General features: G+C 41.7%; 3 protein-coding genes across 3 annotated transcripts; 2 read left to right on the plus strand and 1 right to left on the minus strand.

Annotated features, from left to right (window-relative positions):
- Positions 1–12,095: 12,095 nt before the first annotated feature.
- On the plus strand, positions 12,096–17,903 carry LOC149277538 (solute carrier family 25 member 47-like). The gene is made up of 6 exons (XM_089502742.1): positions 12,096–12,114; positions 13,424–13,467; positions 15,068–15,139; positions 15,220–15,402; positions 16,812–17,082; positions 17,623–17,903. The coding sequence occupies exons 2-6, from the start codon at positions 13,438–13,440 to the stop codon at positions 17,901–17,903; spliced, it is 837 nt and encodes a 278-aa protein (XP_089358868.1). The 5' UTR covers positions 12,096–12,114; positions 13,424–13,437.
- A 4,075-nt stretch (positions 17,904–21,978) lies between these two features.
- LOC149277539 (tryptophan--tRNA ligase, cytoplasmic-like) lies at positions 21,979–31,290 on the minus strand. Its single transcript, XM_089502743.1, has 10 exons — positions 31,186–31,290; positions 30,190–30,400; positions 29,619–29,727; positions 29,394–29,513; positions 29,048–29,230; positions 28,210–28,310; positions 27,558–27,670; positions 27,081–27,254; positions 22,823–22,963; positions 21,979–22,137 (listed from the first exon to the last, which is right to left on the minus strand). Exons 1-10 carry the CDS (start codon positions 31,288–31,290, stop codon positions 21,979–21,981), a joined length of 1,416 nt encoding a protein of 471 aa, XP_089358869.1.
- A 2,932-nt stretch (positions 31,291–34,222) lies between these two features.
- Positions 34,223–107,208, plus strand: LOC149277540 (WD repeat-containing protein 25-like). Its single transcript, XM_089502744.1, has 6 exons — positions 34,223–34,900; positions 80,675–80,822; positions 87,069–87,199; positions 102,489–102,659; positions 104,700–104,840; positions 106,987–107,208. Exons 1-6 carry the CDS (start codon positions 34,223–34,225, stop codon positions 107,206–107,208), a joined length of 1,491 nt encoding a protein of 496 aa, XP_089358870.1.
- The last annotated feature ends 10,995 nt before the right edge of the window (positions 107,209–118,203 follow it).

A 118,203-nucleotide genomic window follows, 5' to 3' on the forward strand; every position in this document is an offset into this window, starting at 1 on the left:
GCACCCCTCACTTAAATGGGTAATGGGCAGGGAGTGGGTCTTGTCAAGACCCCGCTCCCGGAGAATTTGGGTGTTGACCCGGAGAAGTGTTGCTTCTCCCGGAGTTCCAGTCTTCTACAGGTTGTAAGCCATTAAACCTTCCTTAGTCCCTTTCTCATGGTCAGGGTAGCCTTTTCTCTTTTTCTGAAGCCCGATGCATCATGCTTTGTCCCCAACCTTCTGGAGCTGCACTCCCACATCAGGGTATGGAGCCCCTTCATTGCTCCCCTAGGCCAAGCCCAGAGGAGAGCCGGAACTTCTAGGACTCCCTCGGAAGAGAGGAACCCCTGAAGCCTTTAAGGGAAATGGTGGCCAAAGGTACATCCCACGACCCCCCAAAACCAAGCGTTTGGGGACCCAGCTCTATGCAGCATCCCCACCGAAAATCTAAGCCGCAGCTTTAGACTACGACCTCTTCACCTATACCTCCTGTACATTGTTTAACCCCTTTATGTATTTCTATCATGACCTCCAACGTGTTGCGTGTAAATCCAGACATGGATTCCTGCCTTTGATTAGGTCTGTGACGGCGTGAAGAAGATCTTCATTAAAAGCTTGGCTTGGCGTGGACGTGGAAATTAGCTGTATGCGCGCCTTTTCGTTTGGTCTCTTTATTGGTAGAAGCTGGATTAAATATCCACTTCATGGATTCCCAGCATCCACCAGTCCCCCCCCCGCTCCTGCTTTAATTTATGTATACGTCCTTGAATGGTGGAGGCTGATCACAGAGAGAGAGGCGGCAGCAGGAACACCAAGCAGACCCCCTCATGTTTCGAGCTCCTTCTGTAAGTAAATCCCTTCCCTACATCGCCTGCTACTGAGAAAGACGCAGCGAGCCCCATTTATATTGCACTCCATATCCCTGAATGATAACACAATGGGGCCGACTTAATGAGGGCTTCCAGCAGGCAGGCAGCTTAATTCTCCCTTCAGTGCCGCCTGTTTAGGAAGAACAATAAAACCAGGCAATTGCTTTGAGTCCTACATTAGGAGGGGGTCACAGATGCTTGGTGCTGTACGCATGATACTACAGCCGTAGCACCACAACGTCCATCGATGCAGCTGCCTGCTGAGCCCACACAATAGCCATTGCCGGAGACAGCGAATGCGTTCTGCTTTCTCTCGTCTCTCATTGGCTATCGGCACAGAGGAACTGAGAGTGATGGGCATTGCATCATCAGCACCGATATGCCAATATGAAAGGCAGGGGTAGGCGTGGGGGCCACACTTTATAAATTATAACAGAAGGAACGCAGGCCAAGAATAGAATTAAAATTCTTAGAATAGAATGAATTGATAATATAAAATATATCTTTTAAATGTTGCTTTATTAATATAACCCGGATAGCACCACTGTAGATGAGCAGTTTAATAAATACATTGTAAATAGCTTAACAGTAAAGAGACTGGGGAGTAATATATATATATATATATTATTTTTATTATTATTAATTTCGGCACATTTACCCTACAAGTTTATTTCATTAAGCTGGCCCTACATTTTTATATACCACTTATATTAAATGGAAATGAATTACCCATATAGTGTATGTTATGCTACTTATTAGTGTATGGAAGAAGACATAGTAACATAGTGATTTAGGTTGAAAGAAGACCTAAGTCCATCAAGTTCAACACTTCTACCTATCCTTACTGCTTTTGATCCAGAAAAAGCCCTAAAAACCCCAATTTAGCTATTTTGGGGAGTTTTGCCATTGATGGGTGTAATGGGTTGCTTAGTTAGGGTTATAGATACCCTATGAACCCTTCGTCTGTCCCTCCAGGATAGTCTCCAGCCTTAAAAGGCTAATAGATGGATCTTTGTTTTAGATCACAAAAGTAGTCACGACCACCATGATTGTGAAGAACAAATTGAACATTTTATTGTTGTAAAACATAGCCTTATATATCCACATAATTGAATTAACATTAATAAACAGGTACATGTAGACGACCCAACCTTTAATCCCCTTTGGCTACTGAATATCCTCCTGGCAGTTATCCTGTTAATGGGATTTGTTAACACAATGGAGTTCCTGCTTGAGCCATGTGTGTTATGCAGCCAGGCTGGAGCCATCTCTGTCTACCTTGGGGCCCTGTATGACAGGTCATTCTGTCACATCACTTCCCCCTTTTGGGATAGCCAGACCCGGGGTTACTCACACGAGTAAGTTCGGGGGTGGTTTACAACTTCAACAATAACAAAACATTCAGGGTAAAAGTTATACATCCAGTTGTCGGGATAGTCCGTCAGCATTCTGGTTTTGCCTCCCGGGGCGGTATTGTACAGTAAAGTTGAAGGGTTGGAGTGAGAGACTCCACCGTAACAAACGTCCATTGTCTCCGCTCACCCGGTTGAGCCAGACCAGGGGGTTGTGGTCTGTAAGAACGGTGAATTCCCTTCCGTAGAGGTAGGGTTGAAATCGTTTCAGGGCCCACACGAGTGCAAAGCACTCTTTTTCAATGGCTGCATACCCTACCTCCCGGTCCAATAGCTTGCGACTTTGGTATGCTACCGGGTGCTCTTCCCCTTGGTCGTTAACCTGGCTCAATACAGCTCCGAGCCCGAACATGGAGGCATCTGTGTGAACCAGAAAGCGACGGTTAAAGTCAGGAGCTGCTAAGACTGGGGCTTTTCCCAGTGCAGACTTAAGTTGGTTGAAAGCTTGGCTGCACTCTGGCCACCACAGTATTGTCTTGGGCCCGGCTTTCTTGGTGAGGTCTGTCAGGGGCTTAGCTATGGAGCTGTAGTGGGGTACGAACTTTCTGTAATACCCCGCTGTTCCTAAGAACGCCAAGACTTGCTTTTTGGTCTGTGGCACCGGCCAGTGGACTATACTGTCTATCTTGGCAGGGTCGGGTCGCTGTTCCCCCCCCCCCACTCGGTATCCTAGGTACTGTACCTCCCCCATACCTAGATGACATTTGTCCTGCCTGCTGGATACGGTCTAATACTTGCTCCAAGTGCTGGAGATGTTCCTTCCAGGAGCTGCTGAAGACCGCTATGTCGTCCAGGTACGCACATGCAAACTCCTGCAGCCCCTCGAGGAGTTGATCTACCAGCCTCTGAAAAGTAGCAGGGGCGTTCTTCATCCCAAAGGGCATGACCTTAAACTGGTACAGTCCGAACGGGGTGATAAACGCTGACTTTGGGGCAGCGTCTTCGGTCAGAGGAATTTGCCAGACCTAAGTCGAGGGTGGATACCCATTTGGCCCCGGACAGTTTGTCAAGGAGGTCATCTACTCGGGGCATCGTGTAAGCGTCCGTGACAGTCTTTTCATTAAGTCGTCTGTAGTCTACACAGAACCGGGTGGAACCATCCTTTTTGGGGACGAGGACTACAGGGGAAGCCCATGGGCTGCAGGAGGGTTCTATGACTCCCAGTACCTTCATTTCCTCTAGCTCTTTGTGATATGTCCCTTAACTGCTTCAGGTACCCGGTAAGCGGGTTGACGTAGTGGTGTCTGGCCGGGGGTCTCTACGGGATGGGTGGCTAACTGTGTTATGCCAGGAAGGGCTGAGAACAGGGCCGGCCTTAGGGGTGTGCGACCTGTGCGACCGCACAGGGCGCCATGGTTGCAGGGGCGCCTGACCGGGACTTTTTTTTTGTGTGTTTTTTTTAAAACTTTATTTAACATCATTCATGTTAAATAAAGTTTAAAAAAAAAACCGATGCTTAAATCTAAGTCCCGGTCAGGGGCGCCGAGCGGTTGCTCGTGAAGTTCTCGGCAACCGCTCGGCGCCCCTTACTCTCCGTGACTCCGTCGCTGTGCCGGCATCTCATGTTGAGCGCCGGACTATTCCGGCTCTCAACATGAAATGCCGGCACCGCGGCAGAGAGAGAAGACGGATGCCTCCCGCTCTCACCGCAGGACTCCGGCAACAAGGTAAGTGGGGGGGGGTGTAGTTTGAAGGGTGTAGTTTGAAGTGGCAGAGGGGGGGGTGTAGTTTGAAGGGGCAGAGGGGGGGTGTAGTTTGAAGGGGCAGAGGGGGGGTGTAGTTTGAAGGGGCAGAGGGGGGGTGTAGTTTGAAGGGGCAGAGGGGGGGGTGTAGTTTGAAGGGACAGGGGGGGTGTAGTTTGAATGGGTAGGGGGGGTAGTTTGAAGGGGCAGAGGGGAGGGGTAGTTTGAGGGGCGGTAGTTTGAAGGGGCATGGGGGGGTAGTTTGAAGGGGCAGAGAGGGGGGGTAGTGAGGGGGGGGCGCCAGAGGAGTAGTCCGCACAGGGCGCCACAACGCCTAAGGCCGGCTCTGGCTGAGAATAGGGGGCTACGGGCTTGGAGCATCTTTTGTAATAGAGTGACCTCCTGGGGTTGTAAGGTCGGTCCGATTTGGACCTGATCAAGGGAGCTAGGGGCTTTGGTTTCGGCCAGTAGGTCCGGCAGCGCCTTATCCCCTTCCTCTGTAAAGGATGGGGTGCATATGGCCGCTATATCTGCAGGTCTTTCGTGGTACAGCTTGAGGGCATTTATATGGGACACGCGTTTGACCTCAAGGTGTGCCCCTTTTGCTACCACGTACGTGGTGGTCCCTTTCTTGGCAACTACCTCGAATGGTCCTTCCCAAGCTGTCTGCAGCTTATTCTGTCGGGTGGGACGATGTAGGAGTACCTTCTGCCCTAGCTGTAGTTCCCGGGGGGTAGAGTGGGCATCGTAGTACTCTTTCTGTCTTTTCTGTGCTATTCTGAGATGCCCCTGTGCTAGATCCATGAGCTTGGCCAGCTTGTCCCTAAGTTCTACCACATAGGTGACCACCGGGGTCTCCTCGGGATCGCCCTTTCCTTCCCAAAATTCTCGCAGAATGTCCAGGGGCCCGCGTATGGGTCTACCATACAGTAACTCAAATGGTGAGAACCCTGTTGATTCCTGTGGAACTTCGCGGTAGGCAAAGAGGAGATGGGGAAGAAACCTTTCCCAATCGGTGTGCTGGGCTATGAAGACTCGGATCATCTGTTTGAGTGTTCCATTAAAGCGCTCACAGAGTCCATTACCCTGGGGATGATATGGGGTGGTGTGGAGGGCTTTAACGCCGCAGAGGGTCCACACCTGCTGTAGCAGATCTGAGAGGAACTGGGTGCCTTAGTCGGATAAAACCTCTCGGGGAAAGCCTACCCGGGTGAAGATTCCTATTAAGGCATCAGCCACCGTTTCAGTGGTTATGTTGGGGAGGGCTACTGCCTCAGGGTATCGGGTAGCATAGTCGACCACTGTGAGGATATACCTCTTACCAGACCTGCTTGGTTTAGCCAGTGGTCCTATGAGGTCAATCGCCACCCTCTGAAAGGGTTCGCTGATCAAGGGTAGGGGATTTAGGGGCACACGGGAAGAGTCTCCTCGCTTTCCTACCCGTTGGCATAGATCACAGGTGTGGCAATATTGTGCAACATCCTGAGACAATTTTGGCCCGAAAAATGTTTTTGCTAGCCGTCGACGGGTCTTGGTACTACCTAAGTGACCGGCTAAGGGGGCAGCATGAGCTAGGGCGAGGAGGGGAACTCTGTAGGGAGCGGGGACGACTAACTGTAGGGGTGTAACAGTTTGGGGATCAGAGGTGTCTTCTAAGGGTGACCGGTACAGGAGCCCATCTTTCCATAGAATGCGGTCCTTGTGCTTGCCTATTTCCCCCGTGGCAGCCCTAGTACGGTAACGTTGTAGCGTGGAGTCAGACAGGAGAGCCTGCTTGAACACGTCTGGATTGGGCCAGGGAAGGGAGTCAGTCAGGGGTGGGGGGTCAGGGTCAGAACTTACTGTGGTCCCCTCAGTGCGTGCTTGGGCTCGGGTTATAACAGAGCAGGCGGCTGTGATAGTGAGATCTGGATTGCGAGGTACAAAGCGGCTTTCTAGCAGTCCCAAGTCATTGCCCAGGAGCACATCGGTGGGGAGTCCGTGCATAGTGCCCACATCCCGGTATCCATTTTCTGCACCCCAGTCCAAGTGGACCCGTGCCATGGGAGTTTCATCATGGACTTGTCCCCCTGCTACTCGAACGTTGATTTTGTAATCCAGGGGCTCTATGTTTTCCAGTACTCCAGGTTGTACGAGGGTGAGGGTAGCCCCAGTGTCCCTCAGACCCTCGACCTGTCTCCCGTTTACAACGACCGGCTGATAGTGGTGCTCTCTATTATCCATGTTAGGCTGTTGTATGAGGGATACATCCTGGGTATAGCCCCAAACAGGGGTACAATCGTCAGTTGGGACAGGGTTATCAACAGGGTCAAAAGACATCAGGTCCCCAGTAACCACAGGGGGATGGCTCACGCAATGAGCCTGCCGGGGTAGAAAGGGAGTTGTGGTGCCAGCATAGCGAGGCCCGGAGGGAGCTGGCCGGGGACATAGGTTTGGGCAATTCCGCTTGATGTGCCCCGACTGCCCGCACTGAAAACATCCAGTGGCAGGCTTAAGGATCCGGGGGGGCACACATAAGAATGTGGGACGGGGGTGGAAAACAGTCTCTGGGGTCCCGGGGCAGGGGAATGCGGTTGTGCCATGGTAGGGTTTGGCTGGGTAGCAGGGCAAGGGTAGTGAGTACGGGTCAGAGGGCGGCGGATGTCCACATATTTGTCTGCTAAAGAGCCGCCTCTTCCACAGTGGTAGGGTCATGGTCTCTTACCCAGTCCTTGATGTCTCCGGCTGCCAGTTGAAAAAATTGCTCCATTAAAAATTGCTGGATCACTTCTTCGGCTGTGACTGCCTTGCATCCCTGCAGCCAGCTGTGGACTGCCCGGCTCATCCGGTGTGCCCATTCCACATGCGTATCTTTAGGACCCATGCGTTGTTCACGGAACCTCCCGCGGTAAGTCTCGGGGGTGATTGCATACCGTGGCAAAAGTCATTGTTTGACTTCAAAGTAGTCCTTACTGCATTCGTCGGGTATGGCACGATACGCCTCAGCGGCTCTCCCCGTGAGCTTCCCCGCTAGGACAGGTACCCAATCTCGGTCCTCAATGTCATGGAGCTTGCACTGACGTTCGAAGTCCTGCAGAAAGCCATCGATGTCGCCCTTCAGGTCATCAAATGTCTGAAAGGACTGATGGGTCACCTTTAGTCTGTTCTTGGTGCTTGTGCTCCGAACTGATGGAGAGTCACCACAGCTGCTCCCGCTGGGTTGGACCCGCAATTCCTCTGCTCTTTCCCTTTCTGCTGCTTGTGTGATGCGATCCACCACCTCGAAGGGAGGGTTAGCCCCATAGTTGGCTAGCCTCCTTTTCACCCTCTGGTCGACCACATCATGTTCCTCGGGAAGGGGAGGCGTATGACCTGTCGAGAAGCTGGGTATCATACCCTGGTCCAAGGGGCTGATCGGTCTTTAGTCCTCCTGATCTAGGTTTAACAGGGCTGCGATCAATTCACTCTTTTTCATTCCGGCAGTTTCTGTGCCTCGGCCGGCCAGTAGGTCCTGCAGGACTGGTACGTTGAGGACCCGATAGTTATCTGCCATCCTTCTGGAACAGTAAGAAGAAGGATCCCACCGCTGCCACCAGTGTAATGGGTTGCTTAGTTAGGGTTATAGATACCCTATGAACCCTTCGTCTGTCCCTCCAGGATAGTCTCCAGCCTCAAAAGGCTAATAGATGGATCTTTGTCTTAGATCACAAAAGTAGTCACGACCACCATGATTGTGAAGAACAAATTGAACATTTTATTGTTGTAAAACATAGCCTTATATATCCACATAATTGAATTAACATTAATAAACAGGTACATGTAGACGACCCAACCTTTAATCCCCTTTGGCTACTGAATATCCTCCTGGCAGTAATTCTGTTAATGGGATTTGTTAACACAATGGAGTTCCTGCTTGAGCCATGTCTGTTATACAGCCAGGCTGGAGCCATCTCTGTCTACCTTGGGGCCCTGTATGACAGGTCATTCTGTCACAATGGGGAACTTAGACATCATTTTTTAGGATAGGGACAAGGCAAGTTATAGAGCGTCTCTTATCTAAGTGTTATACGTCATCTAGGAACTCATAGAAGACCCTATTTTTAATTATTTTTCCATGATATGACTTTGTTCTTTGTGGTGGGGTCGTTGTTTCTTCGTCGTTACTCATCTATATATGCGGCTCGGTTACACGGTCTGGAACTTTATCATGCTGTGTTTGACACAGTTGCAACATTGCCTGGAAATTGTGTAAGGTTTGGCAAGCGTGACTTCCCTTCATAGCTCCCCTTATCTTTGATGGTGTAGGAGGCAGACTATGTGGCTTCTCAAAAAACATTTCATTTATTTATTTGGTGAAATTTAATTCCACCTCCTCTGGGTGACCATTTCATGAATCCTTCACGCCTGACGCAAAGTAGGTCGGCACAGTTTCCAAAACATGATCACCTTGACGGCCACTGAATGGAACGTATAGTCTATGACACTATATTTAATGGATGGTGTTTAAGGGGGACGTCCTACAGAAAAATATTTCTTCAGTACAACGTTGTATATGGTATTTGGATCGATACACGGAAACATAGAATGTGACTGTAGATAAGAACTATTATTCCCATCTAGTCTACCCGTTTTTCCTGATGTAGAGGCTCAGACCATTGGCAGATCCAGGGGGCAATTGCCCCTCCTCAAGATAGACAGGGGCATGCTCTGGGAGTAGGGATAAAGTCCTGACGTCCAGACTTACCTCTTTATCCCCCTAATTTCCAGGATGATGCAGGGTTAAACGGAGTCACACAGCGTTGCAGTACGTGACGCTGCGGTAGTAGCGGGGCAGCTTCCCTTATGAGCAGCATCAAAGACAGTATGAGGCTTCGGAGGGCTAGTGAGTTTCTTGTGTGTACTTCTGGGTATGTTACTTTGTGAACATATGCCTTTGGGTTCGTTAGTGTATGTGTGTGTATGGTTCTCTTAATTTAAGAGTCTGGGTATATTTTTCTGTGGGTGGCTGTGTGCTGGTGTTGAGTCTTGGTGTGTTAGTGTCGAATATCTAGTTGTGTTAGTGTGAGTGTTTGGATGTGTGTGTTAGTGTCGAATATCTAGTTGTGTTAGTGTGAGTGTTTGGATGTGTGTGTTAGTGTGCCTGCAGAGTTCTGGTCCTGTATCCGCCACTGGCTCAGATGTTAATCATTCTTTGGTCCAAATAGCTCATATCTGTCATCAAAATCTGTGTTTCTATGTTCAAACAAACTGTGCTGATGCTTTTAGGCAATGCTAATGAAGTCCTTTCTTCCATTGATCTCCATGAGTCGGGTGGTCATACAGAGACAGTCTATTGTCTAGAAGTCAGTGTGTTTGTCTGGAAGATTGGACTAAGATAACAGAACTAGAATTGGTTGGCGTTTCCCTTTGAACTTTTTCTCACAACTGTTCTATAGATCTATATTTTTCCTATTTCACCAGATCGCTAATCAATCAGCTTGTGAGGCCAATAAGCCTGTGTGTTATCAGAATCATTCTGATGATATTCTGTTCTAAGGAAGGGCCTTAGGTTGGCACACAATGTAAATGTTTCTGATGTTCCACACCTTTACGCTAAACAAAGGCTGAGCCGCTGCAGGCAAAAATAAACACGGGCAAAACTGTCAGCGATATTCCTAGCATGAGATGAGCCTCATGACTCGTATTTATGTGTTTAAGCAGACACTCAGCTGCCGTTTGGAAACATTCTAAAAGGAAATAAACAAATGTCCCCTCGTTACATAATCACTTTATTACACAAGATCCTGTTCTGTGTGGATCTGAACCCTAGCGGAGTGCGGGCTCAGGGCAACTTGACTTTTGCTGGGCACACGGTTGGCAACAACACCGTGAATCAAAGCACCTTTTCCACGATTTCTATCCCCTTTAACACCTATACATCCTATATATCCTATACATACACACAACCTCTCTCCTTCTCTCTCTCTCTCTCTCTCTCTCTCTTTTCTCTCTCTCTCTCTCTCTCTCTCTCTTTTCTCTCTCTCTCTCTCTCTCTCTCTTTTCTCTCTCTCTCTCTCTCTCTCTCCATTCTCTTTGCCAGGTTCTCAGGCTCCACTAACACACATACTGCTTAACATAACACAAACATGCTAGCAGCATACACTCTCACACACGCTAATACCATACACTAATATACATATACTTTTACACACACCCTCACACCATACACCAACACCCCATACTCACTCTAACACCATAAACTAACACTCAGATACATACTCTAGCACCTACACTTACACATATACACACAATCTCTCCCTCTCATCCTCTTTCTTTCCTTTTCTTCCCCTTTCTCAGGTTCCACTAACTCTAGACTCACCCCTGACACTCTAACACCATGCACTGGCCCACACACTCATGCTGATACCATACAATAACATACATACACTCTAATACCACAATCCGAAACGCACACTCTACAGTACAATCAATAGCACTAAGTTTGCTTTGCGAAGCAATCAAGGCTTCTGCCTGAGGTCAGAATACTAAATACATAAATAAATGAATAAATAAATAAATCCAGGAAATTACCTACATATTTTACGTAATTTATCAAAAACATTTTTCTAAAAAGTTTTCATATAGTGACTACATAGCACTGTTCCCAACCCAGGACAGTATAAAGTCCACTTGGATCCAAATGGGGTCCTCGTGTTCTCTCCAACAGGAACTCGTTAACCTTCCAGTTGTGTCCACTAAAGTCCAACTAGGACAAAGATAAATCTATGGGTTCAACCAGTTTATGCTTTAAAAATAAATAATTACGTGGCAATTTTTAATGCAAGCTTGGGAACAATTTTCTGCATTAATAAATATAACTTTTGATATATAATGTCCCACAAAATGACCTGGCATCGGAAGTCTTTTTGCTAAATACTGAGATTGCTTCCAAGTTAAGTAGCTAAATCTCGGTAAGGTTCATCCAAGAGCAATGCAGATTTATCCGTATGTCATCTACCAGAGTGCTCTAGAACCGGCTTTCTACTCGCATCATCTAATTTAACAGCCAGTAGTCGATCCATTCTGTATTGACCGTAGCAGGATCCAACCTGCAGAGGGATCCAAAGTGATTCTAGGTTCTCTTTAGGGGCCGTGAGCAAAATGAACCGAAATAAAGTTATGGTAATGTATTGTATGCGACCAAAGAACAATGTATGTAAATGCAGATATTTTTTGGTCTTCTACTGGGGACCACGTAGATTGATGAGGCTAAAATATGAAAGAACTTGTTCACCCTCGTCTACCTATTATTATTTATTGATTTATATAGCACCATCAAATTCCATAACACTTTACTATGAAACAAATATATACCAGGGAAGGGATGGCCAGCCTGAACTGGGCCGGCACATTGGCGGAGGTGCGTATCATGTAACATTATGTGTGTGAGTAAAGGTCTTTGTGTTAGACATGTGTGAAAGAGTTTGGTGTTAGAATGAGTATGTGTGTTATAGTGTGGTGTGTATTTGTTAATTGCCTCCCAGACTAGAAGGTGCCAGGCTCTTCCCTAACGTATATCCCCAAAACGTGTTTGAAATAAGCATTGTTCAACAATAGCATTTTCATACCGGAATTCTTCAGTAAAATTCTCTTCTCCGTTAAAACATGCCCTCATTAATAATGTAAAGGAAATGCAAAGCATATTAAAATAAATAAAACCTATAAAATGAAAGGTGATATAAAGCAGCAGAAAAAACATTGGACATAAACATTGAAAAGTTTACGTTTAAAAGATTCTCACTACCAGTGGCTGGACTGGTTGTTCAACATAATTGAAGTTGTATTGTAGCACACGGTGTGTGGGACGCCGTTACCTTTGTAACAGTGACACCGTTTGTCACCTGACGTGTCAGAGGGGTACTCGGCACTGCTAGTTTTGACCTCTTAAGCCCAAGTATTGTTTATTTGCTTTTGATTCTCTCATTTGTTTAATTCCAGGAGGAACTTTGTGGATATATATATAAAGCCAGGAAAGATAATGATTGCCAGCGGATTGGCTGACCTTAAAGCTATTATTACAATCTCTGCTGCGAGGACGGTTTGTGAAGCACTGGGAGCTTTAGAAGGAAAGTGTGACAGATCCAGCAGGACGGGGTGACGGACGACACCGAATCCACAAGCAGATGGCGGATTTCATAGCCGGGGCTCTAGGAGGTACAGTTACATATCTGCGATTATATATACTGTATTATTATAATTTTTTTTTTCTACCGGAGATATGATTTTCTACAGAATACTGAGAAACTGAATTAATACAATTGCTGAGGCTATCTCAAATTAACCATCCTGGTGGTCTCCTGTTTGAGCTGAACTTCTAGAGTCCTCAGCCAGACTTCTCATGTATTATATTTTACAACAATCTTGGGTATAGAGAAAGGCGTGAAACACTTATAATGTGACGCAGGGTTTTAACTTTTCTGGGCTATCTTTGTTTTCCGTGAAATATGAAGCGGTGGAGAGGTAGAAAATACAAGGGCAAGAAGAAGACCTATGATTTTCCACGAAATCTTTGTGTAAGAAGTCTTGATTATCCCAGTTCATAGAAAGTATTGGATATTCTAGGATGTTCTGTTTCTCTGGTCGTTGTCCTTTGGTGTCGCTGTTTCAAAGCCAGCAGACCTATCCAAAATGTCAACACAAATCTCTAGCACATTGTGTCAGTAATGATGGGTGAAAATCCACACCAGAAAAGCAGCTTTTACTAAACTGACTGCGCATGCTTAACATCATTCAAACAGGATGACTGGTTTAGAAAGTAAGAGTCTTGCTCCAAGGTTATTATGCATATTACAGTGCACAATAAAGAATAATGCAAAGACATGATCTATGTATATGTCTAAGGCTTGAGAAAGACCTGTGCGTCGAAACGTTGCCTGTGTGAAATAAACTCACCTTATCATTTGAGTGCTGAGCCTTTGCTTCTTTATTTTGGATTTATTGAGGGACTTGGTGGTACCCTGGCTCGTGCACCATTTTACTGCTGAGTGCTGCATTCCAACCTTTCTTTTTGTGTACATATATTAAAGAGACACTATGGATATCAGCGATTATTGTGTTATTTCCTTCAGCGAATATACTCAACTGTGAGAGTCAGGAGTGACAGAGTAATATTTACAGAGTTCCAACAAACAGACCATTTAGCATGGATTCCAAATCATTTTACTGAATGCAAATCGGTGCGTGCAATGTTTAGTTATTGGAGTTAGAAAATTAGATGTCTTTCTCCTTTAACCCCTCCCCCCTACTGCCTCTACTGGAACCAGGAAGTATACGTGAGTATGCTTTCTGCACATGCTCAGTAGCACTCCCATTGAAGTGAATGAGAGCTCTTATTTTCAAAATGTTATGCAATTTAAAGGCATTGTATACTTATCTCACTAATCTCGACCTCTGATTAACAATGATTATTCTGCAACAGTAATGCCGGCTCTGTTTATATTATTCTCCTATGTACACATTACAGGTGCCTGTGGGGTCATGGTCGGATATCCCCTGGACACGGTAAAGGTAAATACATACTATTGTTTCATTGATTTCTCCTGGCTGTTCATATGCGCAATTTATTTGGTCCTTTTAGTAATTAAAGTTGTAGGAAGGGCCTCAGACGCATCAGTGAGCCGAACCTAAAGCAGCCGGGAGCTGCACTATATCCACGATATGTCAATATGCAGGAGACAGATCTCTGCTTAGTCTAAACTGCATGCTTAGACAATCATAGAGGAGCGTTGGGATAAGAAGCCATATACATATGCCATATGGTTGTTTTTATTTTTTTGTTTTTATTTTACTATTTTTATATATATAAAAATAGGGTCAATAAATAAATGTTACTTGCATCTGTTATGGTCCATAGCCTTTGGACCACACTTCTCATGATGCTCAGCCACATACTTTTGTCTCACAGAGCATCATGGGATCTGTAGTGCACAGGTAAAATATTGATCTCTCCATTATTTATTCACTGCATTTCCCATTATTTAGAAAAAATATATATCAGTTTCTTGCTTTTTCTAATTTAAAGGCTTCTATGTTTTAACTGTATTATTGTTATTATTAAAGTTTTACCCCATATTTGCCTGTTTTTTGTTAGCAGCTCTTGCTCCTTATTTTGTCACTGTCCTTGCTTAAGCAATGTTCCCCTTTTTACATTTATATTGGGTAACGGGCTCATGGCAATAGTAGTTTGCACCAGACGGAGGCAGATGCTACCTGTGAACTACATGATGCCTAGCCAGCCAAAAGTATTTTGTGATACTTTCTGAGAATCATAGGTAGGGAGTTATGCTCTACCACCGTCAGTGTCTGGATCACTATATAATGTTAGGAGTCATGCTGTACCACTGCCTGTGTCTGGATCACTATATAATGTTAGGAGTCATGCTGTACCACTGCCTGTGTCTGGATCACTACATAATGGTAGGAGTCATGATGTACCAGTGTCTGTGTCTGGATCTTTATATAATGTTAGAAGTCCTGCTCCACCACAATTTTTTGACTCTTGACATCATCTAAAGATTTGTTTTGTGCATATGTGTGTGCATACCCGATATAATATATTACTTGAATAACTTTGTTGTTGTATTGGTTCATATATTCTCACAGACATTAAGGGCAGTTGTGGAACACAGTGGTATAAATCTAAAAGAGAAAACTCTCTATGAACACTCATCGCTCACATTATTGCACTATACTTTTTTTTCTTCTCTGGGCGATGAATTACCACGTAAATTACTTTAATATTTCAATTTAAAGTTTGTGTACAATCCCAATAAATATAGAATAATACTGAGAGCACTTGTTTGTGTAAATTTGTATTTTGGTTCTTCGATACCTTTAGTTTATTTTGTATGCAAGTTGTGGTGATTGTGATTTCTATTTGTCACATGTAAGTTACTCATGCTAGATTACATATCTTTATGAATCTTATGTAACTTAAGTAAACAGTTCTAATATCATTAATTTCACGTTATTCATTTACCTAAAGTGAGCAGACCACTATTTGGTGCACGTTCTCCCTCTCCATCAGCGATGATGAAAGGTGTGGGAAGTGATGGGGGCACCTGAAGAAATTCTGTATGGTTACCCTAGTTTTCTTATTTCTCCATAGGTACGAATTCAGACGCAAAGGAACTACAGTGGGGTCTGGCACTGTATCTGCTCGACCTACAAAATGGAAAAAGTAAGTTCTGGCAAGCTCTCTATGCTCACAGGTATTATTTGACTTGGTTTTCACTAACCCTCAGTGCTTTGTTCTATAAGACATCTGGATTCTTCAAGGGGATGACGATGCCAATGTCAACAGTATCCATCAGCTCATCCATAGTGTTCGGTGTTTATAGAAACTGCCTCTACAATTTATGCAAGCTGAAATATGGAACATCAAACGTGAAGCCATCGAAGCTGGACATTTTCCTTTCTGGTTATGTGGCAGGAGGAGTTCAGGTATTTAAAGATGTAATCGCAAACATTCTATAAGGGAATTCCTGGTCTGTGTCATTGTGCCAGTGCTGAAAGAAAAACATAGGGGCACTTGCCTCGTACCATCTTCAACACATACTAAAAATGTTTCTTGGATTTGCATATAGATCTTCTATTCTAAATCCGATTTCACAGATATAGTGCTAGAAAATAAAAATATTTATATGTTGTTTAGGGGTGTAACTAGAAACCCTGGTGCGAAAATTGCCTCAGGGCCCCCCAACTTCAACAGCTCTCTGTGCCGTCATTGCCCCCAAAGAACTTGTCTGTGCCTTCTTTGGCCCTTGCACCATATACTCTGGCACACATATGTCAACATACTTCCACAAATTACACACATACTCATACTCACTAACACAATCTCCATTTGGCCCCACTTACACATACATTCACACACACACAATTACACATTCATGCTTAAACACACTCAATTACACACCCATGCTCACATACATACATATATACAAAACATATACATACCCCCTGCCCCCGCTTACCTCTCACCTCTCCAGCAGCTTCTTGCCGGGTGCGAGCATCCTCGGTTTCACCGTGCGATCATGTGATGTATTGTGACCCACGATACGCTCCATTCTCCCTGTGTAGAAAAGGCCCTTCTGACCTCGGCCAGTGCACTCCCAAACAATTTTGAACCAACATGAGGAGACAGGAACAAGGGGTCTCAGAGGTCCCACCAGCCCCCCTAGAGGCACGGACCCTGTCGCAGCTGCGACCACTGCGACCCCTGTAGCTACAGACCACTCATTTTGTGATCCATGTCCGGGTCTTCTGTTTGGTAACCTTGATCTCCATCCATCTAAAGGGCACAATTACATTTTAGTGGCCTGAGGGATGCCGCACGCACAGGTCACATCAATCACGTGATTTCATTCTATGTCCACATGGTATAGAAATATTTTTTCTCCGCTTAAAGACATAGAATCATTAGTGATATAAGGAGAATCCCTACGGCCATGGATGTGAAGACAGAAAATCACATGTGTGTAGATTCCAGGATATATGCAGTTTGGGAATGTGACATGACCATGCCTGGGAACTTCTCAATGAGTGGACCCCGAGACTCTCTAAATATTAACTCTTTGATAGCCCGTCATGAGGATTCTATGTAGTTATTCACCAAATGTGTTAACCAAATGGCTCTAATACCGGCCCCAAGAAACCTTGACTTGTCAAATCACCTGCATTTAAGCAGGTATATGGAACATAACATACTGGTAGAAAAAGGACAAATGGTGAGCCTTATGTAGCATAGAGTCAGCTCTAGACTGTGTGACCCTGAAATCTGCCCCTTCACCCTGAAACTTGGGGTCAAACGCTGAGCGTTCCCGGGTATGAAAAATGACCTCTCGTTTCAGGTTTTAGTGTCGTCCCCTGCTGACATGGCCAAAGTACGACTGCAAACCCAAGCTTTTCCACGCCATTCCAACACATGTGCTTTGGTGGCGGGACCTAAATATACAGGACCCATCCATTGCCTCATCACCATCATACGGGAGGAAGGATTTCTCGGACTGTACAAAGGCAGCTCGGCTTTAATGTTCAGAGACTGCCATTCGTTCTCTACGTACTTCCTGACGTACGCTGTTTTTCGAGAATGGTTTGTTTCTGTTGAACAAAGTTACTCAGGTATGTGATTAATTAGCGTGCTAATGTTCGTCCCGGAGAAACTTTTGCTTGCATTACTAAGCGGTAGGCAATGGAAAAATACAACCTTTACCTTCCGTGGCTCTTGTTTAACTCTTTATGTGCCACAAGAGGTTAATCATTTAAACCTTATCACAATTACCTCCTGTGGCCATGAGGTGGTTTTGCTCTTAATCTATAAGTCACATTGCATAAGAAAAAAGAGAACTTGGAAAATATATTAACCGGATGAGTGAATGTAACACACTGAATTTTTATTCATTTTTAAATATCGAGAAACATAGTTTGACAACAGATAAGACCCATTGGGCCCATCTAGTCGGCCATTTTTTGTACTGTACAGACTCAAACTTTAATCGGTCCTTGGTCTTGACCTCATTTAGCCTCTACCACTGTTCTATTTATCTTCCACCCTCCCAGTGACGTAAAACTCAATATATGACGTAAAAAACAATATATAATACAGGTATCCATATTGGTGAATAACGTTGCACTTTATACGTCTTCTGTCTTCCCTTGCAGAATTATGGGGTGTTCTGCTTTCGGGGGGATGTGCCGGAGTGGTGGCGTGGAGCATTGCCACGCCAATGGACGTCATCAAATCGAGGCTGCAGGTGGATGGAGTAACGCAGCAAAAGTACAGAGGGGTCATCCATTGTATCACGGAAAGTGTCAGACAGGAGGGACTCGCGGTCCTCTTTAAAGGCCTGTCGCTGAACTGCCTGAGAGCCTTTCCGGTGAACATGGTGGTTTTCTTGACTTATGAAGCCATCCTGAGACAAATCAAACCATTTACCTCATGAAACTGAAGAAAAAATAACAAAACTGTTTAACCCTTTGGTGGCGGGTGCTAGCCCTTTTGGGCGATCGAGCATCATGGGAGCTGTAGTTCCATATCAGCTGTTTTTTTGCCCTCCGTTTTAAAGGAAAAGACACAGATATGCTATTTTACATAAAAAGGATTGTTATCTGCTGACTACCCCAAGCAGCTGTCATGGCGTTGGTGAAACAGGGCGCAGACCCCCAGTGTTACTTTGGCTATTCACTTTTGTGGGTGATGGTTGAAATGTAGACCAATTTCTGCCTTTAACCATACACACATATGGGCTAGAGCACTGTGGGGGTGCAAGTAACGATTATTTTCATAATCAATTAGTTGGCCGTTAATTTTTTGAATTAATCAGATAAAAAAGGCAATTTGTTCGTTTTATTTAAAATAATGTAATGAGGGGACTGGGGAAGTTAATGATGGGGACTGGGGACTGGATCAGACCGAAGGGTGGGATGGAGTTTATTTAATTTGCAGACTGAGCTATTGGGAGGGGGTTAATGATGGGATGACAGACAGTTCGTATCAGACCCGATCAGACCGGGGGTGGGAGTTTATTTAATTTGTAGGCTGAGCGATTGGGAGGGGGTTAATGATGGGATGAGAGAGTGGGTATTGGATCGCGGATGGGAGAGAGGGAGTTTATTTAATTTGCACACTGAAGGGTGAGAGGGAGTTAATGAGGGGAATAGGGGAGTTAATGAGAGGAAGAGAGAGACTGGGAACTGGTCAGACCGCCAGGTGAGAGGCAGGGAATAAGTACATACCTTACAGCGGCCTATGGTCTGGGACGTCTTCTCCACTCGGTTCCGAAGTAGCACATGCCTGAAGTAAGTTAAAATTTAGACCAACTAATTGAATGACCAACTCATCAATAATAGAAATCATTGACAACTATTTTCATTATGGATTTAGTCAACAGGTGGTTTCAGCCCTAGAGCACTGTATTAAATCATAAGGTGAGATTTAGAAGCATGATTCTGATCGCAACATAGAATTTGATAGCAGATCACTCGGCCCGTCTAGTCTGCCCGTTTTCCTGCTGTAAGGACTCAAACCATAATAAGTCTTTTGTCCTGTCTTTTACTCAGTATCACCTTATGCCTATCCCAATTTAAATAGCCTCACTGTATTTACCTCTTCCACTTCTACTGGGATTCTGTTGCACCTATTTACCACCTTCTCAATAAAGTAAAACTTCTTTCTGTTACACCTAAACCTCTGACCCTCTAGTTTAAGATCATGTATTTAAACCTCCCCTCCCTCTCTTCTCTCTCATCGAAGCCGTACATATTGGGACCATTTAGTCCTTCCCGATAACATTGAGTTATGTATAAATAAGCGATTGTCGATGATTGGTCACCAGAGTAATCCACAGAAGGGTCCGTATTGTATTATATGTAATAACTACAGTTATCAAGCCCGGCCCTCGTGAAGGACATCGATATCATTGCAAAAGATTGATTTCACTCTGAGCAGCGTTCCAATCCTTCGGCTTATGAGCGGCTGGGATAAGAAGCTGCGATTTATTGATTTTATTAGTGTGGATATCCACATCGCGGGCCGGGAGCTTATTTTGTAGGAGGATTTAGTGTCTGAGAAAAGCAGCACAATTCTATTTATAAGACATTAGCAGCGCGGAAGGTGTTCGAGAACATTTTGTTCCCAGTCAAGGACAATTATGCTGAATAACAAAACACAATAATCATTGCCATATACTGGATTACAAATAAACTGTTTGGCCCAGGGCCGGACTGGGGATGTCTTAACGGCCCTAGGACTTTAAGGCCAGCAGCCACCAAATGTTGCAAGCACTGCCCCCCCCTTTATGTTATATTTCTATATTCATGCAGTGTGCGGCTGGGCATAGACGGCAGGTCGGGTGAGTAAGGGGTGCTGTTGGTCAGTGGCCCGCCTGGCCTGGCCACCCATGCATTGTCTTTATAGGCTCCATCCCCCTTATAGCATCACTACCCATCTCTTTATGTAAATAGACCACTGAAATGGGATTCAGCCCGTTTACATACGGAGAAGATTTAGAAGGCCAGGAAGGTGGTTTGGTACATAGTTTCACACTTAAGATCGACTGTAAACAGTCAGTGGACTCCATTCTTCACACTTAAGATCGACGTAAAGTCCTTAAGTGCAAAATCCAGTGTGTCGCTTCCTACTCTCTGGTTATTCAGCAGTGTCCATAATCTGTAACCTTTTAGTCGGCAACCGACAGTGGGTATGGACACTGCCGGTGCCCCTGCTGTCGGGGGAAGCAGGGATTGATAGGCAGTATGGTAGGTAAAGCATCTTTTTTAAAACTCAAATGTTTGTTAATTGTGCAAACTTTACTTCATATACAGGTGTGGCCAATTGCTTAACGTTTTCAGTAACTTTAAGCACATTGGCATTTTGTGGTATTAATATGTTTGTTGTTACCTGTATCCAGTGAATGCATAAGCCAATAATGTGAAATAAGAGAAAATTGAATGTTTAGAGGTTTTCCGTCATACAGATTTACTTTGTGTAGCTGCATTTAAGAATATAATGATGATAATAATAAATACATATTTAATTACTTTTAAATTATTCTGGTGCAATGTTTTTCATATATGGTTTGTGAGTAAATAATCTGTAACATTATATTGTTTGTAACATAAACAATGGTACCAAGGGCCAAATAATAGAATGTTTAGAATAATTGCAGAATAAAATTCCAAAGTGTATTTTCTATAATATTGAAGGTGCTTATTAACCAGGAAACACGTCCTTGTAAATATTAAATGCAATGAGAATATTGTCGTGTGTATCATATTCTGCAAATCTGAATTTATAACAGCCACTGTGATATTTCTGGGATATTCTAATATATTCGTCTGGGTATATTTAAATCAACTTAATCCCCACACTGGATCCTGGCTCGGGTATGGTGTTTGGGTGCTGGTGTCTGGGCAGGTGTCTTGTTGGCTTTGGTTATCATTATGTTATAGGAGAAAATTCTCAGTGTTCTGCTTAGAAACGTGGTTAGGGTTTCTAAAACTAGCATTTAGTCCTTGAAAATCTTAGACCAAACTGGAAGGGGTGATACATGAGCTGTATGGATGGTTCTATGCTATTGTAAATGTCAATAACATGCCTGTTTGGTTGATATGGTATGATTTCCTATTATAACATACTTGCCATAGGCTCCATTCTACCTCCTAGGTATCTGCAATAGCCCGTTTTGCATTGTTAACACAGAAACAGAATTTGAAGCATATAAGACCTATTCTTGTTTTTTTTCTTCCTGTTCTAAAACCAAACTTGTAAACCAGTCCTTGTTCTTGTCTTATATTCAGGCTAGACACTAGTCTCCCCCATGCATACTTCAATTCCCTAATATTAACACCTCTGGCTAAGGGCTGTTCCATTTATCTACCACCCTATCAGAGAAATAAATCTTCCTTACAGCTAAGCCTCTGACCTTCTGGTTTTAGGCTATGGCATATTGTCCTAACATATCTCCTCCTCGAAATTATATTCCCCTCTTGCACTTCATAACTTTTCTAATGATGTCAATGCTGGAGTTATCATGGGATGTCTGTACGTGTTTAAAATTCATAATCTAGAACACTGAAACAACTGAAAGATTTATTTTAAACAATTAAACCTGCAAAAGGAGTACATTGGAATGCTTAGTGGTCACATGCAGCGTTGGCTGAAATCCCAGAAGGAAAAAGCCCCCGGCATTCTGAATAAGTTACCTTTAATCAGGAAAAGTAATGCAAATTCCTTTGTGCCCCTTAAAGCTGCCATGCAATTTCTGTATAATATCACTAAAACCAAAAAACCTATATTTATGAAATTTCCAGCTACGCCGCATTCTTCATATAACAGAATCAAGGTTTTTGAATCTATTTTATTGCATTATTGTACAATGGACCCTCTGGGTGTGAAGAACAACCATTGAGTATAACATTCTGCAGCGTGCTGCGTTCTCCCAAGTGGTCTCGCATGGTCTTGTTCTTTTAAAGGATAAATTAACAATTATATTGTTGCTGACAAAATTATTTAAAATGTTAAAAGTCAAACGCCAGCTTCCTTGGAGTCATAAACTGCTTCGCTATCTCGTCCGTGATCTGCTTCCTCCTCTCTTGATGAGCTGCAACCAGTGGCTGTAATGTATCTATTAATAATTTCTTAAGATCCCCGGTTAGCATTGCTCCACTTGTATAATCCTAAAACACAAAATAATTCAGTTATTGGCCAAGACAATGCCGGCTATTACGGATTCCATTGCATGTTATTTACATTTAAAGGGTATTGGGCACCTAGGGTAGAATATTTATAGCAGAAATTAAAAACTCCCTGATATCCCTGCTTGAGCCCAGGCATCTCAATGAAAAAAACCATTAAACTACTAGTTTAAGGTGAAGATACACAGAATTCATGACTTGTTTGCAGTCCTGGAGTTAAAAACACCTAATTTAGAGCTTTATTTTTCCTATTCAATTAATGTAACGTATTTAGATATATTTTAATAATTTTATATTTTAATATTTACTTTGCCCTCGAGGAGCTCATTACAGCGGCATGTGAGACAAAACCTGTCTGCTACCTCCCTGTCCTGAACACACCTGTTACCCAAGCAGTTAAGTTGGGTGATCGTACAGATGTACAGACGGTGTGGATTTTCAATAAATAAACTACTGGTCGCTTAAAAGGGACTTGCATAAGACTACGCAAAAATGTGCATTTCTATGTTAATAAAGATGTATTTATCTATTATGCAAAATAGGTAAATGCATCTCCCCTTTTTGGGGGTTAAGCTGTATTTTTACAGTTTGCACACGCTGGATGGTGTTAGCATAAACAGTCTAACCCTAGCACAGCTCCTTGAAGGTTAAGTCACTCCTACTGTACCTGTCGCACTTGTTCAAGTTTCTCATCATCTTCAAGAAGGTAAGTCAAATACATGTAACAGACGTCCACCTCGCAGTTGCCTCCGTACTTCCTATGCTCCTCGATTGTGTCTTTACCCCCAGAAAACGCGTGCTTATTGATCTTTAACAAAAAAGGGAAATTGCAAGTTTAATGGAAGGATATTGGATTCAACAGTGAGTACGGAACACAAGACATTAACCTGCAAAATAATAATTGCAAAGACAATCAACATTTTCTACAACTCGGACATGGCACCTGGCTAATTATTAGTTTATTATCCTAATGGCCTCATTGTCGCCCCCTGTTGTCAGAAATTATATTCAAATGCATGGGGGACATCAATAAAGAAAACATGGTTACAAAGGAAACATCTTTAACCCCTTCGTGACAAAGGCTGATTTTACTTTTTGTACCCTTCGTGACAATGGCTGTTTTAACATTTCTGCGCTGCTCGTGTTTAGCTGTAATTTTCTTCTTTCCCGTTTACTGAACCCACACACATTATATATTGTTTTTTTCAGGACAAGAAGGGCTTTCTTTAGATGACATTGTTTTGATTGTATCATATTATTTACTATTAAAAAAAGTATAAAATATGGTGAAAAATTTAGAAAAAAATGACTGTTTCTAACTTTTAGTTGAAAAATCTTTTACTCATCTATAAAAGGTAATAAAAAAACCTGCTAAATAGATTCTACTATTTGTCCTGAGTTTAGAAATACCCAATGTTTTTATGTTTTTTTGCTTTTTTCTGCACGTTATGGAGCAATAAGTACAGGTAGCGTTTTGCTATTTCAAAGCCATTTTTTCCAAATCTGGTAATTCTTCCCCCCATGTGCCATTTCGGGTATCTTTGAAGCTGGCCAATGCAATTTACCCCATCAAGTCATATATTTTTGAAAACTAGACAGCCCAGGGTATTCCAAATGCTGGTATTTCAACCCTTTCCAAGCACTTATTCTACCATCAGCCTTTGTCAAACTTTATGGTAGTAATTTTTTTGCATTTGTTTTTTCACACACATTTTACTTTAGGTATAAATAAACAGGTTCTGGTATATGTCACTATCATAAAACACCCCAATATGTGTTTAGCAACATCTCCTGAGTACAGCGATACCTCACATGAATGATTTTGCCTGGCTGTTTGGGGGCAAAAGGGCCACATTTGGGGCATGCACATTTTTCAATGTTGCACTTTGGCATTTGGGGATCCACTGCCCATGCCCTATTTGGTACATCTTTGAGCCGGGCCATTTCAGTATGCCCAATAAAGCTATATATTTTTGAAAACTAGACACCCCAGGGTATTTCAAATGCTAGTATTTTAACTCTTTCCATGCACCATATCTACCACCAGTCTTTGTCAAACTTTGTGATTGTCATTTTTTTCCATTTGTTTTGTCACACACATTTTACTTCAGGTATGAATTAAAAAGTTCTCGTATATGTCACTATCACAAAACACCCCAATATGTGTTCAGCAACATCTCATGAGCACAGTGATACCCCACATGAATGATTTTGCCTGGCTGTTCGGGGGCAAAAGAGCCACATTTGGGGCATGCACATTTTTCAATGTTGAACTTTGGCATTTGGGGATCCACTGCCCGTGCCCTATTTGGTACATCTTTGAGCCGGGCCATTTCAGTGTGCCCAACAAACCATATATTTTTGAAAACTAGACACCCCAGGGTATTTTAACTCTTTGCATGCACACATTTTACCCCACACACCTACTTTATGTATGAATTTACAGCTCCTGGTATATGCCGCTGTCACACGACACCCCAATATGTGTTCAGCAACATCTCCTGAGTACAGTGATACCCCACATGCATGGGTTTGTCATTTTTGGGGGGAACTAAAAGGCCACATTTGGTACGTGTGCATTTTTCTAATTGGAAATTAGATGTGTGGCCATCCTTCCCCCCGTGTTAATTGGGACATTGTTGAACCCGGCCAATTCAATTTACCCCATCAAATCATAAATTTTTTAAAAGTAGACACCCCATGGGCATTTAATATGCCAGTATTTTAACTCTTTCCATGCGAGAATTGTTTTAAGCTAATATGCTAATTTTAGGACTTGCTCACAAAAATATATTTTTTATATATATATATTTTTTTTTTGCCTTTTTTTTTATTTTTTTAACATTTTTTTTCAACTTGAAGGTTCCCCTGATAGTGACATCAGTGGGAAATTATTTTTACATTTTACTGGTTTTTTACTATTTTTTTTCTAATTATTATTAATTTTATTTTTTCTAATCACACTGTGATTAGAAAGCTGAGCTCCATTGACTTGCATGGTTGAATGCAGTACCTATATTCAACCTCCAAGTGGAGCCAGAGTTCTCTAGAGGGTCTGGAGACCGTCTAGCGAACTTTTTAGACTTTATTGTTTCTTTATTGAATTTTCCCGGACCGCCGCCATCTTGCAGATGGCGAAGATCACCGGCAGCTGCGGCTGTGACCGCTCTCCGGAGCGGTCACAGCCCATCCAAAGGTAAGTGTTTGGTGTCGCTGGATGCCTCCTGATCGAGGCATTCCAGCGACACCATTTAAGTTTAGGAGGCGATTGTTGATCGCCTCCTAAACGCTTTTAAAACGGGCGTCCGCCGCCATACAAAGTATGGCGGATGTTGACGCCCCGGGGAGGGGCCAGAGATGGCCCCTTTGTGCCGATAATGGCGTTGCTGAATGCCTCGAGGTATTACAGCAACGCCGTTTCGGTGCAGAAAGCGAAAATAGATCGCTTTCTGCACCCGTTTAATGACGTGCCGGTCCTGGCACGTCATTTGTCGTTATCGACATGAATTTCCGTGACGTGCCCGGACCGGCAATTGTCATCAAGGGGGTTAATCTGTCGTTTGCACAATTTCCATATAGCTCATGTAATATTCGCTTCTGCATTAAAGAGGCATCATTACCTAATTTCATGATATATGTAATAAATTTAACATTTATTGTAATTGCAGAATCTGACTTTTTATTTTTTTTTTAAACATATATCGTCAATATGTTACCTTATGCTGCAGACACAACCTCTAAGGCTTCAACATTGACATAGAGGCAGAACAAATTTTTCCCTTAACCCCTTCAATCCCAGGGTTTTTTGGTACCTCAAAGCCCAGAGCAATTTTGCCATTTTTGGGGTATGTCGGTTTAGCGATGATTCTCTTTTCCTGTGAATAGTGTACCCATATAAACTACATATTGTTTTTTCAAGGAGAGATAGAGCTTTCGTTTGATACCACAGTTGGATGATTAGCTGAAAATTTAGAATGAGAAATTTAGTAAAAACTAGCGAAGATTAGAAAAATAAACTAATTTTTTTTTACATTTTCCCTCTGAATCCTCACAAAATTAGGTAAAGTGATGGAAAATCCCCCCCCAAGTTTATCAATTCAGGTGTCCTGATTTCAGAAATACCTAATTTATATAGATTTTCCAGACTTTCCCAGCACCAGGGAGCATACTATTAGGTGTACAATTTTGTATAATTTTTATGCCTATGGTTTAACGGGTTTGGGGGTTGTGAACGGGGGCAGGAGGATTATACTGGCTAGATGTTATGCTAGGGCAATGGGATGTAAGGTTTTTTTAAGAATTTTATTTTATTTTAATTTTTTTACATTTTTTTTTATTTTTTAAAAAATTTTTTTTTTTTTTACACAGTAATGGTAAGAGGTCCTCCTAGGGATGTCACAGTGACATCACAGCTCACATTATAATTTTTTTTTGTATTATTTATATTATTATTTTAATGATTTATTTAATATTATTTTTAAATCACTAACCATTTTTTTTTTCCAGCTTTTCTGTTACAGGACGGGAGGGGGAGTGAGAGAGATGGTTTCTCACTCCCCTCCCCGCGATCCCCCTGCACCGATTACACTGTGATCGTAGCGTCTCTGTGCCTATCCCGCAGGGGATATCCTGTCCTCCGATGACCTTCCGGGTTACGTCAGCAGTGACGCAACCCGGAAGGGAATGCCCGATCGCGCAGTTGCCGGAAGCTGTTACAGGCGATCTGACAGCAGAAAGCCGGCTTCTGCTGTCAGTGGGGAGTCCAGGCTGTCAAACGACAGCCTGGTCTCCCATGCAGCGGCAGGGATGTGTCCCTGACGCTGCACGAAGGGCTGGACGTACCGGGACGTCCATAGGGGTTTCTTAGTGGGCGTTTTTTGGACGTCCCGGTGCGTCTATAGGGGAACTAAGGGGTTAAGACTCACCTTTGTTTTGATCTGTTTGGGAGTGTCTGTAAGGAATATGGAGGAGTTGGAATCGCTGGCACTCATTTTTGTCTGGGCTCCTTGCAAAGCTGGAAAAAAGGTGGAGTGAAGCAGCGCTGGTTTGGGGTAATTTATCCTGGGAGCAACATCCCTCGTCATCCGAAAATATGGATCCTGCAAAAAAGAAACACGCATTTACCGCATGTGAGGGGACTGACACGGGTAGTATTGGCTGCAGCCAGGCTACAAGATAAATGGTATCTACCTGGTGCAAGATGGCAAGTATAATAGTAAAAATGGGCATCTGTCTCTGAATACTACTTTACTTTCCCAGCAGCTGTAAGTCTGGCACTACCGTACTTACCTGCAGTTATACTCGGGTATTTAAGGAGCATATGCAAACAGTTACAAGTTCCTGGATTCAACCCAAATGTGACCGAAACCGAGTGCATACTTCAACCTAGTGCATGTCCGTACCTGATCGATCGCGCATGGGATGAGGCACTGAATATCTCTTCTGCCGTTGAAGATTTCTGGGAAGGAGCTGCTGAATGACGGGGCGGCCTGGATGGCTGGAAAGCTGATTTTTCCTGAAATCAACACAGTGAGTTATAACAACATGATACCAGTCCACCTACGTGAAGTTAAAGGGACTGTCAACATGCAGACTATTCTCATTTATTGGTTTCTATAGCGCCATCAGCTTCTGCAGGGCTGTACAAATATTATATAATTTATAAATACAAAATAACAATTTGTGCATCACGCTAAGGTGTGTGTGTAGGTATGTTTAAACAAACTTTCAATCAAGAACTAATAAATGATAAAAAACTGCTTAATTTCTATTATTTTCAGTATTATATATATATATATATATATATATATATAATATATATATATATATATATTAGTACATATAAAATGCTTAACAGGGCCTAACTCTGCCTCTTTTCCAGCACAGAGAGGATAAGAGATGCTGCAAAAAGTCAAAACCAATAATGTTAAGGGATTTGTTTAGGCTAACAAAATTTTTATTAAAATGTTTATTTAAGAAACTCATCTAGGATTAGACTCTCAGCCGTATCACGTACTAATATTTAGCTCATGACAGAGTAAGAGGAGAAAATACCTATACAGTCGCTGTCTGTGAAACCGAATATTCCCTTCACTTGGTTGAACGTTACGTGCTTCTGGACCTGCACCACGTTTTTGTAGAAACTGGAACTCTTCCTGAAATAGAATTATCAAAGAAATGCATCTTATTTCAGTAAATATATGGGGACTTTATTCATCAGAAAACATACGACTGCAACTTATCTTGGTTCACAGAAAGCAAACGGACTGCCCTTAAACAAGACGGTCCGATGAAGCGTGTGATACCTTTTACTGGGCCTAGGTTCATGGAAGGATGTATAGTTACAGAAGTGTTTAAGACCTCGGACACCCCTTCTTCAGATGTAATTCTTTATCTTTGCCTCTGAGCTCCTGATAGACATAAAGCCTCCCCTCTCTACGATTCCCTTTTTGTAGCACAGGTTGCAACACAAAACTGTGGGTTTTTTCACTAAAGCAGGAGTCAGGATACACGTGTGGCCCTCCAAAATGTATTGTTCAATCAAAACAGGGACTTTTTTTTTTTTATTTATAGAAAAGAAGCTTGCCGGGGTTGGCCCTTCATAATGTAAAGTGAAGTTAGATGGAACTGCAACTCTCCTGCCAACTGGTGGACAAACCCCTGCCTGACCCAATGGCTGACCAGTGGTTGGATGAACTTTTTATTTGTAACTCCAGCATAACACAGAATGGCGCTACCAAGGGGCGCTACACATCACACCACTACTTTAGGGCACTTTGATCTTCCTCTGTCCATCGCTCACTAGCACAAGACTATGATTCGCACTGATTGTCAGTCCAGGTCTTTGCTTTTTTGACATGCGACCAACAGAGAAATGTACGAAGAAACCTACCCCATGTATTCAAGGTCTGAAAAGATAAATGTTTTATTCATATCAAAACCGCAAGCGATGATGTCTTTGGCATTTTCGATGGCGTACTGGTACGCTTTCTCTAGAGTCAGGTCTTTCCACAGGTACTTCTCGTCATCGGTCAACTGGACAACCAGCGGAACGTTAAAAACGTCTTGCAGCCACCTAAGGAGAAAAAAAATGCCACAAATTCCGAAAGTTGTATTTTAGAACTTGGATGGGAGATTAAAATAATTGCAGTTCAAACCTTTCACGTTGAACACGTCCGCAATGGCAAAGTCTATACTGGCCATCCTGGAAAAGCCACAGCAGCTTTGAATGCACTTACTTTGTAAAGATAAATGGGATCAGATGGCCGACGTGCATTGCTTCAGAGGATGGGCCCCTTCCAGTGTAGATGTAAAATGGCTTTTTCTTCTCATAAGCATCCAACACATGATGCATATCCCTGAAAAGCAGAGGCATAATTACCTAAATATAAGTCTGTAGGTTGTATCATCGCCTCTAAACAATCAGAGGCACAACTGCCTTTATAAAATAATATTGTGCGTACCTGTGTGAAAAAAATATTCCCCTCTGTAAAAAGTGATGTGCTTTCTGTCCTGTGACCTTTTCAATTCTGTCTATAAGTTCCTTGTCTATTTTGCTGCTTCCAAATCGAACTAGAGGAGGAAATATTCAGGGTCAGTGAGACGATCCAGAAAAGCTATACAGTATAACATTCCAGATTATTTAATGACCTATATAGCGCCTTCATATTCTGCAGCACTGTACAATGCGTAAAAAGGACAATCAAAGCAATATATTACAGAAACAAGCTCACAATCTAACAGCGACTTATACTAACTACTGTATATTAATATTTTTCAGTGGATCTGTCACTAACCAAAAATGACTGCATGGTCTGCATTGTACTAATTTAATACCAATTTGGCGAGTCCTATCTAATTTTACGTGACTATGTTGCTTACCACAGAGCTGAATCAGCGGGACCGTATTGCTTTTTAACTCACCGAGACTCTCATGCTATTTAAAGCCTTCTCTGGACACCATAAATAATGCGCCTCGTGGGTTAAAATGCTGCAGAGAAGAGGCCATTCAAATAGTTTTTAAAGCGTACTCACCTATAAGCTTGTCATAGTCAACTCCTTTAGCGCTGCCTGTCTGCACCGTCCATGGATCAACGAAATCCTCCCCATCGTCCTCTGCTGCTGGACCGTTAGCGACAGCTGCGCTGTCTGTCGGAGGCGACCCAGCTTTGTAATCTTGTCCAGTTAAACTCTTATAGTCCACTTTCAGTGACAGCAGCTGCTTCACGGCTGCATCAACTTCATCCTGCACAAAAGCATATTCCACGTAAACACGAAGGATACGGTGATTGTCGTCCCTCATATTTCTCATGCTTATCTGTGACAAGTTTGTGCAAAATATCTAACTTGAAACGACGTAGGAAAAAGTTACAGCTAATTTAGTCTATTTAATAAAGGGAGAGTTGTGGTTTTAACCTATTAACCGGTGAGTTTCTCCTGCAGTTCACTTGGCTGGCATAATGCATAGTGAAATCAGTTTGCTTTTCTTCACCCAGTGAATTATGCATTATACAGGGCCAGCTCAGCTCATATTGCTGGAGACACCTGGCAGTGTTATCTCTCGATTATGAGTATGTGTGGCAACTCTCCCTTTATTAAATTATAATTTTTTTAAATTTTAAACATAATAAAATGAACCCCACTTAAAGGTGCTGTTCCACCTACTCTGCTGAACGCAAGGCTTTAAATGCATCGTTACAAACATCATTCCCAGCACTGCTGAATGCCCAGACCATTGCCAGAAACACTCCTTTAAAGGGGGAAATCCCACCGATGTTGTTTTTATTCCCAGTATCAGACTAAAAGGCGTTTCCAGAAATATTGTTTTCTTTTTTTCTAAACAGTTCTAGTTTTTGCATATTATGTTTAAAGGTTTTGCAAAGTATTTTTATGAACTCTGGTATATGAAACGCAGAATAAACAATAAATAAATAAGTCATGTAATTAAATGTTACATCTACATACTACTTTTAAGTTAATTGTTACGTTGTGTTTTTACGTCATTGTGTTTAAAAGTCTTACGTACATTACCTTGGTTGCTTTTTCAGTCTTTAATAAACGAACTCTGTCTCCTTGTGATGCCACCCGTTCATACAAATCCAGAGCGGTGAGAGGCTGAGATTCGTTAGCAGCCATTATTTTGCCGGCCACAAGAAAGTAAGCTTGTTTCTGGTCCCCAAAAAGACGATCCGCTGGTTAAAGGTCTCTTCAAGATCCAAACCTGTAAGCAGCAGTGATGCAAGAGCTGAGAAATAGGCTTTCTATAGAAGAATAAAAGTGTGAACTTTACACATAACTCTTACTGATTAACCCGGAGAATATGGATTTATAGTATATCTGCCCGGCAGAAATGCCTTATTTGATAGGCGCCGAGTCATTTACTTTGCAGATTATTGCATTAGAAACATCCTTTCCTCCTAGAAATGATTCTTTCATCATTTAGAATTCTGCCTCTTTTATATTTTTCAGGGAATGCAGAATTATCATGTGATGCTACAGCATGAAATTGATGTCTTGTTGCCATAGAAACTGAAAGAGCTTCTTAAAAGTTTGTGTTTTTATGAGATTCAGATAATCAAGTAAAATGACGGATCTGCTAAGGTTTGTTTTCTTAACATGCCAGAGAACGCAATAAAAGTTTTGGTGGATAAAAACCTCTGAAGGCCGCAAAGACTTATAATCCGCAGGGAGAGAGCAGAGGATCTATTATTCTGTTGGGTCCCGATTTCCTTATGCGAAGATCATTTTAATTGTTAAAGGTCCTGAGAACTAACTAGAAATGTGTGATTCCTTTTATATACTATATTTATATATTATCACTTATCATATAATAACTACTAAAGCCTTCAAAGATCGAAACAGAATAAATCTAATGTAAAAAAAAATAGTAATAAAAACGCAGAGTGAAAACCTATTCACGGTAAAATCTTTTTATGACACAAGCCTACTTCACGCAAAAAAAAAAAAATCACATTATGTTCCGTATGCCGACAATACGATAAAATACGATTCCCCGATAATGTGCTGATTCTTATTATAATTAGATAAATTATGATTCACTGTACATTTCAGCTCACCAAGTTCTGTGGAACGACGCAAGCAATATGTATAATTTCTAATGGAAACTTGACTTGCGCTGCAAGATCGACTCCTACGGAGGTCAAACATTGGTACTGACAGGCTGGTAGATAAATGGAACAGCCTCCCAGCAGAAGTGGTATTGGTTAATAAACGATGGTAATTGAAACATGCATGGGATAGGCGTATTGCGAGAGCAAGGACTGATTGAGGTCTGAGTCTCTACTCTTGGGCAGACTAGATGGGCTGAAGTAACCGATTATATACCACATACTGCAGGATGTGCTGGTCAGCAACATGTGTTTTCTGATCGCCTCTGATCTCACTATCCTCACCATGTGCATTTGAATGAGAATCAGCCTAAATGTATTATCATAATGTATTTAATAGTTAATTCTCCCCACAGAACGCTAATAATGTAACACAATCCGTGGCCACTCCCTGGACACACCGATCTGCGGACACGGAGCTGGGTACACATGGCAGAGCACGGATCATGTCCCATATGGACAGGTATCCATTTATCTGTTGACAAGAATTCAGCAGAATCACAAGTAATCGCGCTAACTGCTTTCTATAGAACCAACACCCGGCCCGGTAGATATTTACACAACAACCAATTCCTCACCGTGAGTTCTAGCAGCCGGTGCCTGGATGCTGCAACGTCTCTGACACACGTAACGAGGGCTGTGCACCCAGGACTGACGCCGTGCGGAAACATGAGCCATCATTGGGGTTCCCATTGCTACGAAACCCCCTTGGACGCAGTAAATTCATTACATTTAGGAATTATAAGAGCCGCTTCGGGACAGCATCCAGTGAATACAACGTCTCCGGCTATATACTATTTTCTTACATTTACAGAAGGTTCTCTTGGGACGAATGCAGGGCGGAACGCATGTGTCTCCGTATGTAGTTTCCCTGCGGAGAGTTCTGGTGACGGACTCGGTATAGGATTGATAGTATTCCTGGGGCTGATGGAGTGCTGTACAGGTACAGCTTAGTGAGCAGTTCAGGTAACCAGTCAGCCATTGTGTCTTTGTGTACTCCCAAGGCTTGCGTGTGAGGGCAGACGTTTTATTCACAGCTAAACACCCCCGTTACAAAATTTGGCATTTTTTTAAAATTAATAAGTAGACTTGACACCAGCCAGGTGTCTCTGTTTAGGAGGGATAGTCTCTCTTTGGGGCCCAACTCTATCTCTCCCTTCTTCCTCCCCTGATGTTCCTCTTTTCTAGAGGCTCAGAATGTTTGCTGTAGTGTAGCTACAACCCTAAAAGTCACAATAATATGTACAGCAGGAAATGTGTAAATTAATAAAATAAATTATTATTCTAAAAGTCATTTTTAGTAAGTAGTTCTTAATATAAAAAAAATATAAATAAGTGACGCAGATTAGCATATAAGCATAAAGTTATAAAAAAGGCCAAAGAGGTCTCTACTGATAAATTATATGTGACTCCATCATATGTTGATAGACATTATTTCTTTACACAACCAAAACTAAAAACATTTATATATATATATATATATATATATATACATTGACCCAGAGCTTGTAATCTTAAACATATTGCTACATATAAACAAACTATTGTGTGTTTTAGTTCTAGAGAGTGAGGGCCTCATGTCACCGGACATTAAGGTTGAGGGGGCTTCTTAATGATAACACATGAGACACCTGCAAACTTCAATAAATTGTCGTACTGAATACAATGATTTTGGGGTCAAGATAGCCAATAGTCAGTTGTCATCACATATAATAATTTACAGCCCCTGATTATTCAAAGTCTGGTTGGGAATCTTGGGAGTTATTCTGCAGCAGCTGAAGATTTTTGCAGCTCTTTTTTTACTTCTACTCTAATTTAGATTTTAAGTGGAGGAAGGATACTGCTGATTAAAATGTATTCCATATTTTCTCTTTCTAACAGTTTCCTTGAGATCTAAATCTCGCATTAGGGTGCGGATCCTGGAACTGCAGTTCACCAGAATGAGTGCTTTGGTAGCTTACGATGACTCTGATGACTCAGATGAGCCTGAAAACATACAGGATTGTGTTATGCCGAGAAAAGAAGTTTCTGCTGAAAGTTCGATGGCACCTTTTATGGCATCAATTCCACAGGATGACGTAAATATGCCCATTCCTTGGAAGAAAGACTCTCCTAGGGATGGTGGGGGCTTATCTTTTATGTGCACATATGAAAGCACAGTAGACAGAAATGAACCTATATCCCAAAACACCGGGCACAGTTTACCATGCAGCATTTTTAACCCTGTGAACTATATGAGGACATCTGAAAAAACATTTAACAAATCCAGCGTGTATGCGCAAAAGAGACCCACAGACACTCCATGCAGTGAACGAATGGTTAAACCTTACATACCCAAAAGAATGAAGCAAGAGCATTCGTCTTGTTCGGAGGATTCTGGAGGGGCTGGGATTCCAAAGCAGACATCTATTTCTTCGCCTGTTTCATCTTGGAACGTTTTCAGAGTTTCTGATTATCTCAGGCCCTATTTGCATTCAAAGTACAGCTCCACTGACATTCCTCACAAACTGGTGTTTCTGATGAATGAACACAACGGTCCTGTGAACAGAGTTCAGTGGAATCCCGTGAAACAATACAGTCATCTGCTTCTCTCTGCTTCAATGGACACAACTGTCAAGGTGAGCTTCTTACAGCATACTCACCTCCCCCCCCCCATTTTCTGTGTTTATATTAGTTGTCAGGGGAAGACCGTAAGCTGCTTTAATTTGAGTCAATATTGATGAAAAAGGTTAGTACCTGAAGGTGTTAGGGTATTAATGTACATCAGAAATGAGTATGGAATCTTGAATAGGTTTCTCAGCAGATGGGATGTGAGTCCCATACAGTAAGGTATTTAAAAAAACAAAACATTTGTGATAACCATAGTTTCCTAAATCTTCAACTACAGACCTAATCAGGCTTTAATTATTCATATCAGCAACTTAACAGAATGTGCACGTCCAATAAGACTTCAAAGTTGACTTAGCTTTTTAATACACATCCAACGCCTCGAAATACCAAAAGTACTGTATTTGCTCGAATATAAGACAAGGTTTTTTTCAGAGCAAATGCAATGAAAAATACCCCTTGTCTTATATTCGAGGTCGTCTTATAATCGGACCTCAAATAGAGGTCTGACTATGAGACTAAGATCCAGATCCCCCGCAGCGCTGCAGGGGACCCCGATCCTCTTCTCTGGCAGCCTCAGCTGTTGCCGGCACTTCCTCTGGGCCTTCTATGACCGAGCGCTGGCATGACATGACCTTTCCGGTCAGAATGTGATCAGAATAAATTTTTTTAGGTACATTGCTGCAATACATTCTTTTTTAAATGAGTATTTTAGTAAATTAAGTTTTTTGTAGCCACTTGTGACCACCAAGTCAATGCCAATACGTCCTTAAATCAGTTTGAGATATGAAGTTGACAGCTCGATTCACAGGGTCATAAGGTTTTGAGCAATTTACCCTGAGTTAAAAGTAAATATCTGGGTGTAAATGGAACACCTTGTGCATTTTATTAACCTTCGTGGGGCGAGAGGTGGATTCTCCTTTGTTTTGTCTGGATATAAAACCTTTTTTTTTTTCTTGATACTCCGGTAAGTCGGCCAGCCAGCTGTACTAGTTGTCTTTTTTCCTTAAGACTGACGTGTCTGTCTTCTAACCAACGGGACCAATTATCCATTATGTCTGGGCGCATGTTTTCCAGAGTCTTTGATGCTTTCAGTGATATCCTAGTGGAATAAACAAGAAGAGCCATGGCCAAAGGCTCATTAGTTTGCAGCAATTCGTTTCGCCGAGGTGCACAATGGACCCCATCGGCTAAATATTTTATTCCACCACTTGCTGTGTTCCAGGGCCTAGTGTAATAAGGACATTGCGAGGGTCATCTGCGATTCTGGGGCTAGACATAAAACATCTCTAACGGTGGTAATCTTTAACGTACTGATGTTAGTCTGGCGCTTAAAAGATTATGGCTCTGGATGCCTTATTTTAATTGAAAGCACAGGTGTATTCTTGAATTTACTTATTGTTTTCTAGGATATTTCATTGCAGAGCTCCCAAGGTTTAAAGTTGTATTTGGGTCTCTCCACCTAATGTATCGGTCCGTCTTAGTCTGTCGATTCTTTTTGTCAGACCCCTTGAATTTATGTATTGTATTAAGCGCTGCGTAACGTGTTGGCGCTATATAAATAAATTAAGAAAATAATTATAACACAACGAACATAATACGCTTACATTTCTACATGTCTATCGAGCGTGACCTTTATGGAAATACTTTTCCGTAGGGGATCACTTCTCTTTACGTCTAGACGCATGTTTTCCAATCGGGCCGTATGAGCTCTCCAATGTGCTGAAAAATCCCCTCTTCATACCACAACAAGCCCCCATCTCTGTAGACATTGTTTCCAGCGCTGATCGGACTGCTCTACCGAGATGCAGTAAAAATAGATTTTATGCTAATTGGTTTAGATCTGTATCGTCATGGATCAAATGGTTTGTCAGCTCGAGTCGTTAAAGAGTTTGGACATTCGGCGCAATTATTCTTCTTTAAACTCATTCTAACCTGCCAATTAAGAAAGGCGACCAGTACCGATTGGGAATTGAATGTCTGTTGCCAAGACGCGTCTCATAAGATGAAAACCAGTCTGATTGTTTTATATCCGAAATATTCTTTTTTTTTTTTTTTTATCGAGAAGTTAACGAGCTGTGAACGTTTGCTTTGGATTTTTACCTTCCTTCAAGGACGGCTTGTTATAATAAGCAGGGCTTGAAATCTCCACCGGCTCCGTAGACTGCTGTTCTCTTTGTATCCCACGGAGAACCAGAAACCATTCTTCTCCCGACCTGTGATTTCTTTTCCACGACTGGCAAAAGAGATTTTTTTCTCCCGAAAACGATATCAAAAGTGGCACAAGCATCCTTTTGTAAAAACTAAACCTGATATTTTCCAACTTTTGTTCCATTTTACCATTAACCGTTTCAATGCCAGAATGAATGAATACATTATAGATATAATTATAGACCAGTTAACCTTGCGTTTTTCCGATTGGGTTTTCATAGATTTTTGCAGGCCCAGTTTCCATGTCATTAATGTTTGGAATCTGTCTTTGTAATCAATGAAAAAAACATCTAGATGCGCTCCCCAAAATCATAATTGGTCAATAAAATGAAAAATTCTCATTTGATCTGGGGGAAAAAAAAAAAAAAGCCCAAGGAAAGTTATGGCACGCTCCAACTAATGTAACTCATTTATTTACAGTGAGTCTTTTTCAAGGCAAAAGATACCGTTCAAACGTTTAGGGTCACTTAGCTGTTTTCATGAAAAAAACAGACAAAAAAGGTTTTCTAACAATCAATTAGCCTTTTAAACTTAGATTAGCAAACACAAGGCGCCATTGGAACACAGGAGTGATGGGGGTGATAAAGGGCCTCTGTACACCTATGAAAATATTCCATTAAAAATCTGCCATTTCCATCTATATAATATATTCCTTTTTGGGCTGCAACTAACGATTATTTTCATAATCGATTAGTGGCCGATTATTTTTTCGATTAATCGGATAAAAAATGATTGTACATTTTTCATTTATTTAAAATAATTTAATAAACAAATGATGTTAAATACAAACGCAGAATAAAAAAACAAAACTGATAAAATGCATTTCTTGTCTTTATTTCCCAACCAGCCCCCCCAATTTATGCACATTTGAGCCCAGGCTTGCCACGCTGCCTCCCAGACATGCCACTCCACGCTGCCTCCCAGACATGCCACTCCACGCTGCCTCCCAGACATGCCACTCCACGCTGCCTCCCAGACATGCCACTCCACGCTGCCTCCCAGACATGCCACTCCACGCTGCCTCCCACATATACCACTCCACTCTGCCTCCCACATATTCCACTCCACTCTGCCTCCCACATATTCCACTCCACTCTGCCTCCCACATATGCCACTCCACGCTGCCTCCCAGACATGCCACTCCACGCTGCCTCCCAGACATGCCACTCCACGCTGCCTCCCAGACATGCCACTCCACGCTGCCTCCCACATATACCACTCCACGCTGCCTCCCACGTATGCCACGCTGCCTCCCACATTTGCCACTCCATGCTGCCTCCCACATATACCACTCCACCCTGCCTCCCACATATGCCACGCTGCCTCCCACATATTCCACTCCACTCTACCCCCGCATATGCCACTGTGCCTGATACGCCTTATACCCCCTGATACACCACTCCATCCTCCCCAGACATGCCACGCTGCCCTCCCCACATATGCCTTATACCCCCAGATATGTCTCTCCATCCTCCCCAGATATGCCTTATACCCCCAGATATCTCATAGTCCCCTCAGAGTCACAGACCTGTTCGCATCACGCTGACACCATACTTTTATAAATAAGTACTGGGTTAATCTTCACTGCCCCCATGATTTAGATTCCCCTTAGTCTGCCCCCCTTTACCTCTAACTGCGCCTTAAGTTAACTTTATTAAATTAACCCTCAGTCCTCATCATTAAATTAACACTAAACACCCCATTAACCATAACTACCCCTAAATTAACTCTAAATACCCCATCAAACACAACTACTCTAAATTAACCCTAAACACCCCATTAACCACAGCATCCCCTAAATTAACCCTAAAGACCCCCATCAACCACAACAGCCCCTAAATTAACCCTAAACACCCCATTAACCACAACTGCCTCAAATTAACCCCAAACACCCCATTAACCACAGCTGCTCCTATATTAACCCTAAACACCCCATTAACCATAACTGCCCCTAAATTAACCCTAAACACCCCATTAACCATAGCTGCCCCTAAACACCCCATTAACCATAGCTGCCCCTAAATTAACCCTAAACACCCCATTAACCATAGCTGCCCCTAAACACCCCATTAACCATAGCTGCCCCTAAATTAACCCTAAACACCCCATTAACCATAGCTGCCCCTAAACACCCCATTAACCATGGCTGCCCCTAAATTAACCCTAAACACCCCATTAACCATAACTGCCCCTAAATTAACCCCCACCTCCCCTAACTTTCAGCAGCCCAAATATTAATTTTATACTTACAGTTAGATGAGTGTCACAGCCATGTGGTTCTGGCCTTCTGGGAGAAGGAAGGGGGCGGGGCCAGTTGTCACAGTGATTACAGGGAGGGGCTGGTAAGTAGGAGCTGCTGCTGTGAGTCACTGAAACGGTTTATATAATGAGGGGTATTTTTCAGAGCGTTTGCTCTGAAAAAACCCTCATTTTATAATCGATAAAAATCGATTCAACTAATCGATAATGAAATTCGTTGGCAACGATTTTCATTATCGATTTTATCGATTAGTTGTTGCAGCCCTAATTCCTTTCCAACATTAACCCTGTCTGCCCTGGATTTCTGATCCATTTCATGTTATTTTAATGGATCAAATTTGTTTTATTCCAAAAACAAGAACATTTCTAAGTGACCCCAAACTTTTTGAGTGGTGTATGGGAGGGGGGGAGGAGGTCGAGTGATGTATGGGAGGGGCAGGAGGCAGAGTGATGTATGGGATGGGGGAGGAGGCGGAGTGGTGTATGGGATGGGGGAGGAGGCGGAGTGGTGTATGGGAGGGGGGAGGAGGCAGAGTGGTGTATGGGAGGGGGGGAGGAGGCAGAGTGGTGTATGGGAGGGGGAGGAGGCAGAGTGATGTATGGGATGGGGAGGAGGCACAGTGGTGTATGGGATGGGGAGGAGGCAAAGTGGTGTATGGGAGGGGGGGGAGGCAGAGTGGTGTATGGGAGGGGGGAGGAGGCAGAGTGGTGTATGGGGGGGGGAGGAGGCAGAGTGGTGTATGGGAGGGGGGGAGGAGGCAGAGTGGTGTATGGGAGGAGGGAGGAGGCAGAGTGGTGTATGGGTGAGTTATAGTGGTGTATGGGGGGGTATAATGAATTTCATGGTAGCAGAGTGGTGTATGGGGGTGTAATGAATTTCAGGGAGGCAGAATGGCATATCTGGGGGAGTTAGAGTGGTGTATAGGGGAGGTAGAGTGGTGTATGGGGGGTATAATGAATTTCAGAGTGGCATATCTGGGGGAGGCAGAGTGGTGAATCAGGGAGTATAATAAATTTCAGGGTGGTGCAGGGCATTTATGGGGGGCGGAGTGGCATATCAGGGTGCACAGTGGCATATAGGGAGGTGTAAGGCATAAATGGGGGCGAGTGGCATATTGGAAGTTATAAGGCATATAGGGCGTATAAGGCATATCAATATTAGGCATATCTGGGGGTAAAAGGTATATTGCATATCACTGGCATATAAGGAGTATAAGGCATATCTGGAGCACAGTGGCATATCAGGGGGCACAGTGGAATCTCTGGCATATAGGAGGTATAAGGTATATATGGGGGCAGAGTGGCAAGCTGGGGGTCAGATGTGCATAACTGGGGGCAGTTTGGTAAATAAAAGAAAATATAAACAAGGCTTTTTTTTCCTCATAGTTTTTATTAAATATGAAAAATAGTTAACAAATGAATTAATATTTACTAATAACTTTGTATTAAAACCTAGTTTGAGAAACACTGTGTTTGGGTTCTTGTAGCTTTTATTATAATGTCAGTAAAATAAGAAGGTGAATAGAGAGAGGCCATTGCGATAAAGAGATGAAAGTGTAAATTGTACTTTTTTTATTACGTTACTTTAAATTAAAAAACATTTTTCTATCCGATTAATCGAAAAAATAATCGGCCAACTAATCGATTATTAAAAAAATCGTTAGTTGCAGCCCTAGTTGTGTGGGGTTTTTTTTATTTGTTTTTTTTAGCAGTTTTTGTAATCAGAGGGCATTTAACTTCCAAGATACTGGCGTCTCTGTCGCAACTTATGAAAACTTATTTATTTGAAACTGGAACCCCTTGGGTGCTCCAGTCACGTTAAAGACTATAGCACCCCCCCCCCATAAATGATCTGCTGTAATCTGCAAAGCAATTGTTATACCCTAGTTAGTTTGATTCATTGTTTACATTAAAGTTTGGTGTTTCTGATAATTTATAATTATATACCTATAAATGTATTTATATTTTTTAAATTGAAAATCAAAGAGCAGTGTGTTAGCCGATCTGTCTAAATTATATATAAATTAAATAAAATATATAAATTATATAAAATATATTATATTTAACACCTCTTCCCTATGTAGGAGGCGGGTGAGATATTTTACTTTGAGACACTTTTTTTTTTTTTTATATGTAACCTGTGTCAAATTGCTTTCCATGATGATTACTCCACATTTAGAACTTTGGAATTGCTCCTTTGCAATGTTAATATAAGGGTTGGGAGGGCAAAGCCGTACTTCACTTACATTAACCGAACTGTACCACAAGGGGGCGCAACTTGTCAAGAAATAAGATGTGGTAGAATAATATAGACCTCCTTTTATTGGCTTTTTTAAGGGAATTTGATATCAAGGACATGAGTTGTTTGGGACGATTCTTTTGTTGTTCAAATTATTGAAGTCAATTAAGCTCGCCGCTGTCCTTATCTTCTGGAGAATTTGTTTTTGAAAATAATGAAGTAAAGTTGCGTCTCATTTAATCCTGTCCTTCCCTAACCGACTGTTGCCTCACTTAACTTTTGTCTAGTGCTCACCCAGTTACACTTTAGAAATCCAGAGCAGACGGGGTTAATGTTGTAAATGACTATTGGAGCTGGAAACGGCTGATTTTTAATGGAATGTTTTCTTAGGTGGACAGAGGCTTTTATCACCCTCATCACTCCCTTTTCACTCCCATCACTGCCATGTGTTCACTAATCCAATTTTAAGTTTAAAGGCTAAGTGATCGTTAGAAAACCATTTTGCAATCACATCACAGCTAGAAATTTCTTTGTTTTCCATAAAAACAGCTGAGTGACCCCAAACCTTTTAACGGTAGTGTATATTCTCAGAGACGTGGTACGGCTTGAAATTTCTGTTTTCCAGTATGCTTTTTTCCAACCCCTGTGGACTTAATGGTTATTAATAATCTAAAAACATGCTTTCTGCTATCCATTTTATGACGCAGGTAATTGTAGGTCATTGTTTCAGGAACTGTTTAGTCGATGAAGCTGCTAAGCCAAAACGTTTAGATTTCCAATTTGTAGTATTTCTGTAAGATTCTAGCTACTCAGGTAATGTAGATGTTCTTCTAGCATGGATGTGTTCAGTCCTCCTAGGTTTACCTGCTATTAGTATCCACAGTAGGCCCCATCTTCTTGGGCTTATGTGCTATGGGCAGCCATGGATCCCTCCTCTGGTAGTTACATGCTGTGGGCAGCGATGAAGGGCTTGGTGGCTCTCTCCTGCTTGGTTTACCTGTTGCGGACAGCCATGATGGACTGGGGAAACTCTCCTCCTATGGGAAGTCACAGTGGCCTTTAATTGAATTGTGCACCGATGGACTCTTGCATTTAAGCACTCAAGCCAGCAGTTTAGTTGAGCCAGAGTCAAATTTAGTGACTACATCAATAGTGGATCAATAGTGTGCTCAGATAAAGTTTTGCGAGTAGACCTCTAGATGATATTGGACCATGAAACTGCGTTGGAAGTAAAAACAAGGAATTTCTCTCTGCAGTGACATGATAATTGAATTTCTGTGCCTTCTTCCCCCAAACACCAGAGACATTGTACATTATACATTATACAAATTACAGGAACAATTGGGTTTTATTTTATTTATTAAGTATGATTCTTCTTTACAATCCTGTGAACTTTAGTTTACATTCACTTAGAGTTAATGTCCCAAATCTTACTAACATGCTGTAGTTTGTACCTTATAAAATAATGTTATTTAATATTTATGAAGTTGTTTATTGTCGTTTACCTTCGTTAACACGCATCAGCCTCAGAAACTATGAATGAACTCTCATTGTTGATAAAACAAAGTACCGTATTGGCTCGATTATAGGCCACACCCTAAAAGGTGCTTTTTTTTAAAGAAAAAAATATTTTTATAGAAAAAACACAGTAGAATGGTAAAACAGTATTTTATCTAATGAACAGGAATATATGTATATTAACATTTTTGGTTTCTATTATGCAGTTAGTCATACAAACAGAGAACCAATAGCCATTTTAAGGTCCCCCCTTAATTCATAATGCACCTTACTTATAGAGATTCCCCACTTTGCCCCCCCAGATATGCTTTATGCCCCTAGAAATGCCAATCTGCCCGCCCAGATATGCTTTATGCCCCCTGAAATGCAACTCTGCCCCCCTGATATGCCGCTCTGCTCCCTAGAAATGCCACCCCCCCAGACTTACCAATGCACCCCCAGACAACCTCCGCTGCCAGAAGCTTATGTCACCAGGTGCTCCACCATAGAAGCACCTGCGGACGTGTCGGCAGTGGAAGTTGCTGACGTGCATCGTGCAGATGTCCACCGGCTGCCGGAGAGTAGGATCCGGGTCCCCTGCAGAGCTGCGGGGGATCTGGATCCTAACCCTGCTGTTTACCCGCAGCAGGGATAAATGATAAAAAAAACACCCGCCCAGTGTCCGGAACTGCACGCCCCGGGCGTCGTGCGACATGAACTGCGCTCCCTGCGCTAAACCCCGAATATAGGCTGCACCCCCACTTTAAAGACTTAAAGTGGGGGGAAAAGTACGGCCTATATTCGGGCCAATATGGTATATCCAATTATTTGAAAGGACAGTTTAATTTTGGGAAAGCACTCCCAATAAAATGAATGGGTCAACATAGAAATAGTCGAATAAGCTTTTGGGACCTCAGGGGTCTCTTCTTCTTCTGTGCATTTTAGTTCCTCTGCATGACACTCCAGCCATCATATACACTTCAAAGCCAGTGTCACCTTTTTATTTACCAATATTTATTTATTGATTTATTTAGTATGGCAGGATTAATCAGAATCCCCTGAATCTTGCGTTGGAGTTCTGGGGAGTCCAACGAGACTCCCCCCTGGGTGCAAAAAGTTCATTTTTAATGCTTGTTTACTAAGATTGGAAGTCCCTTGATCATCAAAGTTTTTTTTGTGGGTTTCAGTTCTGCCTTTTAGAAGCCATAATTCCATAATGTTTCCAGGCAATATTCTTCTATGCATATAGAAGGGTTGTAAACTTTGTGTGCCCTGTTTGCCCCCAGAATTTGAAGTATGTGAGCAGCATTTCTGATTCATTTTCCATTATTTCCGGGGCATTATTTTATGTTCCTATGAGGGATTGTTTGTAGACCCTTTCCCTGGTATACATTAAATGGATAGTCTGTTGCCTCACCAACAAAGAATTCATATCAACCTTTAACCTGTAACATGACGCTTACCGTCCACGCGGTGCTGGGAATCTCACGTAAGCCACACAGGAGCTGGCTGCGAGTATCATAAAGACGGGAGACGGGCTATGATGGGTATTAAATTGCATATGATGGCTGGAGCGTAGTGATGTTGGTAGGGCACTAAATTAGGGTGTGCAAGGTTTTGAAATCTGGCCCTTGTGACAACTAACAGTCCACAATTTAGAAAATCTCTTCAGCTCAAGCATCTCATCACCTTTTCATTTATTTTAAATAACTCACTGGTGTTGTAGGAACAGCGGAAAGGATTTCAGGTACTCGAGGCATAATCATACCCTATTGCTACTTGTAAAAAACATTCGGATTTGAAAAAGGCAGGTAAGATCTATTCAGCCCTTCAAGTCTGCCATTTTTATCCTTCTATGAACAGCGCAGACTCTATTTGGTCCTTGGTCTTGTCTTATATGCTTATCCTATGAATTGAATTGAATTCCCATAAGGCTCAGCCAGACATACTACTTTCATGATGCTGGCTGAGCATCATGGGAAGTGCACCAACAGTAAAGCTGCAGATGCTAGCTGTGAACTAAAATTCTAAGATTCTCAGCCAGCCAGGTGTCCACCATAATGCTGGCTGAGCATCACTGTAAGAGTAGTCCACAGCAGCAGAGATTTTTTTTAATTAAAAAAGGCTAATGTTAGCCTCCCTCCAGGACCCCTAGATACTGCCTTTACACACACCTGCCCATAAACACACATATACACATACACTGCCCTTACACACACCTGCCCATTAACATACATATACACATACACTGACTTATGCCCCCCATATAACACTCCCCCCACGACTTACCACTTCTTCTGGCTCTCTAGTGTCTGGTGGGGGCAGCAGGTGGAGGCCGGTGTTTATGAAATTAAAGGGGCCGGTGTGCACGCACCCCGCCGCCCAATGGCCGTTCCTCAGCACTTCTTCCCACGTCTTAAAAGGGATGGGACGAAGAGCTGAGGCAGGGCCATTGGGCAGCGCTGTGCGTGCACGCCAGCCCCTTTAATTTCATTAGACGACGGCCGGAAGAGGCTTTCAATCCCGCTCGCTGCCGCTCAGTGACTGTTTTGAATGTTCGTCTGCCGGCCGCCCGGCCCACGAACCTGCCGGCCCACCAGGAAATTTGCAGGTATCCCGGTGGTCCAGTCTGCCCCTGCAAAGTGGGACAGAGGAGGGGATAGGCGGGATGGCGGGACAGAGACCCAAAATCGGGACTTACCCGCCTAAATCGGGACAGTTGGGGGGCATGGTCCTGGTTTTTGGAGGACAGTCCCAATTTGCGGGTAGCTGTCTTACTGTCCTGGTTTTGAAGGCAGTGAGAAGCATACTCTGGTCTGGGAGATCCTCTTTAGAGGGTGATAAACTTAAATAATCCTTTTAAAAATTACCTTTTTATGATATACATGGTGCAAACTTTAATTGTCCATTTAAAATATTCATTGTATTTACCATTTAACTTTTTACACTGTGCCTCTAAATAATATATATATTTTTATTTTACTTTCGGAAATACTGTTTGAAAATCCAATATATGTGAATGAATTAATAGCTTCCCTGTGATTATTTGTTTTAACGACGGGGGGCATCATGGTATCTAAATTCACTGGGGTCCTTTAAGAAACAAATTCAAGCCTCCCCAGCAGTTTATCACATTAGCTGGGTTCCAGTTGGAGACAAATATTATTCAGCGCGGAAGAAGCTCTTTGATGAATTATGAACCTGAGGAACGTTCACTCTCGAGATATCCAGAGATGAGCTCTTGACTCATTAAATTTTAATATTTGATGAATGAAGCATCTATGAAACAGGTGGTTAAAATGTAATATAAAAAAAGTTTTTTGGTTTTTTTTAGGAGGGTATACCTAAGAGAAAGGTTCAACATATAGAAGGCTTGCGGTAACAAAGTTTGTAGAATAAAGATTTAATAAACTATTTTTCATTACACTTTTCCTTGCCATTAGCCTGAACTTTCGTAGTCTTCATGCTGGAAATTAAATCACGTCGCTTTGGAATTCTAGCCTACGGTTTCAGACTTTTCTCCGTGCTAGAAGGATAGCCCTTGTGACCTGGAACGTTATCTGTTACTATGGGAGCTTTCTGAAGCCTGGTGGCAGGTAGAAGATAATTAGCCAAGTTTTGCTTAGTCATATTTTTAGCTCTTACTCGTATTCTTGAACATGCGCTCACATGGAAACTAAGAGAAGGGGAGAGATAGGTGTACGTTCAGCCACTTATACCAGATATTAGTAAGGGGTCATCACTATCATCTATCATCACTGCTGGTGGATCTATTACATCTCATGTTTTGCCCGTTTTTAAAAAAATAAATAAAAAAATCTATGTAATTATGTATTTCATAAATAATAATTACTATTGCAATCCCTTGATGACATGCCATGCGTCCATCTGGTAAAGCAAAACCAGGCCAAGTGTTATAATGTTTCAATATATATATGTTACAGCTCTTCAGCCAGATCCAACGTAATCCTTTAAACGCTAAGCAACCCGGGTTAATAAATCATTATTGGTAGATAAGCCTGATGATCTGTTTAATAAACATGGCAAGTCTTTATTCGTTTAGAACTTCACATTCTAGAGATGATCTCTTGGGAGATTTCCAAGCATTATTAAAAATGCCCGTTTTTCCTACTTTCTAAAGTCGCTTAATTATGCTTTTCTGTTATGCCAAGCAGGATCTCTGTCTGCCAGTCATATTGTGAGATGTGATGGCTTTGTTCACAGAAGTGTATACATTTCTTACTAATTGACATAAATGGAGCAGATACTTGATTCCGACTAATAACTAAGATATGTCTGTCATAAATTGAGACATGAAGAGGGACATGCTGGACATGGTCTACTGTCTTTTCCAGCTCTACCCTCTGAGATTGTTGTTATTTTGTGAGTTTGCCATCTGTGTCCTTCCTTGGCTAATGATTGAATGCATTCACTCGGCTGTATCGCCTACAGGCTATACCGGTAGGTTTGCTTTACCCCCTAACTAAGGATCCGTTATGAATCATTGAGAGATGTTTACTACACAAACAGAAGAAACCTAGTGGGGAAAAATATCAGCCGACACTTACTGGGTTCCTCGGGTTCTCTTATACCTTCTATGCAGTTCTTGGGATGGAAGCCCCAACTACCTTAGGCTGAACAAGGTTGTGGACCCACAATTTGTACCAACTTCTCAGCCATGGGCCTGGTTAGCACAATGAGTTCAATGTAAATACGGGGATATCCAGCTGTGGACTGTCAAATGTATTAATTAGTTTAATCGACCCAATGAATGAATCTGGATATCACCTTCTATATAGGAAAAATACTACAACAACGTCTTTTCTGCGGGAAAGTGATTTATGATGTATTACATGTGAACTAGAACAAATTGCTTTAAAAGTTTCCCTTCATGATTTGTCTTCAGATTCATACATTAGTTCTCCCCACGAGTGGTCCTGACTACACATTTCTTTTTATATAAGGTAAAGCAAGAAAAGCTAATGTCAGAATCATTATGTAATGTCTTGTACCTTGTATCGAATATTGAGTTACCCTGGCTAACACAGCACTGACACCTAACGTAACGACCTCACATCTACAGCTTTATTATCTAGGAAAAAGGAATATTTCAGAAATGTAATTTGTGTTAAAAACACATTTTTTTCATGTCGATGTGAGCCTTTCTGTTGAACAAAAAAAACAAAAGATTATTCTATTTGCTTTTGAAATCTTTTTTCTTTTAAGGTAAGAATGTTACTTTTTACTGGTGAGATGTTCATCAGAATCATGCTGAGTTTGTCTTTAATTCATACTGTAACTGAGGTTATGGTGACATGAGGTTGTTCAGTACAAAATGCTGATTTCCATTAGATCCTCCAGGTCTTCCATTCACTAAGCCCTGGGCTGCTTTGACTTCAATGAGAAGAACATACTTGTCAAATTAAAAACCCAGGGGTCATCATCATCATTGTCATATTCATTAAAGTCTTATTCTTGGCCTTCAGCTCTCAAATGTCCAGTGCCCAGAAGTAGTTAACACCGTGGAACAGTCTTTTGGAATTTTGGTTTGATAGGGGAGATGTTAGATGTGGGTTCTTTTATATCTCCGCATCACCTGGCAGCCATGCAGGTAAAGATTTGTAGCCTGACAGATGAATACCCACACATGTAAAACCAACCATATAAAATGGTCTGTTTGAACATACATTGTGTAGGCTACTACATTATCAGTAAAGCCCTCGGTAGGGGATGTGGAGGAGGACACTGGATCCAAAAAAGACTCCTCCCCCCAAGTATTTTCCACACTGCTTTGCCCTCTTGTGTACCTTCCCCAGCCAGCACTATGTGTGTGTATGCCCCCAGCATTCCCCTCGCTTTAGTATTCATTTATATAATGCTCTCAGTTAGCTTGCCCCCCTTTGTGTATTAATGCTGCCAGCACATATAAAATGCTGCCCTGCAGGATGGGGTCTGCACATCACTTACAGTCTCCCTGTGCCATGCTTCCCCCTCCTTAAGCATCCATGCTACCACACACATATTCAATCATTTACTCACAAACATTCATTCACTTGTTCATATACTCATTCACAGATAATCATTCACTCAGATAACACAGATACTTATCATTCACATATACTGACTCAATCACGCATACTCGTTCATTCACCCTTCCCCACTCCCTTACCTGGACTGCAGATCTCTCGACGCCGCTCCCAGACTTCCGCAAGGGCCGCTTCCCTCCATGTTTCTCACACTCTGTGCGGACAACTTCTTTTGTCCCGCCAAGGGGAAGCAGGAACGGAGCAGGGTCATGTGACATAAATTCAAGTGACTTTGCTGGGTTCCTGCTTCCCCTGGGTGGAACGACTTTACATCACGTGACTCAACTCCGCTCCATTCCTGCTTTCCCGGGTGGTACAAGAGAAGAACGCAGAGGGATGCAGCGGCTCCTGCAGAAGTCTGCGAGTGACACAGAATGATCTGCAGTTCAGGTAAGTCACTGAGTGAATGAATGAGTATCTGTAAATTATTAGTATCTGTAAATGAGGAAATTAATATATGAATGAGTGAATGAATGTTTGTGAATAATAAATTAATGAATGAATACGTGCATGGATGTATAAGTGGGGGGGAGCATTGCACAGGGAGGCTGTTTGAGGATACCACAGGCAGGTTGTTTGGGGGCAAAGGTGGGAAGTCCTATGCTTCCATTCTGGGTATTGGGCAGATCCTGTGAGTGAAATCTGGGTGCTAAGGGGGGGGGGCATTAATTCACAAGAGAGTGCTGGCTGGGGGCATCACATAAATCAATACTAAAGGAGGGGCTGGGCGGTAGGATGAATATGTGGGGCTAGCTGGGGGCAATACACAAGGGTGTGGGGGCAAATTTATAGACTCATGGAAGGAACAAACTAGTCAGATATATTGTATTTGCTCGATTATAAGACGAACCCCAACATTTGAATAATTTAGGAAAAAAGGAAAAAGCCTGAATATAAGACTACCCTATAAGTTTTACTAGTAAATCTTATTTCACATGTAAGCAATTTTTTTCATATTTAATAAAAACTATGAAAAATGTTTTTTTTTGTTTTTATTTCCTTTTATTTGCCAACCTGCCCCCAGTTATGCACATCTGCCCCCCAGATTTGCCTTATACCCCCTATATGCCACTCTGCCTCCCAGATATGCCCTTTAGAAGCCCCGGCAGCAGTGGAGGTTGTCTGCACGCATCGCACAGACCTCCATCCGCATGAGAGGAGGATCCGGTTCCCCTGCAGCGCTGCGGGGTATCTGGATCTTAGTCTTGTAGTCAGACCTCTATTTGAGGTCTGATTAGAAGACAACCTCGAATATAAAATGATGGTTATTTTTCAGAGCATTTGCTCTGAAAAACACCTTGTCTTATAATCGAGCAAATCTGGTACAACCCCCATACTGCAGGACAGCATTTTATCTATGCTGGTGGCATCAATACACAAGGGCAGCAACTGGGACCATTACACTAAAAGGAGGGTCAACGACAAAGCAGTGTGGAAAATATATATTTTTTTTATTATTGTTGTTGCTTAGTCCATCTGGTGGGTGTCAGAGCCTATCCTGGTGTGTGTGTCAGTGTGACAGGGCCTGTCCTGGTGTGTGTGTGTTTGGGTGTCGGTGTGGCAGAGCCTGTCCTGGTGTGTGTTTGGGTGTCGGTGTGGCAGAGCCTGTCCTGGTGTGTGTGTTTGGGTGTCGGTGTGGCAGAGCCTATCCTGGTGTGTGTGTTTGGGTGTCGGTGTGGCAGAGCCTGTCCTGCTGTGTGTGTGTTTGGCTGTTGGTGTAGCAGAGCCTGTCCTGGTGTGTGTGTGCGTTTGTGTTTGGGTGTCGGTGTGGCAGAGCCTGTCCTGGTGTGTGTTTGGGTGTCGGTGTGGCAGAGCCTGTCCTTGTGTGCATTTGTCATCTGTTTCCTGGCACTTTACTTTCTGTATGAATAAATTGAAGTATAGTCACTTTAAAGGACAATATTCTAGGCCCAGAAATCAGTGAGCAGAAAAGTGAAGGTTTTGTGTTATTTAATATATTTCAATCTGCATACTTTTTTAAAAAAAGGATTAGTTTTGTTAAATTGTGGCTTCAGGCGTCCCGTGGATGATGACTTTTTTTTAGTGTACTTACGTACTCCCAATCCCATCACATCACATCAACATGTGTTAGAAAATCAGGAAAAGATGGGCATGGATGGTGGACTGATTCGGTGGCGCAATGGGCCACTTGACTAGACTTGCCCCCCAGGTAGTAGACAGCCAGCCCTCCCCTGGCTTCAGGCCAGAAGCTGTAATTTGTTAAATTCCACGGAAATGCCATTGGGGTAAAAAAAAATCAAAAAGTGTTGATTAAAAAAACAAAACAGAGACGATAGTTTTAATAAATTATTATATAACAGCTTAGCGATTGATAGACATACACCCGAGATTTCACCCGGAGACTACAGAAATCACAGCTGGTTATTGGGCCTCCTATGTCAGTGGAATTATCTTCATACATTTGGCCACACCCACTCCCTCCCCAGGTTATACCCACTCCCTCCTCTTTTTGACCCACTCCCTTCCCATTTGAGGTTATTTGGAGCTAGCCCCACCCATACGCAGTGCACAGCTAACCCCACTACATTGTCGTGGTCACTCCCCCTTCCTGCCTCCTATAAGAAGCAGGAGCGCTCCGGTGGGCAGCACCGGCAACGTCCCGTGTATATTGATAGATCTATTTAATTTTAAGGCAAGACAGGAGGCTTCCTATTTTGCATATCTTCCTTTACTCTCACCAACAGCAGCAAAGAAAGAGTTAATAACACAAGTGAAAACAACCAATAGAAACAGTACACAGGTGGTATATAAACCCCTTAACTATCTTCCTCTTCCTCTTTCTTTGCTGCTCACCAAAGCTGCAGGTCAGTCCTCTTCCTACCTACATTTATTGCTGATTTATTGAATATTATTCATTTATTATTCATTACATATTGCTTTTTTCACCTAATTCTAGATAAATAGGTGGGTATGCACATTTATATACTGTATAGATTTCTGGTATATATACACCGTATTTGCTCGATTATAAGACGACCCCCCAAAATCTGAATACCGTATTTGCTCGATTATAAGACGACCCTGATTATAAGACGACCCCCCAAAATCTGAATATTAACTTAGGAAAAAAAGAAAAAGCCTGAATATAAGACGACCCTAAAGGAAAAAAGTTTTACCAGTAAATGTTAATTCATGTAAACTATTTTTTTAAATAAAAGCTATGATTGAGAAAAATATTTGTCCCCCAGTTACGCACATCTGCCCCCAGGCTTGCCACACCAATATGGCACTGTGGCCCATGATATGCCTTTTAACCCTCTATATGCCACTGTGCCCCATGGTATGCCTTTTGACCCCCTATGTGCCACTCTGCCTCCAGAAATGCCTTATACCCCTATATCCCATTCTGGCATTTAGGGGGTTAAAATGCATATTATGGGGCAGAGTGGCATATAGGGAGGTATAAGGCATTCCAGGAGGCAGAGTGGCATTAAGGGAGTTAAAAGGCATTGTATAGAGCACTCTATAAGGCATTTCAGGAGGCAGAGTGCTCTATTAAATGCCCCCTTAACGCCACTCTGCTTCCTGAAATGCCTTATAACTCCCTATATGCCACTCTGCCCCATAATATGCCTTTTAACCCCCTAAGTGCCAGAGTGGCATATAGGGGTATAAGGCATTCCAGAAATGCCCTATGTCCCCCATTTAACACACACACGCACACACACACACTTACCGGTGCTTCCAATTTCCTGCTGTATTGCCGGGGCAGCGGGTTGACGTCTCCTTCCGCTGCAGCCGGAAGGAGGTGGAGTTGGCAGCGGGGGGTTGTCTGCGTCCGTCGCGGATACCTTTCCCGGCTGTCAGAGATCAGAGTTCCGGCACCTGTGCGGGGAACTCTGATTTCTGACAGTCGGGGAAGGTATCCGCGACGGACGCAGACAACCCCCGCTGCTAGCCGCACCTCCTTCCGGCTGCAGCGGACGTTGTCTACGCGGATCGCGTAGACGTCAACCCGCTGCCCCGGCAATACAGCAGGAAGCACCGGTAAGTAAGTGTGGGGGGGGGAGACAGGAGGATCCAGGTCCCCTGCAGCGGTGCGGGGGATCTGGATCTTAGTCTCATAATCAGACCTCTATTTGAGGTCTGATTAGAAGACGACCCCGATTAGAAGACGAGGGGTATTTTTCAGAGCATTTGCTCTGAAAAAAACCTCGTCTTATAATCGAGCAAATACGGTATTAATTTAGGGGAAAAAAAAGAAAAAAGCCTGAATATAAGACGACCCTATAGGAAAAAAGTTTTACTAGTAAATGTTAATTCATGTAAACTATTACATTTTTTAATAAAAGCTATGATTGAGAAAAATATTTTTTTGTTTTTATTTCCTTGTATTTTCCAACCTGCCCCCCAGTTACGCACATCTGCCCCCAGGCTTGCCACTCCAATATGGCACTGTGGCCCATGATATGCCTTTTAACCCTCTATATGCCACTGTGCCCCATGATATGCCTTTTAACCCCCTATGTGCCACTCTGCCTCCAGAAATGCCTTATACCCCTATATGCCACTCTGGCATTTAGGGGGTTAAAAGGCATATTATGGGGCTGTTCTGTCCCCACATGAAGGCGAATGAAGGTGTAACTGGTAGTGGCTGTGTGACTTTCCTACCTTCGTGTCCAAGCAGTGGAGCAGACAGGACCGGCAAAAGCTCAGGTTAGATGGATACACGTAAACACGGAGATTTGAATCAATGTGGGTTTATTTGACCCAAGTCAAACACAAACAATGATACTGAAACCTTGGTGTTGTCTGTTAATATCTTTCCTAAAGCTATCTGCTGGTCAAAAAACTGATGCCTTACGTGCCCGAGAGATGAATGTCCAGTCACACAGAAAGCAGATCCCTCTCATAAGGGTTGGAGGAAGTGACATGGACCCAGGCTCCTGAAAACACGCCCAACTTTATTAACAAGAACAGAGGCGTGCAGCATACGAATTCTGGCCAGCAGGTGGCAGCAAAACAACAATACATATAAACAACATGGTGATGGAAGAAGTGACAATATGGTGGACATTAAATAAATACAGTCCAGAGGACAGCACACTCCCCGTCTGAAATTCCCGAGGGAATTTCACTATGACTAATGTCCAAAAAATATATGGAACAAACCTGTAACAAACATGTTAGAATAAAACATTACAAGATAGTCCTGTTTCAAACTTGGAATGGAGAAGATCCACAAAATTCAAGTTCAGTTCTGTTTATCCTGCAGGGATGTTCTCGATGGGTAGTATCAGAATAAGTTCGTTAATTGGCCTTGCAAACGTCTTATGCTCACCCTTTCTGAAGATATTCAATTCCACCTTCCGGACCCTGCCATCTTTGCTAGGAAAAACCTTTGTAATAAGTCCCATAGGCCAGTGAATCCGTTCGGTTTGTTGCTCCTTCATCAACACGAGGTCTCCTTCTTTCAAGTTTGGTTTGTGGTGTTGCCATTTTCTTCTTCCTTGAAGAATCACAAGATACTCCTTTCGCCACCTGTTCCAGAAGTAATCCGCTAGGTATTGTACACGTTTCCATTGTTTCTGGTAGATGTTCGCATGGGTAAATTCTTTACTAGGTATTAGCGTATTCTCCGTTTTTTGGGTAAGGAGAATAGCCGGAGTCAGTATAGTTGGTGTTTCAGGATCCATAGACACTGGCACAAGTGGTCTTGAATTGATTATGGCTGAAACTTCAGCGAGAAGGGTGACTAGGGTCTCATGTGTGAGCCTTGAAGAGTTTACATCCATTAACATAGAATTCAAGATGCTGCGTGAGATCCCGATCATCCTCTCCCAGGAGCCCCCCATGTGGGAACTATGAGGAGGATTGAAAATCCAAGTGCAACCTTTCTCTGCTAACTGATCTTGAATGGGCTTGGTATCGATGTTCAGTTCTTTACTTGCTCCGATGAAGTTGCTTCCGTGGTCAGACCTCAACTGTTTCGCTGGTCCTCTGATTGCGAAGAACCGTCTTAAGGCATTAATAAGGCTGGATGTGTCCATGGATTCTATTACCTCTATGTGAACGGCCCGCACACTCATGCAAGTGAATAGTACAGCCCAACGTTTACTGTTTGCGTGACCGCCGCGGGTCTTGGGTGCAGACACCATCCATGGCCCAAAAATGTCTAGGCCAACGTAGGTGAATGGTGGCTCTGTACATAGTCTATCCACAGGTAAGTCAGCCATTTGTTGGTGTAGTTGTTTTCCTCTTGCTTTACGACAGTGCACACAGTCGTGCAGTATTTGGGCCACACGTTTTTTCATACCTATAATCCAAAGGCCTGCAGACCGTAACCTGCCCTCAGAGATTTGTCTGCCTTGGTGTTCAGCCTTTTCGTGATGGTGTCGGATCAGCAAGACAGTGATATGATGTTTGCTGGGAATGATGAGAGGATTTTGTTCTGCAACTCCTAGGTGGGCTTGATTCAAACGACCACCGACTCTCAGCAAGCCAGAACCGTCCATAACTGGATTTAAATTGGCAAGAGGGCCTTTTATTGGAATCCGCTGTTTGTTGTACAAGCACTTCCATTCTACGTTGAATTCTTCCTGCTGGACATGGCGTATTATGAGGGACTCACTATGAGAGATATCTTCAGCAGAGAGGGGTTTATGACAGACATGCCAACCAAGACAATTTTTATCTCCTTGAGTACTGTGATAACATCTCGCAATGTGCACTAACCGAGCGATAGTTCTAACGAGTCTCATCCAACGGGAGAAACGCTTGAAGCGCTGACAACCGAGGCTGGAGGTTTGCTTTATTCCAGTAACTAATGCACTAACTTCAGCGCGGATTTCTGGATCATTATCCGGATCCTGGATGCTGAAAACTTCCTGTACACATTCGTCCCTCTGTCTCAACAGAAACTCCGGACCTGTAAGCCAAGAAGAGTTAATAAAGGAACCTATAGACATCGGCCTAGTGGCGTGGTCTGCTGGATTAAAGTTGGATGGCACATAGTGCCATTGTTCAGGTTTTGAAGACCTCCTGATTCTCTCTATGCGGTTACTGACGTACACATAAAATCGTTTAGTCCGATTATAAATGTAACCTAAAACGACCTTACTGTCCGTGTAATACTGGACCTCTTCTATGTCGACACCCAGTTCTTGTTGTATGAAGTCTGCAATCTCCACTGCTAACACAGTCCCACAGAGTTCAAGTCTGGGAATAGTACGATCAGGCTTGGGAGCCAATTTAGCCTTACCAAAGACGAATCCAATGTGGCTTTGATTGTTGGGTTCTGTCACCTTCAGATAGGCAACCGCTGCTATGGCTTCCGTGGAGGCGTCTGAGAACACGTGGAGTTCTTTCTTTATGCTAGAGGTAGATGAGGTTTTGACATAGCATCTCGGGATGTGGATCTCATCCAAGGCACACAAACATTGTTTCCAGGCTTCCCATTTTTGCTCTTTATCAGAAGGAAGTGGGGTATCCCAATCCTTGACGGTTTCAGAAAGCTGTCTCAGTAGGGATCTACCTTGTATGGTGATGGGCGCTACAAATCCCAGCGGATCAAATAGGCTGTTCACCACTGATAGGACACCACGTTTTGTGAATGGCTTGTCTGTACAACTTATTTGAAAACCGAAGGAGTCGGCCGAGAGATCCCACCTGAGGCCCAAGCTCCTCTGCACAGGTGGACTGTCCAGTCCCAGGTTAATGTCCTTGAATCCAGGTGCATGATCACCTGACTCGAAGGCTCTCATTACGGCCAGGCTGTTTGAAGCAATTTTGTGTAGTCTAAGTTTAGCTTGGTACAACATTTTTTGAGTCCTCTTGAGCAGACTGATAGCCGCTTCTTCAGTCGGTAGTGATTTGAGTCCGTCATCTACGTAGAAGTCCTTTTCTACAAAGTCTCTCGCGTCTGCACCATACTCGGACTCTCCTTCTAACGCAGTTCTCCGAAGGCCGTAAGTTGCTACTGCAGGTGAAGGGCTGTTTCCAAATACATGCACCCTCATTCGATACTCCACCATCTTTGCGTTGGTGTCGTTGTCCTTGTACCACAGAAACCTGAGGAAATTACGGTGATCCTCTCTGACTACGAAACAGTGGAACATCTGTTCAATGTCGGCAGTGATGGCAACAGGCTCTTTCCTGAACCTCATCAGCACTCCTACTAAGTTATTTGTCAGATTGGGACCTGTGAGAAGAACATCATTTAGAGATACACCTTGATGTTTGGCGCTTGAATCAAAAACGACCCTAATTTGATTAGGTTTCCGTGGATGATACACTCCGAATGAAGGCAAGTACCAGCACTCTTCGTTCTTCCTTAAGGATGGAGCTATTTCTGCGTGGTTGTTACGGAATATTTTATCCATAAAGGCGACAATGTGTTTTCTCATTTCAGGCTTGCTGTTCATGGTACGCTGAAGAGAGTTAAATCTAGACAGAGCTTGTTCCAGATTGTTAGGGAGTCTTAGCCTGGTAGCTCGGAAGGGTAATGGAGAAACCCAGTGATTGGTTTCGTCTTTAAAGGACTCGCTGTCCATTATCTTGACAAATTCTCTGTCCTCTACTGACAAGGCTACTTTATCGTCGTTCTTGGTTGTGTGAAAAACTGATCTCCCCAAGTCGTCGGCAAAGAAGGGAGAAATGATGTCAGGTTGCTGTATGAGGTCTGGAGACTTCTCTTTAACTTCATAGTGATGAGGACACGGCTTAATGCTAGTTGCGCGTCCATCTACACGCACATAAGTCTTGAAGGAGTCAATTCCTGGTTGATCTAAGCATACGTTCCCTATGACTACCCATCCCAAGTCCAGTCTCTGGGCGTATGGCGCATAGTCGGGACCATTACATTGTTGACGTACCTTGTGTACCCTTAGATTGTCTCTGCCGAGCAGGAGTAGAATCTCGGCGTTGATGTCCATAGGTGGGATAAGGCTGGCTATGTGCCTTAGGTGTGGTTGGTGAAATGCAGCTTCTGGGGTAGGAATCTCATCCCTATGGTTGGGTATTTGGTCGCATTCGATCAGCGTCGGTAGGGGTATTTCGGTATCCCCATTGATAGGAGAAGCAATGAATCCTTGTGCCCTTCTGCCGCTAGTCTCTATGCGGCCCGAGCAGGTGTTTAAGGTGTAGGGTTCTGATGGTCCTTTGATTCCAAAGGCTTCAAAGAATTTAGGTCCCGTTAGGGACCGGTTACTTTGGTCGTCGATGATGGCATACATTCTTACTGCCTTTTCTGGTTGTCCATCTGGGTAAACCTTGATTAGGCATAGTCGGGCACAACATTTCTCTCTCTGACTCTCCCCACATACTTCCAAGCATGAGCAGGAAACAGCTGTGGTGGTGTTGGCGTGATTCTGGGGCTCCCCGCCATGACTTGGAGCGGGACTAATGGCGACTGCAGCCGGTGAGTCTCTGGCGAGTGGGGTTGGATGCATAGCTGAGGTATGTCTTTCGCTATGACACTCTTCACACTTGATGGCAGATTTACAGTCCTTAGCCATGTGCTCCACTGAAGCGCAGCATCTGAAACATACCCCAAGCTCGGTGAGGACTTTCTTGCGCTCCTGTATGGTTTTGGATCTAAACCCTCTGCATTTGTTCAATGAGTGTGGTTTTTTATGAATGGGACATTCACGATTGAAGGACTTGTCTCCTAATGAGGTAGTGTACTGTTTTCCCATGGGTACTGCAGGTGATGGTAGGTTAGTCTTTCTAACGCTCACGCTGCTCTTAAAGTCTCTGTGTTTATGCATGACACTTTCATACCTTGATGATGACGTCGCTGAGGCTATAGTGTTGGACTCCAGGAAGTCAAGGCTGGGGTCATTCCTCATTTGGGACTGTTCATCGATGAACTTACAGAAATGAATAAATGGGGGAAAGGTGACATCATGCGCTCTTTTGTACCTTGAGACTGACGCTGCCCACTTCTCTTGCAGACTGTATGGTAGCTTCACAACAATTGGGTTCACTCCATGCGCTGTATCCAAGTAGCACAGCCCAGTCAAACGAGGGTCTTTTTTGGCTAGCTCCAGTTCCATGAGCAGATCACTTAAGTCCTGAAGCTTATGGACTTCCTTGAGATTGATCTTTGGGATGTTTTGCAGTCTCTGGAATAGGGCCTTCTCTATCGCTTCTGCACTACCAAAGGTACGTTCAAGTCTCTGCCAGGCGGCAGCGAGACCTGCTTCTGCTTGTCCCACATAGACAGTTCTGAGGCTCTTGATACGATTTGTAGAGCTTGGGCCCAACCATCTGATCATGAGGTCAAGTTCTTGCTCTACGGTTAGGTTGAGGTTGGCAATGGCGGCTTTGAAGGTTGCTTTCCAGGCTCTATAGCTCTCTGCACGGTCATCGAACTTTGAAAGACTGGTGTTGATTAGCTCTCTGCTCACCATAAACCTAGCGAACTCAGACATATCTGATTTCTCACCGCTTGTTGCCATGACAACTTGTGATGCCCCTGGGGCGTATGGGCTGCTTGGCGTGAAAGGGTGAGATGCTACCGGGTAAAATGATGTTGCTGCAGGGTTGAGCTGTGGTTTAGCCTCTGTAGATTCTGATGACTGCTGCTTGAGCTGTGGAGGTAGGCCAGAAAACACCTGATCTTGCTGTAATAACTGTCCTTGAGTGGGCACATCCGGGTGACGGTTATTAGCTTGCTCGGGTGCTGTGGGTGGCACTAGCACCGTAGGAAAAGCTGGTTCGGAGGTTTCAGTGTTGTCGGCTTGTACAGTACTGGAAATAGGGGGTGACACGGGTAACTGTTTCAGCACATAGTCACTGGTGCGATCGACTGGATCGTCCATTTCCTGTGGTAGTGAGCAGACTGGATCAAGACCTTGGCTCAATGCTTGCTCAAGTATTCTTACTTCGGCTAACGCAATTTCCTCATCCATCTCTGATTCAAAAATCTTTATCCGAGCCTCTGCTTCTGCTTCTACCCTCTTGGCCTCTGCTTCTGCCCCAGCTCTCTTGGCCTCTGCTTCTGCCTTTGCAAGAGCTGTTTTCTCAATGAAGGTACGTCTCGCCTTGGATTGTTCTGCATTTATGCGGGCCTCTAGTATTCTGTCACTCATGGCTGAGCTTCTAGAGCGCGATGATCTGTATGACCGAGAGGAATGTTTAGATGAATTTGATCTGTGTGATCTAGTTTCTTGCATATGAGAGATATGGAGTTCCGCTTTATCTTTAACATCCTGCACCATGGCGTCTCTTTCTCTGTCTAATGATTCTGCCTTGCTCAGTTCTGATGAGGCTTCATCGATATTAGAGTCTTTTAGAAAGGTTATATACCTTGTAGATAGTCCCTTGTATCTTTCATAAGCTGTGTTCAGCCGTCCAATGGCGACTTGTAACCTGGCAGCACCACCTGAGGAGGATTTAAGTCCTGACATGAGGGAGGAAACCCGTTCCCATTGCTCTTCCAGGTTATCACATAGCTCATCTTTCATGGTGTGATAGTTTTCAATGACCTTTATCGTCGGTTTAAGAGAGCGTTTCGGTCGTGCGTCTTGATCTGCTGGAAGCGTGGGCTCTGCTTCCTGCTCTTCATAATTACCATTATCAGGTTGCATTTGTTTTGTTTTATCACTGGGGAACTCAGCAAGGTCCTTTTCGGCCATTTTGATTTAAGGTGCGCTATCTCTTTAAGAAAATAAACTTTTGAATTGGGGGCTGAAAATCGCTGCACGGTTCCTATAGGGCACCTGATAAGCTTCCTAAGGTGTTTTGAGTGAATTGCTGGGGTTTTGGAGTTGTGGAGGACTTCCAGGCGAGGGAGTAGATACTGCAGATGCACGTTGATTCCCCTAGGCTTGTCCAGACATGTTCAGTGGCTGGGCAGATTTGCTGCACGTGAGCCTGTTGCTAGGGAGATTCCTGAGTGTGGTACTGGTCACTAAGGCAGTTTTTTGACTGTTCTGTCCCCACATGAAGGCGAATGAAGGTGTAACTGGTAGTGGCTGTGTGACTTTCCTACCTTCGTGTCCAAGCAGTGGAGCAGACAGGACCGGCAAAAGCTCAGGTTAGATGGATACACGTAAACACGGAGATTTGAATCAATGTGGGTTTATTTGACCCAAGTCAAACACAAACAATGATACTGAAACCTTGGTGTTGTCTGTTAATATCTTTCCTAAAGCTATCTGCTGGTCAAAAAACTGATGCCTTACGTGCCCGAGAGATGAATGTCCAGTCACACAGAAAGCAGATCCCTCTCATAAGGGTTGGAGGAAGTGACATGGACCCAGGCTCCTGAAAACACGCCCAACTTTATTAACAAGAACAGAGGCGTGCAGCATACGAATTCTGGCCAGCAGGTGGCAGCAAAACAACAATACATATAAACAACATGGTGATGGAAGAAGTGACAATATGGTGGACATTAAATAAATACAGTCCAGAGGACAGCACAGGGGCAGAGTGGCATATAGGGAGGTATAAGGCATTTCAGGAGGCAGAGTGGCATTCAGGTGGTTAAAAGGCATTTCATAGAGCACTCTGCCTCCAGAAATGCCCTATGCCCCCATTTAACACTCCTCCCCCATACACACACACACTTACCGGGGCTTCCAATTTCCTGCTGTATACCGGGGCAGCAGTCTTCCTTCTGTCTCCCCCCCATTTAACACCCCCCCCCCCCCACCCCACATACACTTACTGGTGCTTCCAATTTCCTGCTCTATACCGGGGCAGCAGTCTTCCTTCTGTCTCCCGCTGCAGGCGGAAGGAGGTGCGGGGAACTCTGATCTCTGACATCGCGTGGACGTCCACCCGCTGCCCCGGTATACAGCAGGAAATTGGAAGCACCGGTAAGTGTGTGTGGGATGGGGAGACAGAAGGATCCAGGTCCCCTGCAGCGGTGCGGGGGATCTGGATCTTAGTCTCATAGTCAGACCTCTATTTGAGGTCTGATTATAAGACGACCCCGATTAGAAGACGAGGGGTATTTTTCAGAGCATTTGCTCTGAAAAAAACCTCGTCTTATAATCGCGCAAATACGCTATATATATATGTATGTATATTTACTTGTCTTTCATTATTTATATTCATTGTTTCTTTGCATCTGTGCGTTTTGGGTTTTTTCCCCCCCGTCTTTTATCCCTATCCGGGTCCCCTTTTTATATGAGTTCCGATCGCCATTTTCTTCAGTTATTTTCCGGATCCCTACAGTAACGTTGTGTGTTCTGTGTGTGGAAGCGATTTTGAACCATATATCGCCGGCATTACTCTAAAGAGCTCCTTCTCTTCTGTGCCTCACTGGAGTGGTTACAGGGTGAGCCCTGCATTATTTTCAATATTCGTTGGGTTTTTTCCGGAATTGCATCCCCCAGGCTGAGTCCCTGTGGTTTGCACATTTATACAGGCTGAGTCCATGTGGTCTGCACATTTATACAGGCTGAGTCCATGTGGTCTGCACATTTATACAGGCTGAGTCCATGTGGTCTGCACATTTATACAGGCTGAGTCCATGTGGTCTGCACATTTATACAGGCTGAGTCCATGTGGTCTTCACATTTATACAGGCTAAATCCATGTGGTCTGCACGTTTATACAGGCTGAGTCCATGTGGTTTGCACGTTTATACAGGCTGAGTCCATGTGGTTTGCACATTTATACAGGCTGAGTCCATGTGGTTTGCACATTTTATACAGGCTGAGTCCCTGTTCTCTGCACATTTATACAGGCTGAGTCCCTGTTCTCTGCACATTTATACAGGCTGAGCCCCTGTTCTCTGCACATTAATACAGGCTGAGCCCCTGTTCTCTGCACATTAATACAGGCTGAGTCCCTGTTCTCTGCACACTAATACAGGCTGAGTCCCTGTTCTCTGCACATTTATACAGGCTGAGTCCCTGTTCTCTGCACATTTATACAGGCTGAGTCCCTGTTCTCTGCACATTTATACAGGCTGAGCCCCTGTTCTTTGCACATTTATACAGGCTGAGCCCCTGTTCTCTGCACATTTATACAGGCTGAGTCCCTGTTCTCTGCACATTTATACAGGCTGAGTCCCTGTTCTCTGCACATTTATACAGGCTGAGTCCCTGTTCTCTGCACATTTATACAGGCTGAGTCCCTGTTCTCTGCACATTTATACAGGCTGAGTCCCTGTTCTCTGCACATTTATACAGGCTGAGTCCCTGTTCTCTGCACATTTATACAGGCTGAGTCCCTGTTCTCTGCACATTTATACAGGCTGAGCCCCTGTTCTTTGCACATTTATACAGGCTGAGCCCCTGTTCTCTGTACATTTATACAGGCTGAGCCCCTGTTCTCTGTACATTTATACAGGCTGAGCCCCTGTTCTCTGCACATTAATACAGGCTGAGCCCCTGTTCTCGTCGCCTACCTTATACTGACATAATGTCTCAGGATACTGTGCCATCCCAGGATGCCTTTATGGCCTGGTTAGGGGCAAAGTTTTTCTAACTCAGTGGAATCCTTTTTCCTCTAAAATGTCTGCCAATTTGCCCCAAGGGCAGCCTCCTGCTCCCTCCAGACCAGAGGCAATACCATCGGAGTCAGAATCTGAGAAATCTGAAGGAGAGGCTTCCGGCTCCAAACGCCCTTGGAAGGGCAGTAGTGTTTCAGCCGGCAAGGGTAAGGTACCTGCCAAACTCCCAAAACCCTCTGACACTCCTTTGCATGACCCATTATCTATAGTGGACGTATGGCACGGGGATTCTCTAATGAATCAGAGGCTTCAGCAAATTGGACTGGACTCGCGCTTCGTCCGTGAGTATTTGGTGGATGAGCCCCACCTAGCCGATCCCCAGCAGACCTTGGGAGCAGTCACCCAAATCCTATCCCTAGCAGACAGAGCATTTCTACAGGAGACACCCCTTGATCCCAAGACTATCCGAGATTGGGCACTTCGTGTGGTATGCCTGTTGGGAAATGCGAATATTTCAATCGCTACTGAACGTCGAAAAGCGGCTTTACTCGCATGGATCCCAGGTTGGTGGAATTGGGCCCTAAAGACCTAGGTGCGGCCGCTTACTGTTTGGAGACACATTCGTCAAGGAGTTAAACCGCCACGTGTCCTTGATGACATCATGGAATAAGGCCAAACTGTCAATGAGGAAGGTCTTTCAGACTGGCCCTCGTTTTTCTGGGACGGCTGGTCGACCGCGGGGCCGGGCCGCCAGCCGTTCATCCCAAGGCTCCCGGTTCTTCCCTCAGAACCAGACATCCTACAGGACTCCGTTCCAACAGAGAGGGCCTTCAACCCACGCGGAGGCAGTAGAGGCGCTTCCGGATTTCCCAGGGGACACTCCGGTTTCGGTAAGTCCGAATGCTTCTTGTCCTTCTTTCCCTCCTCGGGTTGCGGGCCATATATCTTTTCAACAACTGGGTGTGGATTTTGTCGGACCCTTGGATCCTCTAAACGGTACAGGTTTTCCAGATAGATTTCATCTCTTCCCCTTTTCAAGTACGATCAGGCCTTCATAGAAGCAGAACTCCACACCTTACGCGACAAGGGGGCTATCCAGCGGGCAAAAGGATCAATCGGTTTCCTCAGCTCCATTTTCCTAGTACGCAAACGCACTGGGGATTTCCGCCCGGTGATCAATCTATGGGCTCTCAATGCTTTCGTTGTTTATCGCCACTTCAAAATGGCAGGGATCCGTCTCTCCTGAGACCTTATGTCGGAAGGCGATTGGTTTACACGGTTAGACCTGTCGGACGTTTTCTCTCCGTCCCGATTCACCCAGATTTCCGGCGATTTCTTCAATTTCACGGGGGCAGGCAGGTATGGCAGTTCAGGGCGAGCCTGTGGGTAGGGCTCCCTTAGTCTGCCGCCTTTTGAGCGGTATTAGTTTATCCCGTCCTCCGGCGCCACGCTACAGTTCTCTGTGGGATGTAGCTGTCGTGTTGTATTTCCTTCAGGTATGGCCAGACAACGATTCGCTCTCCCTCCAACAGTTGTCGGCGAACCTTACCCTTCTGTTGTGTCTCTTATCCTTTCGTAGGGTTTCGGATGTTAGAGCTTTGGATGCTCATGCTGTCTCTATTCTCCCCCGAGTGTCTTTTCTTTCGGATCCACAGGCGGACCAAGACTTTGTCCTCGTCTGTATCCTAGCCGTGTTTCTTCTCCTACAAGAGCATCGTTGCTCTTTCCGTAAGGGGGGCTGCGGCCTTCTGTGCCCTTCGGGCTGGTGGAGCTTTAGTGGATATTCTGCCAGCGGCGGATTGGTCCCGTGCCTCCACCTTTCGGGCATTTTATTTCCGCCCGGTTTCTTCGGGGGCATTGGTGTTGGTTTCAGGCGTTAAAAATGCAAAATAGGAAGCCTCCTGTCTTGCCTTAAAATTTGAAATTATTCTAGCCTTGGTGCCTGAATAATTATAATTTTAATAAAGACAGGAGGCGAGTATTTTCCCTCCCTGCCCTCCCGATGGTTAGGTGTACACTCTGGGTAAGTAGGGCGGGTTTGAATTCGGTGTTTTGGGTTTTGTCTGCTCCGTTGCGTTTAATTTGTGATGACTGTCAGCGATGCTCGTTTTACTGTGATTTACCATGTTCGTGAGGAATTTGGTTCTGTTCTCTCTCTCTCTCTTTGTTTCAGCTTGATGCCATCTCCGTGTCATAGCGGTTCTGTTTCCCAGTTGGAGTGCATTGTCGCCTTGCTCTTGACTCTGGTTCCAGTTCGAGCTCCTGTTCTGAGTGTTGGGTTCGGTTTTACATTGCTAGACGGTTTGCTGCGTTCTTCGGTTCCGGTTCACAGCGGACGAAAGAGGAAGAGGAAGATAGTTAAGGGGTTTATATACCACCTGTGTACTGTTTCTATTGGTTGTTTTCACTTGTGTTATTAACTCTTTCTTTGCTGCTGTTGGTGAGAGTAAAGGAGGATATGCAAAATAGGAAGCCTCCTGTCTTTATTAAAATTATAATTATTCAGGCACCAAGGCTAGAATAATTTCAAATTGTGTCAGCATTGTGTCACATTCTAATCATTCAGTTCAAATAACATGTCGAGAAGCTGACCCTTTTGTAACCATTAAGTAGGGTAATTATTTATATATAACCACATTTTGTCGGCATGCAGTCTAAATATATTGAGTCGTATACGTTATCTTTAATAAGGTGTCTGTATTCTCAGAACCTTCTCATCTTGGATGTTTGATGCCTCTGCAGCAAAACGGATTGTCTCCAGTGTGTCTTACAATAGAATACCATTAATAAAAATGAAACCACCAATGTCCTTTAAACTACCCATAGCAGGAGATTTGTGCTTTGTATTTTATGGAATGTAGTCTTAAAGCTTTTTTACTTCCCTTTATATCATTTTTATCTGTTCACTTAGGATTCAAGCTTGTGATCTGTTTGTTGAATAATCATTATGAATATGCATAGCATCTAGATATATACTTGCAAATTATTCTAACTGCAAAAAAAGCTTTTAATTTCTTTCTCGTTCCTCCTTGTCAGTTTAAATGTCTTGTTGCCAAGGAAACACAAACCTGCTTGCTCTACTTTTTGATTCACTGACAGTAAAGAAATCTCTTGTTGTTTTTTTTTGTCCTGAAGTCGGCGGTATATACACAGCGCTGCAAACCATCTGAGGCTCAGGATCTGAGCTGCAAATGAAGCCATTAACGAGGTCCATCAATTAAATCGGTGTAGTGTAGCACTGATAATACCCTGCATTGCAACAGGCATGCAGACCAATTAAATGCTAAATGAGAAGATCGGATCCCTGGAACCTCGGTTCTCTGTAACTGTTCATGAAGACCACAGAATCGCTGGCAGAAATGGGCATTCCTTTGTGTTACCTACAGAGGTGTATTTACCTCCACAACCCCGGCCCTTACTGTGGAGTGCTGGGATATTCTGTATCCTGGTGCTACCTGACATAAAAGTGCTCTATACCTCTTTTATGGTGGCAACCTCCATAATGGCTCATTGAACAGTAACATACCGGCCAGCCTGATCACCCAAGAGGGCAATCTAGCCCCTTCCAGGTTTGCTGGGGGGGGGGGGGGCACCGCCCTTGAACCTGCCACCCTAGGCCAGAATACGTCACTGGTCACATAAACAATGTGACATTCTAGAATGGTTATATATGGTTTCCCTGCAGCAATCAGGTTCTTTTTATTATCTATAGGTTCAGAAACATACAAAGGTACAAAGGAGATATTTTTGCATGCACCCTCTTAAATTGAACCTATAGCCTGCTACTGCTTAATTTATTTTGCACGTCGTGTTTATTGGTACTTGAATTTAGGTTTTTCAATTAGACCCATTGCCACAGGTGTATAAAATCAAGCATCTAGCCATGCAGTCTGCATTTGCAACAAAATGGTTCGTTCTGAACAGCTCAGTGAATCCAAACGTGGTACTGTGATAGGACGCCACCTTTGCAATAAGTCAGCTTGTGAAATTTCATACCTGCTAGATATTCCATGGTCAGCTGATAGAGGTATTATTGGAAAGTGGAAGTGTTTAGGAACAGCAGCAACTCTCACGAAGCAGAAGACCACGTAAAGTCACAGAGCTGGGTCACTGAGTGCTGTGGCGCATGGTGCGTAAAAGTCTCCAACGCTCCTCCACCGTCATTAATATCAGCACAAAAACTGTGCGGCGGGTGCTTCACGGAATGTGTTTCCATGACCAAGCAGCAGCATCACCAAGTACAAGGCCGACCGTCTGATCAAGTGGTGTAAAGCATGCCGCCACTGGACTCTGATTATTCACCATATACTCCAAATACAATCAAATTAATGAAACCTGATAAGCAACTCATGTACTAAACCAGTTATACAGAGAGCCCAGTATAATAAGTTAAAGGGCAGCTTCCATGAATGTTTGTTTCTTGTAGATTTGAAGTAAGACTGTAAATGTTAGTGATACCTTCACATAAGAGTCACAAGTACATGCCTTGGCATATGGTCAGTGTCCTTTACATGTCTCCTGTATCCACTTTTCTTGGATTGCCCCCATTTATTTGTATTCCTATGTTGTATTTCAGCTGTCCCTGCAGAAAGCGCCAGAGTATGAGGATACTTTATGGCAACGACTTTAGAGATTTTTTTATGACTAGTAACACAGGGGACTGTTCTTTTAAGCAGTTCGCAGCAGCAAAGGAAAGCCGTGACAGATTTATTGAGCAGCATAAAGCACACAACTATGGTGAAGTATCTGGGTGAAAATTTATTGTACCATCTAGCACCATTCATGTACAAATAAAACAAACTATACTTCATTGAAGGATAACTAGTTACAATACTATATATACACACACACATATATACATCTTATCTTAGGATAGCATAGTAGCATTTAGTAGTAATTTTAAATTACAGAAGTAAAGCCTATTTTATTTGTCCACATTCACTTTCAGCTACATCTCTTGCTGCTTTTGAGTCGAGGTAACCTCCTCCTCCGAGGTCCAACAATTCCCACCACTGATTGAACCAGCCAGCTGGCGGCAGGAAAGTGCTCCTATTTCCGTGCGTGAGCATTGAGCATGGCATTCCGACCAACCTCCCGTGCCAACGGCATTCGCAAAACTGGAACTATATCACGTTTAAGGAGATCTCTTTGGCCAAACAAATCTCTTACATGGAAAATAATTTAGGGTTGGTGAAGAGGGCAAAAACAAATGGGGGGTTCTGCATTAGACAGGGTTACACCACAAAATTTAAAAGGGGCCACACATCTATCATATGCATTAAAGTGCATATGATGGCTGAAGTGTCCATTTAAATCCTCTTTGCTGCTTCTACTTACATCATTAATAGCTGGCGGTCTTGCTGTGCTTGGGAGATCCAGCTTGTTTCTTAATGTAGTGTATATAGATGTATATTTGAATTACATAACACCTTAATCTATAGATTTTTGTGACAGACGCAAGACCTCCAGCTGTTCAGATTCTGTGCTTATTTCCATGGCCCATTAAACATAGAAAGTGTTAATAAATATGTAAATCGAAGAGGCAGTACAGGAAAAACCACATTATGAATATTCATATGCACACGTCCTGTATAGCCATATGTTATCGTTTGTAGTAGCAGAGATGCACCGGCTTGTTAATTCTTCTGCTCCTTGTCTCCGGATATGCTGTTGTCAAGGGAACCGGATTGTTTCACAATTTCTCTGATTAGAGAGATTACACGTGTTTATATGTTGATAGCATGGTAGGTTTTTCATTCTTCAAAGAAAAAAGGACAACAAATCTTTTTTTATACCATAAATCAAGCATATGCATATATTTTTTTAACGTTCTGTACTTGTAGTGCAACAAATTGAAGGTCTGCTTTTGATATATTCAGCGGATTATTAGGTAGGCTATATGCGTGTGGTGATTATATATATGTTTAGTTTTGATGTATATTTATATTAGACTTGTGCAATCGGATTCGTACAAATTGCTAATTTAATGAAGCTTGCATTTTCGTCAATTTGTACAAATCTCTAAAAATGAGGCCAGACCCTCCACGAAATGGATGAAAATGAAGCAAAAAGCCCCCAAAAAATAATCTGAAGCTCTTTCACACACACACACACACACACACTGAATGTCTCCCTATATTATCTGCTGACCGCGTCCGTGTCTCGTAGCTCTGCTTCCATGTCTCGCATCTTCTTGTTCTTCTCTCTTCCCTCTTCTTTGTTTCATCTCCCGGGAAAAAAATCCACCAAAATGGCGGAGCTTCTGGTGACGCCCTTAAACCTCGATTAGAGGGGGTTTGCCTGGAGGGTAATGTCCACTGAGATGCGAACCAAGAGAGAGTAGAGAAGAAATTAGTAGAACAAGATGCAGAACAAGAAGATGCGAGACACAGAAACGGAGCTGCGAGAAACAGAGGCGGAAGTGGTTGGAAGAGACGATATGGAGACATTCAAGAAAGCATAAGAGAGAGAGAGTGAACAAAAATGAGAGCGTGTGAGAGCAAACAACAAATTTTCTTTCCAAATTCAAAATGCCCCTTATGTCTTATTGATATATAATAAAACATGGTTATTGAATTAGTATATTGTACGTACACAGCTTTGGAAAAACACTAAATGTAGCCATTGATGCCTGTGTGAAGGTCATATGTGTACATATCACTGACATGGACAGTTAGTTATCACTGTCCAATACAACTTCTCGACATTATAATAGGATTTGGGTTGGCAACATGTTGAGAGGCTACATGTACACAGCTTGACAATTCTAAGAAGCCCGGTGGCTAGTTCTAGTAGCGCCTCTATGCTGTGTGTCTTACTGGCTTCTTAAATCTTCTTTGTGTCTTCCAATTTCTATGTACTGTTTTCCAACTATGTAAGACTTTACCCATGTGTGCAACTATATATAGCCACATAAAAATGTGTGGATTTTAACCCAATTCCTCTCTCACTTAGACCACACTCTTGTACATGTCTTATCCCACTTCACTGGTTCAGCTCCACATGTTTGCCTTTCATAGAAACCAAGGGGTCAACCTGTGGGCCAGCTCACCTGCAAAGTTATACCAACATACTTGGGGGTCCATAAAGCTGAAACATCATCACCTCATGGTAAGGAAGCAAAGTTAAACAGTTGGGTTCGAAATAAGTGCCGATGTCATCCTGTGTTTAGTGCACTGGAAGAAAAGTAAAAACATCAGATTGGTGGACAAAGAGAAATGAAAGCTGATGAAATGAAATCCAATTCTGTTTTGAGTTAGTTTCTTTCAATTAATTGTTGGAACAATAAAAGTGAAGCGGCTCAATTATGAACCTTTACTTACTCATTATAAAGTCATCATTATGAGAGCTTCATTATTCAAGGTAAGGGTAAAGCTATTGAATGTTTGCTGCTGTCCTACCTGGGACCTTCCTGCATGTACACTCTATTGTTCTATTGTTCTGTAGAACTAAGTCACATAGAATCCATATGCAGTTCATGAGACGTTCTTCATCATGATTACCAGTTGTCATTGTTGAGAACGTTTCACATTAAAGGGGTGTCTCTGATTCAGTATTACATCACACTTTTCTTGAGCAGAATGGAAAGGTTTAGAATATTCACAGTTGGTATTTAGTTGTCCACAGCCACAAACTACACATTTAACAGAGAAGGAATTATAACATCCATGCTTGTTCCTCAAAGCCACTCTGAACATTGTTGATCAGACTTTACTCCCTTTCTATGGGCTGCAGGGTCAAGCCATGAGTTTATAGGAGAGGAGAAGTGTGATGAAATATTTTCACAGACATTACCATGCCGTGGAGTACATAAATGGCGGTATATAAATCTAGTAATAGTTATAAAAAATTACTAATAAAAATAATTATTATTATAAATGGACAACCCAGTTGAGTTGGAAAAATGTTGTGGAGCCCCAGGCAGTTTTTCTATTTTGTTTGTTGCTATAAAATATCTTGTTTCCTTCTGGACTTACAAATGATGTCTTGAATCTTTAAATTTTTTTTTTTTTTTAAATATTTCTATAAAAAAGTTAAATGTAATGGTTATATATTTTTTAAAATTTTAGTTGATATGATAATTTACAACATAGAATGTACCTCTTGAAACGTTTGGGCTGAAGAAGATCATGATGGATCATACCCACGTAGCCGTCCATATTTGTACAGTGATTGGTCAGGATAGGCCACGCCCAGGTTTCGTAACATATTTATTACTTACCATTAAAATTGACTTACATAGTTTTTATGACCAAACACAACTTATATGGTAGGATCAAGGACTTGTTTTGCTTGATGCTTTATACATTAACTACAGTGCTTTGTTCTAGATCTCTGAATGGACAACGTAGGACACAGTTTTCTTAGTACTGCAGAAACCATGCTATTTAAGGCAATTTGCCAAACTTTATAGATGGGCTTATATCGCTAATATACAGGCTGTCAAAACGGAGAGGAGGAATAATGATTAATTTCCACGGACCGCAGTGTCGTGAATAATGAGTACATTTTCTTTGTGTGATAACAGAATGGAAACAGAGAGCTGTCAAATTCTCTCGTTCAGGGCACCGAAATGACTGAATTAAGTGAAAATTACATATCCTGGGACTTTTATACACTAAAACTATCCATTTATCAAGCAAGATACGTTATTCTCCGCAGTTAGACGAGAGAGTCAGTGATTGTTAAGTAGAGCACAAACAATGCAGAACAGCAGCCAGAAACGTGTGTGGGAAGACTGGAGATTGAGCTATTACAAGAGAAGACAGAAAGGCATGTTCCAAAGACGTAAAGGAACAAGAAACACTCATTATTTTTATATAATTAACTTTTTATTTAATCTTTTTTCATGGATAATCAAGTTTATTGTGTCAATTCTCTGGCACAATGGTCCTTGTATGTTCTATGCCATATGGACCACATTTGAAGGGTTTAAAGGGTCATATGCAGTTCATAACATTTCTATGAACAGGGACAATAATAACTTTAATATAAAGCCCAAAATATTAGATGAGAATGGATTCCGACTTGCTCTTTGTTTCTTTGCATGTGAAAATCCCTGTGTAATATTGAGAAGCACATTAAAAGGTCCAGAGGGCAACAGCTCTACCAGATCTAGACTTTTACTTCACAGAGTGGGCAGTGTGTAAGTGAAATAGCCTCTCAGCAGAAGTGGTAGAGTTTAAAAAAGTGAGGGAATTTAAACATGCCATTAGCTTGTCTTGGATATAAGACAAGACAGGTGATGGTCCAGGGGCCGTCATTAGGGGGCCACATACAAAAAAAGTGAAGCTGTTCTGGTCCCCATAGGTTAACATGTAGAGGGTACACGCTACACTCATTGGTCGCCACTCCCCATAGATTTAACAGGGAGAGTAGGTGCTTCTCCTATTGGCCACATTATCTCCCCCCTAGGGTGTGTGTTAATGTTAATTGACCCTCAGCCGTTCATTGGTTGTCTTGTCTGGATACCTAATTTAAGTTCTTGTCTTGTTTTGACATAACCCCTTATAATAATTTTCCCTATAAAAAGCCATGTACATTTTGTTATCTCTATTAACCATGTCTTGGCTGGATCTTGGCTTTAATATTACTATTCTGTAGCAGCAGGATAACAGAGGCCCTTGGAAGAGGATCACCTGATGATGATCAGAGGTTAATCCTGTACTTGTGCTTGGTAATTGTTACCATTACAATTCTATTCACACTCTACACTGAGCTTAGATGGTGATAGCTTATTAGAAAGTTAACCATTACCTGGGCCCTTGTTTGCCTGTTCAGTCCCCAGCTTATAATTGGGAGGGGAATTTCAGTGTGGCGCAGGTCCATCATGATGTTGCCCCTACTTGTTCTGCTGTTAGAGGCGGTCAGCAAACTTTAATGCTACACTTAAAATAGAATGAACATAAGAGAAGTCGCCAAGACAACTTTCTCATTACAGCAGAACACTTGCTGCTCTTAACAGCAGTGAAGATGCTGTTCATGTATAGAAAGTGTATTATCAATAATAGATTTACTGAGTGCTGTGCCGATGGGAAACGTGATTTCTCTCTCTAATCGCTGCATTTCTTAAATAATCACCTGTGCTCCTCCAAAAGGAATTTCGAAATGAGCCAATTTGGGGACATTAAGAACATGAAAAACCCTTTGATTTACTGCCCTTAACTAAACTTTTTTTGGACAGCCCTTTGCCTATAGATCTGGTACAAACAGTATGCATTCATAGATAATGGGAAAAGTAAGCAATTAATGTTGCGAAGGAGTTGAAGCATGCCGGGGATGTGCATAAAACTATCCTAAAAACGAAAAAAGCAAAAAATTATTGGAAAAGGGTAGACTAGATGGGCCAGATAGTTATTGTTACAGGGTCACCGTACCCAAGGCTGGGTACCCCTGTCTGAGGGCTGAGGAATCATCCACGGTTCAGTCAGATGACCATTCGTGGTAAAACGAGAACTTTAAGAGTTGAATGTGTACTTTAAGTATTTAAACGTTTCTATTACATCTCCTATTTCTCTTCTTTCCTCTATGCATATTGAGGGTAATTCATGAAGTAAGATAATTAATTCACGGTTACCTTGACGCAATGAGAATTGCCTGCATGATGTCCTCTTGTTAAAGTTCTTCTCTTCTTACCCTACTTTAATTAGCTCATTACACTATTGCAGTGATACCCACAGTCTCTGGGACAAACGCAAACGCAGAGAGGTCCCAGCCATGTCCATTATTAACATGTCTGTAATGGAAAATGTTGAGATCCTTGTGTTTGTTTCCCCTTCCTTAAATTTGATAAAAAACTAGTTTTTAGCAGTAGCTTTTTAATCATTAGTTTTGCTTGGGCTAATCTGAACTCTTGAACCTCTTCAGTTAGCCCAGAGATTGGGAAACGTTTCCGCTCAGAGTACTGCAGCTCTAAATTTAAGGGTTTTTTTAAATTATATTGTTAATCTTCTATATTTGGTAAATCACAAAACCAGGTGGGAGAATCAGTAACAGATACACTATATAGACAAAAGTATTGGGACAAAACTCTTAATTATTGCATTTAGCTCTTTCAGAACCATTGCCACAAAGTGTATAAAATCAATCACCTAGCCATGCAGTCTGCATTTACAAACAGAAAAATGGGTCGTTCTGAAGAGCTCAGTGAATCCAAGCGTGGTACTGTGATGGGACGCCACCTTTGCAAGTCAGTCGGGAAATTTCATCCCTGCTAGATATTCCACGGTCAGCTGAGGTATTATTGGGAAGTGGAAGCGTTTAGGAACAGCAGCAACTCAGCCATGAAGCGGAACATCACGTTAAGTCACAGAGCGGGGTCCCCGAGTGCTGAGGCGCATGGTGCATAGAAGTCCACAAAACTCTGCTGATTCCATAACGGAGGAGACCCAAGCTTCCACCGTCATTAATATCAGCACAAACATTATGCGGCAGGACGTTTATGGAATGGTTTACCATGACCGAGCAGCTGCATGTAAGCCTCACATCACCAAGTACAATGTACAGTACAGTGTAAGGCTTGGTGGGGAAGGGATAACGGTTTGGGGCTGTTTTTCAGGGTTTGGGCCCCTAACTTCCAGTGAAGAGAAATCTTAATGCTTCAGCGTACCAACAGTTTGGGGAAGACCCTTTTCTATTCCAGCATGACTGCCCCAGCACACAATCAGGTATGGACCTTGATTCCTTGATATGTTCCTGTCTCCCCATGTTGGGTTCAAAATAGTTTAGAAAGGGCCCTTCTGACCGGTGCCGGTCCAGGTCTGAAGGTCCCTTTCTAAACTATTTTAAACCGGTACGAGGAGACAGGAACAAGTGGTCCCCTAGAGGCAAGGGCCCCCCTCGCAGCTGCTACCCCTACAGTTATGCCACTGCTGTATTTTGCAAGCTGCTGTATTCTAATGTCCCTGGCACCCCTACTATAGAAATATGTACATTAAAGTACTCTGTGAGTAACCCAAACTCTCTATGACAACGTTAATATGCATTCTTCTATAAATAAATAAAGCACTTACTGGACATGCTGGAACTCAAGGAATCAGCACTAGGAAGTTGGCTTTCATTGAAGAACCAAAGAGTTTCACTATGATGTCATAGTTTCAAAGGAAAAACCTGCGTTAAGTGTTTATTGAGGTGGGAGAATAAGCTTCTTAAGAAGTGTACTTTAAATATATAAAATAGTTACTTATTTCCTGGATCAACCTACCCTTATCTTTTCTTATTCCTTATCATTTTCTGTTCTTGCCAGATCAATCGTGTGTCAGTTTGTACTTTTTCTTTGCTGTGTCATTTAACAAAAAAAAAAAAAATACATTTTATCATTGGAAGAGCTTTAACATAATTGCATAGCCGAATCCTTCAAACGAGGTAACAGTAATTATTTTCCTGGAGAAGATGATGCATTTGGCTGAATAGAAAATGTTAAGCAACTAACCAATTAATGTTTTTTGACAGCAAAAAAAAAAATAGAAAAGATGCAGAAGTAAAGAAAATGCATCATCAGATTTTATAAAGGTAGCTTATATTTTGATTTTTTTGTTCTTTTTCCTCCTGAAAATAATATAATAAAACAATAACACAATACTTAAGATACTTAAGAGACTTCCTTTATAATCTGAAAGCTTCAGTTTTAAATGGATTTTGTTCCCTTTCATCTCTTGGGAGCTTCCAGCTCATATACTGTAACTTTCCTATTAAATGAGGTTTAACCCATTTGTTGGCAGACACGATGTACTCATTTACAATAAGCTGTATGGAATTCAGTTTTGCAAAGCTTAATTCTGATTTTGTATTTTATAAGTCCTTTATCATTTGAGACACAATGTGATCAGAAAACCAACCTGAGAATTATATCTATTAGGATGAAGCTCACAGGGATGTAGAGTTATCTCATGACCATTTTCTGTATCTTGTTAGAACATCTTCAGACCATCCCAGGGCATTTTGGACACATGTAGAGTGCTGTTAGACACTGTGTGACTTTGACCTTTGTTGTTGTCCCTTCTGGATCTCCTTAGTCTCAACGAACAAGCACCGCTGTCGGCCCCTGACCTGCTCACCTCCTATTGTTTGACTCATTGTTTTTGGGCTAGATACATATAGAGATTCTAATATACTGGCCTAGAGCTGTAGCTCTTGGGGGTTTCATTTACAACTGACTCATTTACAATTCAGGGGTCTGCTTAGCGGGCGCAAACTCTTTTTCACTTGCCCCTAGCTGTATGACTTTGTAAAGAGGAGAGCCGGCATATGACATCATATCTCAACACTCAGACAAGGAAGGAGAGGCAGAGTATGAGGTAGGCTTGGTTCATAGTTCATATTAAGGCCCTGTTTGGCTGAAACGTTGCTTTTGTTTGTTCTCGCTTAATAAAGTGTCCTAGAGACTGGAAGCTGTTTGGAGAGCTGGGATTCCTTTTCTTAGTTCATATTAAGGAGTCAGACAGATCTGTCTCTTTTTGTTGAGGCAGGATTGTATGATGTAGAAATTTGCAGTAGCCAGTAAATAATAATGTTTCCTAATTAATCCGGTTCATACTTATCTTGTTTACTCCCAGAAAGGACAACGTAATTCCATGGCTTAGTCACAAGGAATACATACAGAAAAAAAAATAAATAAAATAAAAAAAAAAAAAATATATATATATATATATCATTTCTTGTGCTTTCCCTATGTTCTGCAAAGGGAAACTTTCCAATGGTCAGCTTTTTTTGTGCTAAATAATCTTCTTTTACCCATATATTTGCGTGCAGCAACTCCCTGTTTCTGGAACATGGGGTTTCTTTTTTCTGTTCACCTTCTGTGCTTACAGAACTTACTGCTATATGAATTAATTAAAGGCAGGCATGGTTTAAATGGTATAAAAGGTGGAGTATAAATGGAATTGATGCCGGGATAAACAGAAATGAAAACAGGTAGGTAATGGGGTCTAATCCAGACAGTTATTCATAAAGTAATTATCTAACATCCATGGCTGTCCCCTGCGTATGTGCTCTGCAATATGGTTGATCTAAGGTTAACTTTATGTTGGGGAGCAGCTAGCGGGTCCCCAATATCACCAGTTCACTCACCACCTCACTTACTTTGCTTTGCTTGATGAGAGTATCTTGCAGAAATGCTCATTTACATATACAAATAAAAAAAATTACAAAAATTACTGAACTGTTATTACTGTCAAACCCATAACACCCTCTGACGTGATAATAATTACATTGTGCTTTTATCCTAACCTGGCATATTCATATCTTTTGTCTTTAATTAAGTGCCTTTTTGCCTTTAATTTTTTATTATACATTGATGCATGGATAAAAATACTAACGTTATTTAAACCTCATCAATACAAACAGCGAGAGAGCTACAGTTGTCAAGTGCTGCTACAAGCCCTTAATCTGGTTATGTTCTAGACTGAGAACAACAGATACTTCAACTCTGATTAAAAGTACCTTTTGAAGGACATCCATATAATCCAGAATTATTTTCATATTTATTATAATTTGATGGGTTACGAAATCTAATTTATTCTCCTGAACAGTCACCAAGAATTACATTTCGCCATCTTTTGCAACTGGATTTGTGATCGGAAAACATGTTTTAACCCATATTTTTATTTACACAATAAATAATGTTACTTTGTATTATTTTATGCCTCGAATAATTATGTAACCATGTGCATACAATAAAGATACTATGTTTCACTCTAAAAGCACCTTCTGGGTGAGGCGGAAGAATGACTTTTATCCAATGATCAGTCTTTCATTTTTCATTATCTCTCTAGTGCCTGTGAGAGTTCATAACTCACCGAATGCTTCAGTCTTTTGGTAGATTTATATCATAATGTTACTCCTGGGGCCACAGAAAGAGAGCAGGGGTTTATCTCTGAACCGTAATCATTGTATCAGGATTTTCGCTATTACGGTTTTGTATGTGAATATCTAAAATGAGGAATTTGCCGCTGAAGTACAAACCAGGGAGGATAAAAGTTTACGTCTATTTTAAATGAACGCAGTTTGAGACTGGAAGGCTTCACAATTAAAGGAAAATGGGGCATGCAATTAAATCCTGTCTGAATGAGTTAATCCGACCTCAATTGCCCTGCATGTGGCTAAGTGGTGTAAAACACAGCCCTCCTGGCACTTCATATCTCTAACCAGAGTGATATGTTAAAAACGTTGCGTGTCATTAGCATTTGATGTTCATATCTTGACTTAAGTGACCTCACAGAAAATTATACCCTTTTCATTGTTTAGAATGAAGTTAATTAGAAGCAATTTTTCTCCATCATTTATTCCTGTGGGGAAGAGTTGATGGCAGAATGACGTTTTTTCATACTTTTATTTCAGGGATGGAGAGGATACCCTAAGTTGAAGAGTTTTGGCAACAAGCAGAGATTACCCCCGACGCACACACAATTTCACGGGAAGCTTCTGGCAACATCTATATTTGAATATAATTTGGGTGGGGTATAGACCAAATTGTCACCATTTGCATTGAGGTCTGTTATCAACTGCAAACTCTCTTATCAACTCACCCTTTAGTCAGTAAAGCCCATGGCCTGTCATGTAGCCATAGATCTATCACTTTGGAAAATATGTTTTTGGGGGGTTAGAACCAAAGTATTTTAGGGGAGAAAGGTAATGCCAAATATGTGCTCATATATTGAATCAGTGCTTTAATACATTTTACTACAAGACTATGTACACGTGGTGGTATTGTGTTTATTTGTAATACTTGGTCAACCAAAATGTTCAATACATAAATTGTCTTGAGGATCGCCTGGTCGCCATTACAACAAGAATTCACTTCCTGGCCCTTGAGTTTGGTAGGGTTTTGGTTATTCACAGAGGTTTGAAGTAATTCAAGTAATCTAATGCAAAACCATCTTGACTAACCTGAACGGCAACTCGTCTATTTTTAAAAGGTTGACAGTGTCGGTGGTCATCGAGTCTGTTGGTCCTGTTAAGTTGAATGGAGGTTTGGGTCAAGTCATTTACGTCCTAAAGAGTCAAGTCCTTCTTCTTCACGGTGACTCTTAGTAAATAGGTGCGTTTCGGTGACTTTGATAGCAGCTTGTGTCCCTGCTCACAAGTTTGTTCTAATGTATGCAGAGCCATCTAGTTTGTTTATGTACTTTGTTTTTTTTTCAAAATTGTAAAATAACTTAACATGTCATTGGTGTCTGTCAAGAAAGTGACAGCAACGAAGAAAAACTGCATTGATATTCTTCTGGCCTCCCTTGAAAAGCATGGCTTGTAATTTAATTTGCCTCTGTTAAGAGGATTTTTTTTGTCTTCTAGTACATTTTGTGCTTTAGCCAGCTGAAGAAACAGTAAGCGCTTACATTATTTATTTCATGGAAGAACATCTTCATTTTGCATTGCTCACACAGACAAAAACAGTTGAATTTTCCAAAAACAACAAGTTCTGATTCACAAATTCTAGATTGCAGCAGGTCCCATGCAAAGCTTTCTATGGCATTGATTCATTTTTTTGTATATGGCCAGAATGCCAAATACATTGTGCAGGGTATTTCAAGAAGGCAAAAGATCACGCCAGCTCCATTTTCATGTTAAATGCACATTGGGGTCCTTTTTGCATGGACTCCAGTACATTTTACTGCATTCAAATTGATACAGGTATTCTTTAGTTATTGGAGTCTGAAAATGACGCTTCGGTCTGATTTAGCTCCTCCCCCAGCTTCCTCTGCTGAAAGCACAAAGCATACCTCAGTACACGTCTTGTACATTCCCAGTAGATACAAGTCTAATTTTGTAACTTTAATAACGAAGCAAATGCTTCAATTTGTCTGAAGGAAAATGCATTGGAATCTATGCGGAATTAAATACAACGTGCATTAAAACAGTTTTAACTGTTAAGACTGTTAAGCAATTTCTAAAATATATAAGTTTAACCTATTTAGTAATACATACAAGCTTGAGATTCCATTAAAATGTATTTGAAATTGGGAATTTTTAAATTTTATATCGCACAGAGCCATGTAAACTGTAAAGTTCACCTTCATTTCATTGGTTTGTTAGTCTAAATGATCTATTCTTCTATATCAAGAAATAAAAACTACTTACTTTTTGAAAAAGTGTAAAAGTCATATATATTCTTTATTTTCAGGTCTGGGATGCAGTGGACTGTGGCAAATGCTTGAGCGCTATCTCAAGCCATAGTAAAGCTGCCCGCGATGCTCAGTGGTCTGAATGCGGACAGAAAATTCTTAGCGGTGGTTTCGACTCAATGCTTTACTTAACAGATGTTGAAACGGGTAAGAGAAACGAAAAAACATAACCAGCTGTATTATACATTACATTATTATCCTATATTGTTGTTCCAATCAAGGGATAGAGACCCTCTACTCTGTAATCATGTTCGGTATATAAGCCAATGGTTATGTTATATTTTATTTATAGAGCGCCAGGATATTCCATAACACTATTACAATAGGGGAGAATGCAAAGTGCCAATAACATTAACATATACGTAATTAATAATAACATGAACACACATTAAGACATACGGAAAAAGAAGGCCTTGTCCATGTGTGCTTGCAGTCTGTTTGAATACATGCATTGAATGTCGTGATACAGGTGACATAAAGAAGGACTAATAAAAGACCTTTGGTCCAGGTAAATTAATCCAGCTCACCTAATAGGATGTACGGTTCTAGATACTTTATAGCCACAAGGAGTAACAGATTTGGGGGTAAGGGTGTACCGGTGTATGTGAGTCTGTGTATGAATGACCTGGCAGTAGGCGTTGAAATTCATGTTTCTGTGTTTGCAGATGACACTAAACTAGGTAAAGTTATACAGGTCGAGCAGGATATTATTGTGCTGCAGAGGGATCTAGATAGACTGGGGGACTGGGCACACAAATGGCAGATGAAATTCAATGTAGATAAATGTAAAGTTATGCACTTCGGGGTAGCGAATGCACAAGCAACCTACACCCTAAACGGTAGTGAATTAGGGGTAACGACAAATGAGAAGGATTTGGGAATTGTTATAGACAACAAACTAGGCAACAATGTGCAATGTCAGTCTGCAGTTGCTAAGGCCAGTAAGGTATTGTCGTCTATAAAAAGGGGCATCAAGTCGCGGGATAAAGATATAATGTTGCCTCTGTATAAATCAATGGTAAGGCCGCACCTTGAATATGCTGTGCACTTTTGGGCACCTATTCTAAAGAAGGATATCATAGCACTAGAAAGGGTGCAGAGGCGGGCTACAAAATTAATAAAAGGAATGGAGCACTATAGTTATGAAGAAAGGTTAACAAATTTAAATCTGTTTAGTTTAGAAAAACGTCGCCTCAGAGGGGATATGATAACATTATATAAATATATTCGGGGCCAATACAAACCATTGTGTGGAAATCTGTTCATAAACAGGACTATTAATAGGACAAGTGGTGATGCGTTCAGACTGGAAGAAAGGAGATTTAGACAAAAGCAGAAGAAAGGGTTTTTTACAGTAAGGACAATAAGGATGTGGAATTCTCTGCCTGCAGAGGTAGTTTTATTGGAGTCTGTACAGACGTTTAAACAGCAACTGGATGGATACTTGGAAAAACATAATATTCGGGGATATAATCTGTAATTATGGGGAAACAGCTTATTGATCCAAGGAGGAATCTGACTGCCATTTTGGGGTCAAGAAGGAATTTTTTTCCCTGGTTAGTGCAAAATTGGAAAGAGTGAAACCGGGGTTTTTTTTGCCTTCTTTTGGATCAACAGCAACAAATTAACAGATATAGGAAAGGCTGAACTTGATGGACGCATGTCTTTTTTCAGCCTATATAACTATGAATGTAAATGGATGTCAGCATGTGAACTGGAACTAAGTGCCACAAGATAGCATTTGCGGTAAGGTGGATGGTGGCCTCCACAATCAAGTTTGTAGATATTCTGATAGTAGATATTCTGGAGTTCACTAAAGAGGTACATAAATGCACATTTCACAGAATAAAAGTCATCAGTAATGGCTGGAGGAAAGATTAGAGAAAAGTGAAATGATTCTTTTCAATTAAAATAAGTAGCAAGTTATAGTGAGATATAAAAAAAAAAGCTTGCACTCCGAGAAATCAAATATAAGTAAATCAGAACATAATATAGATTTTATAAACAACTAATGTTTGCTCTAAGGGCTCTTCAAATCATCAGTTTAAAATGTGTAATTAATCAAGTCAATTAACTTCTTTGAGTGAATGTGGGTTTCATTGGTAATCAAAGAATATATTTTAAATAGGCCAGTATATAAAATGCGTCATATGTTTTGCTCAATTAGGTTGTGAGATGACTTCATCCTATAATACTCACTCTGTACAACTAATCTAGAATACCAGCTAATATAACATTGCCATAGCGATCTATTCAAGTGTATCTGCCCGTTAAATATAACAGGTCATTATCAGCCATTTCGGATTTATTATTGTTGCCTACTTGTTGCTATAGATAAAGGAACACTGGTTTATTTTTGTATTTAATTTGTTTTATTAGGAATCTAGCAGTTTGCGACAATACTGCATTTTAGTATAGGGTTAAATATAACTTAATAAATATCATATTTGATTGAGATATAACATATATCACACACAACAACCAGTATCAAACCCTAAAGCTCTATGATTGTGTCAAACAAAAAGAGGGGAAAAACACAACTTCATTTGTATCTATAAGAACCCCTCAGCGCAGCTTGCATTGGGATTTTGTGCAACGTCTCCACACTCAGGGTATATGTATTCTCATGGATATGGATTCTTCTGGTGTCCCTCTGCTTGTAAAATCAAAGGGTAGTTCAGGACCGGACCGGGGGTGACGAGATGGCCCTGGGACTACAGCAGCAGATTAAGTGGCCCACCGCAAAAGCCAGGAGGTACCCGTTTTACCGAAGTGAGATATCTCCTGGAGTTGATCAGGGTTTCACTAGATTATGGAGATGTTTCATTCAAAGGTTTGCCAAAAGGAAGGCGATTTCTGAGATTTAAATGAGGAATCCTGTCTTGATCCCCCCTTACAAAGTCAGCATGAGTCAATTATACTCCCCCAAACGAGAGCCGTAACAACAGAAACTACCTAATGAAGAGGGATCATTATACAGATCTTGAGAATGGAAAATTAAGGCAGCAGCTTCTATACACCTAAAGTGGATTTCTATTATATATATATATATATATATTGCGTGTTTGAATCTGTAAACACCATTACACAGGAATATTTCGTGCACTCAACTGTACAATGTAACATTTGGGGAATGCTTTAAGCCCGCAATGATTTATATACCGTAATTATCTAGCTACTTATCATATTATATAACATTATATTTCACGCCCAGTTGGTTATTTTCTTAAGTAAAACTTACTGTTAGATTTTAATACATCTAATTTTACATGCCAAATAACCTTTTTTTGCTATTTTCTTCCACCTCTTGTAATATAATTACTGTACCAAGTCCAGATAACAAAATCCCATGTTGCGTACTAGAATTTTAGGACATTAACACGCTTGACAAAGTCACACAGTGAGCTCTTTGTTCACCTTTTGCCCTACGTTGGCATCCTTAAGCATTGTGAGCTCAGGAGTGGTTTCCAGTAGAACATAGAAAATGATCCATCTTCCAGCAAAAGGGCTGAGATCTAAAGCCAGTAAAAAGATAAATGAAGGCTGTGCCTTTTAGTCAAGGGAATTAGCAGACCAGATATGCATTTATCTGCTGTCAAAACCCAAGTCCTTGTGTAGGCAATCCAAATGGCTTGTACAATACACCGCATGAGATGCTATTCTGTTCTGACCTTGGACTCATATCTGAAAGGTACGGTCTAATGTCTCTGACACCCCAACTATAGAAGGCAGTAAGCTATGCAGCACACTTAACCCTCTGTGAGTGCATCCTTCAACAACAAAATACCTGAGACAGATTTTGCAGCCATGGTACTACATCTTCTTTGTTCGTTATACAATTTTGGCTTTAGCAGCCAATCAATGGCAGGAAAGTTTTCCCATTGAAATCAATAAGAAGTCTTTACACATTCACACTGGGGTCTAACAGACGCCTACATACAGTATTCAGCAGAGCCAGCCCTGGAGCTGACCGGACGATAACATGCAGGGGGGTGGGCAAAGGGGAAAATACATGTAGGGGGTTCCACAGAATCCTCTCATCCATTTACAAAACGGCCACAGGAAAATATAAAGGGACCACACACCTACGAAATGCATTAAAGAACATCCGATGGTCGGAGTATGCTTTTAATTCAGGTTCTGTTCACCTCTCATGGCGTCGGATTATGTTGAAACTGTCTCCTAGCTTGACCCCCGAGCAAAGCATGTTAAAAAAGCATCACTCTCTAAATATATATTTTAAAGCACATATAAAAACATGTATCTGAGTCAGTAAAAAGCAAGTGGCTTCCATTAGCTTACAAGAGCATTGCCTCATGCATTTTGGTTTCTTTCACTTCTTTCAGAGATATATTATAGATGACAATAAAATAGATTGTGATTTTTATTTCTGAACTAGATAGAATCAGTGCAGCCGCATTTTATGACTCCGTCTGCTCCGGGCATCTTTCTGACTACGGTATATAAATGCATTTCCACTCTATGTTATACCCTGACAGATCTTAAAATATGTAAGAAACTACAATAGGGGCTTCTACCCCCAATAAACCACTCCCCAAAACTAAGTAAATCAACTATTTCTCCATGTCTGTTTAATACATTTACACGGGACAAATAATTTAGGAAACAGCTTTGGAACATTGAACCTAAAATAAGTAGCTCTTTTTTATCTAGTCTTCATTTCCTTAGAAAACCCAAGGCTCTGGACTCCATGGGGTAAGCTTTGGTAACTGCAACCCCGTTATCGCCTTGCACCAGAATTTTTTTATATGTATGTGTCATGGCATGATTATAATTATTCCACTTGAATGATTTATTTCATAGCCTTTTCCTTCATTTGCTTTGCAACTTCACAATTACCTCCAGGGTGCTTACGTAAAGAAAAAGCCTTATGCCCATCACATATCTCCCTTTCTTCTGTTTGTACATTTTACTTGATTGACTTCTCTGTAATAACAATTTACTCTTTAAGAGCTTATGTAATAAATATTAAATATCTTACGTCTGCATGCGATGTCCTGTTTATTTACCATTGATAACTTATGACCAATAAATACATTGGTTCCTGCAACGGAGTCTTCTGCTTCCATATTGTGTTGGTAGTAGTGATCACCATATGTCTTTAAAGGGTCAGTCACTTTGGCATCTTCTACACAGTGCCTTTGGTTTAACTGCTTCCGTCCTCGAAAAATAAATAAAGAAACAAATATTCTATTCCATCTTTCTTTGCACATGTACATCAGATTACTTAACTAAACTATAAATCCTTAATTTAGTCCCCCCCCCCCAACACTCTCCGGTGATGCTTTGATCCTTGGGATTTGTTCTGTTTCTTATGATGAATTTCTTTGCTTTTGCTCAATCTTGCCCTGAGATTTCTAAGCACTCTCTTAGGACTCACTTTAAACGAGGTCTGTTGGATTTCCGCAGCTACACTTTAGCATATATTCTCCAGTCTAGAGGTTGCTGGAGAGTTTAACATCATGATATCACTATTCGTTATGAAGGATCAACCACAGTGAGTTTCTCCTCCTAGAAGAGCTGAGTTAACCCTGTAGAATGCATGGTTCATTATTCTAAGGTTTTGTTCACTGTTGGTCAGTTTTTTATTCTAATGGTGCGTAATGCACAAAACACATTTGCCAAGTTAGATGTAGCACAAATACAAGAGGACCTTCCTTCAACCCCTGTTTGTGGTTCTACTTGTCCTCTATAATGTTAAGCCACCTTCTCCAAAACTCAACGTTGTTTCCAAACCGCGTGTTCTGCTCTTCTGTCTTCTGTATGACCCCGTCTGTTGCGTTACTCAGCAAGAGGGGTTTGTAGTAATGTATTTGTCATTACAGGTCGTAGAACTGATATTAAAATAAACATCTTCGTTAAGAGGAGGGTATTGTGACAGCGGGACATGTCATTTGGTATGCACGTTGTAATTAGTGTGCAAAACCTTTAAATCGTAGCGGGCACAGCGTCTTAACCTTAACTTATATTCAGCTGCCATGCAGTTTACCAAAGGGTTTGCTGATAAACTTTTTGTATATATATATAACGACTAACTACCGAGTCCCGTACATCTCAAATGGTGTATCCATAGTAACCATGTTTTCTCCCATTTAATATGTTACTGTTATTTTCCTTGGGGAAATTAAGCTAGTCCATCTAACACGGTCTGATGTTTTGCATTAAAAGAATAACATTTGCGCTTAATTATTTGTGCTGGAGCACCAAAGCCAAATCTAGATCTATAGCTGCCTTAATTTAACCCTAAAAATAATCCCTTATTTTTAACCTGTTGAACTCCAGAGACTTTGCAATGTACAATGTGTTTATACAGTTGGTTTGCTTTTAATCTCCTTGTTGTCATTAATCAAATTCACCGTTTGGTCTTTTTAGGGAAGCAACTATACAAGGCAAGAAATGACTTTAAGATCAGTGCTGTTCGGTTCCAGCCAAATGAGCCCAATATTTTTCTTTGTGGAGGGTTTTCATCTGCGCTAAAAGCATGGGATTGCAGGCTTGATAAGGTACAGTGTAAATACATAAGATCTGAAATGCATTTTTCAACTGTATCTCCAAATATATTATCCAATACATGGAAGCAACTTTCTAATGCCTCTTACACGAGCTGATATATATTTATATGCATGCTGTGGTTAAGAATTTATAGGCAAGAGGTACCCATGTAACATCACTGTTCAATAAGTGCTTGTGTATGTTAGCCTCTATGTCGTAATACATGTACCGCTGAGTATATTTAAATTCCTGCAAAAACTCAGTTATACAAAAAAGCTACAATTCAACCAAACTGTTTTGCAGCTATAACCAAATAACCTACACTACCGTTTGAAAGTTTGGGGTCCCTAAGAAATGTCCTTGGTTTTGAATGAAATGCAAATTTGGTCCATGAAATAGAAATCCAGTGCAGACAGGGTTTATGTTGTTAACTGACATATTGTAACGGTTGATTTTTAATTGAATAATATCTTCATAGGAGGACAGAGGTCCTTTATCACTCCTGTGTTCCAATGGCATGCTGTGTTCTTTTAAGTTTAAAAGTCTAATTTTTAGAAAAGCCTTTTCTAATTATGTTACACGTATAGAAATTCCCTTGATTTCCATGAAAACTAGGTGACCCCAAACTTTTGAGCAGTTGTGTGTTTCTTTGCCCACCTTAATTACAAATAGCATTGGGTGGGCAGATAATACATGGGTTTACATGAATGGATTTAATGGCAGATACATCTCCGAATACCTATAGATACGTAATTTGTTGCAGTCTGTGAATAAGTAATCAGTTACCTAAAGGCAGAGGCGTATCTACCGAAAATAGCGCCTATGGCAAGCACTGAAATTGCGCCCCTGTCCAAATATCTAAAACCCATTTATTAGCCCCTGCTGCCCATATACAGGCCCGGACTGGCCATCGGGCACACCGGGCGTTTGCCCGGTGGGCCGGGCCACGGCAGGGCCGCATTGACTTAGGGGCTGATGGAGCTGCAGCTCCAGGCCCCTACCCTACCTACGGCCGCATTAACGCAGGGCATAAGGGGCACCTGCCCCTTAAGCCCGCCGCAACTGCGACCGGGTCCGCCACTCTAAGGGGCCGGGAAGTCCCCACCAAGGCCGGCCTTACGGGTCTGCGGCCGCACAGGGTTTAAATTAAAACATCGGGTTTTTTTTAACTTTATTTAACATCCTCCATGTTAAATAAAGTTTTTTTTAACTTTATTTAACATGGAGGATGTTAAATAAAGTTGAAAAAACCCCCCGATGTTTTAATTTAAACCCTGTGCGGCCGCAAACCCCTAAGGCCGGCCCTGGTGGGGGCTTCCCGGCCCCTTAGAGCAGGACCGGCCTTTGGGGTGTGCGACCGCACAGGGTGCCGCTCATCAGGGGGTGCCAACTTGCGGCACCCGGCACCCCTCCAGAGACGGACAGTAATGTCCGCCGCTGGAGGAGCAGGCTCGCAAGGGAGCGGTATCGGAGGTCTTTAACAGACCTCCGGTTCCCTTGAGTGATTTTAAGCCGGGTTCAACCTCTCCCTTGTGATCCGCGCGGCAACAGCTGCTGTGCACCGGGGTTTGTTGTTAGATTCCCTCTGAACCGGAAGAAGACAGAGAAGACAGAAGAACTGAAGAAGAGGAGCGAAGAGGAGGAAAAGGAGCTGTAAGGAGAAAAGAGGAAAGGTAGGAAAATATTCAGTGAGAGTGGATTAGTATATATGTGTGGATTGGTATATATGTGTGGATTGGTATATACGTGTGGATTGGTATATACGTGTGGATTGGTATATACGTGTGGATTGGTATATACGTGTGGATTGGTATATATGTGTGGATTGGTAAGTGTGTGAGAGTGATGGGTGTTATGCTGTACCATTTCCAATGTCTTTTTCATGATCTAATTATGCTCTAAAAGTACATCATAACTCCCATCACTCTATACTGTTCCATACAGTGGCAGAGCTGGGAGGCAGAGGCCTTGCACCCTCACCGCAGGACTCCTGAAAGGTAAGTGAACTTCAAAGAGGGAGAGGGTAGATAGTTAGGAGGGGGTAGATAGGGAGAAGGGCGTGAGACGGGGGAAAGGGGGTAGATAGGGGGAAAGGGGGTAGATAGGGGAGAAGGGAGTGAGAAGGGGTAGATGGGGCAGAAGGGAGTGAGAAGGGGTAGATAGGGCAATCATACTCCTATCATGCCAAGTCTGCGAGTACATCCTGGAATCTGGGTATGCCTGGGCGTGATAGGAATGTGATTGCTGTTAACAATCATATATATATACATATAATATTGTTTTTTAATTGTTTTGTCCTATTTTGGTGTGTTACTTACTTTAAATAAAAGGTTTTTTTTTATGGTGTGGGGAGGCCATATTCGGTTTCGGACAGGTAAATGCTGCATTTTCGGTTTCAGTCCAGAATTCGTTTCGGTGCATCCCTACTACTAAGCCAGACAATGAAGTGGTAGGCCTACACCACAACAATGTTTGGCGTAGTATATAGTGATTGGGGTTATGCTGCACTATTGTCAATGTCTGTTAAACTGTTGGCGCTATATAAATAAAGGATAATAATAATGTCTGGCTCAATGTATAGTGATAGGGATTACGCTGTACCACTGTCAATGTGTGCCTCAGTATATAGTGATAGGTGTTATGCTGTACCACCGTCATTGTCTGCCTCAGTATATAGTGGTAGGTGTTATGCTGTACCACCGTCAATTTCTGCCTCAGTATATAGTGATAAGTATTATGCTGTACCACCGTCAATGTCTGCCTCAGTATATAATGATAACAGTGAGAAGAGGCAGAGGTGGTAGATAGTGATACAGGGGGATAGATAGTGAGAAAGGGGAGTTTTGTTACAAGTTTTTATTCCTTTCTTTTTTTGGGATGGGGGGGCACCAGAGGAGTAGTCCGCACAGGGCGCCAGAACACCTAAGGCCGGCTCTGCCTTAGAGTGGCGGACCCGGTTGCAGTTGCGGCGGGCTTAAGGGGCTCTGCCTTAATGCGGCCATATAGGCCCAGTCAGTCCGGTCCTGACTGGGCCTATTTTAAGGTAGGAGCCTGGAGCTGCAGCTCCATCAGCCCCTAAGTCAATCCTGCCCTGCCACAGGCGCGGTCGCAGTTGCTGCTTGCTCTGGCAACAAGGTAAATAGGGTGAGGGAAGGGGCTGCAGTGAGAAGGGGCAGAGGGGGGTTAGGTAGTGAGAAAGGGGGAGAGGGGATAGATAGAGGCGGTACATATTGAGAAGTGGGGAAGGGGGTTACATAGTGAAAAGGGGGAACATAGTGAGAAGGGGCAGATAAGATGATGAGAGGGAGTAGTGTGAATGCGTATGAGAATGAATGAATAAATGTGTGGATGAATTGTGTGAATGCGTATGACAATTAATGAATTCATGTGTGGATGAATTGCTTGAATGATTTGTGAGACTGCATTAATGAATGTGTTAATGATTTGTGTGAATGATTAAATGCAAAGATGGTACATGAAGGGTGGGCTTTAACAATAAATAAATAAATAAATAAATATGGGCTGCTCAGGCTTAAATGCCCGGGCCTATTTTTTGTCCCAGTCCGGGCCTGCCCATATATATATATATATATAAATATTAGACCCTGCTGCCGATAGCAGGTATAGATCAACACACAAACCCAGATCAATTGAAATTCACTTGTGATCTCAGCACTGAAGGTATATATCAAATAAACAGAATCAGACATACAAATCCTATATTTGCAGGTATACATAATAATAATATATGAAACGTAGCATCGCAGGTATAGATCAAATAAGTACATGGAAACAGCATTGCAGGTATTAATCAACTGAATAAGACATATTAACCCTGTATTTGCAGGTATACATAAATAATGTATGGAAACATAGCATAGCAGATATGGATCTACAGAATAACACAAAAACCCAGCTTTGAAGGTACAGATCAATTGGAATTCACATAAAAACACGGCATTAAAGGTATATTTAAAACCCCCTAAATTACAGGCATAGATCACAGGTTGCACACCCCAAAGCCAGCCCTGGCATCCACACTGCCCACATAGAACCTGATCAGCACCCAGATAACACACATAAGATTTGCCATCTTTGTCCCCAAATAGCCCAGCACAAGTCAACTTTGTCCCCAAACAGTCCGGCCTGTGCCATCTTTGCCCCATATACACCCTATATACATCTATATGATACATGATATGATACATCTATGATACACACAAACACTTTTACAGTCACTCACTAATTCACACTTTCATTCAGACAACTCATCCACACATTAAGTCATGCTCTCCCTCATTGAGACAATTCATCCACACATTAACTCATGCTCAGACAGTGTTTAAAACCCGCCCGCTGGTGCCCGCTGCTTCACTGCTGAGCGCCGCAATATGCCGTCATATTGAGGCGCTCTGCATGAAATGCCGGCACCGGGACAGGGTAGAGGGCTCGTGGAGGAGAATGAGGGGCGCCGAGTGGTTGCTAGGCGCCCCTCTCTCTCCTCCGCATCAAAAAAAAAACGGCGTTTAAAAGCCGCTCACCGGCGCCCCCTTTCAAATGGCGCCTATGGCACGAGCCATAGTTGCCATACCCTAGATACGCCGCTGCCTAAAGGTATTGAATCCAGTCTATTGGCTCTCAAACATTACCCGATATAACAGACCTAACGAGTCTCTAGTACTTTGTCTCCTCACCTCCTAATCCATTTTAGACAGATCTTAAGATAATAGTTTGTTTCTCTTAAGATAAAGATTCCCAAAGTTGTGGATGATTCCAAAGTCGGTTTCATTATAGGCTACTAATCCTAAGCTCGTGGTGTGGGAGGCTCCCTGGTTTAGCGCAACAAGTCAACTTTGTATAATAAGTTCAAAAAGGTGAACAGAAATATCATCCATCGTTGTCAATATTGACTGTATCTGATTCAAATATGTGTGTATGTATAGTGAATATATAGCAGAATGCTAGGATATGACATCATATCTCAGCACATAGCTTCAGTGCATCGCAAGGAAGGCAACGTGGAAGCTGTGATTATTGTCTGTGCACTGCTTTTATGGCTCTCTGGGCTGGTCAGGGGAGATCAAAAAATCCCCCGCATGAGCCTATGAACGCCATTGCCTAAAAAAGTTGCAGCTTGTTGGGACAGTGCTGGAAAATTCACGCAGGCATGCTTTTAAATAAAATATCAATTTATAAATGTAGAAATATCTCATAGATTTGAACTTGGTGCAGAAAAAAGAAAACTAAACACATCTATATTTGTACAACTTCATTTTCTGTATCTAGTTCTGCTGCCGATACTGGTGGCGCGCCCACTTACTTTGGATACCGCTAGTTGGCACGCGTCTCCAGACTGCTCACATTTGTTTGCAGAGATGATGAATAACAATCCAGACCCAACAGTTGTTTATTGCAGACAGCACTTTGGCCAGTGTCCTCATCACAATCCACATAATGTGTTAGGCAGGAATTCTTCTGATTAATTACCACTGAAACGGCATATCGTTCCCTTAATGACACATTAGTAGAAACAGACAAACAAAATAGAGTGAAACTGACCTTTCCCAAATGCCTTTGTTCGTCTGCTATTAATAGAAGCTTTTAATTAATGCAATTGTTTCTGCACTCCAGTGTTAAATGGGCTTCGTAGTACACATCAGTCTAATTAGCTGATTGTTTCTTATTAGTCTGATGATGAAGCATGTGTTAATTTTCTGATAATCTATTTGGACACTATCTTGTGTCTTACACCTTTTATGCACCGGGTCGCAAGATATTCCGCACCATACAGTTCCTCTGTCCTTGGTGATCGGCAAAACATCTATAAAATAGTTATCCAAAAATGCTAAGAGAACAAAATTAAGCAGACACAAAACTCAAGGCTCCCCCTCATATTTTGTACGCATAAAATGTTCCAAGAAAGGTTAAAAAAAAATGTATGCTGCAATGGCAATAAAGACCCTTAAGTGACCCCACCGTGTTACATGGTGTCACTTATTATGATGGAAATGGCTTGGGATATCCAAACTTACAGGGGTTTCAGAACCCTAGAACAGTTTAGCACTAACCTAATGGGCAGAAATTATTATTTTATAATATATACACTAGTTTCTAAAAAAAAAAAAAAAAAAAAAAAAGTAATACAGATACATTTTATTTATACAAAGAAATACAGATAATGGCCAAATATATATCTTAAATTATGCAAGATTCTTAAAGTTCAGAAGTATGAATACAGTTAATATATGATAAATAAGTTTTTGGTTTTAATATTAGTTAATTAAATGTGCTAATGCATTTATGAAAATCAGAAAGGCCTTCATCTAAACGCTAACCCTTACCTGTTTACTGCAGAAGTTACAAAGCAATTCACATTCATTATCTGTGAATAACCTGGAGCATTCCCTCTTCTAGGCGAGAAAGCCTTTAGTGGGAGGAAACTGGGTGGGGAACAAGGGAAAGTGGACAAGGAATGGGTGGAACAAGGGAAAGTGGACAAGGAATGGGTGGAACAAGGGTTGTTCCACTTCTAGGAGAAAGAAGAAACTGATATGGAGACCCAGAGAAGCCGAGGTTCACCCTGAGATTCTGAGTCACACCTGGAGAGTGGTGGTTTCTAGTTTTAGGGATCAGATATTGTGCCTTAACTAAAAGTGGGCCTTATACTAAAGGACTAAATTTCCATCATACCATAAACATTGGAAGATCATTGGAAGAAGAGAAGAGACTTTACACAAAGATCGGCTTAGCTGAAACAAATGGTTAGCCAATTATGATGACTTTTTGGACATTCTGTGAGAAAGCTATTGCACTCGACATTTAATTAATTGATTTATCTCCCAACTCTGTTCAGTTAATTTATTGATTTTGGTTCAGATAATCTGCTATCCTGTGATGTAAGGACACTGGCCAGGTCTTTGTGGTTAACTTGCTGTGAGTATAGGAAGATTTATGTGCTCAGTGAGCTCCAGAATGTGTTTAACTGTTCCGTAGACGATTTAAAAATGCAAAATCTAACTGCGAGTTGCTCTTTTAAGAACAAAAGTAACAGGTGCGACACAGTGTCTTTCAAAGCGCTGACATTCATACTTCAGTGAATCTCAGTGCCGTTCCACCATCAGACTCCGAGAAGTAGACCTTGTGGCAAATGAACAGGCAATAATTCTTTCAACTCTCCGCTGGAATGACAAACTACATGTTGAAAAAATCTTCATTTCTTAACGTTCAATGAAAGTCCAAGAAACTTCTAAAATGTGCAGATTGTCTGCAGGCTTAAACACATGGAGATGGCTATTGTGGGTAAACTTTCTTTGTGAAAGATGATATCATCTATTTTGCAATCTTTGTGAACAGAGGAAATATTTATAGTTTTAGAGAATTACAGGGGGGGGGGAGTGGGGTAACAAAAAATGTTACCCCTGCTGTTTTGGAGTGAAATCAGTATTCACTTCTGCACAATTAGGTGCCAAGTTATACAATACTTAGCCAGTGATATCATAACAAACACCTTTCACATTTCTGGGGACAAATAATTGTGGAAGTTATTAGCAGCACATCGTCAATGCCAGCATCAAGGAGCCTAGGGGACCCACTAAGACCTCAGTCCACATAAAGGTACTTTGTTAACTGATCTAAGCTATTTTTTTTTACAGATACTTGTTTTAGAATCTCTGTCTATTTATCCAAATCCAAGGGAAGTGTATTGTAGGAAGCGCAAGTTTATCCCTTAGGAATTCTGGGGGAGGTGTATTATATTTCCTCATGGTTTTCTATGATATTGAGCTATGGATTCTTAATTTTATAAATGTATGTCTTAAAATATACTGATTCTGCTGCAATAACAATCATTGTATATTGTACCGGATGCTGCACCCTCATTTTGTGAAAATTATTGGGACTGCAGTTTTACAGGGATTTAATTGTAATATTTTGTATATTCACCCTCTTGTTTCCATTTCTATTTGTATAAAGAATAAATCGCTGTCTAGTCTACGTTTAAGTGTAACTTCGCTAATCCCACACCTTTATACTTTAATCCAACAAAGTGGATGAGGCTCAGCTGCTTCATATACTGGCTTGTCCAGCGGCTGTGGTGCTTCTGTATTCCAGCACCTCCATACCTTCGCCCTTTCTCCTTGGCGTTCCTCAATAACAATGTCCATGATACTGAGGGCTCCGACCCCTCTGGCATTAATTTCCAAATATTTCAGGATCTCTTGGCAAACAATAAATCCTTCATCTCTTTCATTGTAGTACAGGAGATGCTGGACATCCATCCTGACGTGTCCCAGGTGGTGGTTTGGACCATCTTCAAAGAGTATCAGATCCCATGGCTGCCACCAGTGTACTGGGCACCAGGGGTCTAGAGGATTAGGGAAGTAACACTTAAACGTAGACTAGACAGAAACTAGAGGGAGAATTTACAAAATATTACAATTTAACCTCTGTTAATCAATATCAAATTACAGTGAAAATATGTTTCAAAAAGTGGGGGTCCAGCATCCGTAACATGAACGATTAGGATGTTTAAATGAAAGTCCAAATGTTACCCACTTAATTTTACTAGATCTTTAAACGTTTGTTTCGCTTGTGTAATCAGAGTTTATCACTAAACCTTGATATTCTATATTTTTTGTTTGCCAGATGCTATCTTTTCCTTTCTGCTATGATACAGGGAGGGCATCTGAATGCCCACGTGGAAACCTGTGGTTTTTCTTATCTTATGGATAATGCAAAGAATTATCCATAGTCACATAATTTACAAAATGCCTGTTGGAAACTCTTTAGAGAGAATCTTTATTGCCACTCACCGAGCTTAGCGCTTCATTATAGGATTGTGAGATGCTAATGAATGTATACATTGCATCACATCTTCATTGGTTTCCATGGCAACATCTTCCCAGTGCGATCCTTTGTACCAGTGATGATATTGGTACATCTGGGTGACAGGTAGTGGGAAGCAAACTGTAGTCGCAATTCATCAATAGCTGATAATGCAATTCAGTGAATTTAAGCTGCAATAACAAGATAATAGTTGACTACAAAAGTACTAAATCTTTTGTTTCTATGGCAACAGTTTGTGCACATTAGGGTCAGGTACAGAATAATCTCTTTGTTTCAGCATATGAGCCTATGGTACACCCTTTGAGCTTCGATTTCAACCTTATTATCCAAAGCACTTCCATCGGTCACAATAATTAAATTTGCCATTAAAATGTACCAAATAAAGTACACAAAATTAATTCACCGTGTCCGTGACTCATTTGCAGATACCACTATGCAGAATTTATTTTCAAAAAGCCACATCCAAAATGATTGCTTGAATATTAACATGAAACTTGTTATTGCATAATTAGAGATCTTATTGAATTGAGTACAAGATTGTAAAAAAAATGACATATTCAACAGAAAATAATGTTAATAGATTTTGTTAAGCAATAAAAAATAAAACAAAATGTGACATGTATTAGAACAGGGGTGTCCAAGTTTTTTCTGCAGTGGACCACTTCATCAGAAATGTATGTGTTCGTGGGCCGCACTCATTTTTCACTGAGAGAAAATATGGTCTTTTAGCTTTATAATGCATATTAATACAGGGTTAATTTGGCGATAATGAAAAAAGCAGTGGACAAAGTTTTTTTATGTCATTCTATCAATACTAAATTACTTAAGCAGTAAAACAAAGTCAGTCCACAAACCATTTAAAATAGCCAAATAAAATTGCACAAGGCTGGAGCACACTGTGGGTACTAGCTGGATTTAAGATGGCTGGCGTACACTGTAAATTGTTCAGGGCCGGATTAAGAGCATCATGGGCCTGGTGCTGAGGATTTTGGTGGCCATTTTATGGAAAAAAATCAAATAGACAGAATCTTAACTCCTCGGCATCCATGTGTACTGGATAAGGATTACATCAGTGCTCGGAAGATAATACAAGATTGAATCTTATGTCATGGGATTAGGAGGACATCAGTACACTAAAAATAAAGTCATCATACACGGGACCCCTGAAGTCACAATTTAGTACCACTGATCCTTTTTAATAAAATATGCAGGTTGAAACAGAAAAAAATAACACGAAACCTTTACATTTCCTCTCACTGATTTCTGGGCCTTGAAAGTTTTGTCCTCTGAAGTGACTACAAATTCAGGAGGGTGTTTTATCTCTGAATAAGTAAAAATGAAATTGTTCTATTTATTCCTACAGTAAGTAAAGCGCCAGGAAACAGATGACCAAATACACACCAGAACAGGCTCTGCCACACCAACACACACAGGAGAGGCTCAGCCACACTGACACCCACACACACCCACCAAGATAGGCTCTGCCACACCAAAATACACACACACCAGGACAGACTCTGCCACACCAACACCAAAACACACACACCAGGACAGGCTCTGTCACACCAGCACACACACAGCAGGACAGGCTCTGCCACACCAAAACACACACACTAGGACAGGCTGTGCCACACCAACACCGAAACGTGCACACACCAGGACAGGCTCATCCACACCGACACGCAAACACCCACCAAGATAGGCTCTGCCACAACCAAAACACACACACACACCAGAACAGGCTCTGCCACACTGACGTCCAAACACACAGACCAGGACAGGCTCAGCCACACTGACACCCACACCCATCCACCAGGACAGGCTCTGACACACCAAAAGACACACACCAGGACAGACTCTGCCACACCAACACCCAAACACACACACCAGGACAGGCTCTGCCACACCGATCCCAAACACATACACCAGAACAGGCTTTTCCACACCGACCCCCAAACACATACACCAGAACAGGCTCATCCACACCGACACACCAACACATACACACACCAAGACAGGCTCTGCCACACCAAAACACACACACTAGGACAGGCTCTGCCACACCAACACCCAAACATACACACACACCAGGACAGGCTCTGCCGCACCAACACCCAAACGCCCACACACCAGGACAGGCTCTGTCACACCGACACACACCAGGACAGGCTCTGCCACACCGACACCCAAACTCACACACCAGGACGGCCTCTGCTACACCGACACCCAAATGCGCACACCAGGACAGGCTCTGCCACACTGACACCCAAACCCACACACCAGGACAGGATCTGCCACATTGACACCCAAATCCACACACCAGGACAGGCTCTGCCACACTGACACCCAAACCCACACACCAGGACAGGATCTGCCACATTGACACCCAAATCCACACACCAGGACAGGCTCTGCCACACTGACACCCGCATCAGGATGGGTTTAAGATGGCTGGCGTACACTAAATTGATCAGGGCCGGATTAAGAGCATCATGGGCCTGGTGCTGAGGCTTAAAATTAAAGGGACACGCCGACAATCATGCACTTTATGTATATTATAACTGAGTGACCCATGAAATGTACGCGATACACAAGCATGCAATCAGTGTTGAGAATCGTTAGACCATGGAGGTGACAGGGATCTGTAGCTCTGAAGCTGCAGCTTCTTCAAGCCTTTTTTCTAATACTTACAAAGTCCTTTAATCTGCATTGCATTTTTTGGGGCCTGTATGGGAGACTGGAGTGTCCCGTTAATGGGGTCATGCTCTCTCAATCACATATAATAAGTCCACCGGAATGCTGTGCGAATTTCAAACCTGTATCTACACAGGCAAGTGGTTGGGAGCTGTCAAATTTGGGAATTAATACCAACAAGACTTTTGACCTTCAAATGAGTAGTTTGGTTATGAAGCTGCATTTGTCAGCTAGAAGGCAAAACCAGTGACCTGAAACTGCGACAGAATCAATATTTGTCCATTTAATTATTTGCTAAAGAAGCGGGTGGTTATAAAGCAATCATGTAGCCTATTTATAGTAAAAATTGGACTTAACTTTTTCCATGCATAGCTTGAAAACATCAATTACAGTGTTTGCATAATTTTATCTTAATAGAAAAACAAGATAAATAGGAATTGCTCATCAATACTGATATAATAAAATATATTAGCTCAATTGGCTTTGTGTCAGAGGGAAATTATACTCCGGAATTAATGAATATAAATAGCTACTCTGAAATTTGAAGGGACAGTCCTTTAAGGTAATGTGTTCTCTTCAGGACAACCTGTGTATGAATTAGCTCCAAATAGATATTAATAGGTTGTGATATTACATAAAAAGTCCTACTAAAGCCTTTCCCCATTAACCATTTTCTTATCTACATGATGAAGAAGAGAGGACATATCATGATGTGAAAACTGTCTTTTAGTTGGAGAGTGTTCATGAAGAGGGAGTAGAGTGAGTGACGGTGTGATGGGCAGCGAGGGGATGCCGCTGTCATGGGGAGGGAGCACGATTTATGTTTTTCTGAGGACTGAACTGATATGGGGAGAGAGACAGGCGAATGGGCACTGGCACTGCCATGGGGTGAATCTTCAGGAAGATGGGAGGAGAGACTCAGTCATTGGGGAGGAAAGGAGGATAATCTTTATTCGACCCAGGAATGATTTATCTCATGCAGGGGAGGCGTGGAAATAGGGCACCATCATGGACAGAGAGGGGCCTGTCACAGAAATGGGTTAAAAGAAAGAATCACATAGAGTAAAATAGGGTGTAGTTGTGGAGAGAAGTGTGGGAACCATAGTTTGGGATGGAATTAACAGAGAGAGAAAAGGAAATGGATGAGTAAGTGAGTGATATATAATTTAGGAAGGGGACATGTAATTTATTTGTTAACTTGGTCGCTTGGTCCCAATCCCCAGTGGTCCTGGTAGCTTGTGTTGCTTAAACCCTTTCTCCCACTGACCTTACGATAATTAACACTTCTATGGATGCCTGATTATATTATATAAATAATAAAGAAAAAATACAAAATATTTATTTAAAATACTCGATCTCTTGCGGTATTACTCGACTTGTACGTGTAGTGAAACAGGCATCATTGATATAACAGATCAAAGCAGGTGTACTGGATTAAGACCCAAACCCATGGCCTCACGTCCGTCTTAATGCACATGCTCGCTGCGTTAGCCTTTATAATCTATCTCCAATTTGGATTCAGCTACACTATGAGCTTATGTTGAAGCTTTGGCACGGCGTTACATGACGCATCCACCAGTTTAAAATTTCTCCGAAGAGTCATCAGCAGAGTAAACACATTGCTGATTAAAGATGCCTGCAATCAGTGCACAGAACAGAGGAATAAAAGGGCATTTACTGAACCTTCTCAGCGCTTGGCTTTCGGTGACACATTGCACTGCTAGGCTTCCCTGAGAAAGAAACACCGTTTCATCTTTTGTAAAAGCATTTTCTTTGCTCAGCAGGAACAAAATGGGAAAAGAAAGAAAAGCCAGTGCATTCTAAATATAGCTTGCAGCAGGGAGTAGATAAACATCACGATTCTTGGTGGAAACCTAGAAACAAAGCAAAAAAAAAAGCAGATTTCATGTTTTCAACATATAAAGAGAGGAATACCTTGGATATTTGTGCCTCTCTAAGTACTACACATAAAGGCTAAATATAACCAATCCGGTTGGAATTTAAAGAGTTAACCCTAAATAAATGTATCTAAAATATCATTAGAAGATTGTATCATATTGTCTATAATATTTTCGGTGCCTTAGTGGGATGCTAAGCGCTCATTAACTTAATGAGGGTGAATCTTGGGAGTTTAACAATGATACATTGGATCACAGAGACAGTAACACTAAATGTGAAACTCCCATGAAGCTTCCCATGAAACGGTCTACATTGTAGTTTTACAAGGAATTTTTGGGGCTTGTAGATCTCGGATGATACATTGGGACAGCCCCACCAGATCCAGGATACTTGACGTGTACGTGACCAACACTTGAACCTTTTTTACTACCATAGTAGTAGGATGTACCCTAAACACTCAAAATAGTGAACCGCCATGGTGGCTTTGGCACTTTCCTCCGGAGCGTTGAGGTTTCGTAAAGTTGGTCATACTTTAGAAAATCTTAAGAGTTGCATAGAGAGATAAAATGCCTTTCATTTAGAAATTCATTTCAGCCCTTGTGAAATATTTGCTTTCAAGCAGATAACAGAGAATGTTCTGTTGCTGAAGGAATATAGAATGACCTTCTGCAGTGCGCCATGTTCATTGTCATTGTAAACCCTGGCATTTGAATACATATGACACTATCAGTATGGAAAAAGGCTGAAAATCGTGACAATTTTCTTTTCATGTTCTTTATTTTGCTCAAATCTCCATTGAGACTCTGGGCTGCATTCCAACCCGAGGAACCGAAATACAGTATGGGTCTGTCAAATAATTTCTTCTGCATTCTAGAAATAACTAGGAATTGTCTTGTAACACTTTTTTTCTTTTACACAAAAAAATCCCTTTGTAATTTAATCTTTCAAGGAACACAGTGATGACTTTTGCCTTCATTCTTTTTGTTAGATTCATTTTGATATTTGAATTTAGTGTTATTGATTCATTTCATTTCTGCGTCAAGCAATTATGTTCTGACATTTAATTACCCAATAGTACGGTATCTTATGAGTACGATGTGGGGAATATGGATACAGGCGATTGTCACGTCAATGTTTTAAAATAATAAATAGGTAAATTGATTTTTTCAACTCAAGGAAGATATCTGGTACAAATATTTCTTAGATTTAGACTTAGCTAAAACTGTGTCTGGCATAAAAAATTCCAGATTTAGCGAATTTCCCGGACATAAGCACATGCGGTAATATTAAAGTGGACTCTTTATTGCTGCCCTTTGTACCCAATGTAATAAAGTATTGTTACCTATATTTTTTGTGACCACACAGACACACACTTCCTCACATATACATACATCTCTCTTATGCTTGTATCTGTATGTTCACAGATCATCCCATGGGAAGAGCTTCATTCAAGGGTTTATTCTAGTCCCAGAGTAATAATGGTTAAGGCCAAAGGCCACTGGAGCCTACACTTGTGCTACTGTTCACTGATAGGTTGTTGCCATACACACTAAAAATAAAGATTTCTTAAAATTAGTTTTTTGCATAAAAACTAATTAAAAAAACACCTTTAACACTATTTGTGTTTTATACTAAATATCAATAATGTGAACCTAAGTCTTCTAGCTGTCATCTGTTGACAGTGGCATGCTTTGTCCTCAACTTGGTACCAACTTAGAAATGTAAATGTCCCTTTTGCTTCTTAGCTTTAACGTTAAGGTTTCACCCATGTTATTGTGATTAGCAGTTTTGCAGCATATACGTTGGTCTTTAAAGTTTTGTGTACCGTTCAGATGGTTAAAAGGAACTTCTATGCCCTTACAGCCAATACAGACATATAGAGCGGCGGTTCAGCAACATTTTGAAGTCCTTTTTCTTCGTGATGGCAAAGAGTTCCTCAGTACCACTGACTCAGTAAGCCGGGATTCTGCAGACCGCACCATCATCGCCTGGGACTTTGGTACTGCAGCAAAAATATCCAATCAAATATTCCATGTAAGTTCTTGATTTGAGTTTTTCTCCTTTCTATTATTCTTTATTACAGTAATATTACATTTCAACGATATTTGATTTTAAGTCAAATATTCCACTCTGCCAAGAAATGTAGCCTCAAGCAGTTTTGATATCCACCTCCATCAAATCCCTATAGTACGCCATATAATAAGCACCTATAGGAAGTATGGAAAATAGCATTTAAATGCTCATATGACTTATGAATATTCCTACGGTCAGAACCAAAGAGGTTAGTTCTAACTTGCCCCTAAAAGGAATCTTATTTTTGTTTTTTAATTCCCAGTAAAGTTTAGGAGTTTCAGGAGAAAAAAAACCTGTCATTTTTAATACCATTTTTTCCTGTGAATTTCAGAATGCTTAGGATAGACTGGCCTGACAGAGGAATCTGATCCAGAGTTAGATGTCTGAGTTGCTTCCAAAGTCCTGAACAAATTCAAATGGACCAATTTGGTTCATACCTACCATCAATTTATAAATTTAGCGATTATTTTTTTTAAAAAGGGAGCCTTATGTGTGGATAAATATATAGCTTTAGATTTTTAGGGCATCTGGAACAAGAGCTTCTAACTATTATAAAGATATATATATATATATATATATATATATATATAATTATTTATTGTTTTATATAGGGCCATCAAATTCCATAGCGCTATATATATATATATATATATATATATATATATATATATATATATATATAAAATACACATGTGTAATCTATAATATTTCTTTCATTAAAATGTGTCTATGTGCCAGGTAAATATTGTTATTGTCATTGCTACCCTTTTTAACAGTGATCTGATAACGGGACATAATGCAGAATATGTCATTAGTGTAGTGCTGGGGATGTTAAAACTATAAAGACCAATTTATTTTTGCGGTGTACCTGGAGAAACCCAATTAACACAGATCAAAGTGGCCATGGTGAAAATCCATAACCATTTCAACTCTTCTGCTGTATCCGTTTTTCTTTAATTTACTAGGTGGGAACCCTTTTAGCAGAGCAATTAAAACATCTTTAATGAAAAAAAGTTTTCATGTTTTAGTGAATTACCTGCTTATTTAAATTGTAGATTATTATATAGCAATTTGATTTGGTAACAGTAGATCAAATATAATATCATTATATTTGGTCAAACAGAACAGCTAGTTGCAAAGCTCATGTTATTAGATGCTATCTTGTTTCATCTGTCTAGACGGCTGGCTCCCAAGTTATGTTTCTTCTTTCTGTTTGACTACCCTACTTTTCTGACCTGTTCCCATGTTATTCTATTCTATGCTGTCTCATTCTGCCAATCTAGACAGATAATCCTATAGCTCCCTGTGCTACTACATTCTACTGTACTCTGTCCCCATGTTATTCTATGCTATCCCATGACATCTATAAGCCTTCCGCAACATTGCCTTAGGCTGATTACTTGCTCTATGCTACCCCTTCTTTTTTTCTATGAAACCAATGGAGTTCGCAGGACAACTGAACTCTCTGAATTTACTTTTCATTTTGAAGAACCAACCACAGTTATCTTCAGGGATGGTCGAGCTGGCCCTACATGGTTCATGGTCATATCGGGGAGTTGAAATGTTTAGCTCTCCTACATGTTTCTCCAAGTCCGGGGCTAGTAAAATACTTGCTTTCATACCCTGCCCTGTGCAATTTACCTTAAAGTATAGTGCTGCTTGATTTGGATTTGCTATAAATATCCCTAAAGGTCCCATCAGCAGGTCTACACCAGCTAGCGCATGCATATCACCTGATCTTTGTGCTATACAAGTATTTATCTCTTGGGCTCTGTGTCATTTGTAACAAGGTATTGTCTCGACCCTTTGTCCTTCTTTGAACTGTATTTATTATTATTTTACATTTTTATTCTCTCTGAGGATTTTTTTTTTTTACCATTTATTCATTATATACATTTAACTATGAAGAATAAAATAAATATTTATTATTGTTAAAAGAACAGCTCTGTAAATGCATACTGTGTTCTATAATGTATTAAGGATGTTTTCTTTTTATTTTAGGAACGTTACACTTGTCCAAGTCTTGCCCTTCATCCAAAAGAAAATACTTTTATCGCTCAAACCAATGGGAACTACATAGCTTTATTTTCCGCCCAGCGTCCATACAAGATGAACAAGAAGAAAAGATTTGAAGGACACAAGGTAATACTTTAGAATTGCTTGTCAGAGAATCAGAACCAATTTTCTGCATCAAGTTTTACAGTGATCTGTCGAATATAAAGGAGCTTGTAAACATAATTTTTAAAACACATTCCAACCTTTGAAGCGTGTTATTCTTGAGGCATGTACGGTTCTTCATTTTCTTTTCCAGTCAAGTAGCACTAGAACCTTCTATCCACCTGGTACCCAGAAAGAGAGCTGTTTCCTACATATTACATTTTGTTCGGGAATTAAACACATTGATGTCCCTTCTGTGTAGTAGTTCATCTTGGTTGATAAGGGGTCACATTCTCTATATCATTTTGGTCTCTATGCATCTACATCAAGTCCCCTCCAGGGGGCAAAACTTTAAATCAGAGGACTGTTCTCCAAAAGTGCAGACCTTAGTAGGCTTCTTGCATTATTTTAAATGAAATACGTCTTAGGTTTTTGAACATGCCTGGGAGCTTCCCCTGAAGTCTCCGTGTGGGAACCACCACTTACGTGGGGATCAGGGTTAGTATCCTTAACCTCCGGGAAGGTGAGGGGGGTGTTTGATCACACCTACACCCTTACCAGGTTCTATCCACTCCTACGCTCTTCTCGTCCCTCCATTGTCTCCATTGAGGCTTGCCTTGCTCATACACTTGTCCTGCCTTCTGATCAGACCCCCAGGAGTGGGGTACCTCGAATCAGCCACCCCTGAAAAGTTTCCAGGCATGAATATGAAATTGCTGTATAGAGCAATATCCAATAATAGGCTGCACCCAAGTTGTTTTTGAACCATAACCTCATCGTCCGCTGGCAGTCATCACTGACCAAACATGGTAGGAGTTGTTGTTTCAAACCCGTAATGCTACCATGTGCTGTTTGTAGCTGCGTACAGATGACATTGGGTTTTAAATTCTTTGTATATATCAGATTGAATCCATGCTACCCTTGGGATGCAGACACTGTTTCGGCAATCTAGTTAGAATCATTATTTAAATGCAAGAAATCCAAACCCGTCCGAGCTATTTATTAATAATGCAGACTCAAGAGTGTCGGTATGTGACTTCCAAAACCTTTTTTTTTACCTTTGGCTGCGTATGCAGCAGTCTGGAATATGCGCATACCAGATGATAAATGTTAATATTTAGCTTACTGGTGGATTTTCAAGCAAGCCTAATCTAATAGATGAAAAAAAAATTAGGCTAATGGAGGTGCCCTCAGATACCGTCTAATAAAACTCATTTGACTTATGAAAACGGGGACAGTTTACGATAAAAAAAAATCTTGCAAGGTTTACGAAATGATAATTGACACATTTTGTTGTGACACCTGTACTTTCCCGTCTTATTAAATAGTTATAAATAATGTATGTGTGAAGCAGGCCTGTCATCTGAAAAATTACATGGATCAATATAGCTAGAAAATACTGCCCATGCTTTTTAATGGTTCAGCAGTTTACATAAATCAGGCATAAATCACTGCATGCGTTTCTTTATAGCGTCGCAATTTTAATATATTTTTTACTAGCATGTATGTACTTTAATGACTTCGAAACATAGAGTCTTTAGCCAAAGTTGATGCCTTTTTTTGAGTCGATGCAAAAAATCAACGTAATGTGACATAAGCAGATCAGAGACATATGCAGCAATGTGTCCTGGTCTAGGCAAACATTCCCCTCTGCCTCAAATCTGGGAAGCAGATCTCCCTCTTGGGCGATCAGACTGCCCTGGTGTGCCTCTGCTCTATGACCATACCTGGGAGCTCTCTGGGTTTGCCCGGAGATTGCCGGGTTGAGCACCACTTCTTCGGTTCTCGGGGTCAAGAGCGAATCCTCCGGGTCGCAGGAGCGAGTTCTTAACACGCCCCCCCTCCCATTTTCCATTTTAATGGGTGTTTAATGGGGGTGTTTCCTGCTGACCTCCCACCCAATGTCAGAGGGACCCCCCCCCCTCCTGGACGTACCGCTGATCTTGTCTGTCTATTTTTATTGCTGGACCCCCCCTCTGCCATCTGATTGCTCTACTGATCCGTATTATGTATGTTAAGTATGGTTAAGAAGTAATAAGACACGTCGGTTGAATAGAATTTAGTTATTATATCTAAAAATCTATTTAAAAGTTGCAAAGCACATTTTGTTTCTACTAACACTTTTTTTTAGGTGGAGGGATTCGCTGTTGGATGTGAGTTCTCCCCAGATGGATCTCTTATTGTAACAGGAAGTTCTGAAGGCAACATTTCCTTTTACAACTACCATACAGCGAGAGCGTTACGCTGTATTCCTGGTGACAGCAGTGCTTGTATCAGCGTCACTTTTCATCCTGTTCTCCCGTCACTTCTTGCATCATCGTACTGGGACGGGCAGATCCGAGTGTGGCAGTGATCAATAAATGGTATTATAACATGACCACCAACGATTATGGTACTTCGACATCTTAGAATAAAATCACAATTAAGCTAGTTCCAAATTGCCATTGGAAATTGGTTTTAAATCACATGTTCAGAGACAAACAATGCCATGGTAAGGACAAAGAGATCCTTGCTAAGAACAAGCAATGCTGTCAAATAACTATTAGAAACCCATCGTATTTGTATACCATGGGAGAGCCATTCTCAACTTCCACTTCTCAGGATCTCCATGATTATTCTTCCCCATTGACTTAATAACCATAAATAGGGCACATCCATTATGTTAGATTATGTTTTATTTATAGAGCACAAACAGATTATACAAAGTTGCTTGTGTGTTTGTTTCCTTAATTAAGGTTTTGACACTCATTAATCTCCAAAACAGGCAACCCAGATGTCATAAATACTTAAATATTCCTTAAAATAATTATGAATTACAGCCATTAGCTGATGTTGATCCCCGGAAGGACAGTAACTGGTATCTCTGTATCTCTCTGGTGAGAAGACGATGTAAAGAAACATTACTTTTTTGGGGAAAAAAACCCAAATACTGATTTATTTATGGTAACGGTTTTTTTTCTAATAAGAGTATCATTTTTAAACTATTTTTCTGGGTAATATTATTTTATTTGGTCTTTTTTTTTTCCTCTTGCTGGAGTTTGGATGATGTTTATTTCTCTTACTGACTTAGTAACCTTCATGCTCCTTCAGCCTCTGATTACATCATAGCTGCGTGCATGACATAACATTTTCCTGATTTTAACTTTACGGAGAGAAGAGATATTGGTCCAGGTATAACTAATAACAAATAAGAACTGTTATATTTTATTATTAAAGAATGTTGCTTTTTTTTTTGCTTGCAGTGTTTTTATAAATCCAAATTTGCATTTTGATTACAAATATATAAATACTGGGATTTCTCATTATACCTAGTAATAGAACCTTTGTACTTCATATAGGCCGATGTGAAAGCCCAATCATGAACACAGCATTAGATTTTTCAACTCAGATACAGTAGAATGCTGCATGTCTTCATGATTGACAGAAAGAAGCAATTAAATTGTCAGGCTCCATGAAAAGATAGCGAAAGGTCAATTTGTCTGCCTTACAATATGCCTCTGAACGATTCTGTTGCTTGGGTCATGTGATCTTACTGACCTTCTCCGTTAGCGAGAAAACAGGTTCTGTACAATTTCTAGCCTGGAGTTACCAGGCATTAAACACAGAAGATTTAAATACTTATTAAGGTAGAAAATCAGAACTGCTTGGTAATATTTTCTTTAACCTCTCATACAAGCAGCAAAGAAGGACTGAAACAATACTTGGAGAAAGATCTAAAATATGCTTCGTAGAAAGATTTGTTAATATGGTGTTTTGTTAATAGGGTCAGACATCATTCTAGAGATGCTAGCGTCTCATTTATCAAAAAGTTTCAAAAAAGATTTTAACTAAATATAATTTTAACTTAAAAAAAACATTCTGCAATTTTTAGGGTATTTTTATGATTAATTTAAATGTAATATTACATCTACACATTGAGGAACTCCACTAGATAAGAAAAACATTACATACAAATATACCACATACATAAAAAAGTTTCTATTAAAAAGACCCATGTCTGTGCTTAATAATCTGTGCTCAACGTGCTGTTTCCGAAAAAGGTCTAACAAAGCCTAATAGTGTGGAACTGGGGATCACAAGTAATGTTTTTGGTCAAACTGGGATAAAACCAGGCTGGCTAAAAGAAAGATGAACTGCTTTGGGTTCACGTCATGTCCCTCGTAAAGACTGCTGACCGGACCTCCATTGCTGAATGCTTGCAGGGTAGGACACACCACCCCACAATCATTGCATCACAGAGGCCTATGCCCACAACGACCAGGCCTTGGTGCCATGTGGTCACATGGCCATGCTAATGGAGTCCAGATTAGCCGAGCATGGGGTTGAACAAGTGAATCGATAGGTGAATGATCTGCCGTTGGTCAGCTAGCTCCTGGGGAGGGTCTCACAGGTGAGTGGTAATTATGTGCAGCTCTATATCATCCCGTCACACCTTTCAGTCAGTGTAGCTTTGTTACAGTCTATTGTTTAACCCTTTGTTCTGCTGAGGACTTTGCTATTGTTAGGTTTAATGTATGAGCAAAGAGCCTGACACCCCTATTAGCTGGTCTGCGGTATCAGATAAGCAGTACTCCAAGGACACACAGGGACCAAAGCTCTGGACAACTGGAGCTATATGGAGTTTTGTAGCTCTGCTGGTACCTAGCTCACCTCCCTAGCTGCAAACAGCCTCTGGGGGGCGCAATTTCAGCCCACTACTTTTGCCCTCCTTTGCAACCATGCAACCCTCTGCCAGGTAAGGGCCAGCGAGTCCTGGCAGCTGTGTATTTACAGAACTTTGACCCCAGGCTTTTCTTTCATTGCTGTAGATCCTCACCTGCCTTGAACCATGTTACACCTTCCTTTCCTGAGCTTCTGCATCAGTTCCGACATTTCGATTGTTTGTTGACTACACTTTTGCCTGTTCCTTTTATAACAATAAACATTGGATTTGTTGGAGTTCCTCTGCTTGAGTGGTTATTTATTCCCTGGGCCTGATGGTGTCTGCCCAGTGTCAGAACCTTTGACCCTGAGTTCCAGAAACCCAACCCCTTATAATATATTTTATGATTGAAAATTAATGATAACATCCAAAAAATGGATTAGGGTAGCTCTTAGTATCTGACCAATGCCGTTTAACTGGCACTTGAATAGGTGAAAGCAGTGGAGTGCTGCATTAGAATATAATTTATATGTAATGCTAGGTACATCTGCTCCATGTGGAGGGGTACAACAATTTGGGGAAATAGACATATTTTATATTGGCTTATACAAAATCATTGGCAGAGAAAGCAGTCTGTGTAAGTTTTTGATACCTTGTATTGGACCATCTTATTCATAGAATTAATTGTAGAGCTCCCTTAAACCTCTGCGTTAGGATATAAATTTCTTTGGTGTTAATATATGGAATGGTGTAATATAATTACAACTGGCCCTGCGTCTTCTGTAGCTTCAATGATGTATCCATATCTAAATGACTATAAAGTGTCACTATGTCGACAAAAATGATCTGTTTGATGTATGCTTTAAGTATCGATGCCCCATCACTGATTTTGGCTGCGCTGTTCGAACATCCTGTGGCGGTTTGGGAATTCCAAATGAGGTGAGTTAAAACACAGATTCTTCATTAACGATCCCAATGCATTTTGAGTTCTGAAACTTTTTTGGGGGGCTTAAGACAAAGTGAGTGCAGAACATAAGAAAGAGAAGCTATATTCTTGTATTTGTATAATTCAATTGTTTCCAGAAATCCATTTTTGTAGCTGGAGTAAAAGGAATTTTACTGTAAAGGTGAGAGTGGTTTATTGAAGAATAAAATGATTGTACAAGATGACATGAAAAACCCAGTCTTTTAGACTATATATAAATTGTATAACACATACCGATTCATCTTTATATTACCAGGATAAAGATATAGCATTAGCAGGATCGTTAAGTCAGTTTTTTCCACCAATTTTCCGTTTATGCATTCCTTAGTTGTTAAAATTTAGGAACAAATACTTTTTTTTTTTTTGCTGTAGTCCTCCCCTGCCTCTACTGAGGATAAGGATGAAGCATACTTAAGTACACTTGCTGTTCAAGCTAAGTTGTGCGCCCATTGAAAACAAAAGGTATAGCAGCAGCCAATTGCATGAATGATAGTGTTCAGTGTTTAGTTTTATCATATCTACAGGGATATTCTTTATTATTTAAATTACTGTTAGCTTTATTCTCAGTAACCACATGGGTGTCTGCTTTGTTTATTGTATTTTATTGTTACCATAATAATAAACATAAAAGATGACCGGTGAATACAGACTCTAGGCCGTGGAATGCAATTGGTGAAAGGTAAGGGAGGTTAAGCAGGAGCTTAGAAGAATAGGTGAAGATGTAATGTCACTTCTGTCTGAACAGAGAGGACAAATCGATCTCATACAACAGTAGCCATGAGTTTAATTAGGGCCAGAGGAGAAGTATCATCTCTCGCAACACGTCGAAACGCTCAGCAGGGACTGGGATGTATTTCACAGCTCGCTAGTGCTGAACCTGTAATGTTGGTCTGGAGTATGTATGACGAAGGACTCCAGTGTGCTGGAAATGCAAACATATGTGAACTTCAAATGTTCCTTTATGTTTCTCTAATCAAATAAAAATGATGTTTCAATTTCTGCCACTATTAAAAATTGGGTTATGCAAAGATTGGTTCTTGTACAAAGTTTGCAGTCATTTTGTTGTTTGGTACAACCAATGAAATTGTCCAATCAGCATCAAGATTCTTTTCAGAGGTCTAACACAAAATTTTAAGGCCCCCTTGCAAGCTGGGCTCATGGTCCTCCCTATCATCATATGTATTGTATTTTGCATCTGAGTACCCATGTATCTGAATACATGTATGACACTAGAACCAAGTTATGTACAGTCATATTACGGAGCTGATGTACCAGTTTGGCACATAAATAAGCCAGTGATATGATAACAAACACAATACACGTGCCTGGTAAAAGACAATTTAAAAAATAATGATATCAGTAGATGCCTTTAGCAATGGCATCAGATGATCCACTTGTACACCAAGAAGCCTTTGTGGCCCCTAGGCTTTAAAGTTCTATGTTATGGCCCTGATTGCTATGATGTTAATATTTTGCACCAGAATCATGTTTTATACAGAGCCTCCACTGCTTAGGGACAGGAGATGGATTTCTATTTGCTTTAACATCTGCCCTTGGAAGCAACGGTTGGTACAGGGGGATAAATAAACAGGTGGGGTGTTTAGTTAAGGTGAAGAATAAATACGGGGGCTTCTGTTTACAACTTTTTTTTTTTTTTTTTTTTTTCAAGTCTCATTTATTTATAACAGTACAATGACATACAATCGCAGTAATACAGCAAGATATCAGATAAAAGTACAAGGAGAACGTACATAAGAACCTCGGTACATAGTATACGAGCCACAAAAGTGGCAAAGTAAGTACATAACATTGGTGAGAGGAAGATACAGAACAATACGGTAGCCAGATATCAGCCATTGTAGCGGACCAGAGGGCTAAATGAGAGATGAGCAAGTAACCAAAGAACAACCCGGTAAAAGAACACTACCCCCAGCTTAGAGACCGTTCGAGGAGGGATGAGGTCCCTCAGACCACTGCAAGATTCAGATCGGAAAGCACAGTGAGCGAGAGAAGACCACCCCACAGTGTAATCCAAGGTAAACGCCCTGGAAGCGGGGACATGAGAACCAAAGTAACAAAAGGAGGGAGAAGGAGAACAAAATAAGGGGAGAGGGAGAGGGAAGGCGGTACAGGCGGGCGGCTCGGCGATACAAAAAGAGTGATAACAGGGTAAGTCATGGTAGGGCCAATGGAACGAGAGTACCAGCACAGGTATGAGTTGAGAAAAGGGACGGAGAGGACCATGGAGGCCAGGCGGTCCGGAGCGTGTGTACGGCTCCCAGAACACAAATCAGGGGAGAGATGGGGGTTGACAGCGAAGAATAGTGGTGAAACGGGGGGACAAGAGAAATTGGTTCCAGAGGAACCACTTTAATTCATTTTTGTAACCCCAGCCCTTGGCTGTGGACACCATATCCTCCATGTTGCAAGTGTACACAACTTGTCGAACCCAAGCCTCTATAGGAGGTGGGCGAGCCGAGCGCCAATATCTGGGAATAACGGCTCTGGCCGCATTAATGAGGTGAAAGGAGAGCGAACGTTTGTATGAACCCAAAGAGTGCGCGGTGTGTTGAAGTAGAACCAGAGCAGGGGTGAGTCGAATGTCAGGATCGCACACTTCCCTGATGACTTCCTCCACCCTGTCCCAGAAAGGCCGGATCAGCGAACATTCCCACCATATGTGAAGGTATGTGCCCAGGGCCAAGTCACACCTCCAGCACATGGGTGAGGCTTGAGGGAAAAAGCGGTGCAGGTCCACAGGCAGTTTGTACCACCTGGATAATAATTTGAAAGCAGTTTCCTGCGTCTTACTGGAAATAGAACCCCTCTGCGTCAGAAGGATCATAGAATCCCATTACTCCGGAGAGAAGACTTGGTTTAAATCATGTTCCCACAAACGGAAATAATATGGCTTATCAGGAAGGCGCGACGTGACCAAGAGAGCGTATAACCTGGATAAAAGATGAGCGGGTTCAGCAGCGGCCGAGCATAGCGTCTCTAGTGGTGTAAGTGGCCTATGAAAGGATGCGTCAGTAAGTAGCGGGGATAGAAAGTGGCGCAATTGACAATGAAAAAAGGTCAGGAGAGGCGGGGGGGAAGGAGAACGTGCGAGGGCAGACAGCGGACGGAGACGTCCGTCAGCAATCACATGGGACAACCGAAGAACCCTAGACCCGGCTGGCAATAGTGGTTTAACGGTAGGATTACGCAAGCCAGGAGGGAATTCTGGATTATCCGTGATCGGGAACAGAGGACTAGGGAAAGGCAGCACCGAACCCTGAGAATGGAGCCGGGAGACCACTCGGAGGGTTGAGGAGACGGTAGGATGGCGGGGTATGCAAGGGGTCCGGAATTGCTTCCGGATCCACGGGATAACTGCAACATCGACCGAGAAGAGCGAGTTCTCGATCTGAATCCATGGCTTATCGGAGTGTAGGGTCCACTCCACCACCCGACGGAGGTGGGAGGAGGCCCAATACTTTTCCAGATCAGGTAAGCCCATGCCCCCCTGAAGACGAGGCCTGGAGAGATGGTGGTACGACAGACGTACCGGTTTCTTATCCCATATGAAGTTGGTGAACAGTCTACGGCACGCTGTAAAAAATGACTTGGGGAGAAAAATCGGGAGCGATTGAAAAAGGTATAGGAACCGCGGCAAGACGTTCATTTTAATTATACTCATACGCCCGAACCAAGATACATGAGGGAATGCCCATCGTCGGAGGTCCCCATTCTGTTTACAACTTGACTCAATCTCGTTATCATTTCATTGAGAACAAAGCTCCAGTGGGTGTAGAGTCAAATGGTGTAGCGTGTTCGGTCCAGCTGATGGTGGGCTACACATAGTGTCACCTGAACACCACAGGTATCAAGTAGTGCTGTAAAAATATATAGTTTTTTTTTTTTTTTTTTTTAATTGTGGCATTTTGTGGCACCATGCACACAACACGTATCAATATTAACATGTCAGGTTAAATACCATAGGCTATACTTTAGGAAAGATAACAAACAGAAAAAGCTCAGAACAATACGTAAAGGGTATTAGAAACCAAATTTTACAGAGACACAAACAGGTTCAGCACATTGTATAATGGAAGACGTATGAGCTGCAAACGTAGCCCCTGATGGCACTTCTTGATGCGTGGCCAAGCAGCTATTTAGCTGCTCACGTGCACATTGTTAGCTCCAAGCGAAAAGTATTGGCTTGCTGGAGCTACAGCTCTGTGCGTGCGTCATATCGCTTGACTCCCAGGCTCATGATTGCCGAAAAAGCCAGCTGCTAGTGAATGCCTACAGAGCACTTCTGGCAGCTTGGAGCCATTCCTGGAGTCCAGCAGTTATTGGCTTTGTCATTAGGAAATAAAAGATTCTTAACATACAGTGTGATCCGTAATTCTTAGAATGTAACATATTCATGTTTTTACGTTTCTTGCTACAGAAATTCTTGTTATGTTCTGTTTTGTTAAATGGGAGATCTGGCATTTGCCTCGCATGTTTTAAATTGCTGAAGAGAAAGAACAGCACAGGTGTATACATTTGCAGGTATTTGTTGCTCATGGTAAAAATCTGAATAGAGCACCCCAGTTACAGTTTTTATTTGGATAGACCGTAGGATTCAAACATCTTGATAAGGATTTAAATAGGTAACAAATAAAAAATCTGCTTGAAAAAAGCATTTGCTGGAGAAATATGTCAGGGCTGGAGATATAAATGAATAGAAATGGAATGCTTTCAGTACTAGAATAGATTCGTTTTTTTAATGTTCCCATTGAAAGGTGAAAATGTTACTGTTCAAAATGTGGTAATAAGCATATTGCCCTCTTAGGTGCAGATCAAAACTATCCATTATACAGGTTTATTCATCTCAAATGTTCTTTATAACATCGAGTTCAGTGAAGAAATCTAAGTTGAGTAAATCGGCCGCTGTGGTTTATGGAAGACACATAAGGAAATGCTAGGAGGTATACCTTATGTTCTAGAATCATTGCATATGATTTTTATTGCTGTAGGTCTTACAATGCAGTGTTTTACACAAAAATACCCCTAATGCATATTTTACTGTCCCCTATTTGGGCTTTCATGAAATTTAAAAAAAATACACAAGTTTTGAAGAGTTAATATTTTTATTATTTATTTTAAGAGTTCTCATCATTGAAAATTACAAAATATTTGAAAATGCATTCTTAATATTGGTCCAAAATAAATGAAAGTTCATAGTTAGAAGACTAGAAGAATAGACAATTTTAGGGAGGAGTTAACAAATGAGCAAAGGGGTGGCAGAGCCATAAGCGTGGCATCTGACGACATCCTCGCATTGCATCAGTTTACATGGTAAGGATGTAAAAAAATCACAATGAAACAGCCTATTTGTGAAAAAAACAAACCTTTTCTAGTTAATATGGAGTTTATCGCACCTCTATACCATTAAGACACGGTTGTCCAGTAATGGTCATCTAGCTAGCACTGGAGTTTATCGCACCTCAATACCATTAGGACACTGTTGTCCGGTAATGGTCATCTAGCTAGCACTGGAGTTTATCGCACCTCAATACCATTAGGACACGGTTGTCCGGTAATGGTCATCTAGCTAGCACTGGGAGATGGGAAATGCACGTACCTGAGATCTTTCTAGGTGGAGAGCCCACTGCAGTGAGTCAAGGCATGTGAGCAGGGCCGGACAGACCATGATGGGGTGGTCCTGGCACTTTAAGGCCAGCAGCCGACGGCTGGCTATACACGGCACCATGACTGCACAAAGGACCGGCAGATCAGGTGAGTGTGTGGAGCTGTCCTCCAGCGGCCCACCGGGCATTTGGTCTTGATTTTAGTTACAATATGTTGATGACCCGGTTTCTTGTGTGAACAACCAGTCAAGGACTACAGTTGAAGGCATGATTCACATGTGTTTCCTAACAATGAATCAGACCTTGATTCCTGTAGGATATCAGTGAACAAGCAGTAGCCCAAACCTATGCAACTGCAAGTGATTGCTCAGATCTGATGACCCTGTACCTTTTGTTTTAGAAAGGGCCAGCCCTTTCCTAGTCTGCTAGTCCTAGTGTCTGCTGGAAAGATCCCAGGTACGCATATGGTGTCCAGCCACTTGAGGGACATAGGTGGACAAGCTTGGTTTGGGAGTGGCACCATATACTTCTCATACAATATTTCATCTAAACTTATTTATACTTACAGGCTTCTTATAATTAATGTAATTCCACATTTTGTTTTGTAAAGGAGAAGTATTCCTGAGAAAACACACTAATAATTTCAGAGTACTATATGATAAAGACACTTAGTGCTCTGAGCTAAATGAACATTACTAACATTGGAGAGTTTGGAACTGCAGCACAGGAATTCATCCTCACGTATATCGAGTAGGGTTAATATTTATTAATAAACACATTCCTATAAACACATCTTTTTAAAAAAGGAAAATAATTCAGGTTGTTGCTTTTATTAAGTTAATGCAAAATACGAACACTATTAAGGACAGTTCATGCGTTTTTACCAATAAAAATGCAAGCTTTTACAAAATATATTAACAACCAACCCCTCAATTACTGTTGAGGTAGTAGATGAGGAGTAATGGCGAGGAAAGAAGTCTCACTTCATTCTGCATTACAAAATACCTGTGAAAGTCAACCTACTACAGCCATGCTATTCCAGAACCAAAGCAAATAGGTCATACAGTAGTTGGTGCGGAATATTTGAAAAATTTTATATTTTTCTTCTGTGATGACACAGTATAGAACATCACATTGCAAATCCCTCTGGCATTCCAAAGGTTAAAAAGGGAAATTGACAATGATGTAAACATTGGGCTCCAAAACATCATATATATAAAATAAATGAAAATTATAATTTATGTCATCGAATATGTTCCGTCCTCTTGTTAATATGTGGGATAATATGCAATGTAATTATTTTCCGCTATAGTGTATAATTTACATGTGAAGTCTTATGATGACATCACAAAGGAGGTACATTAAAATTAACACTTGAATGAAAATGAATCTTTAGTACTTCTGTAAACATTGGTTCAATAAATTATCACCAGTTTCTAGTAGGTAATATGTTTTAGTGATGTGGCAGGATGGGAATGCGAGGGGCCGAATCTATTTCCCAAATGCCTCTACCTCCTACTGCTCTTTTTCAACTCCATCTATGTGTGCTATTGTTTTCGTAACTGGTGGATAGGAGATGTCCAGCCATCATGCTCCAGCATGCCAAGAGGGAATCTGGCCGTGGCCCCAACCCGCTCCATACGTGGACGGCAAGGTTTGCCTATACGGTTGTACTAGCCCTGTCCAATGGCATTCAGGCAATCAGGTGTTGTATCGTACAAATACAAAGTCTGGGTGGCTAGGGATAATGAGTATTATAGTCTACAACATCTAACAAGGGCCATACAGTACATGAACGTAAGCCACCCAGCTGTGCGCGTTAGAACATTATTTGTCTTCTTTCTGTAAAAAGCTCCACCATCCTGTGTGACATAAGATACCCATCTATTGAAGTCAGGTCAGGGGTTTCTTCATCAAACAGGGTTCCAACTGAGCAGGCCTAAGAAAAGATCCTTTGTATAAAAATTGTTAAGCATAAAAGTGTTTGTAAATTGTATTTGTGCATGAAATAAAATTTGTCTAGAAAGCTAAAAGATGGTATTTTTAACCATTATGGTTTCATAGCCTATACTTTTCTAAAATTAAGGAAAATCTCAG

The sequence above is a fragment of the Sceloporus occidentalis genome, unplaced genomic scaffold, assembly GCF_023333645.1.
Source record: "Sceloporus occidentalis isolate IW3139 unplaced genomic scaffold, rSceOcc1.0.p SCAF_210, whole genome shotgun sequence".
NCBI lineage: Eukaryota > Metazoa > Chordata > Lepidosauria > Squamata > Phrynosomatidae > Sceloporus > Sceloporus occidentalis.

Excerpts from the sequence above, each read along its gene's own strand:
- LOC149277539 (XM_089502743.1), bottom strand. The coding sequence starts at position 31,290 with ATGGCTGCTAACGAATCTCAGCCTCTCACCGCTCTGGATTTGTATGAA. Across the intron at positions 27,255-27,557 it reads TCCCATGCGCGATCGATCAG|GATCCATATTTTCGGATGAC; the intron begins GTACGGACATGC and ends TCTTTTTTGCAG. Across the intron at positions 22,964-27,080 it reads CCAAACAGATCAAAACAAAG|ATCAATAAGCACGCGTTTTC; the intron begins GTGAGTCTTAAC and ends TTTTTGTTAAAG.
- LOC149277540 (XM_089502744.1), top strand. The coding sequence starts at position 34,223 with ATGAGTGCTTTGGTAGCTTACGATGACTCTGATGACTCAGATGAGCCT. Across the intron at positions 80,823-87,068 it reads CTTAACAGATGTTGAAACGG|GGAAGCAACTATACAAGGCA; the intron begins GTAAGAGAAACG and ends TGGTCTTTTTAG. Across the intron at positions 102,660-104,699 it reads TATCCAATCAAATATTCCAT|GAACGTTACACTTGTCCAAG; the intron begins GTAAGTTCTTGA and ends TTTTTATTTTAG.
- LOC149277538 (XM_089502742.1), top strand. The coding sequence starts at position 13,438 with ATGGTCGGATATCCCCTGGACACGGTAAAG. Across the intron at positions 15,140-15,219 it reads CGACCTACAAAATGGAAAAA|ACATCTGGATTCTTCAAGGG; the intron begins GTAAGTTCTGGC and ends TTGTTCTATAAG. Across the intron at positions 17,083-17,622 it reads TGTTGAACAAAGTTACTCAG|AATTATGGGGTGTTCTGCTT; the intron begins GTATGTGATTAA and ends CTTCCCTTGCAG.